Source organism: Bufo bufo, chromosome 1, assembly GCF_905171765.1.
Source record: "Bufo bufo chromosome 1, aBufBuf1.1, whole genome shotgun sequence".
In the NCBI taxonomy this organism is placed as follows: domain Eukaryota; kingdom Metazoa; phylum Chordata; class Amphibia; order Anura; family Bufonidae; genus Bufo; species Bufo bufo.
Genome location: NC_053389.1, coordinates 145,229,943 through 145,374,121, shown reverse-complemented (window position 1 = coordinate 145,374,121; position 144,179 = coordinate 145,229,943). Strand labels below are relative to the sequence as shown.

General features: G+C 44.8%; 1 protein-coding gene across 1 annotated transcript; it reads right to left on the bottom strand.

Moving 5' to 3' along the window:
- Window positions 1-32,408: 32,408 nt before the first annotated feature.
- Window positions 32,409-125,219, bottom strand: LOC120999292 (nicotinamide N-methyltransferase-like). Its single transcript, XM_040430167.1, has 3 exons — window positions 125,028-125,219; window positions 77,260-77,467; window positions 32,409-32,855 (listed from the first exon to the last, which is right to left on the bottom strand). Exons 1-3 carry the CDS (start codon window positions 125,176-125,178, stop codon window positions 32,432-32,434), a joined length of 783 nt encoding a protein of 260 aa, XP_040286101.1. The 5' UTR covers window positions 125,179-125,219; the 3' UTR covers window positions 32,409-32,431.
- Between the last annotated feature and the right edge of the window lie 18,960 nt (window positions 125,220-144,179).

The window sequence follows — 144,179 nt, the reverse complement described above, 5'->3', positions numbered from 1 at the left end:
AGTTCCTAGAATTTTTTATTTTTTGTCACAAGTTAGTGGAAAATGCTGATTTTTTTTTTTTTTTTTTTTTTTTTCATACAAAGTCTCATATTCCACTAACTTGGGACAAAAAATAAAAACTTCCATGAACTCACTATGCCCATCAGCGAATACCTTGGGGTCTCTTCTTTCCAAAATGGGGTCACTTGTGGGGTAGTTATACTGCCCTGGCATTCTAGGGGCCCAAATGTGTGGTAAGGAGTTTGAAATCAAATTCTGTAAAAAATGACCTGTGAAATCCGAAAGGTGCTCTTTGGAATATGGGCCCCTTTGCCCACCTAGGCTGCAAAAAAGTGTCACACATCTGGTATTGCCGTACTCAGGAGAAGGTGGGGAATGTGTTTTGGGGTGTCATTTTACATATACCCATGCTGGGTGAGAGAAATATCTTGGCAAAAGACAACTTTTCCCATTTGTTTATACAAAGTTGGCATTTGACCAAGATATTTATCTCACCCAGCATGGGTATATGTAAAATGACACCCCAAAACACATTCCTCAACTTCTCCTGAGTACGTAGATACCAGATGTGTGACACTTTTTTGCAGCCTAGGTGGGCAAAGGGGCCCACATTCCAAAGAGCACCTTTCGGATTTCACTGGTCATTTTTTACAGAATTTGATTTCAAACTCCTTACCACACATTTGGGCCCCTAGAATGCCAGGGCAGTATAACTACCCCACAAGTGACCCCATTTTGAAAAGAAGAGACCCCAAGGTATTTCGTGATGGGCATAGTGAGTTCATAGAAGTTTTTATTTTTTGTCACAAGTTAGTGGAATATGAGACTTTGTAGGAAAAAAAATAAAATAAAAAAAAATCATCATTTTCCGCTAACTTGTGACAAAAAATAAAAAGTTCTATGAACTCACTATGCCCATCAGCGAATACCTTAGGGTGTGTACTTTCCGAAATGGGGTCATTTGTGGGGTGTTTGTACTGTCTGGCCATTGTAGAACCTCAGGAAACATGACAGGTGCTCAGAAAGTCAGAGCTGCTTCAAAAAGCGGAAATTCACATTTTTTTTTTACCCAAACATTTTTTTTTAATCAAAGACATGTAGAACTATAAATTTAGAGCAAAATTTCTATATGGATCTCGTTTTTTTTGCAAAATTTTACAACTGAAAGTGAAAAATGTCATTTTTTTGCAAAAAAAATCGTTAAATTTCGATTAATAACAAAAAAAGTAAAAATGTCAGCAGCAATGAAATACCACCAAATGAAAGCTCTATTAGTGAGAAGAAAAGGAGGTAAAATTCATTTGGGTGGTAAGTTGCATGACCGAGCAATAAACGGTGAAAGTAGTGTAGTGCCGATTTGTAAAAAAGGGCCTGGTCTTTAGGGGGGTATAAACCTGTGGTCCTTAAGTGGTTAAGGGCCCGGAGATCACGGGCATCCAGTATGGTTTTACGGCCTTGACCCTTACGCACAGAGATTGTTCCAGATTCTCTGAATCTTCGGATGATGTTATGCACAGTTGATGATGATAGATGCAAAGTCTTTGCAATTTTTCGCTGGGTAACACCTTTCTGATATTGCTCCACTATCTTTCTGCGCAACATTGTGGGAATTGGGGATCCTCTACCCATCTTGGCTTCTGAGAGACACTGCCACTCTGAGAAGCTCTTTTTATACCCAATTATGTTGCCAATTGACCTAATTAGTGTTACTTGGTCTTCCAGCTCTTCGTTATGCTCAAATTTACTTTTTCAGCCTCTTATTGCTACTTGTCCCAACTTTTTTGGGATTTGTTGACACCGTGAAAATTGGAATCAATGTATTTTTCCTTTAAAATGATACATTTACTCAGATTAAACGTTTGATCTGTCATCTACGTTCTATCACAAATAAAATATTGACATTTGCCATCTCCACATCATTGCATTCAGTTTTTATTCACAATTTGTTTAGTGTCCCAACTTTTTTGGAATCCGGTTTGTACTTTATCTTGCTGTCTACTATATTCTAGGAACTATGACCCCCTCCTTACCACTAGTGATGGCGAATAGTTTGCCAGTGAATAGTTCCCGGCAAACATAGCTTGTTCGTGTTCGCCGAGGCGGGCGAACATATGCGATGTTCGGTCCGCCCCCTATACATCATCATTAAGTAAACTTTGACCCTTTACCCCACAGTCAGCAGACACATTCCAGCCAACCAGCAGCAGACCCTCCCTCCCAGACCCTCCCACCTCCTGGACAGCATCCATTTTAGATTCATTCGGAATCTGCATTTTCAGTGAGAGGAGGGACAGTGCTGCTGCTGCTGATTCAATAGGGAAAGCATTAGCTAGGGCAGTGTTCTGTATCCACAGACTCATCTGCTGTAAGGACAGCGTCCTGACAGCACCCCAAAAAGCCCTTTTCAGGGCTGGTACATCAGTCTGCTTTTTTTTATTTTTATATATATATATATATATATATATATATATATTGCAGTTGCCTGCCCGTGTGTGAGGCTGCAGGCTCAGTCACAGACAGTACTGTGTGCACACCATTCATACAGGGTGTGACAGAAAATACCTCGCAGATAAAAAAAAAATTCTATTTAATCTTTTTCTGTGATCTAATCACAGTTGCAAGCCCGTGTGTGTCAGGCCCACACAGACTGTATGGTGGCCACTGGCTAGTGGCTAGACCTCCAGTTATACCGTTACAGGGTGTCACTCACTCACAAATACCTCGCAGATAAAAAAAAAGTTATATTTAATATTTTTCTGTGATCTAATCACATTTGCAACCCCGTGTGTGTCAGGCCCACACAGACTGTATTGTGGCCACTGGCTAGTGGCTAGGCCTCCACTTATACAGTTACAGGGTGTCACTCACTCACAAATACCTCGCAAATAAAAAAAAATTATATTTAATTTTTTTCTGTGATCTAATCCCATTTGCAAGCCCGTGTGTGTCAGGCCCCCACAGACTGTATTGTGGCCACTGGTTAGTAGCTAGGCCTCCACTTATACCGTTACAGGGTGTCACTCACTCACAAATACCTCGTAGATAAATAAAAATTCTATTTAATATTTTTCTGTGATATAATCACATTTGCAAGCCGGTGTGTGTCAGGCCCACACAGACTGTATTGTGGCCACTGGCTAGGACTCCACTTATACCGTTACAGGGTGTCACTCACTCAAATACCTTTCAGATAAAAAAAATCTATTTAATATTTTTCTGCGATCTAATCACATTTGCAAGCCCGTGTGTGTCAGGCCCACATAGACTGTATTGTGGCCACTGGCTAGTGGCTAGGCCTCCACTTATACCGTTACAGGGTGTCACTCACTCACAAATACCTCGCAGATGAATAAAAATTCTATTTAATATTTTTCTGTGATATAATCACAGTTGCAAGCCAGTGTGTGTCAGGCTCACACAGACTGTACTGTGCCCACTGCCCACCACTTATATAGGGTGGCACAGTACCTTGCATGCATAGTAACACTTATCTAATAAAAAATGACAGGCAGAGGCAGGCCACGCCGCAGGGGCCGTCGTGTTCGTGGTGCTGTGATTTCCACTGGCCCTGGAATAATGCCCAGTGTTCAGAGGCCACGTACCCTGAACCCAAAAAATTCTGAGAAAATAGTAGACTGGCTTACACAGGACACCCAATCTTCAACAGCTTCCGCTAAGAACCTTGACGCACCATCCTCCTCCAGCTCAGCTTTGGTTACCTGCTCTCAAGTTACCACTCTCCCGCCCGCCGCCACCACCACCACCACTACCACCACAGCCACCACAGCCTGTTCACTTGATCCCTCAGAGGAGTTATTTACACATCAGTTGGATGAAATTAGTGATGCGCAACCATTATTGCCAGAGGATAGAGATAACAGGGATATGTCTCAGTCAGGCAGCATTACACACATGGACGTACAGTGTGATGATGATGATGATGATGATGATGTTGTACCCGCTCCTGCTTCCTTTGCTGAGGTGTCAGATACAAGTAAAGTGGTTGATGATGATGATGTGTCTGTGGATGCCACGTGGGTGCCTGCTCGAAGAGAAGAAGAAGAGGGGGAAAGTTCAGAAGGGGAGACAGAGAGAAGGAGGAGACGAGTTGGAAGCAGAGGGAGGTTGTCGCAAAGAGCTAGTGGCACAGTCAGACAGCATGTATCGGCACCCGGGGTAAGCCAGACAGCACGCCAATCAACGCATGCTGTTGCCACCACCAGAATGCCATCATTGCAAAGCTCAGCAGTGTGGCATTTTTTTTGTGTGTCTGCCTCTGACAACAGCGATGCCATTTGCAACCTGTGCCAAAAGAAACTGAGTCGTGGGAAATCCAACACCCACCTAGGTACAACTGCTTTGCGAAGTCACATGATCGCACATCACAAACGCCTATGGGATCAACACATGATGACGAGTAGAAGCAGCACACAAGCTCAAAGCCACCATCCTCCCCCAGGTCCAGCATCTTCAGCCACGTCAACCACTGCTGTCCTCCTTGCCCCCTCTCAACCACCCGCCACTTCGCCTCTCAGCAGTTCCATCTCATCTGCCCACAGTCAGGTGTCTGTAAAGGAAATGTTTGGGCATAGGAAGCCAATGTCACAGAGTCACCCCCTTGCCCGGCGTCTGACAGCTGGCTTGACGGAACTCTTAGCCCGCCAGCTTTTACCATACCAGCTGGTGGAGTCTGAGGCCTTCAAAAAATTTGTCGCTATTGGGACACCACAGTGGAAGGTACCCGGACAAATTTTTTTTTTCAAAAAAGGCAATCCCAAACCTCTACTCAGTGATTGAAAAGGAAGTCATGGCATCTCTGGCATACAGTGTTGGGGCAAGGGTCCATCTGACCACTGATACCTGGTCTGAAAAGCACGGTCAGGGCAGGTATATCACCTACACTGCGCATTGAGTCAACCGGCTGACGGCTGCCAAGCATTGAATGCGTGTGGCTCTGCAGAGGAGTTGGTGACACCGCCACGACTTGCAGGCAGGCCTACTGCTACCTCCTCTACTCCTCCTACTCCATCCTCTTCCATAACCTCCTCGGCTGAGTCCTCTTCTGCTGCGGTGTCTGGCTGCACATCAACTGAATCCCCCCAGCTCCCCAGGGGCTATTCCACATCCCGGATACGACAGTGTCACGCTGTCTTGGGGTTGACTTGCCTGAAAGCAGAGAGCCACACCGGACCAGCACTCCTGTCCGCCCTGAACGCACAGGCGGATCAGTGGCTGACCCCGCACCAACTGGAGATCAGCAAAGTGGTGTGTGACAATGGAAGCAATTTGTTGGCGGCATTAATTCTGGGCAAGTTGTCACATGTGCCGTGCATGGCACATGTGTTGAATCTCATCGTACAACGCTTTGTGTCTAAATAGCCAGGCTTACAGGACGTCCTCAAGCAGGCCAGGAAGGTGTGTGGCCATTTCAGGCATTCCTACACGGCCATGGCGCACTTTTCAGACATTCAGCGCCGAAACAACATGCCAGTGAGGCGCTTGATTTGCGACAGCCCGACACGTTGGAATTCAACACTCCTAATGTTCGACCACCTGCTCCAACAAGAAAAAGCCGTCAACGAGTATTTGTATGACCGGGGTGCTAGGACAGCCTCTGCGGAGCTGGGAATTTTTTTGCCACGTTACTGGACGCTCATGCGCAATGCCTGTAGGCTCATGCGTCCTATTGAGGAGGTGACAAACCTAGTAGGTCGCACCGAAGGCACCATCAGCGACCTCATCCCATTTGTTTTCTTCCTGGAGCGTGCCCTGCGAAGAGTGCTGGATCAGGCTGTAGATGAGCGTGAAGAGGAAGAGTTGTGGTCACCATCACCACCAGAAACAGCCTTGTCATCATCGCTTGCCGTACCTGCGGCAACGATGCAAGAGGAGTATGAGTAAGAGGAGTCAGAGGAGGAATGTGGCTTTGAGGAGGAGGAAGACCAACCACAGCAGGCATCCCAGGGTGCTCGTTGTTGTCACCTATCTGGGACCCGTGGTGTTGTACGTGGCTGGGGTGAAGAACAGACCGTCAATGACATCTGTGAGGACGAGGAACTGGAAATGAGTAGCTCGGCATCCAACCTTGTGCAAATGGGGTCTTTCATGCTGTCATGTCTGTTGAGGGACCCTCGTATAAAAAGGATGAAGGAGGACGACCTGTACTGGGTGGCCACGCTACTAGACCCCCGGTATAAGCAGAAAGTGGCGGATATGTTACCAACTTACCGAAAGTCAAAAAGGATGCAGCAGTTCAAAACAAAACTAAGAAATATGCTTTACACAGCTTAGGGGAGGGGGATGTCACAGCACAACGGGAATCTAACTGGGGAAGAGGTGAAAGTAATCCTCCTCCTACCATGACCACGGCGGCAAGGACAGGACGCTTTACAGATGTGTTGTTGATGGAGGACATGCAGAGCTTTTTCAGTCCTACACATCGCCACAGCCCTTCGGGATCCAGCCTTAGAGAACGACTCGACCGACAGGTAGCAGACTACCTCGCCTTAACTGCAGATATCGACACTCTGAGGAGCGATGAACCCCTTGACTACTGGGTTTGCAGGCTTGACCTGTGGCCTGAGCTATCCCAGTTTGCGATAGAACTTCTGGCCTGCCCCGCTTCAAGTGTCCTGTCGGAAAGGACCTTCAGTGCAGCAGGAGGCATTGTCACTGACAAAAGAAGTCGCCTCGGTCAAAAAAGTGTTGATTACCTCACCTTCATTAAGATGAATGAGGCATGGATCCCGAAGGGACTGACAGTGGGGGATAGGTTTGACTAACAAAAGGCTTGATGACATGCCTTGGCCTCAAAATGGTCCCCACGCTGCTGTATTTAATGACTGCATACCGGATGACTTTCGTGAATTCTCCGCCACCAACTAGGGTTCAAGCCGCAATGTTTTCGTCACCTTTCTGCCTGTTTTCGTCACAGCGGCTGCAACAATAACATTATTTTTCAGGCATGTGTACATGGCTAATTTTTCTGGCCTCTGGTGCAGCACTGTGGCTGCAAAAACAAAACAAAAAAAAAGGCACATACAAGTGTCAATTCCCCTTCGTGATCGTTACCTTGTTGTGGTGAAGGGGCTTGCGTATCACAATGAAGCAATCATCACCTCTATGAGTGTGTTGGCAATGTTGCCACACCCCAGATGATAAGGCCGTTGCTTCATTATGATCAGACCAAAAGCGATCGGCTAGATAATTTTTCATAGAAAAAACTTAAATTTTTTATTTTTTTTTTTAAGTTGTATGGGTGGGTTTTTAATACATAAAATAAAAAAATCATAAAAAAGTCTCTTAATAGTTTATTAGAAATAATGCAGACAATTTTAAAAATCCCCATCAATTCCAATACAAAGCAAGTACAAAGCTCAGAACTAAATTATTCCAGGATGTCGTAATGGTTCGTTAATTCGACAATGGTTAATCAATTCGACACACGTCCCCGGATAGGGGACGTAACAGGGATTAAACTGATAGGAATAGTACTAGTTAAGACACCACTCATATAGGTTGTCACTAGAGTTGAGCGAACTCCTGGATGTTCGGGTTCGAGAAGTTCGGCCGAACTTCCCGAAATGTTCGGGATCCGAACCCGATCCGAACTTCGTCCCGAACCCCATTGAAGTCAATGGGGACCCGAACTTTTGGGCACTAAAAAGGCTGTAAAACAGCCCAAAAAAGAGCTAGAGGGCTGCAAAAGGCAGCAACATGTAGGTAAATCCCCTGCAAACAAATGTGAATAGGGAAATGAATTAAAATAAAAATAAAAAAAATAAAAATGAACCAATATCAATTGGACAGAGGTCCCATAGCAGAGAATCTGGCTTCACGTCAGCAGAGAATCAGTCTCTTCATGCCATAGCAAAGAATCTGGCTTCATGTCAGCGCAGAATCAGTCTTCATGTCATAGCAGAGAATCAGGCTTCACGTCACCCACCACTGGAACAGGCCACTGTCACACATTTAGGCCCAGGCACCCAGGCAGAGGAGAGCGGTCCCGTAACAGAGAATCTGGCCTTATGTCAGCGCAGAATCTGTCTTCATGTCATAGTAGAGAATCAGGCTTCACGTCACCCACCACTGGAACAGGCCACTGTCACACATTTAGGCCCAGGCACCCAGGCAGAGGAGAGAGGTCCCGTAACAGAGAATCTGGCCTTATGTCAGCGCAGAATCTGTATTCATGTCATAGCAGAGAATCAGGCTTCACGTCACCCACCACTGGAACAGGCCACTGTCACACATTTAGGCCCCGGCACCCAGACAGAGGAGAGCGGTCCCGTAACAGAGAATCTGGCATTATGTCAGCGCAGAATCTGTCTTCATGTCATAGCAGAGAATCAGGCTTCACGTCACCCATTACTGGAAAAGGCCACTGTCACACATTTAGGCCCAGGCACCCAGGCAGAGGAGAGAGGTCCCGTAACAGAGAATCTGGCCTTATGTCAGCGCAGAATCTGTATTCATGTCATAGCAGAGAATCAGGCTTCATGTCACCGACCACTGGAACAGGCCACTGTCACACATTTAGGCCCCGACACCCAGACAGAGGAGAGGTTCATTCAACTTTGGGTTGCCCCGCAATATAATGGTAAAATGAAATTAAAAATAGTATTGAATGAGGAAGTGCCCTGGAGTAGAATAATATTATGTTAAGGGGAGGTAGTTAATATCTAATCTGCACAAGGGATGGACAGGTCCTGTGGGATCCATGCCTGGTTCATTTTTATGAACGTCAGCTTGTCCACATTGGCTGTAGACAGGCGGCTGCGTTTGTCTGTAATGACGAACCCTGCTGTGCTGAATACACGTTCAGACAAAACGCTGGCCGCCGGGCAGGCCAGCACCTCCAAGGCATAAAAGGCTAGCTCTGGCTACGTGGACAATTTGGAGACCCAGAAGTTGAATGGGGCCAAACCATCAGTCAGTACGTGGAGGGGTGTGCACAGGTACTGTTCCACCATGTTAGTGAAATGTTGCCTCCTGCTAACATGTTCCGTATCAGGTGGTGGTGCAGTTAGCTGTGGCGTGTTGACAAAACTTTTCCACATCTCTGCCATGCTAACCCTGCCCTCAGAGGAGCTGGGCGTGACACAGCTGCGTTGGCGACCTCTTGCTCCTCCTCTGCCTTCACCTTGGGCTTCCACTGGTTCCCCTGTGACATTTGGGAATGCTCTCAGTAGCGCGTCTACCAACGTGCGCTTGTACTCGCGCATCTTAATATCACGCTCCAGTGTAGGAAGTAAGGTGGGCACATTGTCTTTGTACCGGGGATCCAGCAGGGTGCAACCCAGTAGTCCGCACACGTTAAAATGTGGGCAACTCTGCTGTCGTTGCGCAGGCACTGCAGCATGTAGTCGCTCATGTGTGCCAGGCTGCCCAGAGGTAAGGACAAGCTGTCCTCTGTGGGAGGCGTATCGTCATCGTCCTGTGTTTCCCCCCAGCCACGCACCAGTGATGGTCCCGAGCTGCTTTGGGTGCCACCCCGCTGTGAACATGCTTCATCCTCATCCTCCTCCACCTCCTCCTCATCCTCGTCCTCCTCGTCCTCCAGTAGTGGGCCCTGTCTGGCCACATTTGTACCTGTCCTCTGCTGTTGCAAAAAACCTCCCTCTGAGTCACTTCGAAGAGACTGGCCTGAAAGTGCTAAAAATGACCCCTCTTCCTCCTGGGCCACCTCCTCTTCCATCATCGCCCTAAGTGTTTTCTCAAGGAGACATAGAAGTGGTATTGTAACGCTGATAACGGCGTCATCGCCACTGGCAATGTTGGTGGAGTACTCGAAACAACGCAACAGGGCACACAGGTCTCGCATGGAGGCCCAGTCATTGGTGGTGAAGTGGGTCTGATCCACAGTGCGACTGACCTGTGCGTGCTGCAGCTGAAACTCCACTATGGCCTGCTGCTGCTCGCACAGTCTGTCCAGCATATGCAAGGTGGAGTTCCACCTATTGGGTACGTCGCATATGAGGCGGTGAGCGGGAAGGCCGAAGTTACGCTGTAGCGCAGACAGGCGAGCAGCGGCAGGGTGTGAACGCCGGAAGCGCGAACAGACGGCCCGCACTTTATGCAGCAGCTCTGACATGTCGGGGTAGTTGCGAATGAACTTCTGCACCACCAAATTCAGCACATGCGCCAGGCAAGGGATGTGCGTCAAACCGGCTAGTCCCAGAGCTGCAACGAGATTTCGCCCATTATCGCACACCACCAGGCCGGGCTTGAGGCTCACCGGCAGCAACCACTCGTCGGTCTGTTGTTCTATACCCCGCCACAACTCCTGTGCGGTGTGGGGCCTGTCCCCCAAACATATGAGTTTCAGAATGGCCTGCTGACGTTTACCCCGGGCTGTGCTGAAGTTGGTGGTGAAGGTGTGTGGCTGACTGGATGAGCAGGTGGAAGAAGAGGAGGAGGAAGCTGAGTAGGAGGAGGAGGAGACAGGAGGCAAAGAATGTTGCCCTGCGATCCTTGGCGGCGGAAGGACGTGCGCCAAACAGCTGTCCGCCTGGGGCCCAGCCGCCACTACATTTACCCAGTGTGCAGTTAGGGAGATATAGCGTCCCTGGCCGTGCTTACTGGTCCACGTATCTGTGGTTAGGTGGACCTTGCCACAGATGGCGTTGTGCAGTGCACACTTGATTTTATCGGACACTTGTTTGTGCAGGGAAGGCACGGCTCTCTTGGAGAAGTAGTGGCGGCTGGGAACAACATACTGTGGGACAGCAAGTGACATGAGCTGTTTGAAGCTGTGTGTGTCCACCAGCCTAAATGACAGCATTTCATAGGCCAGTAGTTTAGAAATGCTGGCATTCAGGGCCAGGGATCGAGGGTGGCTAGGTGGGAATTTACGCTTTCTCTCAAATGTTTGTGAGATGGAGAGCTGAACGCTGCCGTGTGACATGGTTGAGATGCTTGGTGACGCAGGTGGTGGTGTTGGTGGTACATCCCATGTTTGCTGGGCGGCAGGTGCCAACGTTCCTCCAGAGGCAGAGGAAGAGGCCGAGGTGGCGGCAGCAGCAGCAGAAGAGGCCGAGGCGGCGGCAGCAGCAGAAGAGGCCGAGGCGGCAGCGGCAGAAGAGGTAGCAGGGGGAGCCTGAGTGACTTCCTTGTTTTTAAGGTGTTTACTCCACTGCAGTTCATGCTTTGCATGTAGGTGCCTGGTCATGCAGGTTGTGCTAAGGTTCAGAACGTTAATGCCTCGCTTCAGGCTCTGATGGCACAGCGTGCAAACCACTCGGGTCTTGTCGTCAGCACATTGTTTGAAGAAGTGCCATGCCAGGGAACTCCTTGAAGCTGCCTTTGGGGTGCTCGGTCCCAGATGGCGGCAGTCAGTAGCAGGCGGAGTCTCTTGGCGGCGGGTGTTCTGATTTTGCCCACTGCTTCCTCTTTTGCTACGCTGTTGGCTCGGTCTCACCACTGCCTCTTCCTCTGAACTCTGAAAGTCAGTGGCACGACCTTCATTCCATGTGGGGTCTAGAACATCATCGTCCCCTGCATCGTCTTCCATCCAGTCTTGACCCCTGACCTCCTGTTCAGTCTGCACACTGCAGAAAGACGCAGCAGTTGGCACCTGTGTTTTGTCATCATCAGAGACGTGCTGAGGTGGTATTCCCATGTCCTCATCATCAGGAAACATAAGTGGTTGTGCGTTAGTGCATTCTATCTCTTCCACCCCTGGTGAAGGGCTAGGTGGATGCCCTTGGGAAACCCTGGCAGCAGAGTCTTCAAACAGCATAAGAGACTGCTGCATAACTTGAGGCTCAGACAGTTTCCCTGATATGCATGGGGGTGATGTGACAGACTGATGGGCTTGGTTTTTATGCGCCATCTGTGCGCTTTCTGCAGAAGACTGGGTGGGAGATAATGTGAACGTGCTGGATGCACTGTCGGCCACCCAATTGACTAATGCCTGTACCTGCTCAGGCCTTACCATCCTTAGAACGGCATTGGGCCCCACCAAATATCCCTGTAAATTCTGGCGGCTACTGGGACCTGAGGTAGTTGGTTCACTAGGACGTGTGGCTGTGGCAGAACGGCCACGTCCTCTCCCAGCACCAGAGGGTCCACTAACACCACCACGACCATGTCCACGTCCGCGTCCGCGTCCCTTATTAGATGTTTTCCTCATTGTTCCCGTTCACCACAATTTTGAGAATGGCAAATTTGGGAATGCTTTTTCAACCCAGAAAAAAAAGTGTGCTTTTACGGTCACTACAAATAACTTGACCAGCTAAAACAGTACAGATTTGGTTAAATAGAGATGTGAGGCCTGTTTTTTTTTGCGCTGTGTGACAGGTATAGGTTTAATCACAGAATCACACTTCTATCAGCACGCTAGCGTGTGTCTTAGGTTTTTCTGAATGACACTATCAGTACCTTCAATGTAAGATTTTCTTTTTGGGATAGATTTCAAGTAGGCCTCAAATACCAGAAACTAGTTATTTTGAGAATGGCAAATTTGGGAATGGTTTTTCAACCCAGAAAAAAAAAGTGTGCTTTTACGGTCACTACAAATAACTTGACCAGCTAAAACAGTGCAGATTTGGTTGAATAGAGATGTGAGACCTGTTTTTTTTTGCGCTGTGTGACAGGTATAGGTTTAATCACAGAATCACACTTCTATCAGCACGCTAGCGTGTGTCTTAGGTTTTTCTGAATGACACTATCAGTACCTTCAATGTAAGATTTTCTTTTTGGGATAGATTTCAAGTAGGCCTCAAATACCACAAACTAGTTATTTTGAGAATGGCAAATTTGGGAATGGTTTTTCAACCCAGAAAAAAAAGTGTGCTTTTACGATCACTACAAATAACTTGACTAGCTAAAACAGTGCAGATTTGGTTGAATAGAGATGTGAGACCTGTTTTTTTTTGCGCTGTGTGACAGGTATAGGTTTAATCACAGAATCACACTTCTATCAGCACGCTAGCGTGTGTCTTAGGTATTTCTGAATGACACTATCAGCACCTTCAATGTAAGATATCCTTTTTGGGATAGATTTCAAGTAGGCCTCAAATACCAGAAACTAGTTATTTTGAGAATGGCAAATTTGGGAATGGTTTTTCAACCCAGAAAAAAAAGTGTGCTTTTACGGTCAATACAAATACCTTGACCAGCTAAAACAGTACAGATTTGGTTGAATAGAAATGTCAGGTCTATTTTTTAGGCGCTGGGTGACAGGCTCAACTTGCCCCTGATGTAATATATGGCCAAAAAATAACCACACTGTTGATGGTTAAATGCACTTGGGTGACACAGGCTCAGCCTGCACCAGATGTAGTATATGGCCAAAAAATAATCAGACTGTTGATGGTTAAATGCACTTGGGTGACACAGGCTCAGCCTGCACCAGATGTAGTATATGGCCAAAAAATAATCAGACTGTTGATGGTTAAATGCACTTGGGTGACACAGGCTCAGCCTGCACCAGATGTAGTATATGGCCAAAAAATAATCAGACTGTTGATTGTTAAATGCACTTGGGTGACACAGGCTCAGCCTGCAGCTGATGTAGTATATGGCCAAAAAATAACCAGACTGTTGATGGTTAAATGCACTTCGGTGACACAGGCTCAGCCTGCAGCTGATGTAGGATATAGCACAAAATAACCACACTATCGATGGTTAAATACACTTGGTGATAGCTTGTGCTGGCGCACCACAAGTCACAAAATGGCCGCCGATCACCCCAGAAAAAAAGTGATCTAAAAACGCTCTGGGCAGCCTCAAAAAAGTGAGCAAGTCAATAATAGCACTTCAATGATCCACAGCTGCAGATCGATCACAGAATGAAGTCTTTTGGAGGAGTTAATCTGCCTAATCTCACCCTAACGTCGCAGCTGTAACCTCTCCCTATACTGATCATAGCAGAGTGACGTGCGGCGCTACGTGACTCCAGCTTAAATAGAGGCTGGGTCACATGGTGCACTGGCCAATCACAGCCATGCCAATAGTAGGCATTGCTGTGATGGCCTCTTGGGCCAAGTAGTATGACTCTTGTTGATTGGCTGCTTTGCAGCCTTTCAAAAAGCGCCAAGAAAGCGCCGAACACCGAACCCGAACACAGACTTTTACGAAAATGTTCGGGTTCGGGTCCGTGTCACGGACACCCCAAAATTCGGTACGAACCCGAACTATACAGTTCGGGTTCGCTCATCCCTAGTTGTCACAGCACATTGCTCCGTGCACGCGCAGTGCCCCAACTTGGGAGTAAGAGGACCGACCAAGCTTCTTTTTCCATCTCCCGGTTCCTAAAATCAATTCAGTTTGGTGTTTCAGAGTTTGGTCTGTCACTGTGAAGGCAGTCAAAGGTACCCGGCCAAGATTTTTTTTCACAAAAGGCAATCCCACCCTGATATGGGACGTAACAGGGATTAAACTGTTGAGAATAGTACTACAGAAAATAGCACTCATATCGGGTGGGACAGTAAATTGCACGGCACAGACGCAGTGACCGTGGATTCAAACAAAGGGGAGGGAGCCAGCGTTTTTTTAACCATCTCCCCGTTCGAAAAATCAATTCAATTCCCCTTTTTGGGACCCTTGGTGTTGTACGTGGCTGGGTGGAGGAAGAAACCTTCAATGACATCAATGGGACATGGCTAGCTTGGTATCCAACCTTGTACAAATGGTGAGTTTGCGGTTGGGCAAATGGACTGTTTGCGGTTGTTTGCGGTGCATTAAAAGGGGAGTTTGGTCTGTCAATGTCTGTGAAGCGGGCGTAATCCTTACACTACCTGATCGATACAACATCATACCTGATCGTATAAACACACTGGATGTTTTAAACCACGTTGTTCAAAAAATAAATTAGGATTGTTAGGTGATTTATGCCCTTTATGGAATAAAATCCAACTATGTAATTTTCCATGGGAGTTTTGCCATTGATCCCCCTCCGGCATGCCACAGTCCAGGTGTTAGTCCCCTTGAAACAATTTTTCCATCACTACTGTGGCTATAAAGAGTCCCTGTGGGTTTTAAAATTCGGCTGCCTATTGAAGTCTATGGCGGTTCGCCCGGTTCGCCCGTTCGCGACATCTCTACTTACCACTATGTCAAATGACTTTAAAAGCTTCTCAATGAAAGCAGTATCATGGGTGGGTAGAGTGGCATCATTTCAAATGATGACTCTTCCCAAACTAATTTACATATTTCGGGCCCTCCCAATCCCAATCCCTGCCAAATTTTTTAAGAAAGCACAGGCTATTCTGGGTGGGTATATCTGGGGACCATCCAAGCTCAGAGTTGCCCGGGCATTAATGTCCAAGAAAAAACACGCTGGTGGAATGGGCCTCCCAGATATCAGGGACTATTTACATCGATCGGCCTCTCTTTTGCTCGGGAATGGTGGTCCTCAGATGACATGAAAGCCTGGCTCCAGATTGAATCACACGTAATAAAGCACGCTACTCTAAAAGACTAGTGATGAGCGGCAGGGGTCATATTCGAATTCGCTATATTTCGCGAATAATTTGTAGAATATTCGTCCGAAAATTCGAGTAAAAAAAATATATAAATAATCTCGAATTTTCGAATTCGCGATTTTTTTTTTTACTCAAAAAATCGGGAAGGTAATGATTGTGCAATATGCGAATTTTCGGAATTCGAATTTTCGGATTCAAATTTTTCGACTTACAACTATTAGACAAAGAAGATTATAGCACTATATTAGCTAAATTGCTCTATATTCGATTTTTTTTTAATATTCTCTATATTGCTATAACTTAGTTTTTTCGAATATTCGTAATATTCTAAAACAAGAATATATAGCAATATATAGTGAATATAAAAAAAAAAGAATATAGAGCAAAATTCGCAAACACTACTACTCCTAAAGTCAAGTATATTGCAGCCTTCTTATTGGCCCACAAGCTAGAAGCAGTGAGGGATCATGTGTACTGAAAAAAATCGGAAAAAAAAAATCAAAAAATAAATTTGAATATTTGAAATTACGAATATATATAACTATATTCGAAATATTCGTGAATTTTCGAAGCTCCTATATTCGCGATAAAAATTTGAAATTCGAATATTCGTGATCAACACTATAAAAGACTACTTGATCCATCTATTGTGGAGTCCGACCCTGCCAAAAAACAACTTACTAACGATAACACATGCTAGCAGCCTCTGGACTAAAATCCATAAAACACAGAGTGACTCGACATCACACCTCCTTCAACACGCTACTATCCGCACAGTAGAACTCAATATCCCTGACATTAATTTATCGGTTTGGCGAGAAAAAGGGATTATCACCATATCTCAAATTATGGTGGATCGCTCACTCCTTCCCTTTGATTCACTCCAACACTCATTTACACTGCCACAAACGGAATTCTACAACTACCTGAGAATTCGCCATTTTCTTACGAAAATTGTACAATCCCCGCCTCCAATCAACTCAGACATTATGAGACTGTTCCAGTTCCCATTCCTTTTTAAAAGACACGCCACGAGATATGTCTATGACCTACTGGGAGATAAAGCCACTTTTATCAAATCCTTTCCCATCAAAAATGGGAACTAGAATTGGGGAAGTCTTTTCCTGATGAAATCTGGGCCTTATCTATTAGATTTCTTGTTTCAAACTTTAAATGCGTCACTCACTATGAAGCGGGGCTAAAAACTCTTCTACACTGGTATTTCACTCCACAAAGACTACACACAATTTACCCTTCAACCTCCCGTTACTGCTGGAGGGGTTGCGCTAACATAGGCTCCTTGCTCCACATCCTATGGACATGTCCCATTATTGCTCCCTACTGGCAGAGTGTCTTTGATTTAATATCAGGCTTAACAGCTCAGACCGTGGAGCCGCTCCAGGAACTGGCTCTACTGTTCCTGGGCATACATAATATAGTCCCTCCACACCGAAATATAGTAGGGCACATTCTCCTTAGTGCTAAGCTAATAATCACTTGCAATGGAAAGCAACTCACTCCACCAACCATTTCAGAAGTTATACAAGAAATCAACATATCATGTAGATACGAACACTCACTGCCGTTCACGGTTATCTCTCTCAAATCTAGACAACTTACCTGGAGCCCATGGCTCCTTGATTCTAACTACTTCCCCTGAGTATCTCAAGTGCTCAAACAGTCAGCAATAGATGTGGGAGTGGTGGGGTGCAGATGATACTCACACATCAGCCCTATTTTGCAACCACCATTACTACCTCCCTCCCCCTCCTTCCCTCCCCACCCCTCCCTCCCCTTTTTTCCCTTTCCTCTTTTCTTTTATTGTTGTTGTTTATCCCTTAAGGGTGCTGTCCCACCCTACTTATGCTGTATAAATTGACACACATATATTGTTGTTGTATAAGTAAGCCTCAATGAATACCAGGCTATTAAGTTGCCTTACTTTTTTGCTTTTTCAAAATAATAAAAATGATTTATTCTAAAATAGTACCAACAAAACTGCCACCTTTCCAAAATGGGGTCACTTTTTGGAGTTTCTACTCTAGAGGTGCATCAGGGGGGCTTCAAATGGGACATGTCAAAAAACCAGTCCAGCAAAATCTGCCTTGCAAAAACCATATGGGGTTCCTTTCCTTCTGCGCCCTGCCGTGTGTCCGTACAGCAGTTTACTACCACATATGGAGTGTTTCTGTAAACTACAGAATCAGGGCAATAAATATTAAGTTTTGTTTGGCTGTTACCCCTTGCTTTATTAGCGGAAAAAAAATGATTAAAATTGAAAATCTGCCAAAAAAGTGAAATTCTGAAATTTCATCTCCATTTTCAATTAATTCTTGTGGAACACCAAAAAAGGGATAACAACGTTTAAAAAAAAAAAAAAAGTTTTGAATACCTTGAGGGGTGTAGTTTCTAAAATGGTTTTATTTTTGGGTGGTTTCTATTATGTAAGCCTCACAAAGTGACTTCAGACCTGAACTGCTCTTTAAAAAGTGGGTTTTGGAAATTTTCCAAAAAAAATTTATATTTGCTTCTAAACTTCTAAGCCTTCTAACGTCCCCAAAAAATAAAATGTTATTTACAAAATGATCCAAACATGAATTAGACATATGGGGAATGTAAAGTAATAACTATTTTTGAAGGCATTATTATCTATTATGAAAGTAGAGAAATTGAAATTTGGAGATTTGCTAATTTTTGGTAAATTTGGTATTTTTTTTATAAATAAAATTTTTTGACTTAGTTTTCTCGTCACATATTGTACTTCATGACAGTGGTAAAATTATCTCAGAATGACATGGATAAGTAAAAGTGTTTAAAAGTTATATCGACATAAAGAGACACTGGTCAGATTTGAAAAAAATGGCCTGGTCCTTAAGGTGAAAATGAGCCCTGTCCTTAAGGAGTTAATCCAGAATATAATTGCAGTATTTAAAGCTTGCATTTCACTGTGACAAATGCAGCAAAGGCCCTAGATGTAGGGTATTGCAAAAATGGGTGTTTTTTTAAACCCAGAATATAATTGCAGTATTTAAAGTTTGTATTTGACTGTCAGAAAGGCAGCAAAGGCCCCAAATGTAGGGTCTTACAAAAAATGGGTTGTTTTTTAAACCCAAAATATAATTGCAGTATTTAAAGCTTGTATTTCACTGTGACAAATGCAACAAAGGCTCCAAATGTAGGGTATTGCAAAAATTGGTGTTTTTTTAAACCCAGAATATAACAGCAGTATCTAGCACTTGTATTGGACTGCCAGAAATGTAGATAATGCCGCAAATGTATTATCTTGCCCAAAATTGGTGTTTTTTATAAAACAAGAATATAACTGCAGTATGTAAAGTTTGTATTTGACTGCTACAAATTCAGCAAAGGACCCAAAATGTAGGGTCTTGCAAAAAATGGGTGTTTTTTTAAACCCATTATATAATTGCAGTATTTAAAGCTTCTATTTTACTATGACAAATGCAACAAAGGCCCCAGATGTAGGGTATTGCAAAAATGGGTGTTTTGTTAAACTCAGAATATAATTGCAGTATTTAAATCTTGTATTTCACTATCAGAAATGCAGCAAAGGCCCCAAATGTAGGGTCTTGCCAAAAATGGGTGTTTTTTTAAACCCAGAATATAATTGCAGTATTTAAAGCTTCTATTTTACTATGACAAATGCAACAAAGGCCCCAGATGTAGGGTATTGCAAAAATGGGTGTTTTGTTAAACCCAGAATATAATTGCAGTATTTAAATCTTGTATTTCACTATCAGAAATGCAGCAAATGCCCCAAATGTAGAGTCTTGCCCAAAATGGGTGGTTTTTTAAACCCAGAATACAATTGCAGTATTTAAAGTTTTTATTTGACTGTCACAAATGCAACAACGGCCGCAAATGTTTTATCTTGCCCAAAATGGGTGTTTTTTTTAAACCCAGTATATAATTGCAGTATTTAAAGCTTATATTTCACTGTGACAAATGCAGCAAAGGCCCCAAATGTAGGGTATTGAAAAAAATGGGTGTTTATTTAAACCCAGAATATAACTGCAGTATTTAAAGTTTGTATTTGACTGCCACAAATGCAGAAAAGGCCCCAAATGTAGGGTATTGCAAAAAATGGGTGTTTTTTTAAACCCAGAATATAACTGCAGTATTTAAAACTTGTATTTGACTGTCACAAATGCACATATGCTGTGCTGGTGCACTGAACTTGCACAAAATGGCCGCCGACGCCCACCTAACTAACAGACGGATAAAAAAAAAATTCTGTGTCACTGGGCTCAGGACAGGGTAAAAAAATGGTGCACTGCACCCACAAAACAAAATCGCTGTAGAACGCTGAGTTAACAAGCACTTCTGATAACAGATTCTTTCCTATTCTCTCCCTAACAGCAGCAGCATCCTATCCCTACACTAGTAAGATCAGAGTGATTATCTTGCCCAAAATGGGTGTTTTTTTTAAACCCAGTATATAATTGCAGTATTGAAAGCTTGTATTTCACTGTGAAAAATGCAGCAAAGGCCCCAGATGTAGGGTCTTGCCAAAAATGGGTGTTTTTATAAACCCAGAATATAATTGCAGTATTTAAAGCTTGTATTTCACTGTCAGAAATGCTGCAAAGGCCCCAAATGTAGGGTTTTGCCAAAATTTGGTGTTTTTTTAGACCCAGAATATAATTGCAGTATTTAAAGGTTTTATTTGACTGTTACAAATGCAACAAAGGCTGCAAATGTATTATCTTGCCCATAATGGGTCTTTTTTTTAAAACCAGAATATAACAGCAGTATCTAACAATTGTATTGGAGTATATAATTGCAGTATTTAAAGCTTGTATTTCACTGTGATACATGCAACAAAGGCCACAGATGTAGGGTATTGCAAAAATGGGTGTTTTTGTAAACCCAGAATTTTATTGCAGTATTTAAAGCTTGTATTTCACTGTCAGAAATGCAGCAAAGGCCCCAAATGTAGGTTTTTTTAAACCCAGAATATAATTGCAGTATTTAAAGCTTATATTTCACTGTGACAAATGCAGCAAAGGCCCCAGATGTCGGGTATTGCAAAAATCTGTGTTTTTTTAAACCCAGAATATAATTGCAGTATTTAAAGCTTGTATTTCACTGTGACAAATGCAGCAAAGGCCCCAGATGTAGGATCTTGCCAAAAATTGGTGTTTTTTTAAACCCAGAATATAATTGCAATATTTAAAGCTTGTATTTCACTGTCAGAAATGCAGCAAAAGCCCTAAATGTAGGGTTTTGCCAAAAATGGGTGTTTTTTTAGACCCAGAATATAATTGCAGTATTTAAAGCTTCTATTTTACAGTAACAAATGCAACAAAGGCCCCAGATGTAGGATATTGCAAAAATAGGTGTTTTTCTAAACCCAGAATATAATTTCAGCATGTAAAGCTTGTATTTCACTGTGACAAATGCAGCAAAGGCCCCAGATGTAGGGTATTGCAAAAATGTGTGTTTTGTTAAACCCAGAATATAATTGCAGTATTTAAAGCTTGTATTTCACTGTCAGAAATGCAGCAAAGGCCCCAAATGTATAGTCTTGCCCAAAATGGGTGGTTTTTTAAATCCAGAATAAAATTGCAGTATTTAAAGTGTTTATTTGACTGTCACAAATGCAACAAAGGCCTCAAATGTTTTATCTTGCCCAAAATGGGTGTTTTTTTAAAACCAGAATATAATAGCAGTATGTAAAGTTTGTATGTGACTGTTACAAATGCAACAAAGGCAGCAAATGTATTATCTTGCCTATAATGGGTCTTTTTTTAAAACCAGAATATAACAGCAGTATCTAACACTTGTATTGGACTGCCAGAAATGCAGCAAAGGCCGCAAATGTATTATCTTGCCCAAAATGGGTGTTTTTTTTTAAACCCAGTATATAATTGCAGTATTTAAAGCTTTTTTTTCACTGTCAAAAATGCAGCAAAGGCCCCAGATGTAGGGTCTTGCCAAAAATGGGTGTTTTTTGGAACCCAGAATATAATTGGAGTATTTAAAGCTTGTGATTCACTGTGATAAATGCAACAAAGGCCCAAGATGTAGGGTATTGCAAAAATGGGTGTTTTTGTAAACACAGAATTTTATTGCAGTATTTAAAGCTTGTATTTCACTGTCAGAAATTCAGCAAAGGCCCCAAATGTAGGTTTTTTTAAACCCAGAATATAATTGCAGTATTTAAAGCTTATATTTCACTGTGACAAATGCAGCAAAGGCCCCAGATGTCGGGTCTTGCCAAAAATGGGCGTTTTTTTAAACCCAGAATATAATTGCAGTATTTAACCACCTCAACCCCCCTAGCTTAAACACCCTTAATGACCAGGCCGCTTTTTACACTTCTGCACTACACTAATTTCACCGTTTATTGCTCAGTCATGCAACTTACCACCCAAATGAATTTTACCTCCTTTTCTTCTCACTAATAGAGCTTTCATTTGGTGGTATTTCATTGCTGCTGACATTTTTACTTTTTTGTTATTAATCGAAATGTAACAAAATCTTTGCAAAAAAATGAAATTTTTCACTTTCAGTTGTAATTTTTTTTTAAAAAAACAACATCCATATATAAATTTTTCTCTAAATTTATTGTTCTACATGTCTTTGATAAAAAGAAAATATTTTGGTAAAAAAAAATGGTTTGGGTAAAAGTTATAGCGTTTACAAACTATGGTACAAAAATGTGAATTTCCGCTTTTAGAAGCAGCTCTGACTTTCTAAGCACCTGTCATGTTTCCTGAGGTTCTACAATGCCCAGACAGTACAAACACCCCACAAATGACCCTATTTCGGAAAGTAAACACCCTAAGGTATTCGCTGATGGGCATAGTGAGTTCATAGAACTTTTTATTTTTTGTCACAAGTTAGCGGAAAATTATGATATTTTTGTTTTCCTTACAAAGTCTCATATTCCAATAACTTGTGCCAAAAAATAAAACATTCTAGGAACTCGCCATGCCCCTCACGGAATACCTTGGGGTGTCTTCTTTCCAAAATGGGGTCACTTGTGGGGTAGTTATACTGCCCTGGCAATTTAGGGGCCCTAATGTGTGGGAAGTATTTTGAAATCAAAATGTGTAAAAAATGACCTGTGAAATCCTAAAGGTGCTCTTTGGAATGTGGTCCCTTTGCCCACCTAGGCTGCAAAAAAGTGTCACACATCTGGTATCGCCGTACTCAGGAGAAGTTGGGCAATGTGTTTTGGGGTGTCATTTTACATATACCCATGCTGGGTGAGAGAAATATCTTGGCAAAAGACAACTTTTCCCATTTTTTTTTATACAAAGTTGGCATTTGACCGAGATATATGGGGTGAATGGGTGTTTTTTTAAACCCAGAATATAATTGCAGTATTTAAAGCTTGTATTTTACTGTCAGAAATGCAGCAAAGGCCCCAAATGTAGGGTCTTGCCAAAAATGGGTGGTTTTTTTAAACCCAGAATATAATTGCAGTATTTAAAGCTTGTATTTTACTGTCAGAAATGCAGCAAAGGGCCCAATGTAGAGTCTTGCCAATTTTTTTTTTTAATTAAAACCAGAATATAATTGCAGTATTTAAAATTTGTATTTGACTGTGTCAAATGCAGCAAAGGCCCCAGATATAGGGTCTTGCCAAAAATGGGTGTTTTTTTAAACCCAGAATATAATTGCAGTATTTAAAGCTTGTATTTCACTGTCAGAAATGCAGCAAAGGCCTCAAACGTAGTTATTTTTTAAACCCAGAATATAATTGCAGTATTTAAAGCTTGTATTTCACTGTGACAAATGCAGCAAAGGCCCCAAATGTAGGGTCTTGCCAAAAATGGGTGTGTTTTTAAACCCAGAATATAATTGCAGCATTTAAAGCTTGTATTTCACTGTCAGAAATGCAGCAAAGGCCCCAAATGTAGGGTCTTGCCAAAAATGGGTGTTTTGTTAAACCCAGAATATAATTGCAGTATTTAAAGCTTGTATTTCACTGTCAGAAATGCAGCAAAGGCCCCAAATGTAGAGTCTTGCCCAAAATGCATGGTTTTTTAAACCCAGAATATAATTGCAATATTTAAAGTTTTTATTTGACTGTCACAAATGCATCAAATGCTGCAAATGTATTATCTTGCCCAAAATGGGTCTTTTTTTAAAACCAGAATATAACAGCAGTATCTAACACTTGTATTGGACTGCCAGAAATGCAGCAAATGCCGCAAATTTATTATCTTGCCCAAAATGGGTGTTTTTTTTAAGCCCAGTATATAATTGCAGTATTTAAAGCTTGTATTTCACTGTCAGAAATGCAGCTAAGGCCCTAGATGTAGCGTCTTGCCAAAAATTTGTGTTTTTTTAAACCCAGAATATAATTGCAGTATTTAAAGCTTGTATTTAACTGTGACAAATGCAGCAAAGGCCCCAAATGTAGGGTATTGCAAAAAAATGGGTGTTTATTTAAACCCAGAATATAACTGCAGTATTTAAAGTTTGTATTTGACTGCCACAAATGCAGAAAAGGCCCCAAATGTAGGGTATTGCAAAAAATGGGTGTTTTTTTAAACCCAGAATATAACTGCAGTATTTAAAACTTGTATTTGACTGTCACAAATGCACATATGCTGTGCTGGTGCACTGAACTTGCACAAAATGGCCGCCGACGCCCACCTAACTAACAGACGGATAAAAAAAAAATTCTGTGTCACTGGGCTCAGGACAGGGTAAAAAAATGGTGCACTGCACCCACAAAACAAAATCGCTGTAGAACGCTGAGTTAACAAGCACTTCTGATAACAGATTCTTTCCTATTCTCTCCCTAACAGCAGCAGCATCCTATCCCTACACTAGTAAGATCAGAGTGACGTGCAGCACTACACTGGCCAATCACAGCCATGGCTGTGTTGGCTTCTAAGGGCACAAGAGTTAAACGCTTGTTGATTGGCTGCTCTGCAGCCTTTCAAAAAGTGCCATTATCTCGCCGAACATCGAACTCGAACCCGAACTTTTACTCAAAAATCCAAAAATTCGGTACGAACCCAAACTTTGCAGCTCAACCCTACTCATTAAGTTTTCAAAAGTCATTACAAAACCACAACATCCCGTCCGACTTGGGTATCAATACTATAGGACTGGCCCACTAACTTTTTGACTTTTCAATGACGTCTAGCTGCAACATTAGCTGCACCTCCACCGATATGGTTTGTTGCCGAGCCTCGGGTACCCAGTATGGTTTTAATCAGACTTTTGCCTGGGTCTCAGTGACAATGGGCTCAGTGACAATGTCATGCTGGATTATCGAAGTGCGTCCAGGGAGGTCCGAGAACCCATCCGTGTTCCGACTAACAAACTCCCTGGCCTCCTGAGTCTGTTTATAGGAGAGGCTGTCAGCAATTTTTACTGTGGCAGCCACCTCTCTTGCATCTCCTAGAAATTCCGCCCGTGGGCTGTTTTCTATACAGGTTTCCCTATCTTTCCACGATTTGAGTAAATTCACATAGTAAACCTGCTCCGGCTTTTGCCACCCTGGCTGGTGTACCTTGTAGTTTGCATCTCCAATTTTCTCGAGTACCTCGTAGGGTTCCTGCCACCTAGCCAGGAACTCACTGTCCACGGTCGGCACCAGAACCAAAACCGGATCACCCGGGTTAAAGATCCGGACCCTCGCCTGCCGATTATATACCCGACTCTGGGCTCGCTGAGCTGCCTCCCTATGTTCCCTAGCAAGAGGCAACACTGTCTATATCCGATCTTGCATCTGGGTAACGTACTCAATGACACTTTTATGTTGAGTGAGTTGTTGTTCCCACGCCTCTTTGGCCACGTCTAAGAGACCGCGAGGGTGTCTGCTATATAGCAGTTCGAAGATCGAGAACCCAGTAGAGGCCTGGAGTACCTCTCGCACTGCGAACATAAGATAGGGCAGAAGGAGGTCCCAGTCCTTCCCATCTTTAAACACTACCTTTTTCAACATACTTTTTTATGTTTGGTTAAACTGTTCTACCAGACTGTCCGTTTGCAGATGGTAAATGGACGTCCGTAGACGGCGCCGTCTAGGAGGCGGGCACGTCCAGAGTGCGCGCGCATCATCAGTGCGTCCAGCGTCACCCGCGCTCCTGATAATACTATGTGTGCATCTATCTGCATTCATGCTAATGGTTTTAGGGCTGAGCACCGAGCTGATCACTCGGTGCTCGGCTGTGTAGTCTGTGTGAAGTCATGTGACGCTGGCCACGTCACATGACCCCTCTAGCTCCCTATTTAAACAGGCAATCTGCTGGCCACAGATTGCCTGTTATTTAGGTTCCACCTGCGATTTTGTCTTTCCTGGCGTACTGACCCCCTGCTGAACTCCTGACGATCCTCTGCTGACTCCTTTGGTACTTCACGACTCTCCTGGTATTTATGACCCCGGCTTCTCCTGACTATTCTCTGCTTGCTCCATTTGTACTTTGTAGATTTCCTGGTATTGACTCGGTCCGTTCACGTTCTGTTGTTTGTCTGTCTGTCATCCCTGCACTTATTCCAAGCTAGGGATTGCCGTCCAGTTGTCCCCTGTCATTAGGACATGCGAGGCAAGTAGGCAGGGCCAGGGGTGAGGGTGGAGCGCAGTGGTCACTTCCCTCCCCCCTGTGTGTGTGTGTACGTGACCGTTACAGGTCCCTTGGTTGGTCAGAACCTCTTTAGGTAGTCCTACTAACTCCTTAGCTATGAGTTTGGCCAAGGTATGTCGCAGTGGCACCGCCTCCGGGTACAGAGGTGTGTAGTCTAGAATTACTAAGATGTATTGATGCCCTTTGGCGGACTTCGGTACTGGGCCTATGAAGTTAATACCTATTCGGTCAAACGGTACTTCAATAATTAGGAGAGGTACTAGAGGACTACAGAAATGTGGCTGGGGGCCAGTTATCTGGCAGGTCGGGCAAGACTTACAAAACTCTTCCACTTCTTTGAATATGCTGGGCCAGTGAAACCGCTGTAGAATACGATCCTGAGTTTTCTGCAGCCCCTGGTGACCCCTGAGGTGTTGGTGGGCTAGATCTAACACAAGCTTGTGATAAGCTTTGGGGACCACCAATTGTTCAATAGGCTCACCCCATAGTTGGTTTACCTGATGCAATATATCCTGATGAACAACAAAACGGGGAAACATTTTTCCAGGCGCATGATCGGGTTGGGTCCCGTCATTGGGCGGTACCAAAATTATCCCCGTAAACATTGAGGTCTGCCAATTCAGGACGCGGCGGCAAGTCATCCACGTCTCCCACCATCACACTTAGCGGGGTTGTCTCCCCCTCTTCCACCGGAGTGGCGGTCACCACTACTGCTGGCCCTTCGGTCTCAGGTTCCCAGGGTTCTGGTCTCCCCCCTGAGACGGGCCACTCTGCTAGAGTTACCCCTGTCTCATGGGTATCAGTCACTCTCATAGCAGGCCACAATGCAGGGAAGCCCGGGAAGTCTCTCCCTATTATAAGTTCATAGTGTAAATTTGGCGAAACTGCCACTTCATGAGTCCATCTGCCAGCCCCTGTAGTTAGAGACACCAGGGCGGTGGGATAGTCTTTTAAGTCTCCATGGATGCACATGACCCATACTTTCCGGCCAGTATACTCCGCTGACCATACCAGGGGAGCCCTTACTAGGGACACCAGACTCCCTGAGTCCAGCAGAACCTCCGCTGGAGTGTCTCCTACCTCAACTTGCACAGGTGGTTTAGAGTTTTTGGGGTACCTGCTGCACACAGCTTCCTGACATATAGTGACTTCAGGTAGCCATAGTTAGTATCCATGCGTTTCACCTGATGGGGACAGTAAGCTCTTACATGGCCCGGCTCCTGACATCACCAGCAGACTATTGGAGCCAGGTCCCTAGATGTACACCCTGGGTGGGTTTGGTTGGTACAAGTTGCCTGGTCTGGAATGGAGATATACGGGGGTTTACTGCCCCCAAAGAACCCCCTGTAACCCCCCCTGTCTTAGTAGCCTCGTAGTGCTCCACCAGGTCTAACCATTTCTAGGGCGTTGCCAGGAGACACCTGGCCGATCCAGTGCTGAAGAGGGGGTGGCAGAGCCCTCCAGAACATATCAGCCAATAGTCTATCCAGCATAGCTGTGGGACTCAGCACATCAGGCTGTAGCCATTTTTGCAAGAGGTGGAGTAAGTCATAATACTGGGTCCTCACAGGCTCAGCCAGCTCAAACCCCCACTGATGTACCCGCTGGGCCCGGTCCAACACATTCACCCCCAGTCTTGCCAAAATCTCACCTTAATTTTTGGTAGTCGGCCGCTTGATCGTCCGGCAAGTCTAAATACACCCGCTGGGAATTGGATGCCAGGAATGGAGCGATGACCTTAGCCCATTGGTCACGGGGTAGCTTTTCCCTGATGGCCACTTTCTCGTACATTGCCAGGTAGGTTTCGATGTTGTCTGCGGGGGTTATCTTAGGAATCATGGCACGGACTTCTTTCCGTGCATCATCGACGCTCGGGGTTGCTCCTGCTGTCTGCAAAGCCATCACATGTTGTAGCTGCAACTGGTTAGACTCCTGCTGCTGCTTATTAGTCTTGCGTTCCTGCAGGTTTGTCTCTCGCTGCTGCAGATTAGCCTTCATGAGCGCCTTTACTACACGCCTCCAATTTGTCGTGGGGCACGGGTTGTAATACAGCTGGCTTAATGTACGACATACAACCGTACCTGAAAAATGCAGAATCCAAAAATATCGACGTTCACTCCACCCTCACTGCTCTTCCCGCACACTGGGGGCCTGCCTGCCCTAAATAGTACTAGAAAGACACTGCTCCCAGGCCCCTTCTCCACCCGGACCCCAAAGCAGCTGCTTTCCCTGCTACCCCTGTAGTTATGCCACTGAGTACTTTGAAAATGCAAATGACACATATTTTTCATATATAAACACATAATGTTGCAAAAGGCTTATGAAATTTCATGCTTAGGGCTCATGTACACAGCCATAGCCGTTTTTGTGGTGCCCAAATTGCAGGGCTGCAAAACATGAATACCGCCCATGTTCATTCTGCATTTTGCAGAACGGAACATCCAACCCTCTATAGAACTTTCTTATCCTTGTCCACAATATGACATTGAAGTAAATGCTTAAGAGTCTGATCCGCAAAAAAAACAACGGTTGTGTGTATGAGCCCTAAAAAGTAAGAAAGGAAGAACAATACCCCAAGAAAAGCACACAGTTTAATGCTACATAATTCCCTTTATTGCAATATTTATATAATGCAAGTGGCCTTATGGGATATCCCATAATGCACCATGTGATCAAACCAGGTCCTGAAACTATTAACAGTCCAAAGAAAACCTCAAAACTAAAATGAGGGAAAAAGAAATTAATCTAATTAATCTTAACCAACTAATTTAATATTTCATAGTAAAACATATATCCTTCAGTGACCAAAGTCATTCTGTGCACATTAAGAACTGTAAGGAGCATGACATTTGCAATCTTGTACCATTTTGTTTTCTATATTCTCATCAGGTCCATAATGCTATACTGATTCAATTTTTAGCCATGGATTTTAGTGGCAAAATTCTGGAGAAGCTTGTGTACAACTATCATAGAATTCAATAACATAATCTGAGCTCCTAAGCTCCCTCTAGTGGTGGCTGCAGAGGGTTGAAGCTCTGAATAAGGAAATGAAGAATTCACTTTTCTTATAAATGTTAATTATGAAACTATTAGAGTGCTTTCACACGTGGTAAAAAATTCTGTAACTAAAAATCAGTCCCATTCACCTTAATGGGGCTTGCAGAAATCCATGTGCTTGCTGCCCCATTCAAATTAATGGAACTAATTTTCAGTTGCCGAATTTTTTGCCAGAAAATTTGTAGAGTGTGAAGGCACCTTTATGCCTTAGGGCTCATGCACATCACCGTGTGTCGGCCAGGCACATATTGTGGCCAGCATACAGCGGGTCAGCAATATATGGGCCCCCTGCCGTTTTTCAATTGCATCATGGATGCAAACGCATTCACTTGAATGGGTCCGCAATTTGGAAGGTCCAATGCGGAACAGAGGCATGAAACCCCACAGAAGCACTACGGAATGCTTCCGATTGGTTTCTCACCGTGCTTCTGAACCACGATAAAGTAGGGCATTCGCTATTTTTTTGCGGTACAAATGGACCACGGACCCGTTCGAGTTGAATAAGTCTGGATCCGCCTGAAGAATCCGCAAAGATGTTGGCTGTGCATTGGGGACTGCAAATTGCGGTCCCCAATGTACAGAATGGCTGAGCAAAGGCCATGTGCATGAGGCCTTATTCACACAGCGTTCAGTTAGTGATTTACATCAGTGATTTTTGACCCAAAACCATGTGCGGCTCTGAACACAGAACAGGTGCAGATCTTTCCCTTATACCTTATGTCTGTGGAGGCTCCAATCCTGGTTTTAGGTCACATCTACTGTTGTAAATCACTGACCAAAACACTGATGTGTGAATGAGGCCTTACTCGTAGCTGCTGTTGAGGAAATCAAAGTCAACTGAATTTACTTTGAATCAAATTGACAAATACAATTTGCTGCGAAGCTGAATTTCCTCGCACTTCATGGTAAAGAATCTATTTTTGCTGAAATGGTGGTGAAAAAAAAAAACATTCTCACCTCACCTCATCCATTCCATTTGTTTGCATAGAGGCTGAGGCAATAGTGATTGAGGATATAGCTCAAAATCTTGTGCGAGGTGACATTACTACACTAGCGTGCTGGCCAGGTGCGGCGGCGTCATCACGGTGTCTCCAATCAAGATGGCTGCGACGGCCTCTCTGCAAGCAAATGGATGAGGTCTCAATTGTGGCATCAGATGCCACAATCAATGATGAATGCAACATCTGAGGGATTCATTGACAGAGGGGTGGGGTGATTGCCGTTCCTCATTATTGTGCCCACTACATACAAAGGAATATGCTTAGTTGCAAATCAAATTTATTTGTGAAATTCAGCAAAGCGGCCAAATCAATTTCTCAACACTAATCATAACTCACAGTAGCACCATCTGAGGATTTTAAAGGCAAAGTTTCAATGAAATACAACTTCTGGGATCTATAGTAACTTGACTGTGAGTGCAACAATGTTAAAAGTGCAACATATTATATGTTTTTTCAGTAATAACTTCCTATTAAAATTATATTCATCTGTCATCTTTAGCCTTGAGATAGTCTGCAGACTATCTAGTCATGATTCTGGGAAGCACACCAGTTCTGGACCTGCAGCCAAAGAGTGAACAAGGAGACAATATAGATTAGGATGAGGGGAGTACAAGGGATCGCCCCCCTTCTTTACCAATCAGTGTAAATGTCAAATGTTATGTTTATGGTTTATGAAGGTTGGCATGTATCTGCCAACGTTATCTGTAAGTATTATGTAATTTTACACCCTGCTTCATTAAAGTGGAATCATCTTGTTGGACACATACTGATTATGCCTCAAGTTATTCTCCGAGCTCGTAACTCTACTAATTAGAATTTCACATAATAATCAGTGGAACCTGATTAAGGTTTGATAACATGGACTCTACTCAAGCAAAAGGTTTCTCTATAAATTATTTTGGTAAATAAGATTATAGAAGAAATCCTGGTTCATTAATAAAGAGAATCTGTCACCTTGTTGCTATTTGGGAATAGCAAAAGCTGGTAAAATGTTTGGTCATTTAATTTGTTTAACCAAATAATTTTCAAAAAATTAAAAGAACCTCTATATGTGACAAGTGCTGGAAACTTGATATTCTTCTGCTCTGTCTGGCCTCTCCCCTGCACACAATTGATTGCTCTCTTTATATAGTGTGAATAGGAAAAACGCTGTCAACTAGTGGTGGTTGATGAGGAGAGCTGAGAGGTCCTCCTGAATACAAGGACTCCTTAAACTGTCTAAAGGAGACTTCATCACTTGACTTGCACTGAAGACGTCTAATAGACATTTTAAGAAAAACACATGCTAAAAACAAGTAAGTGCCCCATCGTTTAAACTAACATCTCTGTCGGCAGTTAATGCTTTTTTTTCCGACGCATCACAGGTATGGGGAGGGGGGTGGGTGTAGGGAATGGGGATAAGGGGAAAGGAAAAAAAATTCTTTTTTGTATTGTAATTTGTTTTGATACATCAATTAATAAAGATAATTAATTTAAAAATGCTTCTCTCAGAAAGGCCAGCATAAAATTGGTGACAGATTCTTTTTAATCCTAGTTTAAAGCTTTACATACACTGTATGCTCTTGACATAAAGACTTAAGCCTCATTCACACGTCAGTATTTCGATCAGTGATTTCCATCAGTGAATGTGAGCCAAAACAAGGATTGGAGCCTCCACAGATATAAGGTATAAGGGCTGATTCATACGGCCGTAGTGTTTTGTGTTCCGCAAATTGCGGATCTGCAAAACAAGGATACCGGCCGTGTGCGTTCCGAATTTTGCGGACCCCACATGGCCAACACTATGATAGAAATGCCTATTCTTGTCTGCAGTAGAACATGCTCTATGTGTTTTGCGGGACAGCAGAACAGAACTACGGATGTGGACCGCACACGGTTCAGTCCCCATCTTTTGCGGCCTCATTGAAATGAATGGGTCCGCACCCCTTCCATAAAATTGCGGAACCGATGCCGACCCATTCATATGGTTATCTGAATGAGGCCTAAGGGAAAGATCTGCACCTGCTCTGTGTTTAGAGCTGCACCTGGTTTTGGCTCACAATCACTGACCAAAACACTGAAATGTGAATGAGGCATTAGGAGCACAGCCTCTACATAATTTCGTCCTATCCACCGCCTGATTCTAAATGTAAGGCAGTTTCCTTGCAGTCTTACATTTAAACCATTTTCTATGACTAAACCAGGCATAGAAAATGATAAATGAGACAGGCCGGCCTTTCTACCCACACCATGCCCACTTTTTGAGACCTGCCGTGAATGGGGAAGAAGTTGCAGATTCTGTCGCAGCAAGGCGTGCGACAGAATCTGCACAAGATATACGCCACAAAAGTCGTTTATTTTGGTTCCTTAAATCGTAAGTTTCTACTCAGCTCTACTGCTCCTTGTGAGCTACAATGAGTATCATGGCCTTATAGTCAGTAAGGTCACTAACAGCTGTTCTTTCCTTAACCTTACAACAATCAATAACAAAGCCTGCTCCCTCTACAGCCTCCCTGGCAAACCTCTCATTATAGTTGAATACATGGAACCTGTCTTTCTTATTTGTGAAAAATGTTGCATCTACAACCCCAATTAATATGAGGTGTCCTCTAGGTTTTAGTAAACCCGACAACTTTGAGAGATATCTGATGTAATCTTCTTGCTCTTTGCAGACAGCATCCAGGAGCCAAGCGCTGATGATACAATCTGCTGGTGGTAAGACTATCAGACCTGTGATATTTGGCTTCTCAAGGTCACATTTTACTATTTGATGAATTGCTGATTTCAAATTTTCATTCTTCTCCTGTAATTCATCACTGCAAAAAATGTGAGAAAGTAAGACATTTAATAGCCCAGGGCCTAAATTAATAACATAACTTAAGTAGTTAATGGTTATTCCCATCTGTACATTTAGGGCATATGCACATGATATGTCATAAATGTCCAATAGGTGTGGGTTCTTCCTTTTGAAACCACACCTATCACTAGAAAAGGACCTTGTGTACATTGCACCAAATGGAGTCATAGCCGCTCTTGCATGTTTCTTTCTAACTGCTATGGAACTTCTGAAAATAGCTAGGTATGCTTACTCGGTTATATTTGGAAGGACTGTAGTACTGAATGTAGAAAGCAATGCATGCATGTGGTGGGGTCCTATTCTTGAGTAGTGATGAGCAGCAGGGGCAATATTCGAATTTGCAATATTTCATCATATATTTGCGAATTCGAGATTATTTTCTTGATCGCAAAAATCGGCAATGTAATATTCGCGCAATGTGTGCAAAATAAAGGCGTGGATCACTTTAGCTACATTTTTCAAGCTGCTAGAAGTTTCCTGAAACTGGAGAAAATGGTTGGCACGGCAGAACATTACAATAGCTTTATATGCAGATAGAGTGCTACAATATATTCGCAATTGCGAAATCGGCACTAATGATGCTAATATTTTGGCGCAATAAGTGCAACTTCACATTTTAACAGGTCTGACTACTTATTAGTGATTGGTGCACTAAGTATTGTTGTGAACTTGTGACATCACAGCACTATGTCTGTATGTAAGTATGGACAGCAGAACATATCAGCTACACTATATCACTATCTAACCTACACTGACTATCTCCCACTAACTATCTGTATCTCTTATATATATAAAAATAAGTTTCTGTCTGTCTATCTTCACAATAGTGGGTAGCTTATTAATACTTAACATTTATTAGTATCAAAAAATAAAATAATAGGCCCTTTTAAAGTAGATTAAAGAAAATCTTTTTAGAATGCAATCACAATGCTGCATAGAATTCTGCTGTTAGCGAGTGCAAACTAGGAGAAAAAAGTGGAGGACCAAAAAAGGAAAGGGATAGCAGTAAGGATAGGGGAAGGAGAAAGAGTGCCTAGGAAGAGGGACACACTACTGGGTCAATAGCCCTTGGAGTCCCTAAAGCTAACTCCTACCACCCTTACTAATAATGCTAACCCTACCGTCCCCCTGCCTAACCTGGACTGCCCAGCTTTGTCCGATAGATAGAATGTGGTCCTTGTTTTCTAAAAAAGAAAAAGAAACATGATCCTATCGGCTAAAGAAAGGCAGAGAAATGAGGACTTACAAAATCTGATATGAGGTAAATTGTGCTGCGTCACAGTATAGTTGATGTCATAAGTAAGGCATACATAAACCTCTAAAATCAGAAAAAAGTCACTATTGAAAGGTAAACAAAAAATGTCCCAACGCGTTTCCTTGAAGGTTGACAATTCTTCAGGGGACTATAACCTTTACATGTGACCTCTAAATAGATAGGTCACCATTGTGAGAGAAGCAAGTTGAATATCCATCGAGTTGATTTGGTAAAATCAAAACATGTTGCTGGCAACTATAAGATGTTATGTCATAGATTCAATCAAGTATCTCACACTCTGCAGATGTAGCCCTTGGATATCAGGTTCACATCTGACCAAATAGTATACAAAAATCCTCGATCTAATCAATTTGAAGTCACTCCAATTCAAGTGGCTCAAACTATCCAGTGACCACCTATTTCAGGGTCACTAGTCAAACACAGTGTACCAGATACAACACCAGTATGATCGAGGTCCAGGTAGAGGACAATGTAGACAGCCTGGATCAAATTACATTCAGAAATCATGAAAGTGCTGACTCTCAAGTGTTGAATCGGCTTTCCTGGTGTATTATCAACCAACAGATTAAGTTCACAGCCGTTCAACACTATGTGCAGAGAAGCGCTAAACAGCGATGATATATACACATAAAGTCAGCTAGTTACTTATCTGTACAATTTTGGTAATTAAACTGTTCACAGATACAGGTGGATATCTCTCCTCGGAGTCCTGCGTATGGCAGGATTTAAAAAGCCTTCCTGTTCCGCCCATTCCCCGCCCAGTGACGTCACTGAATCATCTGATTGAGTCATGTGAAAGCCGCACATGATCATTCCCCGGTCAGGTGACCTGGCGATAGTAGGAAGCGCTCGGCAGAAGGTTGCATGGCAACCGCTCGAACATGAGGCATCTCCAAGGGGTGGAGACACCAGTCAGAAGACTGTTAGTTTTGCGGTCGTCATGGCCATAGCGCCGCCCCCGATTGCTCAGGATTATTAACGTCACTAAAGGGCGGGTTCGTTACAATATTTCAGTGAAGCCAGCGGACAAGCCTGGTTCATCAGACACATTGAACAATAGAGTCAATCCCGGTGATCCACAGAATCATGGGTCCCTGGATTGCATACTGAAGTTCATATGGCTGAGCCTCATGATAGCAAGCATGATAAAACTAAAAGAAATGCACCCACCGCAAAGTCAGCAATGTTTGACCCAAGGGTCAAACAAAGTTCATAAGGTTGTAAATGTAAGGTTACGGACATGTACAGAAGACGGGGACAGGAGAGGAAAGTGGAAACATGATATGGTGGCTTACTTAGTCCTTTAAGGGTCAATGTAACAGCTAAACGACAGCTGTTCATTTAACCCCATTGGAGCCACTGTTTTAAGTTGGAAGATCCACCATGTCTCCCTCTGTAAAACCCTCCTGTCCCAGTCACCTCCTCGTCTTGGTCTTTGGACCATTTCAATTCCCATATATTTGAGGCCAGAGATGTCACCTCCATGTAAAGTGTTCACGTGTATGGCTAGTGGTGTGTCTCTACCATTCCTAATATCGCCCAGATGTTCACCCACCCGCCGCCGCAGCTCACGGGTGGTCTTGCCTACATATTCCAGGCCACATATACAGTTAACTTTGTATATCACGCCCCTCGTGCGGCAATTCACGAAATGTCTGATTTGGTACATAGTACCAGTGACGTTACCACAGAATGAGCGTCCCTGGATAATATGCGGGCATGCTATACAGCCACTGCAGCAAAAACAACCAACAGGACGTCGGAGCCAAGTTTCTCCACCGTCCTGATTCTCGCTGAAGTGGCTGTGAACTAGGCGATCCTTGAGGCTCAAGCCCCTACGGTACGTGATCTGTGCTGTCTCTGAGACTACATTTTTAATGTCCAGGTCAAGCAGGAGAACCTCCCAATGATTCCTCAATACCCGTTTTACTTCGTCCGAAGCACCGTCAAAAGTGCCTATAAGGCGTATCGGGCAACTCATTGTTGTTTTTGGTTTGTGGTAAAGTAGTTCATCCCTGTTACTCTCACAGGCTCTCCTGTATGCTGACCTCAGTACAGCATCAGGATAACCCCTCTCACGAAATCTACACCGTAAGTCTTTCACTTGTTGTTTAAAATCACCCCAGGTGGAGCAGTTCCTCCTAATGCGCAGGTACTGCCCCACCGGTATCCCTCTCTTCAGGGGTTGTGGGTGATGACTCGTCCAGTGTAAAAGCGAATTCGTGGAGGTGGGCTTCCTGAACGTTTTAGTTTGTAGCATGTTCTCCTTGTCCCTTGATATTTCAATGTCAAGGAAGGGCAAAGTGTTATGTTTAAATTCTGAAGTGAATTTCATGTTAATGGAATTTAGATTCAATTCCTGTATAAAATCCATGAACTCACTTTCCTTGCCCTTCCAGACAACAAAAATGTTGTCTATAAATCTGGCCCACGTTATGATACATGGAATGTAATTGCCGGGTACATCACTGAACACCAGGGTCCGTTCCCACCAGCCCAGGAACAAATTTGCATACGACGGGGCACAAGAACTCCCCATCGCAGTGCCCCTGAGCTGGTGGTAAAGGACCCCGATACTAATAAATGGTAAGTATTAATAAGCTACCCACTATTGTGAATATTTACTGGATTGAAGGGTTTAGCCCAATATGTTAGCACCAGTTTGACCAAACTCTCATTTTGGTTGTGTCTATTGTCTGTCTATCTTCACCAAATTTGGCACACAGATACATCTGGTGTCTGGGAAGGTTTTAGATCGGGTCTTAGCTCCCCCCAATACAAGCCTGCAAGTCTTTATCTTCAAATCCCAACTGCTATAAACACAGTTTTACTCCAGGTTTCCAAAACAACCCAGCCATATTTCTTTACTGCTTGAAGGGGCGGGCAATGTGGAGGTCACTGTTATTAAAGGGGCGGGCACAGTGGAGGTCACTGTTATTAAAGGGGCGGGCAGTGTGGAGGTCACTGTTATTAAATGGGTAGGCACTGTGGAGGTCACTGTTAACCCCTTAAGGACTGAGCCCTATTTCACCTTAAAGGGTTTCTATCACTTCATATGACATAATTAGCTGGCAGACACTAGCGATCTGCTAGTGTCTGCTCTGGCCAACCATCCTACTATAATCACTTGTGGGGCAGCGGTTTAGCTAAAAAACTAACTTTTATAAATATGCTAATGAGCCTCTAGGTGCTATGTGGGCGTCATTAGCACCTAGAGGCTCCGTCTACCTTCATACACAGCGGCCGCCCAGCACGTCCCTCCAGCCCGCCCATGTCCTCCTCCGTGTGACGCAGCGGCCGAATTCTCGCGCATGCGCCGTGCGCGGCTGTATTCGGCGCATTAGAGATGTCTGAGCTCGGAGCGGTCAGACATTCAATGCGCATGCGCCACTGTATTCGGCGCATGCGCATTGAATGTCTGACCGCTCCGAGCTCAGACATCTCTAATGCGCCGAATACAGCCGCGCACGGCGCATGCGCGAGAATTCGGCCGCTGCGTCACACGGAGGAGGACATGGGCGGGCTGGAGGGACGTGCTGGGCGGCCGCTGTGTATGAAGGTAGACGGAGCCTCTAGGTGCTAATGACGCCCACATAGCACCTAGAGGCTCATTAGCATATTTATAAAAGTTAGTTTTTTAGCTAAACAGCTGCCCCACATGTGATTATAGTAGGATGGTTGGCCAGAGCAGACACTAGCAGATCGCTAGTGTCTGCCAGCTAATTATGTCATATGAAGTGATAGAAACCCTTTAAGGACCAGGCCATTTTTTTGCAAATCTGACCAGTGTCACTTTAAGTGCTCATAACTTTAAAACGCTTTGACTTATCCAGGCCATTCTGAGAATGTTTTTTCGTCACATATTGTACTTCATGACACTGGTAAAATGAAATCTTTTTTATTTATAAAAAAATACCAAATTTACCAAAAATTTACAAGTTTCAATTTCTCTACTTCTATAATACATAGTAATACCTCCAAAAATACATATTACTTTACATTCCCCATATGTCTACTTCATATTTGGATCATTTTAGGAATGATATTTTATTTTTTGGGGATGTTACAAGGCTTAGAAGTTTAGAAGCAAATCTTCAAATATTTCAGAAATTTTCAAAACCCAATTTTTAGGGACCAGTTCATATCTGAAGTCACTTTGCGAGGCTTACATAATAGAAACCACCCAAAAATGACCTCATTCTATAAACTACACCCCTCAAGGTATTCAAAACTGATCTTACAAACTTTGATAACCCTTTAGGTGTTCCACAAAAATTAATGGAAAATAGAGATACAATTTAAAAATTTCACTTTTTTGGCAGATTTTCCATTTTAATAATTTTTTTCTAGTTACAAAGCAAGGGTTAACCGCCAAACCAAACTCAATATTTATGGCCCTGATTTTGTAGTTTACAGAAACAGCCCATAGGTGGTCGAAAACCGCTGGACGGGCACACGGCAGGGCACAGAAGGAAAGGAATGCCATACGGTTTTTGGAAAGCAGGTTTTGATGGACTGTTTTTTTTTACACCATGTCCCATTTGAAGCCCCCCTGATGCAACCCTAGAGTAGAAACTCCATAAAAGTGACCCCATCTAAGAAACTACACCCCTCAAGGTATTCAAAACTAATTTTACAAATGTCGTTAACCCTTTAGGTGTTCCACAAGAATTAATGGAAAATAGAGATACAATTTCAAAATTTCACTTTTTTGGAAGATTTTCCATTTTAATAATTTTTTTCCGGTTACAAAGCAAGGGTTAACAGCCAAACCAAACTCAATATTTATGGCCCTGATTCTGTAGTTTACAGAAACACACCATATGTGGTCGTAAACCGCTGTACGGGCACACGGCAGGGCGCAGAAGGAAAGGAATGCCATACGGTTTTTGGAAGGCAGATTTTGCTGGACTGCTTTTTTTGACACCATGTCCCATTTGAAGCTTCCTGATGCACCCCTAGAGTAGAAACTCCAAAAAAGTGGCCCCAGTTTAGAAACTACGGGATAGGGTGGCAGTATTGTTGGTACTAGTTTAGGGTACATATGATTTTTGGTTGCTCTATATTACACTTTTTCTGAGGCAAGATAACAAGAAATAGCTGTTTTGGCACCGTTTTTATTTTTTATTTACAACATTCATCTGACAGGTTAGATCATGTGATATTTTTATAGACCAGGTTGTCATGGATGCGGCGATACCTAATATGTATACTTTTTTTTATATTTATGTAAGTTTTACACAATGATTTCATTTTTGAAGCAAAAAAAATCATGTTTTAGTGTTTCCATAGTCTGAGAGCCATAATTTTTTCAGTTTCTGGGCGATTACCTTGGGTAGGGTATGCTTTTTGTGGGATGAGATGACATTTTATTGGCACTATTTTGGGGTGCGTGTGACTTTTTAATCGCTTGCTATTACACTTTTTGTGATGTAAGGTGACAAAAAATGGTTTATTTAGCACAGTTTTTATTTTAAATTTTTTACGGTGTTCATCTGAGGGGTTAGGTCATGTGATATTTTTATAGAGCCGGTCTATACGGACGTGGCGATACCTAATATGTATACTTTTTATTTTATTTATGTAAGTTTTATACAATGATTTCATTTTTGAAGCAAAAAAAAAACATGTTTTAGTGTTTCCATAGTCTGAGAGCCATAATTTTTTCAGTTTTTGGGCGATTACCTTGTGTAGGGTATGATTTTTGCGGGATGAGATGACGGTTTTATTGGCACTATTTTGGGGTGCGTGTGACTTTTTGATCGCTTGCTATTACACTTTTTGTGATGTAAGGTGACAAAAAATGCTTTATTTAGCACAGTTTTTATTTGGTATTTTTTACAGTGTTCATCTGAGAGGTTAGGTCATGTGATATTTTTATATAGCCGGTCGATACTCAGCGAAAAAAAAACGGAACAACGTCCGCGGATGCACACAACGGTCGTGTGCGTGAGGCCTTACTCATATAGCTTCCGGGGCCTGTGAGATCCAGGGGGCTAGATCTCACAGGCTCTTCCCCGGAAGGCAGCGCAGATGCCTCAGGAAGGCATCGCGCTACCTTCCATGCCATCGGGTTCCCCCCACAGCACCATGGGGACCCGATGGCACCACCGCAGCACCAGGTAAAAGCCGCAAACCGCAGGTCTGAATTGACCTGCTGTTTGCGGCGATCGCCTACATGGGTAATCGGAACAACACATGACGTACCGGTACGTCATGTGAAAGTCACTGTAAAAGGGGCGGTCACTGTGAAAGTCACTGTTAAAGGGGCGGTCACTGTGAAAGTCATTGTTAAAGGGGCGATCACTGTGAAAGTCACTGTTAGGCCTCATGCACACGACGGTTGTGTGCATCCGTGTCCGTTGTTTCGTTTTCCGCGATTTTCTGCGGACCCATTGACTTTCAATGGGTTCGTTGAAAACTCGGAAAATGCACAGTTTTTCATCCGCGTCCGTGATCCGTGTTTCCTGTCCGTCAAAAAAAATATGACCTGGGGGCGGAGCTAGCCGCGTCAGGAAATGGCCGCTTGACCCGAGAGCTCCTCACAGCAGCACTTGCAAACAGCTATTTTACGGGTTCCCACCCCGCTTAATTATGGGGAAACTCAATAAAGACAAGTCAAAGGAGACCCAGATGACTCCTAGACATGCTAGAGGACAATCCGATCTGGACAAATACTTGAAAAAGAAGCTGTCCTCTCCGGCTGCAAGATCCAAGATGGCGCAGGAAGCTGCCGCCGCTATGACCTACACAGAAGACTCCGATGACAAGGGTTCCTATGCTATGTCTGAGACACACAGCGAACTAGGCTCGATACCCATCACTAGAGCCTTCCTCAAGGAGTCCCTAGCCCTTGCTTTTGAACCCGTTCTGAAAGAACTCTCAGCTATTAAAACGGATATCAAGCAAACGGGGCACAGAGTGGCAGCCTTAGAAGATTCTCAAACTGCTCTGACTAAACACAGCCGTGCGCTACAATCTAAAGTAGAGGAGGTCCATGAGCAGATGAACACAGCTTTCCTACACCTGGAAGACCAGGAGAACAGAAGCCAGAGAAAAAATGTTCGCATCCCAGAAAGTGTACAGAGAGACGACATTATCGATACGGTCAGTCAAATCTTCTCTTCCCTTCTTGGCCAAGAAAAGGCAGGGACAATTGTAATAGAAAAAGCCCACAGGGCCCTCAGGCCCAAACCGCCGCCGGAGGCCCCACCACGCGACATTATATGTGGCCTACTTAGCTTTGTAGATACGGCCGCCATTTTAACTGCCGCCAGGAACAAAGGTGATATACTGCTTGAAGGTTGTAAAATTCAGCTGTTCCAAGACATAGCAGCAAGCACACTAGCTAAGCGGAGGCAATTCAAGCCACTAACAGACCTCCTTAGGGAGAGAAGGCACCCCCTGCGCTGGCTCTTTCCATTTAGACTCTGTGCCACTATAAATGGAAAACAAGTTATTATTCAACATCCAGACGATCTTGCCAAAATGTGGGACGCCCTGCAAGTGGAACCCCTGGACATTCCCTCATGGTTACCTTTGACTGAGGACCTGAAGATGCCACCTCTGCCTGCAATTGAGGACTGTCTTAATAAGCTAGTGCTGTGGGGGCTCACACAGTCTTTGTGTACCTCACAGTTTTCTCCTCCCTCACTCTCACTCTTACTCCTACTTTTATTTTTACCTCTCCTTCGCTATACATCCTAAGCTACCCCCCCATTCCTACTTCCCTCCCTGTTTTGTCCCCCATTCTTTCCTTTTCTCTGTTTATCCTCCCTTCCCGGAGGTTCCTACTCTGTTGTTACTAAACTGAGTATTAACATGCTCAATTCTGTAATTATGTACCCTGTATATACAGGTTCTTCTCAAAAAATTAACATATTGTGATAAAGTTCATTATTTTCTGTAATGTACTGATAAACATTATACTTTCATATATTTTAGATTCATTACACACAACTGAAGTAGTTCAAGCCTTTTCTTGTTTTAATATTGATGATTTTGGCATACAGCTCATGAAAACCCAAAATTCCTATCTCAAAAAATTAGCATATCATGAAAAGGTTCTCTAAACGAGCTATTAACCTAATCATCTGAAACAACTAATTAACTCTAAACACCTGCAAAAGATTCCTGAGGCTTTTAAAAACTCCCAGCCTGGTTCATTACTCAAAACCGCAATCATGGGTAAGACTGCCGACCTGACTGCTGTCCAGAAGGCCATCATTGACACCCTCAAGCAAGAGGGTAAGACACAGAAAGAAATTTCTGAACGAATAGGCTGTTCCCAGAGTGCTGTATCAAGGCACCTCAGTGGGAAGTCTGTGGGAAGGAAAAAGTGTGGCAGAAAACGCTGCACAACGAGAAGAGGTGACCGGACCCTGAGGAAGATTGTGGAGAAGGACCGATTCCAGACCTTGGGGGACCTGCGGAAGCAGTGGAATGAGTCTGGAGTAGAAACATCCAGAGCCACCGTGTACAGGCGTGTGCAGGAAATGGGCTACAGGTGCCGCATTCCCCAGGTCAAGCCACTTTTGAACCAGAAACAGCAGCAGAAGCGCCTGACCTGGGCTACAGAGAAGCAGCACTGGACTGTTGCTCAGTGGTCCAAAGTACTTTTTTCGGATGAAAGCAAATTTTGCATGTCATTCGGAAATCAAGGTGCCAGAGTCTGGAGGAAGACTGGGGAGAGGGAAATGCCAAAATGCCTGAAGTCCAGTGTCAAGTACCCACAGTCAGTGATGGTCTGGGGTGCCATGTCAGCTGCTGGTGTTGGTCCACTGTGTTTTATCAAGGGCAGGGTCAATGCAGCTAGCTATCAGGAGATTTTGGAGCACTTCATGCTTCCATCTGCTGAAAAGCTTTATGGAGATGAAGATTTCATTTTTCAGCTCGACCTGGCACCTGCTCACTGGTAAATGGTTTACTGACCGTGGTATTACGGTGCTCAATTGGCCTGCCAACTCTCCTGACCTGAACCCCATAGAGAATCTGTGGGATATTGGGAAGAGAAAGTTGAGAGACGCAAGACCTAACACTCTGGATGAGCTTAAGGCCGCTATCGAAGCATCCTGGGCCTCCATAACACCTCAGCAGTGCCACAGGCTGATTGCCTCCATGCCACGCTGCATTGAAGCAGTCATTTCTGCAAAAGGATTCCCGACCAAGTATTGAGTGCATTACTGAACTTAATTATTTGAAGGTTGACTTTTTTTGTATTAAAAACACTTTTCTTTTATTGGTCGGATGAAATATGCTAATTTTTTTAGATAGGAATTTTGTGTTTTCATGAGCTGTATGCCAAAATCATCAATATTAAAACAAGAAAAGGCTTGAACTACTTCAGTTGTGTGTAATGAATCTAAAATATATGAAAGTCTAATGTTTATCAGTACATTACAGAAAATAATGAACTTTATCACAATATGCTAATTTTTGGAGAAGAACCTGTAGTTCCTCAAGATGGGTTTTGTGTCCGGAAAGATTTGCTTCACTGGGATGCAACTTCTTATACTGCTATGCAACCTCTCATACCTTATGGATCATCTAAAGGTAATATCACTAAATGTAAATGAATTTTATGCTCCTCAAAAGAGGTCAGGTCTTCCAAATGCTTAGGAGAGAGAGGGCAGACCTACTGTTTCTACAGGAGACGCACTTTCGACATAACCATATTCCGGCCCTTTCCACTAAACAGTATGCAAAATGGTTCCATAGCACTCACTCTTCAGCCTCTAGGGGTGTATCTATTGGTATAAGTGCCAATGTTCCTTTCCAAATCCAGGCGCAATACATAGACCCCGAGAGCAGGTACTTATTCCTGAAGGGTACGCTATATGGTAATAAATTGACCTTAGTTAACGTATATGCCCCTAACTCTAAACAAATACCCTGGCTAATTAAGATGTTAAGTTCTCTACAAGACTTTAGAGAGGGAATATTGATCCTAGGTGGAGATCTGAATTTAGTTCTAGATCACCCCTTGGACTCTACTTCTAGTGTCCCCAAATATTCCGCTACACAACTGCGTAAACTACGTAAAGCATTAGCCAAATAACGGACGCCTGGAGACTGTCTCACCCTAGGGACAGGGACTATACATTTTTCTCAGCTGTCCATAGATCCTATCAGCGTCTAGATTACCTATTTATTTCCAATCATGTATTGGAGAAGCTTAAATCCTCTACTATTGGACAGATCACTGTTTCTGATCATGCCCCTGTCTCTCTGGTGATTCAGTTGAAAGGTCTTCCCCCTAAAACATGGTCGTGGAGACTTAATGAGACCCTTCTTGAAAATGAAAAGGATAGAAGTAAGCTGGAAGAGAAACTTCACGCCTTTTTTGAGTTAAACAACACCCCCCTTATGGATAAGGCCATGATATTAGAAGCCCACAAGGCGTTTATTAGAGGTGAGCTTATATCTCTAGGTACCTGGGTGCGTAAGCAAAGGTCACTTAAAATAGACTTTATATTAGCCCAAATCTCTGCCCTAGAAAACATCAATAAGAGTAACCACTCAGATGCTCGCTATAATGATATTCTTAAGCTAAGAGGCCAGTTGAAGGACTTGTTAAACATTAAATCGGCCAAAGCCCTTAGATCAGGTAAATACAAGTTTTATATCCATGGGGATAGAGGTTCCAAGCTTCTCTCACACATGATCAAAGGGCAAAGAGAGAAAGCTTTCATCGCCAGCATTAAATCCGAAAAAAGACACCAGCTTACTAATACCCCTGCCATAGCAGAAGAATTTGCTGGTTTTTATTCTTCTCTATACAACTTAACATCTAATGACCCAAACCAAACACTTGCCAAAATAAACACTTTTCTAGAAGCGGTTAAAGTCCTGACCTTAGACAAAGATGAAAAAAAGACAGGCTGCTTTCCCCAGTAATAGTAGAGGAAGTATTAGAAGTATTAGCGAGTATTCCTTCAGGGAAATGCACTGGCCCCGATGGGCTACCCATAGTTTACTATAAAAAATTTAGAAACATCCTTGCCCCACAGCTAGTAGACTTATGTAACTCCCTATTAAGTGGGAAATCCCTCCCACCACAATCACTAATCGCTCACATAACAGTTATTCCTAAAGAAGGAAAAGACCCCACTAAATGAAGCAGCTACAGACCAATCTCCCTGCTAGAACAAGCATATTCCAACAATTGTAAGTATAGATGGATTGGCTCACCCTCCAAATAATACGGAAAGGGTGCTCCCCCTAAATGAAAGATATCCCCAATCTTCTAAGGTGTGTCAATTAACTATGCGAAATGAGAGGGGCACACCTGCATGTGAAAATCAGATGGAGCTGCAGCCAATACGTTTAAAACTGTTTATTTGTGTTCACAATAAAATAACTTAAAATAAATATAGGGTACCTCAATAATTCACTAAAATACGTTCAGTATGATAATGTTAAAACATAAATAACCACATGTATGGGTTCAGGTAGTAACCGGTGAAGTGTCACTAACAGCCAGTAGGAAATCGTGGATTAGATAGTATATAGTCTTTGATGTAAATTCCAATGCGCAAGGTTTGATGCGCTATGTCTCTGCTGGTGTTAGGTAATAAATAGCAACTGTGGCTAGTATGTTGCAATTGTATACAAAGTCTCGTAATATTACTTGCTGGTTATTACGGTATATCCAATAATGTGTAATATTAGCTTGCCGTGTGTGGCCACACTACTTACTGTTTTGAAGCGGTGGAGTGACCGATCACTCGTGCTCAGCGTGGCGTCCCACGTGTTGCAGCACAAGAGGTCTCAGTTCCGGTCCGCTCTCAGTGTATGTGAGCAGGGTACCGTGACCAGGAAAGAAACTGTCCGTTTAGACGCCGGGGTCTAATTGCTCTGACCCACTAGAATCGTCGGCGTTGATTTGGTGTCTGTTGGTGTAGACACAGAAGGACTTGGATTTCTTCCTGTCCGTTATAGAAAAAGCGCTTCAAAGAGCTCCAAAGGTTGCGCAGATAGTATGCTGCGGTTTCTTGCTTACTTTACTCGAGACTTGTGCACCAGACGCGTTTCGGAGTTGGCAGTGACTCCTTCCTCAGTGGTCAAGTCTCGTCTGTTGTAGAGGGTTTTTATAGGGCTAAAGACATCTGTTCATTAAGGTTTGTTTCGTCATCATGAAGTGAGACAGAAAATCTGGATATGGGTTTCCTGGCTATTTGACATTTGGTTATTTGGTATGAATATATACCTATATAAATTCACTCAATGTGGCAAAAAAATATCAACAATATGGATAATAATACATATATATATCTACATATGCGTAAAAAAAGGTGAGATAAACGTATTGGCTGATAATATGATATTTAGAAAAACGATCTTTCATGTGAACAGAGTCCTAAGAACATAATGATTGGACTTAGTATATAATTTAGTTTAAAATTGCTTGCTGATACAGGATTATTTGCATGTGATATATGCTTGATATTTAATCGCCATTTCACATATCTTTTAATGCGGTTAGTGTTTGGTATTGCTTGTCTTTCAATCAGATGTGGTTTTTGTGCATTTTATCCTCATGGACATAATATTTAATATTTAATATTCATATGGTTGCATGTAGAAATACAAGCAAGATCAAGCCAGTAAAAATACCGCACTTCAAGATTATAACATAGTAAAATAATTTAATGGTATAAAGATAAAAATATAAAACTGTAAAATGATGATCAACATATATTATGTGTAGTATAATTTTCAGAGTTACCCAATGGATCGTACTTTGTACACATTAGGTATCTATTCTATACTTCTATTGATACGGTTCCACTTATTACTTTTGCTTCATTACATCGCATTCCATGCTGTTTGACCGTATCTACATCCCTATTTATTATGGGTCATAGATGAGATCAACATAAATAGTGATCCCCATGTAGGTGTGTCCACGGTCAAAGGGCATCAAAATTTGTATATAAATACGTATAAAAATGTAGACTATAAAGTATAATCAACATGGAATTATGCTGATGCGAACTAATATTATTGGTATGGAATTTTCATAAAATTTATAAAATTAATAAAAATGGTTAAAAGTGATTAAAAGATTTTTTTACATAGTTAATGGTTTTTAAATACAATAGTACTTAATTTAATAAAATATTAATATAGTGAATGCAGTTGGTATAATTATCAGTTATTAATTTTCGTAACTGGCATTAATATTAACTTTCTGTTTATTATAAAATGTATGGATTGGTTGTGTATACAAAGTCAATATATTTACAAAAAACCAAAAACTTCCATTTCCGCATTTAATCCTAGAGGGAGGATAGAATTGAACTCAAAAATTTTTTTGGATTCAATTCTGGACATTTTACTTATATGATCTCCTCCTCTCCAGTGAATATTCACTTTCTCCAAAGCTGCAAAAGTCATTCCCTGTGGGTTTTGATTATGTGCCATCTTAAAATGGAGGGATAAAGTGTGTTTATCATATCCTTTTTTAATGTTTGAGATATGCTCAGCAATACGTTTTTTCAGTGTTCTTTTAGTTCTGCCCACTTATTGTTTTCTACATGGGCATTGGATAATGTATATGACACTTTCTGTATTGCATGTCAAGAATTCTCAGATTTTATGGATATAAGTATTGCTGGTAGATTTAACCTCAATGGTTTTTTTAGGGAATGTGGTAGATCTACATCCCATACACGCCCCACATCTATGAAAACCTGTTAACCCTATCCATTTTTGAATTGATGGTGTATTTGGGAATTTATTGATGATTGTGGGTGCTACCAATAGGCCCAAATTAGGAGCTTTGGTAAAAGTGATTTGAGGTTTATTTGGTAAAATGTGTCCTATTGTCTTGTCTTTGACAATATGATGCCAATTTTTCATTTTCTATATTGATTTGCAGGTCCAAAAATTCAACCGAGGTAGTACTTGTGGCGGCCGTAAAGTGCAAGTTCAGTGAGTTGTCATTAATATTTTCTAGAAAGAGATCAAGTGATATTTGATCACCCTTCCATATAAACAACACATTGTCTATATAACGATTCCAGAGCACCAGGTTTGTCCCCAGTCTTGGGACAATGGTGTCCTGTTCCCACTGAGGGACAAACCTGGGGACAAACCTGGTGCTCTGGAATCGTTATATAGACGATGTGTTGTTTATATGGAAGGGTGATCAAATATCACTTGATCTCTTTCTAGAAAATATTAATGACAACTCACTGAACTTGCACTTTACGGCCGCCACAAGTACTACCTCGGTTGAATTTTTGGACCTGCAAATCAATATAGAAAATGAAAAATTACTATGCAGCACTTATCAAAAACCTACGTCTAAAAACAGCTATATATTGTATGACAGCTGCCATTTACCACAATGGCTAGTCAATATTCCATCAGGACAATTTAGACGAATTAAAAGGAACTGTTCAAAAGAAGAAACTTTTGAATCAGAAGTCACAAAACTAAAGGACCAATTTTTGCAGAAAAAATATCCACTACAAGTATTGGAATCCTCTCTGGAAATAGTGCGCAAACTTGACCGAAACACTTTCTTTTTGGATAAAATAGAAACACCAAAGACGGATATAAATGATAATGTAAGACTAATATTGCCTTTTAATTCTCCATATAAAAAGATCAGATATATAATCAATAAACATTGGCATCATATTGTCAAAGACAAGACAATAGGACACATTTTACCAAATAAACCTCAAATCACTTTTACCAAAGCTCCTAATTTGGGCCTATTGGTAGCACCCACAATCATCAATAAATTCCCAAATACACCATCAATTCAAAAATGGATAGGGTTAACAGGTTTTCATAGATGTGGGGCGTGTATGGGATGTAGATCTACCACATTCCCTAAAAAAACATCGAGGTTAAATCTACCAGCAATACTTATATCCATAAAATCAGAGAATTCTTGACATGCAATACAGAAAGTGTCATATACATTATCCAATGCCCATGTAGAAAACAATACGTGGGCAGAACTAAAAGAACACTGAAAAAACGTATTGCTGAGCATATCTCAAACATTAAAAAAGGATATGATAAACACACTTTATCCCTCCATTTTAAGATGGCACATAATCAAAACCCACAGGGAATGACTTTTGCAGCTTTGGAGAAAGTGAATATTCACTGGAGAGGAGGAGATCATATAAGTAAAATGTCCAGAATTGAATCCCAAAAATTTTTTGAGTTCAATTCTATCCTCCCTCTAGGATTAAATGCGGAAATGGAAGTTTTTGGTTTTTTGTAAATATATTGACTTTGTATACACAACCAATCCATACATTTTATAATAAACAGAAAGTTAATATTAATGCCAGTTACGAAAATTAATAACTGATAATTATACCAACTGCATTCACTATATTAATATTTTATTAAATTAAGTACTATTGTATTTAAAAACCATTAACTATGTAAAAAATCTTTTAATCACTTTTAACCATTTTTATTAATTTTATAAATTTTATGAAAATTCCATACCAATAATATTAGTTCGCATCAGCATAATTCCATGTTGATTATACTTTATAGTCTACATTTTTATACGTATTTATATACAAATTTTGATGCCCTTTGACCGTGGACACACCTACATGGGGATCACTATTTATGTTGATCTCATCTATGACCCATAACAAATAGGGATGTAGATACGGTCAAACAGCATGGAATGCGATGTAATGAAGCAAAAGTAATAAGTGGAACCGTATCAATAGAAGTATAGAATAGATACCTAATGTGTACAAAGTACGATCCATTGGGTAACTCTGAAAATTATACTACACATAATATATGTTGATCATCATTTTACAGTTTTATATTTTTATCTTTTTACCATTAAATTATTTTACTATGTTATAATCTTGAAGTGCGGTATTTTTACTGGCTTGATCTTGCTTGTATTTCTACATGCAACCATATGAATATTAAATATTATGTCCATGAGGATAAAATGCACAAAAACCGCATCTGATTGAAAGACAAGCAATACCAAACACTAACCGCATTAAAAGATATATGAAATGGCGATTAAATATCAAGCATATATCACATGCAAATAATCCTGTATCAGCAAGCAATTTTAAACTAAATTATATACTAAGTCCAATCATTATGTTCTTAGGACTCTGTTCACATGAAAGATCGTTTTTCTAAATATCATATTATCAGCCAATACGTTTATCTCACCTTTTTTTACGCATATGTAGATATATATATATGTATTATTATCCATATTGTTGATATTTTTTTGCCACATTGAGTGAATTTATATAGGTATATATTCATACCAAATAACCAAATGTCAAATAGCCAGGAAACCTATATCCAGATTTTCTGTCTCACTTCATGATGACGAAACAAACCTTAATGAACAGATGTCTTTAGCCCTATAAAAACCCTCTACAACAGACGAGACTTGACCACTGAGGAAGGAGTCACTGCCAACTCCGAAACGCGTCTGGTGCACAAGTCTCGAGTAAAGTAAGCAAGAAACCGCAGCATACTATCTGCGCAACCTTTGGAGCTCTTTGAAGCGCTTTTTCTATAACGGACAGGAAGAAATCCAAGTCCTTCTGTGTCTACACCAACAGACACCAAATCAACGCCGACGATTCTAGTGGGTCAGAGCAATTAGACCCCGGCGTCTAAACGGACAGTTTCTTTCCTGGTCACGGTACCCTGCTCACATACACTGAGAGTGGACCGGAACTGAGACCTCTTGTGCTGCAACACGTGGGACGCCACGCTGAGCACGAGTGATCGGTCACTCCACCGCTTCAAAACAGTAAGTAGTGTGGCCACACACGGCAAGCTAATATTACACATTTTTGGATATACCGTAATAACCAGCAAGTAATATTACGAGACTTTGTATACAATTGCAACATACTAGCCACAGTTGCTATTTATTACCTAACACCAGCAGAGACATAGCGCATCAAACCTTGCGCATTGGAATTTACATCAAAGACTATATACTATCTAATCCACGATTTCCTACTGGCTGTTAGTGACACTTCACCGGTTACTACCTGAACCCATACATGTGGTTATTTATGTTTTAACATTATCATACTGAACGTATTTTAGTGAATTATTGAGGTACCCTATATTTATTTTAAGTTATTTTATTGTGAACACAAATAAACAGTTTTAAACGTATTGGCTGCAGCTCCATCTGATTTTCACATGCAGGTGTGCCCCTCTCATTTCGCATATTCCAACAATTATTACCTTAACACACATTAGGTTGCTTGATTGTGTCATTCGCTCAGTAATCAACAGTATATCTATGCCCCCAGGCTACAAGGCTCAGATTCGGACCTACCCGTCTGTTTTGTTTTATGTTAGTTACTTTTCTCATAGTTTTGACAGTACAGCTGACTCTTAGGATCTAGGGCCGACGGTTTACATATATTACATGAGCCTCAGTGATTAGGCTTCACCTAACCCATAATTCTTTTTCAGTAGGTTACTGAGATATGTTCTTTTATACATGCCTGTATTAATTTTATTTGTATCTATCATTTGTATTATTCTCATGACTATTTAAATGGGGATTGTCCATTTGAATGTTCTGCAGGCAAACTGTATGCCCCTTCTTGCAATTATTTTGCTGTACTTGTAATGTTCTCCATTGAAAATTCTTCATAAATAAAGAATTTACAAAAAAAAATATGACCTGTCCTATTTTTGTTGACAGACAATGGTTCACGGACCCATTCAAGTCAATGGGTCCGTGAAAAAACAGTGATACACACAAGATTGTCATCCGCGTCCGTGATCCGTGTCCGTAGGCTACTTTCACACAGACGGATCCGCAGATCCGTCTGCATAAAAGCTTTTTTAGATCTGAGTTTTCACTTCGTGAAAACTCAGATCCGACAGTATATTCTAACACAGAGGCGTTCCCATAGTGATGGGGACGCTTCAAGTTAGAATATACTAAGAACTGTGTACATGACTGCCCTCTGCTGCCTGGCAGCACCCGATCTCTTACAGGGGGCTGTGATCCTCACAATTAACCCCTCAGGTGCCGGAGAGGGGTTAATTGTGCGTATCATAGCCCCCTGTAAGAGATCAGGTGCTGTCAGGCAGGAGGGAGCAGACCCCCCTCCCTCCCCAGTTTTAAATTCATTGGTGGCCAGTGCGGCCCCCCTCCCTCCCCTGTATTACATTCATTGGTGGCCAGTGCGGCCTCCCCCCCCTCCCTCCCTCACCTGTATTACATTCATTGGTGGCAAGTGCGGCCCCCCCTCTCCCCCTCCTAATTAAAATCCCCCCCACATCATTGGTGGCAGCGGAGAGATACTTACCTACGCTGTCTGTGACCGGCCGGGCGCTCCTCCTACTGGTAAGTGAAAGGTCTGTGCTATAAGCAATGCGCCGCACAGACTTGTCACTTACCAGTAGGAGGAGCGCCCGGCCGGCCACAGACAGCAAAGGTAAGTATAATGCTTCTAAAATTGCTAAGTAACCATGGAAGCCAGGACTGTAGTAGCGTCTTGGCTGCTATGGTAACCGATCGGAGCCCCAGCGATTAAACTGGGACTCCGATCGGAACTCTCCGCTGCCACCAATGATGGGGGGGGGGATTTTAATTAGGAGGGGGGGAGAGGGGGGCCGCACTGGCCACCAATAAATGTAATACAGGAGAGGGAGGGGGGCCGCACTGGCCACCAATGAATGTAATACAGGGGAGGGAGGGCCGCACTGGCCACCAATGAATGTAATACAGGGGAGGGAGGGGGGGCCGCACTGGCCACCAATGAATGTAATACAGGGGAGGGAGGGGGGCCGCACTGGCCACCAATGAATGTAATACAGGGGAGGGAGGGAGGGGGGTCGCACTGGCCACCAATGAATTTAAAACTGGGGAGGGAGAGGAGTCTGCGCCCTCCTGCCTGGCAGCACCTGATCTCTTACAGGGGGCTATGATACGCACAATTAACCCCTCAGGTGCGGAAACTGAGGGGTTAATTGTGCGGATCACAGCACCCTGTAAGAGATCGGGTGCTGCCAGGCAGCAGGGGGCAGTCAGGTACACAGTTCTTAGTATATTCTAACTTGAAGCGTCCCCATCACTATGGGAACGCCTCTGTTAGAATATACTGTCGGATCTGAGTTTTCACGATATAACTCAAATCCGATGGTATATTATTATTTTTTTTATTTTTAAAAGTTTTTTATTATATTCTTAAAAAAAAATACAATGTAACATAACACCAACATTGGTGTAAATCGGTACCATCCACATAAGCATATGAACATCTTGTAGCACATGAAGGATTAGGAGTGACTGAGATTACAATCCAATAATAAGGAGAAACATAGCTTATTAGAGTTATACATCAGTCATATGGAAAGAGAACCAGGTTATACTCGACAGAAATAGTACAGTTGTAATCAAAGAAGTAAAATTGGGTAAGATAAATCGGACACCCAAAGCCATGTCTCTGGCATCTATTTGAGTAGAATGCACTTTAGGGTCGAGAAAGAGGAGAGGTTCATCCCTCACTGGTATCCAGCTATTAGGCTGAACTATCCATATTTTGGAAAGAGAGGTAGACTTAAAACGGTTAGTGCTGAGTAAATCTATATTTGTCCAGGGGGCCCACTTTCTCAGGAATGTCAGATGGGTCCGCGATTCCCAGGAAGCCATTTCTTCGAAACGGTGGATTTGGTCTACCTTCAATCTCCATTGTACCATTGAAGGAAGACTAGATTGCAACCTGTATTTGGGAATTAAGAGACGGGCTGCTAACAAGAGCTGTTTAAAAAGAAACGTGGGTGGCAGAGATGTCCCGTCGTTGAAAAAGGAGAGCAAGGCTCCATAGGGAGAGATGGCGATGTCAGAGGAACATATCTGATTGCTAATCCGAAAGATCTCTGCCCACCACTTATTTATAGGAGGACACGTCCACCAGATATAGAGAAAGCTGCCTATCTCGTTTTGGCATCTCCAACAATCGACTGAGGTGGGTCTATTGAAGCGTGCAGATTTAATTGGGGTAATATACCATTGTGATAGGATTTTGTAGCCATTCTCTTGGGCCCTAACACATCTAGATGATTTGTGCAGGGTATCAAATAGTGTATGCAAGGAATGGACAGGGAGAACTACCCCGGTTTCCAGTTCCCATGAGCGAATGAAGGCTGGTTTGACAACTAAAGGCGGAGATCTTAGAAGAAGAGAAATAGGTCTTTTAGGGGAGCTGGGGTTGGCAATTAAAGCTTCGAACCAAGTAAGGGGACAGAGAAGTTCTCCATTTATGTTATTTTTGTGAATAAAGGATTTGATAAGAGGGATGATAGTGAAATCACGTGGTTGTGGATTCAGGAGGGTTTTGATGGTTTCATTTGTAGGAGTTAAACCCTGGGAGTCGAGGAAAAGAGAAATTGGCAAGGTTGAAGATCTAATTGTTTTAGAAGAGGTGCTTCTGGGCCCACTGGTAGTTGAGCCAAGGATGTCGCTGGTCGTGGTAAGGGGAGAGGGGAATGGTATAGAGCAGTGGGAAAGATTCCACCACTTCCAAGCATCTACCGTTGCTTTAATGAGTGGGAAGGGTTGTAAGTTGATTTGTGGGGGAGTTTGATGGCCCAGGCAAAAGGCTCGAGTCGGCATTCCGATAATGTTTTGTTCCATGGCCACCCAAGATTTGCTCTCTGTGTTTCTCAACCAGTCTATAATTCTTGACATTAGTATGGCCTTCCCATATAATTCGGGATCTGGCAACCCAATACCACCAGTCGTGCGAGAACGGGACAGGAAGGAGTAGGAGAGTCTCGCTTTCCTGCCGTTCCAAATGAAAGTTCTAAATCTCTGTTTTAGAGAAGTATAGTAGGATTTAGGCACGGGAATTGGGAGAACTTGTTGGAGGTAGGTAAGACGTGGGATGATGAGAGCAGAGAGGATATTTTTCCTGCCAAACCATGATAAGGTTGGGACTGACTTGGTGAGTTTGTCAAGCGCTGAGAATAAGGCAGTTTTTAAGGGGACGTAGTTGAGTTTGAAAAGGTCTGATATGGAAGGGCTCAGTTTAACTCCTAAATAGGTAATGGTTGGAGAGGACCAGTTAAAAGGGGAATCTTTCATTAAGGAGAGTTTGAGTAAAGGTGAAAGTCCTGTGCTAATGATGGTGGATTTGCTCTCGTTAATCCTGAAGTTGGAAACTGTGCTATAATCCTTTAAATGTTCCAGGATTACGGGGAGGGAAGATTTAGGATTGGATGTCATTTTCATGACATCATCCGCGAACGCAGCAATCTTGTGACTCCTACCTCCAAGGGTTATCCCCCTCGAACTTGGTATCTGCTCTAAGTTTGGATAGGAGGGGTTCCATGGGCAAAATGAAGAGCAGGGGGGATAAGGGACAGCCTTGACGAGTTCCATTTTGAATTCGAAAAGGAGTGGATAAGTCACCATTGACCATGACACGAGCTGTGGCCTGGTCGTACATAGCGAATACAGCCTTGACATATGGATCAGGCAGGCCAAAAAACTTAAGAACATGACTCAAGTAGTTCCAATTTATGCGGTCAAACGCTTTTTCAGCGTCGGTGCTAAGAAGTACAAGGGGAGTGGAAGTATGTCTAGCATAGGAAAGTGCGTTAACCACTCTAGAGGTGTTATCTCTGCCCTCCCTGTTACGTACGAAGCCTACCTGATCCATATGTACCAGAAGAGGGAGAAGGACTGCCAGGCGATTGGCCAGTAGCTTTGCAAGTAATTTAAGGTCGATATTCAAAAGGGAGATGGGCCTATAGTTTGCACAAAGCTTAGAGTCCTTCCCCTCTTTGGGAATCAAAGCTATATGAGCTGATGTCATGTCTCTAGACAAAGGGATACCTTTCAAGGATTGATTGCACACTGTCAGGAGATATGGCAATAGTTGCTTTTTAAAGGTCTTATAATAAAGTGCAGGAAGTCCGTCTGGACCCGGGCTTTTCCCCTTAGGCATCTGATCGAGGGCTGTGGAAATCTCCTCCATAGTAAATGGCGTTTCTAGGGAAAGTTTTTGACCCACTGATAAAATTGGGCAGGAGGCTGATTTCAAAAAAGCGTCCACTAGGGAGGAGTGGTCAGATGAAGTCATGGGGGAAGGGAGATTGTATAGTGCTTCATAGAAGTCTCTAAATTGTTTTGCGATCTTAAATGAAGCGAAAATTGGTTCACCGCTAGGGGTAGACAATTGGTGAATGTAATTGTCAGATCTTCTAGATTTAATTCTGTTCATGAGGAATTTGGAAGCTTTGTCCCCATGAGCAAAAAACTTATATTGGGAACTAAGATAGTACTTGGCCGAGTTATTGTGTAGTAAGGTTTTTAACTCCGCTCTTGCTTTAGACAGCTCTTGAAGTTGGATTTCAGAAAGGGTAAGTTTGTGGACCGACTCTAATTTGTTTATTTTGCAGAGGAGGGTGTTGATGTTGTTTTCCCTGTTTTTTTTAAGATGCGCTCCTAAACTGATGAGCTCCCCCCTAATATAGGGTTTGTGTGCGTCCCAAATGGTCTGTGGAGAGAGTTCGGGTGAGGAATTTAAGGTGAAGTATTCTTCCAGGTGTGACGCTATTTTCTTTATAGAATCTGGATTGCCAAGGATAGATTCATTTAATCTCCAGTTAAAGCTTTTAGATTTCCGTGTAGGGGAGGTTACTTTAAGGAATATAGGAGCGTGATCTGAAATATGTATAGACCCAATTTTGGCCATTTGGCAAAGTTGAAGGTGCTCTTTTGCGATAAAGAGATAATCTATTCGGTGGTAGTTGTTGTGTACATGGGAATAAAATGTATAATCCGGGGTATCGGGATAGTGGGCACGCCAAACGTCTACTAGATGGAGATCCCAAAGTATATTTTTGATAAACTTTAGGGATCTTTTTGAGTGGGAGGTTGTGTGAGATGATGAGTCCAATTGGGGGTAAATGGCCAAATTGAGGTCACCCCCTAGCACTACTATGCCCTCCTTAAAGGAGGCAATCAAAGGAGCTATGGAGGCGAGCCATTTGGCCTGTTTAGAGTTGGGGGCATAAAGGTTTACGAATGTATATACCTGAACACCTATATTCCCCTTAACCATAATGAATCTACCCTCCGGGTCTTGCTTGTGGTCCATATATTTAAAGGGAACCCTCCTTTTGAAACCAATACTTACTCCCCCGGACGAGGCGGAACTTCCCCCACAATGGAACCAGAGTGGGTAATGAGAGAATTCCATATTAGGGTAATGATTGAACCTAAAGTGTGTCTCCTGGAGGAGCAGCACATCCGATCCCTCCTTACGTAGAATGGAGAAAATTTGGCTTCTTTTGGAGGGTGAATTGAATCCCTTTACGTTATACGAAGCTATGAGAATATCAGCCATGGTCAAGGGTTGTTGTGTAAGCAGGAGTAAATGGTGTGCTAGTCCTCCAGGAGAGGGCACTTACGGTTTTCAGAATAACCACCTCGTCCAGGAAAGAAGCCCAGTCCTTTGGTTCCTGTGCGTCCATCAATAGGATCAGGAAAATGTATGTGAGGTACCTAAAACTGAACAAAGGGAGAGAGGAAACAATGAGAACAGAATAAAAGAAAACAAAGAAGTAATGTAGAAAGTGGATTGACCCACTGGTGTAAAGCATGGGGGAAAATTGGTCAAAGACCGGTGAACAGACCGTTCTGCACATGAGATTGCAAATTGGAACTAAACTAACTTTAGTTCAAGCAATCGTCGGCTTTTTATGTGAAGGGAGGATTGGTCAGGCCTTCCTCGGACAGTTAGAGCAAGGAGAGTTGAGAGTCAGTAAGGTATTACAGGAAAGGGAAAATTTAAGCAGGATAAAAAAGAGAGACTATTTGAGAAGAGATTTAGAGAAGGTTGATGAAAGTTGAGGGGGGAAAAGGAGAGGCATAAAAGAGAAGCATGGGCTATTCAATACAGAGATATCATTATACTGAACAGGACTAGAGCCTGGGTCCACTAGCAGTATGTTAAGCTAATAAGGCAAATAGTAGCCAAGGATTCTTTATAAGGAAGAAGCAAATTATCTGGATAGATCCAGGGTAGTCCAGGAGAAAAGAAAGAACCGTCCCTGTATGTGAAGAATATACCGGTGAAGGTCTGTGAAGATTAATCCTGAGACAGTCTCTTGGGTGTCAGCTGCCGACTCCTCTTCCCCGTTTTATGGGCCTTAGGGGTGTGTTGTACGGTGAAAGCTTCAACCGATGGGATTTCTGGTAGGGCTCCTAAATCCAGGAATAAGTCCCAATTCTCAATTGGCATAGGAGGGATTTGCAGGTGGTCATAAACAGCCTCCAGATCGGCGTAAGTGGTGATGTTTATGCGGCGGCCTCCATGAGGTAAGGAGATGCCAAAGGGAAAGTTCCATTTATAAAGGATCCTGTTTGCCCGTAGCCACTCTGTCAGGGGCTTGAGAAATTTGCGCTTCCTTAAAGTTGAGGGGTAAATCTTGGTAAATTGATACCTGAGCCTCTCCAAAGAGGATGTCTTGTCTGTTTCTTGCAGCTTCCTGGACAGCATTCTTGACTTGGAAGTTGAGGAATCTGCACACAATATCTCTTGGAGGTTCATCTGGTTTGGGTCTGGGTCTTAGCGCTCTGTGAGCCCTTTCCAGAACAATCTCCAATGCATAATCTGGGCCTAGGAGAGCGGAGCAGAGGGAGACCACTGCAGCAGGAATGTCGCCGGGTAGCACAGACTCAGGGATCCCCCTTATGCGCAAGTTGTTCCTGCGACCCCTGTTTTCCTGGTCTTCCAGGGCGCTCTGAAGTTGGTTCAGGTAAGAACCGCATTTCTGTAGGGAATTGGACGTGGCCCTCTGGTGATCCAGCTTCTGGACCTGCTGATTCTCAAGCGTTTCCACCCTGTCCCCTATGTGACGCATGTCCTGTCGCATGGCCGCGACTTCGCTCAGCAGGGGTTCCAGGGCTTTACTCAGGGTGTTCTTAAGGTAATTTCTGGTGATCGGAAGGGCCCCTCTACCTTGCGGTTCTTCATTGTCACTTTCGTCTTCTGATCTGGCCTTCTGAGGCTGAGCGGGCGCCATTTTAGAATCGCGGGCAACGTATGAAGCGGCCGCTTTCTTTAGAAATTTATCCATGTCGCCTCCTGCAACTTGATTTTTGCTGGTACCGGAGCTGTCCCCTGCTCTGGGGTTACCGATTTTGACCATTTTCTGGCAGATTGCTACTGATAGCTAGTGCATGAAACGGGCTGTGGCACGGAGCTCAGAATCAAGCGGCCATCTCAGACCGGCGCTGGCTCCGCCCCCCCAAATCTGATGGTATATTTTAACATAGAGGCGTTCCCATGGTGATGGGGACGCTTCAAGTTAAAATATACCATCGGATTGGAGAAAACTCCGATCCGATGGTATAATAGGGACTCCTGACTTTACATTGAAAGTCAAAGGGGGACGGATCCGTTTGCAATTGCACCATATTGTGTCAACATCAAACGGATCCGTCCCCATTGACTTGCATTGTAAGTCAGGACGGATCCGTTTGGCTCCGCAAGGCCAGGTGGACACCAAAACGACTTTTTCCTTCATGTCCGTGGATCCTCCAAAAATCAAGAAAGACCCACGGAAGAAAAAAAGGTTGTGTGCATGAGGCCTTAAAGGGGCGGTCACTGTTAAAGGGGCGGCGACTGTGAAAGTCACTGTTAAAGGGGCGGACACTATAAAAGTCACTGTTAAAGAGGCGGTCACTGTTAAAGCAGCGGCGACTGTGACAGTCACTGTTAAAGGGGCGGCCAATGTGCAAATCACTGTTAAAGGGGTGGTCACTGTGAAAGTCACTGTTAAAGGGGCGGTCACTGTGAAAGTCACTGTTAAAGAGACGGGCACTGTGAAAGTCACTGTTAAAGGGACGGGCACTGTGAAGGTCACTGTTAAAGGGGTGGTCAATGCTAAAGGGGCGGTCACTGTTAAAGGGGCGGTCACTGTGGAGGTCACTGTGAAAAGGGCAGACACTGTGGAGTTCAATGTTAAAGGGGTGGGCACTGTGGAGGTCATTGTTAAAGGGGCGGGTACTGTAGAGGTCACTGTTATGGGGGATACTGTCGATATCTTTTAACGACACATGGAAACATAAAATGAAATATATTAAATATACCCGTGCAAAGCAGGGTACTTTTGCTAGTCGCTTATACTGTATATATAAAAATTAGTTTCTGTCTGTCTGTCTGTCTATCTGTCTCTCTCTGTTCTTTATGCGTGACCAAACGACTGGACCAATCTTCACTAAATTTGGCACACAGATACATCAGGTGTCCGGGAACGTTTTAGACCGGTTCTCAGCTCTCTAGGACGTATTGTTTCTGAGATATTCCCAAACAATGACCCACATTAGCCAATACAAACCTACAAGTCTTTCTCTTTAAATTTCAACTGCCATAAACATAGTTTTACTCCAGGTTTCAATAACAACCCAGCCATTTTCCTTTACTGCTTAAAGGGAACCTGTCACCAGGATTTTGTGTATAGAGCTGAGGACATGGGTTGCTAGATGGCCGCTAGCACATCCGCAATAACCAGTCCCCATAGCTCTGTGTGCTTTTATTGTGTAAAAAAAAACTATTTGATACATATGCAAATTGACCTGAGATGAGTCCTGTCCCTGAGATGAGTCAGGGAAAGGACTCATAGAAACATAGAAACATAGAATGTGTCGGCAGATAAGAACCATTTGGCCCATCTAGTCTGCCCAATATATCTGAATCCTATGAATAGTCCCTGGCTCTATCTTATATGAAGGATGGCCTTATGCCTATCCCATGCATGCTTAAACTCCTTCACTGTATTTGCAGCTACCACTTCTGCAGGAAGGCTATTCCATGCATCCACTACTCTCTCAGTAAAGTAATACTTCCTTATATTACTTTTAAACCTTTGCCCCTCTAATTTAAAACTGTGTCCCCTTGTGGTAGTTTTTCTTCTTTTAAATATGCTCTCCTCCTTTACCGAGTTGATTCCCTTTATGTATTTAAAAGTTTCTATCATATCCCCTCTGTCTCTTCTTTCTTCCAAGCTATACATATTAAGGTCCTTTAACCTTTCCTGGTAAGTTTTATCCTGCAATCCATGTACTAGTTTAGTAGCTCTTCTCTGAACTCTCTCTAGGACATCTATATCCTTCTGGAGATATGGCCTCCAGTACTGCGCACAATACTCCAAGTGAGGTCTCATAAGTGTTCTGTACAGCGGCATAAGCACTTCACTCTTTCTACTGCATATACCTCTCCCTATACATCCAAGCATTCTGCTGGCATTTCGTGCTGCTCTATTACATTGTCTTCCCACCTTTAAGTCTTCTGAAATAATTACTCCTAAATCCCTTTCCTCAGATATTGAGGTCAGGACTGTGTCAAATATTCTATATTCTGCCCTTGGGTTTTTACGCCCCAGGTGCATTATCTTGCACTTATCCACATTAAATTTCAGTTGCCAGAGTTCTGACCATTCTTCTAGTTTTCCTAAATCCTTTTCCATTTGGCGTTTCCCTCCAGGAACATCAACCCTGTTACATATCTTTGTGTCATCAGCAAAAAGACAAACCTTACCATCGAGGCCTTTTGCAATATCACTTATGAAGATATTAAACAAAATTGGTCCCAGTACAGATCCCTGTGGAACCCCACTGGTAACATGACCTTGTTTTGAATGTTCTCCATTGACTACAACCCTCTGTTGTCTGTCACTCAGCCACTGCCTAATCCACTCAACAATATGGGAGTCCATGCTCAATGACTGCAGTTTATTGATAAGTCTTCTATGTGGGACAGTGTCAAAAGCCTTACTAAAATCTAGATATGCGATGTCTACTGCACCTCCACCGTCTATTATTTTAGTCACCCAGTCAAAAAAATCTATAAGATTTGTTTGACAGGATCTCCCTGAAGTAAACCCATGTTGTTTTTCATCTTGCAATCCATGGGATTTTAGATGTTCCACAATCCTATCCTTTAATAGGGTTTCCATTAATTTGCCTACTATTGATGTCAGACTCACTGGTCTATAGTTGCTCGCTTCCTCCCTACTACCTTTCTTGTGAATGGGCACGACATTTGCCAATTTCCAATCTTCCGGGACGACTCCTGTTACTAATGATTGGTTAAATAAATCTGTTAACGGTTTTGCCAGCTCACCACTAAGCTCTTTTAATAATTTTGGGTGTATCTCATCAGGCCCCTGTGACTTATTTGTCTTCACTTTAGACAGCAAACTTATAACATCTTCCTCTGTAAAGACACATGAATCAAACGATTTATTAGTCATCCTTTCTAGTGGAGGTCCTTCTTCTTTTTCTTTTGTAAAAACTGAACCGAAGTATTTATTAAGGCAGTCGGCTAGCCCTTTATTCTCTTCTACATACCTTCCGTACTTTGTTTTTAATTTAGTTATTCCTTGTTTTAATTTCCTTTTTTCATTTATATATCTGAAGAATGTCTTATCCCCTTTTTTCATAGACTGAGCTAGTTTTTCTTCTGCCTGCGCTTTAGAAGTTCTTATAACTTGCTTGGCCTCTTTCTGCCTAATCTTGTAGATTTCCTTATCTTCATTGCTCTGTTTTTTTTTATAATTACAAAATGCTAGCTTTTTATTTTTAATGATTTGGGCCACTTCTGCTGAGTACCACAGTGGTCTCTTCCTTTTTTTGCTTTTACTGACAAGTCTAATGCAATTTTCTGTTGCCTTCAATAATGCACCTTTTAAGTAGTCCCATTTCTCCTGGACTCCATGTAATCCGTTCCAGTCTGATAAGGACTTATTTATGACTAATTTCATTTTTGAAAAGTCTGTTTTTCTAAAATCTAAAACTTTTGTTTTTGTGTGGTGGGACTCTTTCACAGTTCTTATATTAAACCACACTGACTGGTGATCACTAGTTCCCAAGGTTTCGCCTACAATGACATCATATACCGAATCCCCATTTGTGAATACCAAATCCAAAATGGCCTCCCTCCGGGTTGGCTCCTCAACCACTTGTTGTAGAGATAACCCCAGTAGGGAATTTAGAATATCTGTACTCCTGGTAGAACTTGCTATTTTGGTTTTCCAGTTTATATCTGGAAGATTTAAATCTCCCATAATGATAACTTCTCCTTTCATTGTCATTTTAGCTATTTCTTCAACTAGTAGATCATCTAGTTCTTTAACTTGACCAGGTGGTCTATATATCACACCTACACGAGTTACTGCATGATTAGAAAACTGCAACGTAACCCAAACTGACTCTATGTTGGCCTCACCAACTTGTATTAGGTTAGATTTAATGCTATCTTTCACATACAGGGCCACTCCTCCTCCTTTCTTGCCTTCTCTGTCTCTTCTGTATAAAGAGTACCCTGGTATGGTTATGTCCCAGTCATTTCTTTCATTAAACCATGTCTCCGTAACAGCCACTAAATCTACATTCTCAGATGCCATTTTTGACCCAAGTTCATTGATTTTTTTACCTAAACTGCGAGCATTTGTAGACAGGACACTGAGCTTATCATTTCTTAACCTCTGTGCTTCTGACCTGTTCTGGCATTGTTTCGGGGGGCAATTGGACTCTTTTATTTTCACTCTTTTGCCCCCCCCTTCCTAGTTTAAATACTCTTTCGCAAATTCTTGGAGTTGTTCACTAAGTACATTAGTTCCTTTGAGAGAAAGATGCAAACATCTTTTTTGTACAGTTCCTTTCTATTCCAAGTAGAGCTATCATGAGAAACAAAGCCAAATCCTTGCTCTTGACACCATTTACCAAGCCATATGTTGAACTCCTTTATGCGCCTCTGCCTATCATTCTGAACATTATGCACAGGCAGAACTTCAGAAAATGAAACGGTGGATGCAAAATCCTGTACGTCATTACCAAGTGTGATAAAAGATTTTTTTACCTCTGACACTTCATTGCAAGCCAGGTCATTTGTCCCTAGATGGACAAGAACATCCACGTCCCCTTCCTGCTTTGCTTGCTTAACAATATTAATAATACGTCTTCTATCTCTTCTAGCAGTAGCCCCAGGGAGACATCTCACAAAACCATTTTCTTTAAGCTCCACACTTCTTATGATTGAATCACCCAGCAACAGCTGCTTCCTTTGAGACTTCACTTTATCTTTTTTGTCCTTGGCTGCAGTCTTGCATACATTAGACATAGGAGTCGATGGTTTCTCACCCTCTGTGCTTGAGTCCATATCCATGTTGTCCTTACATTCTGAGAGTGCTGCAAATGAATTATGGAGAACCCCCGACTGTGTGGGACATGTCTTCTATCCACCACTCTAAGTCTTCCAGAACCTACAGTAACCCATCTGCCATTTCTGGGGGTCCTCTGTGGCAATGGCATTTCAGCAGTCCTAGCTGGAGTTTGTTTAACAGATAATTTAAATATCTCAGATTTCAAAAATGCAATTTCCTGCTGCAGTAAGGAGAACTGTCTACAGATCTGACAGCATCCGAATCTCCAAAGAGTGGAACATGAAATAAATGCACAACAATTCCTGCACTGAACCAAGTCTGCCATTTTAAAGAGGAGAAAAAAAAAAAAACAATTTGTAAATTTAAATCAAACAAATCTTACCTTTTTTTTGTATTGTTTCTACCTTCCAGCCTATCTCCTGCAATATCTCTTCACTGTACTTAATGTAGTACTTGCAGCTAAGGAATTAGGCCAGCTAATGAGTCTGTCTCTATATATACACACACTCCTTCACAAGCTCCTCCCCCAGCAACAAACGCACAATAGCAAACACCTGACCAAATGGAGGTTTCCAGGTGCAAAGGAATGTTCAATTGCCAGATAAAGGCACATTCAATACATATAAAACAAAATCACAGAACTACAGTGGCCAATCTGGGGGGGAACCGCTCAGACCCCAAACACTGTAGCGTGTTTCTCATTGGGCGAGCGGTCCCACCGCACGTGAACCACAGAAATATTGTGGCAGATATGGGGGAGCTGCTCAAACCCCAAACACTGTAGCGTGTTTCTCATTGGGGGAGCAGTCCCACCGCATGTGGACCGCAGCAAGCGACCATCCCGAGCAATCAATGCGTACAAAGGAGGACGCCAGCGCGGTCCACATGCACCACAAATGCATCCTACACAGACCAGAGCATTGTGCGGATGAAAATACAATTATATAAATCACTGAAGAAAATGCACCAAAAGGATATGCCACTGACTATACTAGCTGGTCATACAAGCAGATATTAAAAGCTGAGACTTTCGTCAATATATTCCTGTCAGGAAAATATCGGAGCCCCTCATGCACCACGTCACGGTCACTCAGCATGGCAAGGGGTTCCTACCACTACGCTAACTGTGGTGTGAACACGGTCTGAAGGTGATGTAATCCAGCTCACAGCCAAACTTCCACACAAACGCCTAGCAGGACAGCCAGTGCAATGTGAACAAAGCCAGGCTGTAAGCCTAGCAGGTCTGTGTAGGATGCATTTGTGGTGCATGTGGACCGCGCTGGCGTCCTCCTTTGTACGCATTGATTGCTCGGGATGGTCGCTTGCTGTGGTCCACATGCGGTGGGACTGCTCCCCCAATGAGAAACACGCTACAGTGTTTGGGGTTTGAGCAGCTCCCCCATATCTGCCACAATATTTCTGTGGTTCACGTGCGGTGGGACCGCTCGCCCAATGAGAAACACGCTACAGTGTTTGGGGTCTGAGCGGTTCCCCCCCAGATTGGCCACTGTAGTTCTGTGATTTTGTTTTATATGTATTGAATGTGCCTTTATCTGGCAATTGAACATTCCTTTGCACCTGGAAACCTCCATCACACGGTCTGATATGGGTGTGGCTTACAGCCTGGCTTTGTTCACATTGCACTGTCTGTCCTGCTAGGCGTTTGTGTGGAAGTTTGGCTGTGAGCTGGATTACATCACCTTCAGACCGTGTTCACACCACAGTTAGCGTAGTGGTAGGAACCCCTTGCCATGCTGAGTGACCGTGACGTGGTGCATGAGGGGCTCCGATATTTTCCTGACAGGAATATATTGGCGAAAGTCTCAGCTTTTAATATCTGCTTGTATGACCAGCTAGTATAGTCAGTGGCATATCCTTTTGGTGCATTTTCTTCAGTGATTTATATAATTGTATTTTCATCCGCACAATGCTCTGGTCTGTGTAGGATGCATTTGTGGTGCATGTGGACCGCGCTGGCGTCCTCCTTTGTACGCATTGATTGCTCGGGATGGTCGCTTGCTGCGGTCCACATGCGGTGGGACTGCTCCCCCAATGAGAAACACGCTACAGTGTTTGGGGTTTGAGCAGCTCCCCCATATCTGCCACGATATTTCTGTGGTTCACGTGCGGTGGGACCGCTCGCCCAATGAGAAACACGCTACAGTGTTTGGGGTCTGAGCGGTTCCCCCCCAGATTGGCCACTGTAGTTCTGTGATTTTGTGGGTGACATGAAGCCTGATTCTCTGCTATGACATGAAGACTGATTCTCTGCTGACATGAAGCCAGATTCTCTGCTATGGCATGAAGAGACTGATTCTCTGCTGACGTGAAGCCAGATTCTCTGCTATGGGACCTCTGTCCAATTGATATTGGTTAATTTTTTTATTTATTTTTTTAATTCATTTCCCTATCCACATTTGTTTGCAGGGGATTTACCTACATGTTGCTGCCTTTTGCAGCCCTCTAGCTCTTTCCTGGGCTGTTTTACAGCCTTTTTAGTGCCGAAAAGTTCGGGTCCCCATTGACTTCAATGGGGTTCGGGTTCGGGACGAAGTTCAGGTCGGGTTCGGATCCCGAACCCGAACATTTCCGGGAAGTTCGGCCGAACTTCTCGAACCCGAACATCCAGGTGTTCGCTCAACTCTAGTCTGGAATCCAAATGTGTAAAAAATGCCCTGTAAAATCCTAAAAGTACTCATTGGAATTTGGGCGCCTTTGCCCACCTAGGCTGCAAAAAAGTGTCACACATGTGGTATCGCCGTACTCAGAAGAAGTAGGGCAATGTGTTTTGGGGTGTATTATTACATATACCCATGCTGGGTGAGAGAAATATCTCTCTAAAAGTCAACTTTTCCCATTTTTTTATACAAAGTTATCATCATAGAGAGATATTTTTCTCACCCAGCATGGGTATATGTAAAAAGACACCCCAAAACACATTGTTCAACTTCTCCTGAGTACAGCGATACCACATGTGTGACACTTTTTTGCAGCCTAGGTGCACATAGGGGCCCAAATTCCAATGAGTATCTTTTAGGAGAGCATTTGGATTCCAGGTTTCTTCTCACGCTTGAGGGCCCCTAAAATGCCAAAACACATACGGACATCTGAATGGAGCCTTACAGGGGGGTTATCAATGACAGGGGGGTGATCAGGGAGTCTATTTGGGGTGATCACCCCCCTGTCATTGATCACCCCCCTGTAAGGCTCCATTCAGACATCCGTATGTGTTTTGCGAATCCGATCCATGGATCCGTGGATCCGCAAAACAAATACGGACCTCTTAATGGAGCCTTACAGGGGTGTGATCAATGACAGGGGGGTGATCAATGACAGGGTGGTGATTACCCCATATAGACTCCCTGATCACCCCCCTGTCATTTATCACCCTCCTGTAAGGCTCCATTCAGACATTTTTTTGGCGCAATTTAGCGGAAATTGATGTATTTTTTTGTTTTTGTTTTTTTTTGTTTTTTCTTACAAAGTCTCATATTCCACTAACTTATGACAAAAAATAAAATCTCACATGAACTCACCATATCCCCCACGGAATCCAAATGCGTAAAAATTTTTAGACATTTATATTCCAGACTTCTTCTCACGCTTTAGGGCCCCTAAAATGCCAGGGCAGTATAAATACCCCACATGTGACCCCATTTTGGAAATAAGACACCCCAAGGTATTCCGTGAGGGGCATGGCGAGTTCATAGAAGTTTTTTTTTTTTTGCACAAGTTAGCGGAATTTTTTATTTTTTTTTCTCACAAAGTCTCCCTTTCCGCTAACTTGTGACAAAAAATAAAATTTTACATGAACTCTCCATGCCCCTCTCAAAATACCTTGAGTTATCTTCTTTACAAAATGGGGTCACATGTGGGGTATTTATACTGCCCTGGCATTTTAGGGGCCCTAAAGCTTGAGAAGAAGTCTGGAATATAAATGTCTAAAAAATTGTACGAATTTGGATTCCGTGAGGGGTATGGTGAGTTCATGTGAGATTTTATTTTTTGTCATAAGTTAGTGGAATATGAGACTTTGAAAGAAAAAACAAAACAAAAAAATACATCAATTTCCGCTAACTTGTGCAAAAAAAATGTCTGAATGGAGCCTTACAGGGGGGTGATCAGGGAGTCTATATGGGGTGATCACCACCCTGTCATTGATCACCCCCCTGTCATTGATCACCCCCCTGTAAGGCTCCTTTCAGACGTCCGTATGTGTTTTGCGGATCCGATCCATGGATCCGTGGATCCGCAAAACACATACGGACGTCTGAATGGAGCCTTACAGGGGGGTGATCAGGGAGTCTATATGGGGTGATCACCCCCCTGTCATTGATCACCCCCCTGTAAGGCTCCATTCAGACGTCCGTATGTGTTTTGTGGATCCGATCCATGGATCCGTGTATCCGCAAAACACATACGGACGTCTGAATGGAGCCTTACAGGGGTGTGATCAATGATAGGGGGGGTGATCAGGGAGTCTATATGGGGTGATCAGCACCCTGTCATTGATCACCCCCCTGTCATTGATCACCCCCCTGTAAGGCTCCATTCAGACGTCCGTATGTGTTTTGCGGATCCGATCCATGGATCCGTGGATCCGCAAAACACATACGGACGTCTGAATGGAGCCTTACAGGGGGGTGATCAATGACAGGGGGGTGATCAGGGAGTCTATATGGGGTGATCACCCCCCTGTAAGGCTCCATTCAGACGTCCGTATGTGTTTTGCGGATCCGATCCATGGATCCGTGGATCCGCAAAACACATACGGACCTCTGAATGGAGCCAGCCTTACAGGGGGTGATCAATGACAGGGGGGTGATCAGGGAGTCTATTTGGGCTATATGTCATTGATCACCCCCCTGTAAGGCTCCATTCAGACGTCCGTATGTGTTTTGCGGATCCATGGATCGGATCCGCAAAACACATACGGACGTCTGAATAGCGCCTGACAGGGGGGTGATCAATGACAGGGGGGTGATCAGGGAGTCTAATATGGGTTGATCAGGGGTTAATAAGGGGTTAATAAGTGACAGGGGGGGTGTAGTGTAGTGGTGTTTGGTGCTACTTATTACAGAGCTGCCTGTGTCCTCTGGTGGTCGATCCAAGCAAAAGGGACCACAGGAGGACCAGGTATATTAGACGCTGTTATCAAAACAGCGTCTAATATACCTTTTAGGGGTTAAAAAAATTGCATCTACAGCCTGCCAGCGAACGATCGCTGCTGGCAGGCTGTAGATCAGCTAGTTTACCTCCGGTTCCTGTGAATGCGCGCGCCTGTGTGCGCGCGTTCACAGTAAATCTCGTGTCTCGCGAGAGGACGCACCGGCGCGTCAACCCAGAATAACAGGGCCGCCGCAAAGACGCAATCCTGCGTACGGCGGTCCTGTAGTGGTTAAAGGGGCGAACACTGTGGAGGTCACTATTAAAGGGGCGAGCACTTTGGAGGTCACTGTTAAAAGGGCGGGCATTTTGGAGGATACTGTTAAAGAGGCAGGCAGTGCGGAGGTCACTGTTAAAGGGGAAGGCACTATGGAAGTCACTGTTAAAGAGGCGGGTACTGTGGAGGTCATTGTTAAAGGGGCGGTCACTATGAAGGTAACTGTTAAAGAGGTGGCAAATGTTATAGGGGCAGCACTGTGGAGGTTACTGTTAAAGGGGCAGGCAGTGCGGAGGTCACTGTTAAAGGGGCAGGAATTATGGATGTCACTGTTAAAGAGGCGGGTACTGTGGAGGTCATTGTTAAAAGGGCAGGCACTTTGTAGATCACTGTTAAAGATGCGTTCACTCTTAAAGAGGCGGGCACTGTGGAGGTCACTGTTAAAGGAGCGGGCACTGTGAAGGTCACTGTTAAAGGGGCGGTCACTGTTAAAGGGGGGTTCACTGTGGAGGTCACTGTTAAAGGGGCGGGTACTGTAGAGGTCACTGTTATTGGGTAAATAGTTGATATCTTTTTACGACAATACGTAAACATTAAATGAAATAGATGAAATATACCCATGCAAAGCTGGGTTCTGCTGCTAGTTAGATATACACTCACCTAAAGAATTATTAGGAACACCTGTTCTATTTCTCTTTAATGCAATTATCTAGTCAACCAATCACATGGCAGTTTCTTCAATGCATTTAGGGGTGTGGTCCTGGTCAAGACAATCTCCTGAACTCCAATCTGAATGTCAGAATGGGAAAGAAAGGTGATTTAAGCAATTTTGAGCATGGCATGGTTGTTGGTGCCAGACGGGCCGGTCTGAGTATTTCACAATCTGCTCAGTTACTGGGATTTTCACGCACAACCATTTCTAGGGTTTACAAAGAATGGTGTGAAAAGGGAAAAACATCCAGTATGCGGCAGTCCTGTGGGCAAAAATGCCTTGTGGATGCTAGAGGTCAGAGGAGAATGGGCCGACTGATTCAAGCTGATAGAAGAGCAACGTTGACTGAAATAACCACTCGTTACAACCGAGGTATGCAGCAAAGCATTTGTGAAGCCACAACACGCACAACCTTGAGGTGGATGGGCTACAACAACAGAAGACCCCACCGGGTACCACTCATCTCCACTACAAATAGGAAAAAGAGGCTACAATTTGCACGAGCTCACCAAAATTGGACTGTTGAAGACTGGAAAAATGTTGCCTGGTCTGATGAGTCTCGATTTCTGTTGAGACATTCAAATGGTAGAGTCCGAATTTGGCGTAAACAGAATGAGAACATGTATCCATCCTCTGATGGCTACTTCCAGCAGGATAATGCACCAGGTCACAAAGCTTGAATCATTTCAAATTGGTTTCTTGAACATGACAATGAGTTCACTGTACTAAAATGGCCCCCACAGTCACCAGATCTCAACCCAATAGAGCATCTTTGGGATGTGGTGGAACGGGAGCTTCGCGCCCTGGATGTGCATCCCTCAAATCTCCATCAACTGCAAGATGCTATCCTATCAATATGGGCCAACATTTCTAAAGAATGCTATCAGCACCTTGTGGAATCAATGCCACGTAGAATTAAGGCAGTTCTGAAGGCAAAAGGGGGTCCAACACCGTATTAGTATGGTGTTCCTAATAATTCTTTAGGTGAGTGCATATAAGCTAACTAACTAACTATCTATCTAGTGTAATGACAGAAAAAGCAGAGCACAGCAATGACACTGCTGTCTCTCTAAGATCTACAAAATACTGCAAACAAGGGCTGCTGGGGAGGTTTTTATATACTAAAGGGGTAGGCAACTTTCCTATTGGTTGCTAGGGATGTTGCTAACCTCAGCCAAAGACATTGCAGCCTTCTCATTGGCCCACAAGCAAGAAAGGAGGTTACTTATGAAAAAAAATTCTAGAATATTCGAAATTACGAATATACAGTATATCACTATATTCTAAATATTCGCAAATTCTCGAAGTGCCAATATTCGCAATTAATATTCATGATTCAAATATTCGTGCCCAACACTATTCTTGAGATAGGAGCTAAACATTTAAGGCATATCTTGTGGATATGCAATAAATGTCCAGATGAGTCAACCCTTTTAAATATGAATTATTGTTTTCCAGTCCAAGGGAAAGACTTGAATCCATGCCTGGCTTATGTACTAAGTTAGGGTACTTTCACACTTGCGGCAGAGGATTCCGGCAGGCAGCTCTGTCGCCGGAACTGCCTACCGGATCCGGAAATCTGGACGCAAACGGATGGCATTTGTCAGGCGGATCCGTCTAACAAATGTATTGAAATACCGGATCTGTCGGATTTAATGTTTTTCCCCCACAAATTTAAAGGTCTGTGCATGCGCATACCAGAAGAACGGATCCGTCAATGCGGCAATTTTAATGGCGGATCCGGCACTAATGTATTTCAATGGAAATGAATGTCGGCATTCCGGCAAGGTTTTTTGGCCAGACATAAAAATGCAGCATGCTGCGGTAATTTCTCTGGACAAAAAACTTAAGATGGACTGAACTGATGCATCCTGATGCATACTGAACTGAATGCTCTTCATTCAGGATGCATTAGGATAAAACTGATACTTTCCGGTATTGAGCCCCTGTGATGGAACCCAATACCGGAAAAGAAAAATGCTAGTGTGAACGGTACGTCATGTTTTGGCTCCCGATGCGTCCTGGGTGTATTGTGGCAAACCCGCGCGAGTAGGTACGCAATTGCAGTCAGTTTTAACTGCGATTGCGTTCCGTTGTTTTTATCACGCGGGTGCAATGTGTTTTGCACGCGCATGATAAAAAACTGACTGTGGTACTCAGACCCGAACTTATTCACTGAAGTTCAGGTTTGGGTTCTAGGTTGTGTATATGTAATATTTTCCCTTATAACATGGTTATAAGGGAAAATAATAGCATTCTTAATACAGAATGCTTAGTAAATTAGGGCTGGAGGGGTTAAAAAAGATAATATTTGAACTCCCCTTAATCCACTTGTTCACGCAGCCCGGCTTCTCTTCTGTCTTCATCTGTGAGGAAAAGGACCTGTGGTGACGTCACTGCGCTCATCACATGGTCCATCACATGATCAATCACCATGATTATTATTATTATTATTATTTTTTAACCCCTCCAGCCCTATTTTACTTAGCATTCTGTTTTAAGAATGCTATTATTTTCCCTTATAACCATGTTATAAGGGAAAATAATAATGATCGGGTCCCCATCCTGATCGTCTCCTAGCAACCGTGTGTGAAAATCGCACCGCATCCACACTTGCTTGCTGATGCTTGCGATTTTCACGTAGCCCCATTCATTTCTATGGGGCCTGTGTTGCATGAAAAATGCACAAAGTAGAGCATTCTGTGATTTTCACGCAACGCACAAGTAATGCGTGAAAATCACCGCTCATGTGCACAGCCCCATAGAAATGAATGGGGTCGGATTCAGTGCGGGTGCAATGCGTTCACCTCACGCATTGCACCCACGCGGAAATCTCGCCTGTCTGAAAGAGGCCTTAGAGATGAGCAAAGTTTTGAAAATTTTCATTCAGCTGATTCAGGTATAACCATGCCTAATCATATTCATCCCACTTAGTGGCCCAATCTCAGTGTAAAGGCTTGGAGCTTAAATTGCAGGGATAGTATATCGCCATCTGCATTATGTTCTGGTGCACCCACATTCATAGTTAATTCGTTCTGTAGGTACTTTGCCATCAGTATCACTGGCAGGTATAATTTATTGCCATCTACATCACTGTGCAGTGCATCAATATTCATAGCTAATCCTTTCTGTTAAACAAAAAAAAAAAGCATACAGCCCCCTTCAGTAGAGCCAAAAACCCATGTGCGCCTCTGCAGGAGCTGTGTCCATGTTGTGGCAGTCCAAACACATGCTTTTAATCCCTTCTGTTAGCTGTAGATTTACTGTGCATCAGTATTACAGGTCAATGTTTGTGTCCTGTCTAATTTATCGCCATGGACAGAGAGGGCAGGGTGGTAGTAGTGGCAGTACCAGTGACTGTAGTGGCCCCATAAAAGTGTGGGGGGGGGGGGGGCGGGGGAATGGCAGTGAGGCTGTGTTCACATCACTGTTTATTTTTCCGTTCTTCAGATCTGTCAGAAGAACAGAAAATTGAAAAAAAGAATCCTATATTTTGAGCATCCATAAAGCCTCTTTCAGAAATTCAGTATTTGATGAGTAATTGTAAGCCAAAACCAGGAGTGGGTCCAAAGCAGAGATAAAATGTAATAGAAATGTTTGCATCTCTTCTGTGTTTTGGATCCACTCCTGCTTTTGGCTAGCAAATACTGATCAAATAGTGTTGTAAAATATTGACCATGTGAAAGAGGCCTTATGCTTAATTTGTATCAGCTTTGGCCATTTATGTCTGAAATGCATGCAGAACTTTAATGGCCTCTTTCAAGTGGTCGCTATTTAGTCAGTATTTTGCATTAGGATTTTTAAGCCAAAAACAAATGTACTGGAAATATTTGCATCTCATCTGTGTCTTGAACCCACTCCTGCTTTTGGCCTGTAAAATTCTGATCATATACAGATACAAAATACTTACTGTCTGAAAGAGGACCTACAGATGCTCAAAATGCAGCATCCTTTCATAATTATTTTTTTTTTCTGTTCTTTTGACAGATAAGGCTACTTTCACACTAGCGTTTTAGTTTTCCGGTATTGAGATCCATCATAGGGGCTCGATATCGAAAAAAAAAACGCTTCCATTTTGTCTCCATTTATTGTCAATGGGGACAAAACTGAACGGAACAGAATGAAATGCACCAAAATGCATTCCGTTCCGTTTAGTTGCTTTCCCATACCGGACAGCAAACTGCAACATGTTGTAGTTTGCTTTACGTCCTGGGATGTGGCGCAAGACGAATCCACAATCTGCCACAATAGAAAACGGATCCGTCCTCCATTGACTTTCAATTAAGTACATGACGGATCCGTCTTAAAATGTTAAAGATAATACAACTGGATCCATTCATAACGGATACAGATGGTATTATCAGTAACAGAAGTGTTTTTGCAGAACCTTGCCGGATGCAGTAAAAACACTAGTGTGAAAATAGCCTTAGAAGAGCAGAAAAATAAACGGCAATGTAACATGGACAAACAGGGACAATAGTGGCCACATAACAGAGTGGAGATGAGGGCCAACAGCAGTGGCTGTAACCGGAACAATAGTGACTCCATAACAGAGTGGGGATGAGGGCCAAAAGCAGTGTCAGTTACCGGGACAATAGTGGCCCCATAACAGAGTGGGGATAGGGATCAACAGCAGTGGCAGTAACAGGGACAATAGCGGCCCCTATAAAGGATTGGGGATGGGGGCCAACAGCAGTGGCAGTAACAGGGACAATAGTGGCCCCATAACAGATTGGGGAGGAGGGGCAGTAGTAGTAGCATACAGCACAAGATGGTGGCAGATCACTGTAGTAGCAAAACCAAAAAAAGCAGTGAGATAACAAGGCCCATTGGCATGCTTATCCTTTAAAAAAATTAACATGTACATATTAGTAGGCCAAGAAGCCCAATTGTAAGAATGGCAGTAGCGGTATCAGGCGGGTGGCAGCTTCAGAATAGTGGCTGCAGGATGTGGCCAGTAGCGATGGCCCATTTTGCAGAATATAACGGTGTGGCAGCACACTACAGTATGATCATTAGTCATCAAAGAATGATTTATTCTGTGGCACCGGCATCTGGAAATCCTGGTTGATCCACACCTGATTCATCCCCCGCTGCACTGAACACCTGCTCTGATGCCACACTACTGGCCGGGCATGAAAGCATGCCCATGGCAATCTTGGCCAGTTGTGGCCACACTTTAAGTTTTCATGTACAGGACATCTTGAATCATGGGTGACAGGGTGCAGTCCAAGTATGCCGCCACCTGCTGGTTGAGGATCTGCTGCATCTCCTGTTGCTGCTGGAGGTTTCTTCAGTAGGTGGCTGAAGAAAATGTCTCATCATAGAATTCAGACTGAAGTCGCTGCGTATGGAGCTGGTACTGCTCCTGCAACCCACCCCCAGGCATAACATTGGAGTATGAGCGCAGAGGGTCCCTCCAGTCAGACCTTCATGAGGACGGTGATGGTGCTTGTAGGCATTAGTGATGAGCGGCATAGGCAATATTATAAATTTGCGAATTCTAGAATTCCAGTCATTATTTTCGCGATTGCTCAAATCGGCACTAACGATGCGCAATACATGCAACTTCACATTTTATCAGGTCTGAGTAGATATTACTGATTGGTACACTAAGTATTGTTGTGACATCACAGCTCTATGTCTGTAGCATGTATGTATGGACAGCAGAGAAACAGTAAATCCTATTATATTACCTAACACCCTGCACTATCATCTACACTATATCACTATCTAACCTACACTGACTATCTCCCACTAACTATCTGCATTATATGTATGAGCTAACTAACTATCTAATGTACTGTAATTGGATAAGGAATATGAGCCAGATGAAAGCACAGAACACAGTAATGTCACTGCTCTCTCTTTCTCAGAACTGCAAAAAAAACTGCAGAAAATGGCTGCTGGGGAGGTTCTTATATAGTAAAGGGGTAGGCAACTTTCCCATTGGTTGCTAGTGATGTTTCTAAGCTCTGACAAAGATATTGCAGCCTTCTCATTGGCCTAGAAGCAAGAAGGGAGGTTACTGATGAAAAAAAAAATCTAGAATATTCGCGATTCCGAAGATATAGCCCTATATTCTACATCTTCGCCAATTCTTGAAGTGTTGATATTCGCGATAAAAATTCACGATTAGAATATTCGCGTTAAAGTCATCTGTGTCGTTTTTGTCATCACCCTCCAGCTCCTCCTGCTCCCATCCTGTTGTTTGGGCAGATAAACCACCTAGTTGTGTGTAAAATTCCTACATGTGTTGACGCAGGACCGTTGGGCCAACAGTAGCATCCTGGCCACAGCCACCATTTTAGAAAAAAATTATTTATTACCACGAAGCAAGAGGACATTTGGATTCATGGTGAATCAAATTTTTCCTAAACTTCGGATTGAATTCCACTTCGGATGCTTTGATTCGCTCAACACTAGTTATATTGCTTCCCTTCAGCAGAACCCATTATAACATGGTACCTATGGGTGAGAATACTGGGGGAAATTTTTTAAAGTGGTGTAAAGCCAATAGCAACAATCAAATTCCACCTTTCATTTTCCAAAGGAGCTGTGAAAAATGAAAGAAAGAATCTGATTGGTTGCTATGGGCAACTAAGCCAAGTCTACTTTACACCACTTTGATAAATCTTCCCCACTGACTAAATTTGAACTGAAACAGAGTAGCAGTGCAAGAATAAAGTAGATAAAGATATACTGCCTAAATATTTTCTACATCTGCTTCATATCTTTTGTACACTAGAAATTACAAGAATGACAGTAGGTTTCCCCCAATATGTGGACAAATCCTTTACCTGTTTCCTTCTGTGTCTACATGAAGTTTTGCTGCATGGCTCCAATCAAATGCTCCTGTACGTGCGTCCACCCATCTTTTCAGCTCCATGATGCATCGGTCACTGGCCTTGAGCACTATGATGTCTTTGAAAAACTCACAGGATGAATACAGATGATAAGGTATAGAACCAATGCTGAGGTCAATCAAGATATCTCCTTTAATATGACCTGCAAAAAAAAAAATATATCTAAATATTGAAATTTCTAACATATCTGTAAAAACCTAAAAACATATTGTGGATTAAGAATGACTTACTGTCTATGTGTCTACATTACATCTATATTCCAGAAAAATATACAAACATGAATTTCCAAATGTCCAAAAATAAGGACAGCAGCAAAATCTTTAAATGTTCTTGTAGATTTGGTGATATTATTATTATTATTATTATTATTATTATTATTATTATTATTATTAGCGTTGTTTTTCCACATTTGGCCCCCTTGAAAAATACACAGATCACAAAGTTACCCTTTGCAGGGACACTTAACTATCATCTATAATCTCTTTGGAACTCAAAAGGTACATCCACACTTCAAGGTTTCCTAAAGCAGTTTAGGAAGCCATATTAAAGAGTGGACAAGTGGACCGTAACAGAAGAGAAAGAAAGATACTAAGCTGTATAATACACCTAGCAAGCAATGCTGTACTCCTTGCTCTTAAGCCTGTACTGTATCATCTCTGCTGTAGATACACGGCAGTCCTGTCTTTAAAGGCATCGATTCACTATTTATTTGTCCGTTCACCTCACAAAAAATTAAACAAAAAGTGATCAAAAAGTCATACACACTCCAAAATTAAAAGAAAAAACGACAGATCATTAGAGATGTCCCGAACTATTCGCCGGCGAACAGTTCCCGGCACACATTTCTTGTTCGCGTTCGCCGTGGCGGGCGAACATATGCGATGTTCGGTCCGCCCCCTATACGTCATCATTGAGCAAACTTTGACCCTGTACCTCACAGTCAGCAGACACATTCCAGCCAATCAGCATACCCTCCCTCCCAGACCCTCCCACCTCCTATAAAAAAGCAAGGACGGCAGCCCTCTTAGATTCATTCTGAAGCTGCAGTGTTAGTGAGAGCAGGGAGAGTGCTGCTGCTGCTGAATTAATAGGGAGATCGTTAGCTAGGCCAGTGTTCTGTGACCACTCCAGTCCTCAAAGACTCATCTGCTGTAAGGACAGCGTCCTGACAGCACCCCAAAAAGCCCTTTTTAGGGATGGTACATCAGTCTGCTTTTATTTATTTTTTCTATATATATATATTGCAGTTGCCTGCCCGTGTGTGAGAGGCCACAGGCCCACAGACTGTACTGTGTGCACACCACTCATATCGGGTGGCACAGTACCTTGCAGATAAAAAAGTCATACAATTTTTCCTCTGTAATATAATTGCAGTTGCCTGCCAGTGAGTGTCAGGCCCACAGACTGTACTGTGCCCACTGCCCACCACTCATATAGGGTGGCACAGTACCTTGCAGATAAAAAAGTCATTTATTTTTTTCTCTGTAATATAATTGCAGTTGCCTGCCAGTGAGTGTCAGGCCCACTGACTGTACTGTGCCCACTGCCCACCACTCATATAGGGTGGCACATTACCTTGCACGCATAGTACCACTAATCTAAAAGAAAATGACAGGCACAGGCAGGCCACCCCGCAGGGGCCGTCGTGGTCATGGTGCTATGATTTCCTTTGGCCCTACAATAATGCCCAATGTTCAGAGGCACGTACCCTGAACTCGAAAAATTCAGAGGACATAGTTGACTGGCTTACACAGGACACCCAATCTTCTACAGCTTCCGCTCGGAACCTTGATGCACCATACTCCTCCAGCTCAGCTTCGGGTACCTCTCAAGTTACCACTCGCCCACCTGCCGCCACCACCAACACTAGCACCACAGCCGCTTCACTTGATCTGTCAGAGGAGTTATTTACACATCAGTTGGAAGAAATGAGTGATGCGCAACCATTTATTGCCAGAGGATGTAGATAACATGGATATGTCTCAGTCAGGCAGCATTACACACATGGACGTATGGTGTGATGATGATGATGTTGTACCCGCTGCTGCTTCCTTTGCTGAGTTGTCAGATACAAGTGAAGTGGTTGATGATGATGATGTGTTTGTGGATGTCACGTGGGTGCCCGCTCGAAGAGAAGAAGAACAGGGGGAAAGTTCAGATAATGAGACAGAGAGGAGGAGGAGGAGATGAGTTGGAAGCAGGGGGAGGTCGTCGCAAGGAGCTAGTGGCACAGTCAGACAGCATATATCGGCACCCGGGGTTAGCCAGACAGCACGCCAATCAACGCATGCTGTTGCCACCACCAGAATGCAGTCATTGCAAAGCTCAGCAGAGTGGCATTTTTTTGTGTGTCTGCCTCTGACAACAGTGATGCCATTTGCAACCTGTGCCAAAAGAAACTGAGTCATGGGAAGTCCAACACCCACCTAGGTACAACTGCTTTTCGAAAGCACATGATCTCACATCACTAACGCCTATGGGATCAACACATGAGTACAAGCAGCAAACAAACTCAAAGCCACCATCCTCCTCCTGGTCCAGCATCTTCAGCAACGTCAACCACTGCTGTCCTCCTTGCCCCCTCTCAACCACCCGCCACTCCGCCTCTGACCTTCAGCAGTTCCTGCTCATCTGCCCACAGTCAGGTGTCTGTTAAGGAAATGTTTCAGCGTAAGAAGCCAATGTCACAGAGTCACCCCCTGGCCCGGCATCTGACAGCTGGCTTGTCGGAGCTCTTAGCCCGTTAGCTTTTACCATACAAGCTGGTGGAGTCTGAGGCCTTCAAAAAATTTGTAGCTATTGGGACACCGCAGTGGAAGGTACCCGGCCGAATTTTTTTGTTCACAAAAGGCAATCCCCAACCTGTACTCTATTGTGGAAAAGTCATGGCATGTCTGGCACACAGTGTTGGGGCAAGGATCCATCTGACCACTGATACCTGGTCTGCAAAGCACGGTCAGGGCAGGTATATCGCGTACACTGCGCATTGGTAAACCTACTGATGGCTGCCAAGCATGGAATGCGTGGCTCTGCAGCGGAGTTGGTGACACCGCCACGACTTGCAGGCAGGCCTGCTGCCACCTCCTCTACTCCTCCTACTCCATCCTCTTCGCTTACCTCCTCGGCTGAGTCCTCTTCTGCTGCTGCGTCTTGCTCCACATCAACTGCACCCCCCCAGCTCCCCAGGGGCTATTTCACATCCCGGATACGACAGTGTCACGCCGTTTTGGGGTTGACTTGCCTGAAAGCAGAGAGTCACACCGGACCAGCACTCCTGTCCGTCCTGAACGCACAGGTGGATCAGTGGCTGATCCCGCACAAACTGGAGAGCAGCAAAGTGGTGTGTGACAACGGAAGCAATCTGTTGGCAGCATTGAATTTGGGCAAGTTGACACATGTGCCGTGCATGGCACATGTGTTGAATCTGATCGTACAACGCTTTGTGTATAAGTATCCAGGCTTACAGGACATCAAGCAGGCCAGGAAGGTGTGTGGCCATTTCAGGTGTTCCTACACGGCCATTGCGCACTTCTCCGATATTCAGCGGCGAAACAACATGCCATTTGAGGCGCTTGATTTGCGACAGCCCGACACGTTGGAATTCAACACTCCTAATGTTCGACCGCCTGCTCCAACAAGAAAAAGCCATCAACGAGTATTTGTATGACCGGGGTGCTAGGACAGCCTCTGCGGAGCTGGGTATTTTTTTGCCACGTTACTGGACACTCATGCACAATTCCTGTAGGCTCATGCGTCCTTTTAAGGGGGTGACAAACCTAGTCAGTCGCACCGAAGGCACCATCAGCGACCTCATCCCATTTGTTTTCTTCCTGGAGCGTGCCCTGCGAAGAGGGCTGGATCAGGCCGTAGATGAGCGTGAAGAGGAAGAGTTGTGGTCACCATCACCACCAGAAACAGCCTTATCATCATCGCTTGCTGGACCTGCGGCAACGCTGGAAGAGGAGTCTGAGTAAGAGGAGTCAGAGGAGGAATGTGGCTTTGAGGAGGAGGAAGACCAACCACAGTAGGCATCCCAGGGTGCTCGTTGTCACCTATCTGGGACCCGTGGTGTTGTACGTGGCTGGGGGGAAGAACGGACCTTCAATGAGATCAGTGAGGACGAGTAACGGGACATGAGTAGCTCGGCATCCAACCTTGTGCAAATGGGGTCTTTCATGCTGTCATGCCTGTTGAGGGACCCTCGTATAAAAAGGCTGAAGGAGAACGACCTGTACTGGGTGGCCACGCTACTAGACCCCCGGTATAAGCAGAAAGTGGCTGAAATGTTACCGAATTACCGGAAGTCGGAAAAGGTTGCAGCAGTTCCAAAACAAGTTAAAAAGTATGCTTTACACAGCGTATAAGGGTAATGTCACAGCACAACGGGATTCTAACAGGGGAAGAGGTGAAAGTAATCCTCCTCCTACCACGACCACGCCGGCAAGGACAGGACGCTTTACAGACGTGCTGTTGATGGAGGACATGCAGAGCTTTTTAAGTCCTACGCATCGCCACAGCCCTTCGGGGTCCACCCTCAGAGAACGACTCGACCGACAGGTAGCAGACTACCTCGCCTTAACTGCAGATATCGACACTCTGAGGAGCGATGAACCCCTTGACTACTGGATGTGCAGGCTTGACCTGTGGCTTGAGCTATCCCAATAGAACTTCTGGCCTGCCCCGCTTCAAGTGTCCTGTCAGAAAGGACCTTCAGTGCAGCAGGAGGTATTGTCACTGAGAAGAGAAGTCGCCTCGGTCAAAAAAGTGTTGATTACCTCACCTTTATTAAGATGAATGAGGCATGGATCCCGAAGGGACTGACAGTGGGGGATGCATTTGACTAAAAAAGGCCTGATGAGATGCCTTGGGCTAAAAATGGTCCCCACGCCGGATGACTTGCGTGACTTCTCCGCCACCAACTAGGGTTCAAGCCGCAATGTTTTAGTACACTTTCTGCCTGGAAAACATCAATTTTTCAGGTATGAGTACATGCCTAATTTTTCTGGCCTCTGGTGCTGCACTGTGGCTGCAAAAACAAAACGAAAAAAAAAGGCACATACATGTGTCAATTCCCCTTCATGATCGTTACCTTGTTGTGGTGAAGGGGCTTGCGTATCAAAATGAAGCGATCACTTCTATGAGTGTGTTGGCAATGTTGGTACACCCCAGATGATAAGGTTGTTGCTTCATTGTGAACAGACCAAAAGCAATCGGCTGGATAATTTTTCATAGAAAAAACATTAATTTTCTTTGTGATCATCTAAGGTGATAATTAAAGCCTACTAGGCCAACAATGGGCCCACACTGTTTTCTGGGTCACTTAACTGTCACTGAACTACCTCAGCACGACCATAGGCTTTGAAAAACTGCCATCGCCTGCAATCTCCCGAACGTGCGCACGAGCACAGTCATCACTACATTAAGATTGACGCATAGAGGAATAAAATTTATGTCATGAGTGTGTCAACTATTGACAACTCTTTGCGGTTGTTTGCGGTGCGTTAAACGGGGAGTTTGGTCTGTCAGAGTTTGGTCTGTCAGAGTTTGGTCTGTCAGAGTTTGGTCTGTCACTGAAGCGGGCGTAACCCTTACACTACCTGATCGATACAACATCATACCTGATCGTATACACACACTGGATGTTTTAAAGCACAATATGCCAAACAATTTAGGAATGTTAGGTGATTTATGCCCTTTATGGATTAAAACCCAACTCTGCGTCGACTACGTAATTTTCCATGGGAGTTTTGCCATGGATCCCCCTCCTGCATGCCACAGTCCAGGTGTTAGTCTCCTTGAAACAACTTTTCCATCACTATTGTGGCCAGAAAGAGTCCCTGTGGGTTTTAAAATTCGCCTGCCTATTGAAGTCTATAGCGGTTCGCGAACATTTGCGTAAATTCACGTCCGCCGTTTGCGAACGGAAAATTTTAGGTTCGCAACATCTCTACAGATCATCCTGCAAACAATAAGTCCTTACACAACTCCGCAGACTTAACCATATAACATTTTGGGAGTCAGAATATGGCGGTGAAAAGAAAAATAAATTCCAAATGCTTTTTTTTTTCTATATTAAAACACAAGAAATAACTAGTTAAATGTGGTATTGCTGTAATTTCACTGACCCAAAGAATGAAGAGAACTGGTCAGTTTAACCCCATAGGGAACACCACAAAAACCAAACCCATGAAACTGTAGCTAAATTAATATTTTTTTTCTAATTTCACCCCATTTGAAATTTTAATAACAGAAAAGTTATGGCTCTGTGACTGCAGGGAAAGAGAAACGAAAACATAAAAATGTAAAATCGCAAAAATCGCAGGGTCCTGAAGGGGTTAACTACCTACACTCCGAAGTCGGTTCCTTCATAACTTCGGAATAATACTGTACGAAGATATGTCGGAACTGAAGCTAAGTTCAGTTTCAAGGTTCAAAGTGGTTTTCCACTTTAAAATCAATTACCGAAGTTATTCAACAAAGTCAAACGCAACTTCACGAATAACTAACTTCGGCTCATCGGAGTCCAAATATTCTAATACTGTACAGAGATGGATCTATGTGCAGTATTAATCCGAAGTTATGAACTAAGTGACTTCTGATGTAACATCCGCTCATCACTAGTGTAAACTTTTAAAGTGCATCTGTCAGCACATTTGGACCTATAAAACTGGCTGACTTGTTACATGTGCGCTTGGCAGCTGAAGGTCTCTGTGTTGGTCCCATGTTCATATGTGTCCACATTGTTGAAAAAAAGTTGTTTTAATATATGCAAATGAGCCATTAGTTGCTATTACACCTAGAGGCTCTGCTCTCACTGCAACTGCTGTGCCCTCTCCACTTTGATTGATAGGGCCAGGCAGTGGAAATGTCATCATGTCTGGCCCTAACTTCCCCTGAAGTCTCACATTATGCTATGTACTTCAGTATCCAGTGCAGGTGTAGTATAGAAAAAAGGTTTGCAGTACAGAAAACAGCTACCAGCGAGCCTCTTTCCTGTACTGTGCATGTGTAAACAGGATCATGTTTACACTGCCTGACCCTGCCGAAGTCAGCGTCGTCTTTAATATTGATTGGACCCTGGCCAAGAGGGAGAACGCAAGTGCCGCTGCCACATTCATGGGTCCATATTATATTAACTAAGTAGCAGGACATGTAGGGCATACATGGGGGAATCTCCCTGCACTTACTATTATATATGGGCACTACTCTGTTGCGCCGCTGTGGCCCCCGTTACAATATCCCCCGCTGTATGGTAAGTAACAGCATCGGAACACCAGGGAGGAGACATCAGATTTTCTCTGAGGGTGTTCCTTCTCCCAGGGAGAAAAAGAAACTCACCTTCTCTCTGCGACGTTCTGTACTCGATTGGACAGCGCTACAGCCAGAGAGAAGGAACGCCCAGGGAGAAAAGCTGATGTCTTCTCCCTGGTTTTCCGATGCTGTTACTTAGCTTACAGCACGGGAGAATGTAACGGGGGCCACAGCGGCGCAACAAAGTGGCACCCAGAAATAATAGTAAATGCAGGGACATCCTCCAAGTATGCCCTACATGTTCTGCTACTTAGTTAATAAAGTATGGACTAGAGTTGAACGGACACCTGGATGTTCGGGTTCGACGGGTTCGGCCGAACTTCACAAAAAAGTTCGAGTTCAGGACCCGACCTTGACCTGAACTTGACCCCGAACCCGAACCCCATTGAAGTCAATGGGGACCCGAACTTTGGAGCACTAAAATGGCTCTAAAAAAGTCATGGAAAGGGCTAGAGGGCTGCAAATAGGAGCATGTGGATATGGAAATGACTTAAAAAACATAATATACATAAAAATAAAAAATAATAATCTAGATCTTAGAGGACGAGGTCCATATGGAGTAGGAGGTTGAGGAGACGGTGGATGTGGCGGTGTAGGTGGAAGCGGCGGTAGAGGAGGAGGTAGCCTACACTGCTTTTTGGTTTTATTTATTAAATGTGATCGAGCGGAAATGTGGGACAAATTATTGAAGCTGAAGGTTCCAGGTAAAGGAGGGGGCGCGCGGCAATTACCCACTCCCGACTCGGGAGTGACGATAAATAACAATACAACGAGAAAAATGTCGCACTAAAATAAGGTGGAGATCCAAACAGAGGTGCTCCCACTAACAGACAACACCCGGTCTGAAAAAAGTGAATAATATAAGAAATTGAAGTGGGGCACACTCTAAAAGCATAAGGATCTTTATTAATACACAGTTAGTAACAGTCAATAAAAAATTGTTCACAATAAAATGTCGGCATGGATAAGGTGATAATAATAAATAAGAAGCGGCAGATAAAGTGTTAATAAACAACAGTAAAATAGATAATACAATTTTAGACACAATAAATGAGTGAAAAATAAAATATATTAAATCTGATGATATAATTCAATAAATATAGATCCCAATAATATATATACCATAAGAGGGTAAAATATTATATTCGAATGTCCGATGATAATTGTATGGGATAGTTCTCTGATTATGCTTAATAAGCTATTCCGTGTGTGGTAAAGAGTCCCAATAATAAATATGATCCTCTCCTTATGACCAGTCCTTTATAGCAACTAAAATAGTCAAAGTTCCAAGCATAAACAGCCTGTAGGGTTTTGTTAGATAATGATTTAGGCTGTTTGCATGCACAGCGGCGTCCCGCTGTATTTCATATAGAAAGCGATCGCTAGTGAGAGAACTGCAAGATCTTACCCGAGGGTCTTTATATGCTGAATGGTGGGGCCTCGACTCTGAGTGTCTCTCCCAACTCCGGTCTCAAGGGCTGGTATCCGGATTCAAATTTGGCGCCAGTGAGGTTGGTTTGCTCCACGAGGTTTAGTTGTATATCGTGTCGTGGCGTTCCAATCAGCTCGGCGGTCCGCTGGTTAAGCAGTTATATCCAGATTCCAAATTTCCTCGGTCTTGCGATGTCTCTCTTCCTGATGGGGGGATTTACACCAGACGCGTTTCGGGGATTTAGAAATGACCCCTTCCTCAGTGGTAACCACTGAGGAAGGGGTCATTTCTAAATCCCCGAAACACGTCTGGTGTAAATCCCCCCATCAGGAAGAGAGACATCGCAAGACCGAGGAAATTTGGAATCTGGATATAACTGCTTAACCAGCGGACCGCCGAGCTGATTGGAACGCCACGACACGATATACAACTAAACCTCGTGGAGCAAACCAACCTCACTGGCGCCAAATTTGAATCCGGATACCAGCCCTTGAGACCGGAGTTGGGAGAGACACTCAGAGTCGAGGGCCCACCATTCAGCATATAAAGACCCTCGGGTAAGATCTTGCAGTTCTCTCACTAGCGATCGCTTTCTATATGAAATACAGCGGGACGCCGCTGTGCATGCAAACAGCCTAAATCATTATCTAACGAAACCCTACAGGCTGTTTATGCTTGGAACTTTGACTATTTTAGTTGCTATAAAGGACTGGTCATAAGGAGAGGATCATATTTATTATTGGGACTCTTTACCACACACGGAATAGCTTATTAAGCATAATCAGAGAACTATCCCCGCAATTATCATCGGACATTCGAATATAATATTTCACCCTCTTATGGTATATATATTATTGGGATCTATATTTATTGAATTATATCATCAGATTTAATATATTTTATTTTTCACTCATTTATTGTGTCTAAAATTGTACTATCTATTTTACTGTTGTTTATTAATACTTTATCTGCCGCTTCTTATTTATTATTATCACCTTATCCATGCCGACATTTTATTGTGAACAATTTTTTATTGACTGTTACTAACTGTGTATTAATAAAGATCCTTATGCTTTTAGAGTGTGCCCCACTTCAATTTCTTAAATAACAATACAGTACTCTTAAGATGCCCTGTTATTGGAATGATTAATAAAAAATTATAGGCAATGTCACTTGGGTATATTTCGGATTTGGAAACGTTAGCCAGTAGAGGCCCTGCTTCGTTGACTCTAGATAACTTCTGCCTGATCGCACGTCCCTGTGACGTCCATGATCCATTTGGATATTTTCTCTATCAACTTTCGATGTTCTTTTCTGCGCCTACCATGTTGATCGCGGTTAACGGCAAATCAGGGTTCCACGCTGGAGAGGGGGCGTGAGAAAGAGATACCACATCCAAGGGAGGTCAATGGCTGAAATGTGATCGAGCGGAAATGTGGGACAAGTTGTTAAAGTTGAAGCATTGAATGAAAGGAGGGGGCGCGCGTTAATTAAAGACAAATTTTAGAAATTTAATTCCCTGTCACCTATGCAGAGCACGGGTTTTACATCGCCAAAAATTGGTTAATGTCACCTACCAATGGAACAGACGATTTTAAAAAATTTCGGTCCCTGTCAACTATGCAGAGCAGGGGATTATTCACGGCAAAACTGGGTTCATGTCACCCACCAATTGAACAGACGATTTTACAAATATTAGGTTCTTGTCACCTATGCAGAGCAGGGGTTTGTATACGGCAAAATTAGTAAAATGTCACCTGACAATGTAACTGACGATTTTTTTAAATGTATTTCCCTGTCACCTATGCAGAGCAGGGGTTTATTCACGGCAAAAATGATAAAATGTCACCCAAGAATGTAACAGACGCTTTTGCACCCTGCTCCCTCTTTTGCTGTGCTGGTGCCTCTGTGCAACCACCGCCTCTTCCTCCAAACTAGACAGGTCACTCGCATGACCTTGATTCCATGTGGGGTCTAGTATCTCATCATCCTCCACATCATCTTCCACCCACTCTTTACCCCTGCCCTCCTTGTCGGTCGGCATACTGCAGAAAGCCGCAGCAGTTGGCATCTGTGTTTTGTCATCATCAGACGTGCTGCATTGGTCTTTCCATGTCCTCATTCTGAAACATAAGTGGTTGGGCATCAGTGACCTCAATTTCTTCAACTTCTGGTGCAGGGCTATGAGGATGGCCCTGGGAAACCCTGCTAGCAGAGTCATCAAAAAGCAGAAGAGACTGCTGCATGACTTGGGACTCAGACTGCTTGGCTGATTTGCAAGGGGGTGAGGTGAAAGACTGATGGACATCAGCTGCAGGTGCCAACTCTAATCTTTCAGCAGGAGACTTGGTGGGAGACAATGTGAAGGAACTGGAGATATTGTCAGCAACCCAATCTACTATCGCCTATACTTGTTCTGGCCTCACCATTCGTAGAGCCGCATTAGGCCCGACCAAAAAACACTGAAGGTTCTGTCGCCTACTCACACCTGAGGAAGGTGTTTCACTTGTGCGTGTAGCTGGCACAGATTGACAACGTCCTCTCCCTGCAACAGAAGCTCCACCAGCAACACCACGACGGGGGCCACATCCTTAGTTTGATGTTCTCCTCATTCTCCGCAAATTTAGGATCTTGCCCAAAATGGGTGTTTTTTTAATAACAGAATATAACAACAATATCTAACACTTGTATTTCACACTGACAAATGCAACAAAGGCCCCAGATGTAGGATATTGCCAAAAATGGGTGTTTTTTTAAACCCAGAATATTATTGCAGTATTTCAAGCTTGTATTTCACACTGTGATAAAAAGAAAAAGAAAACAAAACGAGCGGCACTCACCGTTGATAGGCAGGTTACTTTATTCCATGGCAGGAGGGGGGTGCAAGGGTTGCAGATACAGCAGCAAATAAGCAACAGCCGTTTCGCGCGTGTATGCGCTTCTTCTGGCTTTCCAACACTGAAGAGGTCACGGCACCTTCTTATAGTGCACAGGAAGCCGCATCATCACAGTAATATGCTTAATTACTAAGTAATCAACACCTGGCCTCTCAAGAGGGAGGGCAGGGATTACAGTCAGGCGGGACCTCTTCAATGATGTAAGGTGCATATGTGAACATACATAAACCAATAAGAACAAATCAAAATACGAAAATACAATAAGCAAGAGTGGTTCATTACAAAAATACGCTCATATCTATTTTTTCATTTAGTCCCAGCGGACCCAATGCATCCGTGCGTAGGATCCATATAGTTTCTCTTCTCAGAAGCTCCCTTTCTCTGTCACCACCTCTTTCAGTGCGGTTAACTACTTCAAGGCCAGCAAAAGTCAGCACATTGGGATTTCCACTATGTGCCTTATTCACATGATCTATTAACCGCGGAACACCCTTTCCTGTTTTTAAGGAGTTTAGGTGTTCGCGGAATCTTTCAAATAAGCAGCGGATAGTTTTTCCGATGTAGAAGCGTCCGCATCTACATAAAATTATATAAACCACAAATTTGCTGCGGCAGGTAATAAGTGGAAAAACCCTATGTTCTATCCCTACAAAAGAGATCACTTGTAGTTGGGAATTGAAGCTGCAGAAGGAACAGTTTCTGCAACTCCTATTCCCTTTTGGTCTCTGTTCAGACAGCCATGTGAGACGTTTTTTCCTGAAATGGCTAGTTACCACTTGATCGCGTATAGTATGGCATCTTCTAAACGCTATCACTGGTTTCATATCTTTCAATTGTTTTAGGGAATCGTCCCTCACTAGGATACTCCAATTTTTCTTTATGACCTGTTTTATCTTATCGGCCATAGGACTGAATTTAAAGGAAAAGGCGAAGGGTGGGGGCCCTTTTATTGAGGGTTTACCCTCCCTTACTTCTGTCTGATGTACTTGTGACGCTTTTGTCATAGCTTGATTCAACAAGTCTGGGGGATACCCTCTACGTCTCAGCCTAGCGCGCAGATCCTGCGCCTGTTTATCATAACTCATTGAGGTGGTATTTATACGTGCAAGTCTTCTGAATTGGCCATATGGCACTGATTGTTTTACTGTGCTTGGGTGATAGCTGGAGAAATGGAGGAGGGAGTTGGCGGCGGTCGGCTTGCGAAAACCTTCCGTCACCAACTCCCCCTCCACCACTGATACCACTACATCCAGAAACTCGATTTTATTGCCCCCAAACTGGTAAGTAAATTGCATGTTCATGTCATTCTGTGTATTCAAGTAATCCACGAAAGCCCGGAAATGTGCCTCGTCGCTGGACCATATGATGAAAACATCATCCACGAATCTGTAATAGGCATGCATATATTTCAGAAATGGATTAAAACTCGAGTACACAAAACGGTCTTCGAACCGGGCCAGGTACAGATTGGCAAAAGTACACGCCACTGGGGTCCCCATCGCGGTACCGACCCTTTGTTTATACCAGGAATCTCCGAACATAAAGGCATTGTTAGTGAGAATTAGTTTCAGGCCTTCCGTGATGAACATCTTGAAGTCCTCACTTCTATCTGTGTTCTGTAGGACTTCCATCACTGCCTCAATGCCCTTATCCTGAGGGATCCGGGTATAGAGACTCTCCACATCGAGGGACACGAGTCGGAACTCCTCCTGCCACTGAATATCGGTCAGTGACCGGAGGAGGTCCGACGTGTCCCTCAAATGTGAGGGTATCATCTTAACGATAGGTCTCAACAGCCAGTCTATGTACCTGGACACCGGTTCGGTCACTGACCCAGTCCCGGAGACAATAGGTCGCCCAGGGGGCTGGGTCAGTGACTTGTGTATTTTAGGCAAAAAATACCAGGTGGGCCGTCTCGGAAAAATCGGAAGCAGTTTTTCTGCCTGCTGGCGTGGTACTACATTTTTCTCTACGTATGTATGTAAAAAACTGCGCAGAATATTTTGGATTTTCCAAGTGGGATCAGTACACAATTTCTCATACACCTGTCTGTCATCCAATTGTCTAAGTGCTTCGGAAACATAGTAAGACTTGCTCAGTATCACTATATTACCCCCCTTGTCCGCCGGCTTCACCACTAGATCCTCTCTGTTTTTCAGCCACTTTAAGGCTTTTTTCTCTGCATCTGTGAGATTATTTTCAGCACGGGGATATACCAAAGCCTTAACCTCTTCCAACACTCTTTGCTGGAAGAGGTCAATGCTAGAGCCGGCGGGCAAGGGGGGACAATAGGTGGAGCGAATGCCCCCTGTAAACGCAGGGCATTCAATATCCTGTGCCTGATCCCTCAACACGGAATCTGTCAAGGCCTCAAGGCAAGAGATTTCTTCATCGCTAAAGTTAGCATTGATGCTGAAACCTAGAGGGCCGATACTCATAGGTCGTTCCCCTTCAAGGTGGATAGGAGGTATTTTGGGAGCTATAGGGTTCTCATATATTCTTTTAAGGTTAAGTTTTCTGGTGGCTTTAAATAGGTCTATCTCGAATTGTACTGGATCGAACTGTTCCGTGAGACTGTAATTGAGGCCCTTATTGAGCACGCATTCACAGTCTCGGGGCAATTCGATCCCGGACAAATTAACCACCAACCACTGCTTCCGATTTTTCCGAGACGGCCCACCTGGTATTTTTTGCCTAAAATACACAAGTCACTGACCCAGCCCCCTGGGCGACCTATTGTCTCCGGGACTGGGTCAGTGACCGAACCGGTGTCCAGGTACATAGACTGGCTGTTGAGACCTATCGTTAAGATGATACCCTCACATTTGAGGGACACGTCGGACCTCCTCCGGTCACTGACCGATATTCAGTGGCAGGAGGAGTTCCGACTCGTGTCCCTCGATGTGGAGAGTCTCTATACCCGGATCCCTCAGGATAAGGGCATTGAGGCAGTGATGGAAGTCCTACAGAACACAGATAGAAGTGAGGACTTCAAGATGTTCATCACGGAAGGCCTGAAACTAATTCTCACTAACAATGCCTTTATGTTCGGAGATTCCTGGTATAAACAAAGGGTCGGTACCGCGATGGGGACCCCAGTGGCGTGTACTTTTGCCAATCTGTACCTGGCCCGGTTCGAAGACCGTTTTGTGTACTCGAGTTTTAATCCATTTCTGAAATATATGCATGCCTATTACAGATTCGTGGATGATGTTTTCATCATATGGTCCAGCGACGAGGCACATTTCCGGGCTTTCGTGGATTACTTGAATACACAGAATGACATGAACATGCGATTTACTTACCAGTTTGGGGGCAATAAAATCGAGTTTCTGGATGTAGTGGTATCAGTGGTGGAGGGGGAGTTGGTGACGGAAGGTTTTCGCAAGCCGACCGCCGCCAACTCCCTCCTCCATTTCTCCAGCTATCACCCAAGCACAGTAAAACAATCAGTGCCATATGGCCAATTCAGAAGACTTGCACGTATAAATACCACCTCAATGAGTTATGATAAACAGGCGCAGGATCTGCGCGCTAGGCTGAGACGTAGATGGTATCCCCCAGACTTGTTGAATCAAGCTATGACAAAAGCGTCACAAGTACATCAGACAGAAGTAAGGGAGGGTAAACCCTCAATAAAAGGGCCCCCACCCTTCGCCTTTTCCTTTAAATTCAGTCCTATGGCCGATAAGATAAAACAGGTCATAAAGAAAAATTGGAGTATCCTAGTGAGGGACGATTCCCTAAAACAATTGAAAGATATGAAACCAGTGATAGCGTTTAGAAGATGCCATACTATACGCGATCAAGTGGTAACTAGCCATTTCAGGAAAAAACGTCTCACATGGCTGTCTGAACAGAGACCAAAAGGGAATAGGAGTTGCAGAAACTGTTCCTTCTGCAGCTTCAATTCCCAACTACAAGTGATCTCTTTTGCAGGGATAGAACATAGGGTTTTTCCACTTATTACCTGCCGCAGCAAATTTGTGGTTTATATAATTTTATGTAGATGCGGACGCTTCTACATCGGAAAAACTATCCGCTGCTTATTTGAAAGATTCCGCGAACACCTAAACTCCTTAAAAACAGGAAAGGGTGTTCCGCGGTTAATAGATCATGTGAATAAGGCACATAGTGGAAATCCCAATGTGCTGACTTTTGCTGGCCTTGAAGTAGTTAACCGCACTGAAAGAGGTGGTGACAGAGAAAGGGAGCTTCTGAGAAGAGAAACTATATGGATCCTACGCACGGATGCATTGGGTCCGCTGGGACTAAATGAAAAAATAGATATGAGCGTATTTTTGTAATGAACCACTCTTGCTTATTGTATTTTCGTATTTTGATTTGTTCTTATTGGTTTATGTATGTTCACATATGCACCTTACATCATTGAAGAGGTCCCGCCTGACTGTAATCCCTGCCCTCCCTCTTGAGAGGCCAGGTGTTGATTACTTAGTAATTAAGCATATTACTGTGATGATGCGGCTTCCTGTGCACTATAAGAAGGTGCCGTGACCTCTTCAGTGTTGGAAAGCCAGAAGAAGCGCATACACGCACGAAACGGCTGTTGCTTATTTGCTGCTGTATCTGCAACCCTTGCACCCCCCTCCTGCCATGGAATAAAGTAACCTGCCTATCAACGGTGAGTGCCGCTCGTTTTGTTTTCTTTTTCTTTTTATCACATATGCTCACTGCAGCTACAAGCTGAGCACCTCCGTGAGGCACCACTCCTCGGCAGTCGCATCCTGACAATTTTAGGTTTGGTGTAGTGCCACTGGTTATCTGCTCTACATTTTACATGAACTTGTATTTCACACTGACAAATGCAGCAAATGCCCCAGATGTAGGGTATTGCCCCAAATTTGTGTTTTTTTAAACAGAATATTATTGCAGTATTTCAAGCTTGAATTTCACACTGACAGTTGCAGCAAAGGCCACAAATTTAGTATTTTGCCCAAAATGGGTGTTTTTTTAATGACAGAATATAACAGCAGTATCTAACGCTTGTATTTCACACTGACAAATGCAGCAAAGGCCACTAATTTAGTATTTTGCCCAAAATGGGTGTTTTTTTAATAACAGAATATAACAGCAGTGTAACGGATCTCTTGGCACCCCGACTGGGTACCTCCATTGATGGATGCTCCTAGTGCTTCCCGAGGACTCCGACACCATAACCACCACAGTAACAAGGAACAGGAACAGCTCTTACAAGAGCTAGGGGTTATAGCCAGGGGAGTATACAGCGTATAGCAATCCCCACACACATGAGACGAGGCTCTATGTTGAAGGTAAAACAGGAACTCCTTTATTGAAGATCAACTCAGTATATATACAGTTCAAGAAGTCTAACAACATAAATCAATCAACCATGAGCAGCATGCAAACAGACATCTTCACCCCCTCTATAATGAATGAATAGGGAGAGAGGAGACACATGTGATGGGATTATGTCCTGAGTGTATCATAGGGTGATCTACTCATCTAGGAGTCGGCTGCTCCTAGAGTCAGCTATCTTAATCCCATCACTAACACAATCAGTGGGACTCTCAGTGCAGAGTTAACCCTTTTTGTGTTGCTGAATTCAAACCCTGCACTTTTAATGGGCAATGGGAAATATGTGGCATATAAATACCTTGTAACCCCAAAAGGTCTGAGGGGGTCTCCATAGTTCTGGGTCCATAGTCCGTAGGAAGGTGGCTGGCCCTCAGGCTTCTCCAGCAGCCCCAGTGACAGTTCAGTCCATCACATTTCTCCCCTCCCAACAGTAGACTAACCAGGTACCTGACCTCCTGTTGGTCGGTGCCTGAGTTAGTCGAGTAGCCCACCCATAAAAAAACACTGATCCTGTTGATCTCTGGGGCCTGGCTCTATTCTGTATGTCCCCAGCTGTTGAGTGGGCGTCTGCTACTCCTTGCTTCATTGTTGTTTTCTAGCTTGGAGTTGTGGGTACTTGGTGGGCAGAGGCCAACTGCGCTCTGCCCAGATGCCAGCTCTACTGCTGGGGTAGCCTGTGGGGAGTCAGCCTCTGGACAATAGGATAGGGGAGGGCAGAGGCCAACTGTGCTCTGTCCAGATGCCAGCTCTTCCGCTGGGGTAGCCTGTGGGGAGTCAGCCTCTGGACAAGAGAATAGGGGAGGGCAGAGGCCAACTGCGCTTTGCCCAGATGCCAACTCTTGCGCTGGGGTAGCCTGTGGGGAGTCAGCATCTGGACAAGAGGATGGGGGAGGGCAGAGGCCGACTGCGCTCTGCCCAGATGCCAGCTCTTCCGCTGGGATGGGGTCAGGCAATCCTACCACCAGGACCTTGTTGCAGATCGGCTGTGGAGAGGAGGGATTGCTTAAATCCTCCTCCTGGCATTCCTGCAGGGTTGGTGGGGGATCTGTACCGGCTGTCCAACATTCCTGTAGGTCTGGTGCCAAGACCAAGGTCCCATCTGCACCATCGGAGTTAGGGGTGCTGTCCCCCTGTGGTTGGGGAGAGAGACCGGTTCTCTCCTCTCCCTTCAAGGTACACTGCCGCTGGAGAATGGAAACGATGCTCTCCTCTCCCTGCAAAACATACTGCCGCTAGGGAGCAGGACCGACTGTCCCTACTCCCTGAAATTCTGGTTGCCGTTGAAGATCTGGGCAGACCGCCTAGCATCCCTGTAGGGCTGGTGGAGAGACTTTGGTCCCATCTCTACCTGCTGTCGGAGGTCTTCCCAGAACCAGTCGATGAAGTTCCATACTTTGGGAGTTGGTAGGGAATGTAACGGTCACGTCCACACACACACATGGGGAAGGATAGTGACCACTGTGCTCCACCCTCACCTCTGGCCCTGCCTTCTTGCCTCACGAGTCCTGATGACAGGGGACAACTGGACGACAGTCCCTAACTTAGGATACGTGCAGGGAAGACAGACAAGACAAAATACGGAACATGAACGGACCGGGTCAGAACCAAGAGAGCTACGCAGTACAAAGGGTTAAGCAAAGAATGGTCAGGAGAAGCCGGGGTCAAATACCAGGAGAGTAGAGAAGTACAAGAGGAGTCCTAAGAGAGTAGTCAGGTGGGAGCCGAGGTCACAATACCAGGACGGATGCGCAGTACAGGAGGAGCAGGCAAAAGGATCGTCAGGGAACGGAATCAGATGAGTATTCAGTAGTCCAAAAAATAGCCAGGAACCTAGAAATTAACAGGCAACCTGTGGCTAGCAGGCTGCCTGTATTTATAGTGGGGAGTGAGGGTCATGTGACGTGGCCAGCGTCACATGACCGACAGACCAACCAGTTGAGCACCGAGTGATCAACTCGGCGCTCAAGGCAGACTTAGGAGCAGGGAGCCACCCAGCAGTAAAGCCGCCCTGGGAATGAGGTCAAACACAGATCCTCATTCCCAAAGCTAAGCAACAGTTCTGCGGGCAATGGGGGACCGAGTGCACCTTCGGAACCCCGTTACAGGGAAGCAGGGGGTATCGCCGCCAAGTCTTCCCAGTTGAGGGAGGGCAGATCTGGCTCTGCTTGTCGGGTAGGTTGGGGATAAACGGAGATGAGCAGGTGTTGGTAGGTCTTCTCCAGCTCCCACTCCCTTGTTATCAGGTGGGTTATGTCTTTGCTCACCTCCCATCTGGCAGCATAAACATGCATGTCCATCCGGTAGTCGTAAATGTCCCAAAACCAAGACTCCTCCATGCTGCCGAGATCAATGTCGTCATCCAAGGCCTCCCATAGTAACCCAGGTCCATCATAATCCTTCCCTTCAGGTAAATCGTGCTCGGCCGTTCATGGGGAATGTTGAATGACATGCCACCATAGGGCCCGGTAAGCGTACTCTAGCCAAAGCTCCTTACATACCAAGCTCTGGAGACCAACCAGTTGAGCACCGAGTGATCAGCTCGGCGCTCAAGGCAGACTTAGGAGCAGGGAGCCACCCAGCAGTAAAGCCGCCCTGGGAATGAGGTCAAACACAGATCCTCATTCCCAAGGCTAAGCAACAGTTCTGCGGGCAATGGGGGACCGAGTGCCCCTTCGGAACCCCGTTACAGTACCCGCCCTTTTACGAGGGGCCACCGGACCCAAGACTTCAGGCGATGGCTTTTCAGGGTGTTCTAAATGAAATTTACGAACCAGTCTAGGAGCATGAACCTCCCTGGCAGGTACCCAAGATCTCTCTTCAGGTCCATACCCCTTCCAGTGAATCAGATACTGCAAGGAGTTACGAACCTTCCTGACATCCACTATTTTAGACACGACATACTCGACAGCATCATTAACAAGAACTGGCGGAGGCGAGGCTTTCGATGGTACTACCGGTTCAAAAATTTTTTGAAGTAGATATTTATGGAACACATTATGAATGTGGAATGACTCGGGCAGCTCCAACCTAAATGATACCGGGTTAATCACCTCCGTGATCTTATATGGTCCAATAAAACGAGGAGCAAATTTTCTAGAAGCTACCTTGAGAGATATATTCTTGGAGGACAACCATACTTTATCCCCAACCTGAAAGTTCACCCCCCTTGAACGTCTCCTATCGGCCTTGTGTTTTTGAGAACTTTGAGCCTTTTCTAGGTTCGATTGAACCTGGGCCCAAACTGTGCACAGTTCGGAGGAGAGTTTATCAGCTTCAGGGTTAGAGGAGGAGACGGACGACCCAGAATGAAAACGGGGATGAAAACCATGGTTACAAAAGAAAGGGGAGACCCCAGCAGAAGAATTGACACGGTTATTCAGAGCAAATTCAGCCAACGGAAGAAATTTGACCCATAATTGCTGGTCATCAGCAACATACAACCTCAGGAATTGTTCCACAGACTGATTAAGGCGTTCAGTCTGCCCATTACTCTCAGGATGGTAGGCGGAAGAAAAAGACAACAAAATTTTACATCTTTGACAGAAGGCCCTCCAGAATTTGGACACAAACTGCACACCCCTGTCCGAAACAATATTTTCCGGGATGCCATGTAAACGAACAATCTCTCTCACAAAAATAGACGCCAGGGTTTTAGCATTCGGAAGTTTAGACAGGGGAATGAAATGAACCATCTTGCTAAACCTATCGACCACTACCCAAACCACAGTCTTACCCTCCGCCAGCGGTAGGTCAGTTATAAAGTCCATCGAGATATGGGACCAGGGTCTACTGGGAATGGGTAGGGGTCATAGGTTACCAGCAGGGCGAGTCCTAGGTGTCTTAGACCTGGCACAAACCTCACAGGCTGACACGTAGGACTTGACATCCCTGGTCAGAGTGGGCCACCAATAAGATCTAGAAACCAGATCCTTAGTGCCCTCAATACCCGGATGTCCACAAAAGGCAGAATCGTGACACTCACCCAACAGCTGGAGACGAAATTGTACGGGAACAAACAACTTATCTGTTGGGGTGGATGCCGGTGCCAGATGTTGTTCAGCCTTAATGTGAGCCGAGATATCCTGGGTTAGAGCCGCTAAGAAGATGTTTTCTGGTAGGATGGATTCAGGCGGCGTCTCAGTGGGTTGAAAGGCATGGAAGCTCCGAGATAATGCGTCTGCCTTCACATTTTTACTTCCCGGTCTGAACGTAATGGAGAAATCAAAACGGGTAAAAAACAGAGCCCATCGGGCTTGTCGGGGATTCAACCTCTTAGCGGACTCGAGAAACATTAGGTTTTTATGGCCAGTGACAACAGTTACTCGATGCCCTGCCCCCTCCAAAAAATTTCTCCACTCCTCAAATGCCCATTTAATGGCCAGCAGCTCCCTATTCCCTATGTCGTAGTTTCTCTCCGTGGGAGAGAATTTCCTAGAGAAGAAGGCACACGGTCTCAGGTTAGTGAGGCTAGCAGGACTTTGTGAAAGGACTGCTCCTGCGCCGTCCTCGGACGCATCCACCTCCACAATAAAGGGTCTCTCCTGATCAGGCTGGATCAGAATGGGAGCGCTACTAAATGCCTTTTTTAATGTTTCAAATGAAGAAATGGCCTTGGTAGACCAATTCTCCAAATCCGCCCCTTTCTTAGTAAGGTCGGTCAATGGCTTAGCAATTACAGAAAAATTCATGATAAATTTACGGTAGTAATTAGCGAAACCCATAAACCGTTGTAAAGCCTTTAAGGATGAAGGCCTTACCCATTCCTTAATTCCTAAAACCTTACCAGGATCCATCTTAAAGGCGTGAGGAGTCAAAACATGCCCTAGAAACAGTATCTCCTGTACACCAAAGACACATTTCTCTTGCTTAGCAGATAGCTGGTTCTCCCTCAACACCTCTAATACTTGTTTGACATGGGACACATGAGATTCGAAATCAGGAGAGAATATCAAAATGTCGTCAAGATAGACAATAATAAATTTACCTAAGAACTCCCTAAGAATATCGTTCATTAAGTTTTGGAACACAGCTGGGGCATTGCTGAGTCCAAAAGGGATCACCTGATATTCAAAGTGTCCTATCGGAGTATTGAACGCTGTCTTCCATTCGTCTCCCTCCTTGATTCGGATTAGATTGTATGCCCCTTTCAGGTCAATCTTGGAAAACCAGGTTGCCCCCAAAACCTGGTTAAATAAATCCGGAATCAATGGGAGAGAGTATCTATTTTGGACAGTGATTTTATTTAATCTCCGGTAATCAATACAAGGCCTAAGACCACCATCCTTCTTTTTAACAAAGAAAAACCCTGCTCCCATAGGAGAGACTGAAGGTCTAATATGCCCTTTAGCAAGGCTCTCCTTAATATAATCTTCCATAGCCTTGCGTTCGGGCCCTGAAAGATTATAAATTCAACCTTTAGGAAATTCGGCACCCTCAATTAGCTCTATGGCGCAATCATAAGGTCTATGGGGGGGTAGAACCTCTGGAGTAAGGGACGAGAACACATCAGAATATTCCTTAATAACAAAGGGTAATGTATTAGACCTTACTGAAACCCCAGCCTGGACCACGGACAAGCATGAGTCACACTTAGGTCCCCATTTCACCAACTCTCCTTTGGACCAATCAATTGTGGGGTTATGTAAACGGAGCCAAGGCAACCCTAGTACCACCTCAACCGGTAGGTTCTCCAGGACTAGAAGAGAACATCTCTCAGAGTGGCACACACCCACGGACAGAGAAATTTTAGAGTTACATGACCTCACCGTACCACCAATCAGGGGAGTAGCATCAATAGCCATGACATGGATAGGTGTAGGTAAAGCAAACATTGGAATACCCAATTTACAAGCAAACTCAAAGTCAATAAAGCTGGCCGCTGAACCGGAGTCAATAAAGGCCTTACCTGGCCACTTATTAACCCCCAGAGAAATTGTTATGGGTACCAAAAGCTTACCTTTAGAAAAATCAGGGTGTACCTGGTCTTTAGGTTGTCTTGCCTTAGAAGACTTGTCAGAGAGGTCCCTCTTAGGACACTTGTTGATCCAATGGCCAGGATCTCCACAGTAGAAGCACTCTCCGCGTCTGTGACGAAGATTACCCCGGGTCATGCCAACCTGCATGGGTTCCTCGGTGGAGACCTCAGTGTTGTCCCTGGAAAAGGCCTCTGGCTGGACCACCATCTGAGAACAGAACTGTCGTTCTTGTCGTCTCTCTCTAACTCGTCTGTCAAGTCGGACAACTAGGGTCATCATCTTCTCTAAGGTCTCAGGAATTTGGTAATTGACCAATAGATCTTTTAAATTATCAGATAGACCAGACCTAAACTGACTCTTCAGGGCTGGTTCATTCCATCCTGAGGGGACACACCACCGTCTGAATTGGGTGCAATACTCCTCCGCAGGGAGATGGCCCTGAACCAGTGCCCTAAGAGCCGTCTCGGCTACCAGGGCCCTGTCTGGTTCGTCATAGAGGGTACCCAGGGCCTGAAAAAAAACCTCCACAGAAGTTAGACAACTGGCCCCAGGAGGTAACGAAAATGCCCAGTCCTGGGATCACCCTGTAGTAGAGAAATGATAATCCCCACGCGTTGGCTCTCGGGACCGGAGGATACGGGGCGCAAACGGAAGTATAGTTTGCAATTCTCCATAAAGGAGAGAAACCTCTTCCGGTCTCCAGAAAAGGGTTCTGGGAGCTTGATCTGGGGTTCAAAATGTGGACTGGAGTACAGAGGAGTGGAAGAACCTTGCCCTAACTCACAAGAACGGAGTTTCTCTCCTAGCTCCTGCACCCTCTGTGTCAAGTTAGAGACATGGTCAGTCAGGGTAGTAAGAGGATTCATGATACAGGGGTTATTGGGCCTGTTAATCTGTAACGCTCACGTCCACACACACACAGGGGGAAGGATAGTGACCACTGCGCTCCACCCTCACCCCTGGCCCTGCCTTCTTGCCTCACGAGTCCTGATGACAGGGGACAACTGGACGACAGTCCCTAACTTAGGATACGTGCAGGGAAGACAGACAAGACAAAATACGGAACATGAACGGACCGGGTCAGAACTAAGAGAGCTACGCAGTACAAAGGGTTAAGCAAAGAATGGTCAGGAGAAGCCGGGGTCAAATACCAGGAGAGTAGAGAAGTACAAGAGGAGTCCTAAGAGAGTAGTCAGGTGGGAGCCGAGGTCACAATACCAGGACGGATGCGCAGTACAGGAGGAGCAGGCAAAAGGATCGTCAGGGAACGGAATCAGATGAGTATTCAGTAGTCCAAAAAATAGCCAGGAACCTAGAAATTAACAGGCAACCTGTGGCTAGCAGGCTGCCTGTATTTATAGTGGGGAGTGAGGGTCATGTGACGTGGCCAGCGTCACATGACCGACAGACCAACCAGTTGAGCACCGAGTGATCAGCTCGGCGCTCAAGGCAGACTTAGGAGCAGGGAGCCACCCAGCAGTAAATCCGCCCTGGGAATGAGGTCAAACACAGATCCTCATTCCCAAAGCTAAGCAACAGTTCTGCGGGCAATGGGGGACCGAGTGCACCTTCGGAACCCCGTTACAGGGAAGCAGGGGGTATCGCCGCCAAGTCTTCCCAGTTGAGGGAGGGCAGATCTGGCTCTGCTTGTCGGGTAGGTTGGGGATAAACGGAGATGAGCAGGTGTTGGTAGGTCTTCTCCAGCTCCCACTCCCTTGTTATCAGGTGGGTTATGTCTTTGCTCACCTCCCATCTGGCAGCATAAACATGCATGTCCATCCGTAAATGTCCCAAAACCAAGACTCCTCCGTGCTGCCGAGATCAATGTCGTCATCCAAGGCCTCCCATAGTAACCCAGGTCCATCATAATCCTTCCCTTCAGGTAAGTCGTGCTCGGCCATTCATGGGGAATGTTGAATGACATGCCACCTTAGGGCCCGGTAAGCGTACTCTAGCCAAAGCTCCTTACATACCAAGCTCTGGAGCTCTGTTACCCACTCGTCCAGGGGCTGCTCTCCCAAGAGACTCATCCGCATCACCACACGCTTCTGTAGCCGCTGCTCATAACTGGGGAGACTCTCACCTCACCGCCACTGGGCATTTTCCAGGGCATCATATCAGACTTCCTTTCTGTCTGCATCCCTGAAGTCCGCGTCTGCCTCCTCCTCCTCGTAATGGAACGCTGTTCAAAGACTAGCCGACTCCATCCTGCTGTATCCAGGGGCGCTGTACGGATACTAGCGTTGCCCTCAATATACTCCACATGTTACCGGTGTCTCCGAGCTGCTTCTCCTTGCACTAGGATGCAATCCCACTGCTGCCACCACTGTAATGGAATTCCTGGCACCCCGACTGGGTACCTCCGTTGATGGATGCTCTTAGTGCTTCCCGAGGGCTCCAAGCACTCCGCTCGACACCGTAACCACCACAGGAACAAGGAACAGGAACAGCTCTTACAAGAGCTAGGGGTTATAGCCAGGGGAATATACAGCGTATAGCAATCCCCACACACATGAGACGAGGCTCTATGTTGAATGTAAAACAGGAACTCCTTTACTGAAGATCAACTCAGTATATATACAGTTCAAGAAGTCTAACAACCTAAATCAATCAACCATGAACAACATGCAAACAGACATCTTCACCCCCTCCATAATGAATGAATAGGGAGAGAGGAGACACATGTGATGGGATTATCTCCTGAGTGTATCATAGGGTGATCTACTCATCTAGGAGTCGGCTGCTCCTAGAGTCAGATATCTTAATCCCATCACTAACATAATCAGTGGGAGTCTCAGTGCAGAGTTAGGGCTCTTTCACTCTTGCGTTCTTTTCTTCCGGCATAGAGTTCCGTCCTCGGGGCTCTATGCCGGAAGAATCCTGATCAGTTTTATCCTAATGCATTCTGAATGGAGAGAAATCCATTCAGGATGCATCAGGATGTCTTCAGTTCCGGACCGGAACGTTTTTTGGCCGGAGAAAATACTTTTTGCTTCGGTCAAAAATCCTGAACACTTGCCGCAAGGCCGGATCCGGAATTAATGCCCATTGAAAGGCATTGATCCGGATCCGGCCTTAAGCTAAACGTCGTTTCGGCGCATTGCCGGATCCGACGTTTAGCTTTTTCAGAGTGGTTACCATGGTTGCCGGGACGCTAAAGTCCTGGCAGCCATGGTAAAGTGTAGTGGGGAGCGGGGGAGCAGTATACTTACCGTCCGTGCGGCTCCCCGGGCGCTCCGTCAGGGCGCCCCACGTACATGGATGACGTGTCGCATGGATCACGTCATCCATGCGCATGTGGCGCTCTGACGTCATTCTGGAGCACCCCGGGAGCCGCACGGACTGTAAGTATGCTGCTCCCCCGCTCCCCACTACTACTATGGCAGCCAGGACTTTAATAGCGTCCTGGGTGCCATAGTAACACTGAACGCATTTTGAAGACGGATCCGTCTTCAAATGCTTTCAGTTCACTTGCGTTTTTTCCGGATCCGGCGGGCAGCTCCGGCAAATGGAGTACACGCCGGATCCGGACAACGCAAGTGTGAAAGAGCCCTTAACCGTTTTTGTGTTGCTGAATTCACACCCTGCACTTTTAATGGGCAATAGGAAATATGTGCCATAAAAATTCCACACATAAATCAGGGTTCATAGTTCCTTGTAACGCCAAAAGGTCTGAGGGGTTTCCATAGTTCTGGGTCCATAGTCCGTAGGAAGGAGGCAGGCCCTCAGGCTTCTCCAGCAGCCCCAGTGACGGTTCAGTCCATCACAAGCAGTATCTAACGCTTGTATTTCACACTTATAGATGCAGCAAAGGCCGTTAATTTAGAATTTTGCACAAAATGGGTGTTTTTTTTTAATAACAGAATATAACAGCAGTATCTAACGCTTGTATTTTACACTGACAAATTCAGCTAAGGCCGCTAATTTAGTATTTTGCCCAAAATGTTTTTTTTTTAATAACATAATATTTTTGCAGTATTTCAAGCTTGTATTTCAAATTGACAGATGCAGCAAAGGGCACAGATGTAGGGTATTGCCAAAAAATGGGTGTTTTTTTTAAACCCAGAATATTATGGCAGTATTTCAAGCTTGTTTTTCACATTGACAGATGCAGCAAAGGTCGCAAATTTAGTCTTTTGCCAAAAATGGGTGTTTTTTTAATAACAGAATAAAACAGCAGTATCTAACGCTTGTATTTCACACTGACAGATGCAGCAAAGGCTGCAAATTTAGTATTTTGCCCAAAATGGGTGTTTTTTTTAACACAGAATATTATTGCAGTATTTCAAGCTTGTATTTTACACTGACAGATGCAGCAAAGGCCCCAGATGTAGGGTATTGCCAAAAATTTGTGTTTTTTTTAATAACAGAATATTATGGCAGTATTTCAAGCTTGTATTTAACGCTGACAAATGCAGCAAAGGCCCCAGATGTAGGGTATTGCCAAAAATGGGAGTTTTTTTTAAACCCAGAATATTATTGCAGTATTTCAAGCTTGTAATTCACACTGACAAATACAGCAAAGGCCGCAAATTCAATATTTTGCCCAAAATGGGTGTTTTTTTAATAACAGAATATTATGGCAGTATTTCAAGCTAGTGTTGATCACGAATTTTCAAATTTCGAATTTTTATCGCGAATATAGGTACTTCGAAAATTTGCAAATATTTTGAATATAGTTATATATATTCGTAATTTCGAATATTCTAATTTATTTTTAGATTTTTTTTTTTTTTAGATTATAATTTTTTTTTTTTATCAGTACACATGATCCCTCACTGCTTCTAGCTTGTGGGCCAATAAGAAGGCTGCAATATACTTGACTTTAGGAGTAGTAGTGTTTGCGAATTTTGCTCTATATTCGTTTTTTTTTTATATTCGCTATATTGCTATATATTCTTGTTTTAGAATATTACGAATATTCGAAAAAACTAAGTTATAGCAATATAGAGAATATTCGAAAAAAATCGAATATAGAGCAATTTAGCTAATATAGTGCTATAATCGTCTTTGTCTAATAGTTGTAAGTTGAAAAATTCTCAATAAAAAATTTGAATCCGAAAATTCGAATTACGAAAATTCGCATATTACACAATCATTACCTTTCCGATTTTTAGAGCAAAAAAAAAATCGTGAATTTTCGAATTTGCGAATATTCAACGAATATTCAACAAAATATTCGCGAAATATCGCGAATTCGAATATGACCCCTGCCGCTCATCACTATTTCAAGCTTGTATTTCACACTGACAAATGCAGCAAAGGCCCCAGATGTAGAGTATTGCCAAAAATGGGTGTTTTTTTAAACCCAAAATATTATGGCGGTATGTCAAGCTTGTATTTCACACTGACAGATGCAACAAAGGCCGCTAATTTAGTCTTTTGCCAGAAATGGGTGTTTTTTTATAACAGAATATAACAGCAGTATCTAACGCTTGTATTTTACACTGACAAATGCAGCAAAGGCCCCAGATGTAGGGTATTGCCAAAAATGGGTGTTTTTTTTTAATAACAGAATATTATGGCAGTATTTCAAGCTTGTATTTCACACTGACAAATGCAGCAAAGGCCCCAGATGTAGGGTATTGCCAAAAATGGGTGTTTTTTTTAAACCCAGAATATTATTGCAGTATTTAAAGCTTGTATTTCACACTGAAAAATGCAGCAAAGGCCCCAGATCTAGGGTATTGCCAAAAATGTATTTTTTTAAACACAGAACATAATTGCAGTATTTAAAGCTTGTATTTGACTGTCAGAAAAGCACATATGCTGTGCTGGTGCACTGAACTTGCATAAAATGGCCGCCGACGCCCACCGAACTAACCAACGGATAAAAGGTTTTTCAGTGTCACTGGGCTCAGGGCAGGGTAAAAATATTGTGCACTGCACCCACAAAACAAAATTCGCTGTAGATCGATGAGTTAAACAAGCACTTCTGATAAAAGATTCTTTCCTATTCTCTCCCTCACAGCAGCAGCATCCAAGCCCTACACTAATCAGAGCAGAGTAACGTGACTCCAGCTTAAATAGAGGCTGGGTCACATGCTGCACTGGCCAATCACAGCCATGCCATTAGTAGGCATGGCTGTGATGGCTTCTAAGGGCACACAAGTTAAACGCTTGTTGATTGGCTGCTCTGCAGCCTTTCAAAAAGTGCCATTAACTCACCGAACATTAAACCCGAACCCAAACTTTTATTGAAAAGTTCGGGTTCGGGGTCCAAAAATCCTAAAGTTCGGTACGAACACGAACTTTACAGTTCTGGTTTGCTGAACCCTAGTATGGACCCATGAAAGTTCCTCCAGTGGCCAGCGGGGCTCAAGAGGCAGCTGCCTTGGACCCCCCCAGGAGCATCTGGGCCCGGGGTAGCTGCCACTTTTGCCCTGCGTTAAAGACGGCCCTGGCCGAAGTGCAGATGCCATGGAAACTGCAGAGTGAGCAGAGCCTCTTGATGTAACAGCAATGTCCCTGTTGCTCTTAGGTCCTAGGCCAGTTTCATAGGTACAAATCTACTGACAGACGCCCTTTAATAGCAAATACACCAAAACTGTAACATATGTAGTATGGCAACGTTTTCTCAGAAAGTGAAAGGCATTGTCTCACTTCAGCAAATGGCTTTTATTATGTAGACAAAGTTAATACAAGGCACTCACTAATGTATTGTGATTGTTCATATTGCCTCCATTGCTGACTTCAGATTTCCATCACATCATGCACTGCTCCTGAGCAGCTCATGCATGCCTATGCACTGCCATGGTCTCAGCCACTGGAGAGGCCAGCACTTTTTCTATAGTATGACAGCATGGCCACAACTGCTGGATTGCAGCAGTAGCTGTGATACCTGGAAACGAGCAGTGTATAATGTGACAGAAAAACCAATCGAGCCAGCAATGGAGGCAATATGGAAAATCCAAATACCGTACATTAGTAAGTGCCTGGTATTTACTTTGTCTACATGATAAAATCAAGAGTGATGATGTTTCCACTGCCTGGCCTTGTCAATCAAAGTGGTCAGGGGATGGCAGAGAAAGCAGAGCCTCTAGGTGCGTCAATGCCCCCCGTTGCTCCTAGAAGATCATTTGCATACATTAAAACTAGAGATGAAAAAACTACTCACTCATCACCTGGCCTAGTTGGACTCGGCCGAGTGACAGCCAGCAGGATGTTTGCTGCTTGATGTACTTTATTGACTGCTATCCTGTGTGGTTACTCTCGCTCAGGCCAATCAGCTCTAACACCGTATGGCATATCGAGAATCGCAACGAGTGGCCCGCATTCTCCATCACAAGGTACTTCTAAATGGTACAGCAGCAACTGCACTGCCAGCAACATGACCAGGTGGGGGTTCAGCTTGTAGACATTGCTGGTGGAGAGAAGTTATTTAATGGCCAAACATTCTGTTATACTGTAGATGTCTCATGATGGATCAGAGGACAAGAAGGAGCCTTAGCAGGAAAATAATAAAGTGATGATGACATACCGTATTGCTTGGGGATGCGAGTTGGCTGCCACAAAGAGGACCAGAAGAAGGAGGATAGACGTGTTCTGATTGGGAATGGTGGCCGTTTGTTTATTCCCAAAGAATCCAGTGATGCTGCCTCATGTGCTGCAATACACCTCTGGAACCTATGCTTGTGTTTGAACGGCCACAACGTGGCCCTAGCTGTTCTTTTGGAGGTACTTTGCCTGTGCTCTTTATTGCTGCTGTTGTCACTACCACCCTGCTCCACTGATGTTGCCTCCTCCTCAGCACATTGATCCAGCTCCCAGGTACTACCCAGCACACAATTGTCATCGAAGTCCTCACCCTCCTTGCCACTTTTATAGTACTGTAAAATATCATGGTGGGCTCCTGGGTCCCCTTCCTTGCTCTGCATTTGCCCCGACTGCCACTGTCAATGCCTCCACTGCCAATGATGTACATACCTACAGGTTCCATTATTACCACCACCATCAACAGAGCTATGCATGTGGTCCCCAGCCTCCTCCTGAACCTCCTTCTCAGGGCAGCTCAAATGGTGACTGCTCTCACACAAGTCATTATTAGTTAGACTCTTTTGAGTGCCTGCCCTAGGATGTGGTGGGGTTTTCTTGCCACCTTTTAGTAAAAAGGAAGGCACCAAAAAAGGAATGGGATGTAAAGAATGAGAGGACTCCATTAAAGCCTCTGGGGCTGCAAGGAGGAGAAGCAGGAGGAACGCTGCGACCCTCGGCTTCAACACATGGTGTCACCTCCATATCATCCTGCTGTGACTGAGAGGTGGACTGAGCCATCCAATCCACAATCTCATCCTTCTCCTCAGAGATAATATTGCGCCTTTCCTAAGCTTGAGACAATGGCATCCTACTACTACTTCTTCTGGCCGGATAGGTGGTGCTGATACTATCCACATCCTGGCTCTGAATCTTTCGTTTTGAAACCTTCCAAAGCCCTGACATACGAAAGACATGGAGGAGCAATATAATGTCCTTTCCTTTCCACAAACACACTGAAGACGCTACTACCGACAGTTCACTTTGGAAATACTGCAGTATCAGCGCCACTAACAGATTTGTGCCCAATGCCTTTTACTTGTTAAAATATTCAGACTAAAGAAAAAAAAATTCTCCAGTGTAAAACAGAAGTTGACAAATTAATATGAATTCACCACCACCACCACCACACCAACACTGGAAGTGCCTGGAGATGGAAATACACGGATTTGGGCCTAATATCACGTTATCACTCAGATAATGTTGTGAGCTTCACTGCATATTGTTAGACACGTAATTACATCTATGCTGGTTTTCATAAATTCAACAACCCTAAAATACCAAAAATTTGAACTGTGTGGAGATAAAACGGATAAACGGATTTAGTCCTAAATCCCATTATCACACTATCCTGCGTATTTTAAGACACATGCAGTGCTTGAAGTGGGCCGGAACGCGGCGGTACTCAGTACCGCCACTTCCAAAAATTGCCCTGGAGAGTACCAGCACCTCTCCGTGCGCCCAGTACGTGGGTTTCCGGTACCGGAGCGCAGCGGAGAGCTGGCAGTCAGTGGCGGATTACAATAGGGACGTTCGGGTCGGCAGCCCCGGGCCCAGCGCCGACCCGAACGCCCACATACTGCCGGCCGTGCCGACAGCGAGGAGGCTCCTTGGCTGGTGTAGTATTTTACACAGAGTGACTGACAGAGAGAGGAGCCCGGCCCCGCCCCCAACAGCAGGCTCCAGCACAGACATTGCCCGGAGCCTGACTCCTCCCACACATGTGACTGATCACATGATCATGACATCACGGAAGGTCCTTAAGCCTGCTTGTGCAGAGCTGTCATCCGGCTGTTCAGGGGCCAGGGCTGTGTGTCAGGTAGGAGGCTGAATACAGAGAGGCTGGTGATTTTCAATATCAATAGGAGAGGGATTGTTTCAGCAGTAAAGAAAGACTTTGCATACAAAGACAGTTATGTTCGTGGTTTAGGACACATGAGGGGACATTAATAAAGTAATGCTGTGAGTCTGTGACACATAGGGCCATGAGAGGGGCCAGCAAAACATGCTATATGTGTGTCATTCACACATATAGCATCTTATGCAGGCCCCCCTCATGGCCCTATGTGTCATAGCACACATCCCCTATAACAGTGCATCATCCATACGTCCCCCATAACAGTGCCATCCACAGATCCCCCATAACAGTGTCATCCACAGATCCCCTCCATAACAGTGCCATCCACAGATCCCCTCCATAACAGTGCCATCCACAGATCCCCCATAACAGTGCCATCCACAGATCCCCTCAATAACAGTGTCATCCACAGATCCCCTCCATAACAGTGTCATCCACAGATCCCCCATAACAGCGCCATCCACAGATCCCCCATAACACTGCAAATAGACCTCTACCACAATTCCCTTAAAATATCGCATCGCATATCGTTATCGCATCCTGTTTGGGAAAAGCTGGTCTGCTGTGATAATATAAACAATGGGGGTTCTACAAAAGAGCTATTGTGGGGCAAAATTCATATTCGTGTTTACACACGTGTTTTAAAATGAATGCTTTCGCCTTTTATAAACAAGTAAATAACGACGCAATGCTGTGGAGCTGGTATACAACTTTTTCCAGGGCTGGTTTTTATCCCCAGTCCGGCCCTGCGCATAGCTCCCTGTCCCGTCGCCTATCACCGCCATAGGCTTCAGGCCTAGTAGGCCTGAGGCCTATGCGGTAGTGAAATCCCGGCGCAGGCGTGCGTGATGACGTCATCACGCGCCTGTGCCGGGACACAGCACATTGACGTGTGCCTGCCTCATCCCGCTTCCGTCTGCGATCAAGTGCCTGGCCCTGGACAGTAAGTATTTAGCTTTTCATTTTGTTTTCCAATTTTAATTTTTTTATTTCATGTGCCTACTTTGGGAGACATGTGGGGGACGAGACACAGAGGAGGACATATTAGGGAAGGGACCTCGAGTACATGGGAGGGGGAATGTGGGGTTGTGTGGGGCTACATTTTTATGGGAGGGACTACTATGTGGGGGCAAATTATTATGGGAGCCGGACTACTATGTGGGGGCAAATTACTATATGGGGCAGTGTGGGGGCAAATTACTATGTGGGGGCAGTGTGGGGGCAAATTATTATGGGAGGGACTACTATGTGGGGGCAAATTACTATATGGGGGCAGTGTGGTGGAAACTATTGTGTGGGGTAATTACTATGTGGGGGCAGTGTGGGGCCAAATTATTATGGGAGGGACTACTATGTGGGGGAAACTATTGTGTGGGGACAGTGTGGGGGAAATTGCTATGTGGGGGGCAGTGTGGGGAAATTGCTATGTGGGGACAAATTACTATGTAGGGGAAACTATTGTGTGGGGGCAGTGTGGGGTAATTTCTATGTGGGGGCAAATTACTATGTAGGTGCAAATTACTATGTGGGGGCAGTGTGGGGGGAAACTATTGTGTGGGGGTAATTTCTATGTGGGGGCAGTGTGGTGGAAATTACTATGTGGGGGCAGTGTGGGTGCAAATTACTATGTGGGGGCAAATTACTATGTGGGGGAAATTACTATGTAGGGGCAGTGTGGGGCAAATTACTGTGTGGGGGCAGTTTGGGGGAAATTACTGTGTGGGGGCAAATTACAATGGGGTAATTACTATGTGGGGGCAGTGTGGTGGAAATTACTATATGGGGGTGTTGCTATTGGGGAGGCACTGTAGGGACAATTCTATTATTTCTGGGGACACTATACAGGGATTATTACCTGGAGCACAATATAGGGTGTTATTATTACTGGGGGTCTCTAGGGGACATTATAATTGCTGTGGACACTATAGGAACATTTGGGGTAATCTATCAAACTGGTGTAAAGCAGAACTGGCTTAGTTGCCCTTAGCAACCAATCAGATTCCAACTTTCATATTTGACAGCTCTTTTGGAAATCCAGTTCTACTTTACACCAGTTTGATAAATTACCCCAATTATGTCTATTAGGGTCACTATTTTTTCAGCAGTATAGTACCTTGGACATTGGGGGGCACAACGGCCACAGTATTGGGAGTGGCAGCAGGATGACACTGTGGGGACACCAGGATGAGGAGGAATTTAGAAATCTAACGTGTCTGTGTTACAAACTGTAGAGACGAGATGCGGCTGAAAGAATTTGCCATGGCGGTCTGGGTCAAATGGAGGAGAAGAGGAAAGAGAAGGTCTACATGACAGGAGATGTCACTGGATGTAAGAGGTATGTGGTGCTGTATTCTCCTCCATGTCTTTTTTATTATAATTATATGTATTTTAAATTTGGCGACCAAATTTTTCAGTTTAGGACCCAATTTGGGGTATTTTTTTTTTGTCTGAAGATGTCATATGGCCTAGGAAGAGACTGTGGCGCTCATGAAGCACCACAGCCTCTTCATACAAAAAAAAACACTAAACTACAATGGGGGGGGGGGGGGGGGGGGAGTTGGTTAGACAGCCCCGGGCCTATCATGCACTTAATCCGCCCCTGCTGGCAGTATCTCCTCCCTAATGTCGTTGGCTGGGCAGCTAGTGGAGGGGGGCGGGTCGTTGCAGAGTACGGCTCAGGCTGGCGCAGGCAGGGAGTTGACCTCACGTTAGGTGACGTCAACTCCTTCCCGCGCGCCTGTGTGGAGCGATCAGTGCGGCGACCAGTGACTGGTCCTCCTTGGAGTCAGGAGTCGGACGGTGCAGCAAAGAACATCGACTTTGCTTTGGAATCCAACTTCTGAAGAGTACTGGTGAGTGACAGGCACCCCCCCCCCCCCCACACACATTAGTTCCTCTCTGTACCAGTACCCCCCCCCCCCTGGCAGGGGGGTACTGGTACAGAGAGGAATTAATGTGTGTGATGAGGGGGGGGGGGTCTGATGTGCAGGGGGGTACTGGTACAGAGAGGAACGAATGTGCGGTGGGGGGGGGGGTACTGGTACATAGAGGAACTAATATATATGTGTCTGATGGGTGGGTCTGATGTGTAGGGGGCCCCTGCACATCAGACCCCCCCATCACACACATATATATTAGTTCCTCTATGTACCAGGACCCCCCCCCCCACCACCGCACATTCGTTCCTCTCTGTACCAGTACCCCCCTGCACATCAGACCCCCCCCCCCTCATCACACACATTAGTTCCTCTCTTTACCAGTACCCCCCCCCCCACCACCACCACCACCACACATTAGTGCCTCTCTGTACCAGTACCCCTCTGCACATCAGACCCCCCATCACACACATATATATTAGTTCCTCTATGTACCAGTACCCCCCCCCCCCACCACCGCACATTCGTTCCTCTCTGAACCAGTACCCCCCTGCACATCAGACCCCCCCCTCATCACACACACACACACATTAATTCCTCTCTGTACCAGTACCCCCCTGGCAGGGGGGTACTGGTACAGAGAGGAATTAATGTGTGTGTGTGGGATGAGTGGGGGGGGGGGGGTCTGATGTGCAGGGGGGTACTGGTACAGAGAGGAACGAATGTGCGGTGGTGGGGGGGGTACTGTACTGGTACATAGAGGAACTAATATATATGTGTGTGATGGGGGGGTCTGATGTGCAGGGGGGGGAGCACCGGCGCCTAATAGAGTACCGGCACCTCTTTTGGCCCACTTAAAGCACTGGACACATGTATGCTTTTAAAAAAAAAAAAAACTGCAGTATGTGTAGATGCCCTGACATAGAGTTTGGACTAGTATTTCAGGTGTTTTTACTGAGATTTTAATTGCTACATCGATGGTAAAACACAAGCTGTACATTTTTGCGCTTATTCCACCGCCCCCAATAAAATATATTTCTACGAAAATGGGGAAAAAATGAAAGAAATGTTCTTGCAGGTAGCTTCTTTAGAGGTTTGCAGCAGTTGCAGTTGTGCTAGGAGGCACAGCTAGCCTCAGCTCCTCTCTTCTCACTCCCTGGCTGACAGCTTTCCCGGCCTGTCCCTATTCTACACACACAATTAATTCTTCTTTATTATTGTAGCCTTTTCCTTAAATGTCCCTTTACTGTCACTGACTCCCTAAGATTGTTTTTAAGGCAGACACTGAAAGACTCATCTACTCTCATTCACGGCCTAGCATAGAATGATGTTCTTCCAGGGCACCTCCCTGCCTGCTGCAGCACTGATTGGCTCCTCTAAGCTATCTGTCGGCCTAAGAGCCAATCAGGACAAACTCTCCCCCCACTTCCTCTCAGGGTAATGTGAGCACCCTTCTTCTTCCCTAGGGCTTTTTCCCTCCAACATGTACTGGATTTGTCCCAAACGAACCTGAAAAAGATTGACCCCGTCTATTGTCCGAAATGTTGAAAAGTTTGTTACGAACTGGTTCGCTTATCTTTAATTAAAACATAATTTTTCTTAGCAATGCAGGCATATGTGAACATGGGAACTACACAATTGCCTTCAACTGCCAAGTGCACATGTAGAAGGTCAGACAGTTTTATAGGTACAAACCTCCAGACTGATGCCCTTTAAAGGGGTTGTGTCACTCAATAATGTATTGTGATTGTCCATATTGCTTACTTTGCTGGTTTAATTAATTTTTCCATCACATTATACACTGTTCATTTCCATTGTTTTGACTACACTGCAATCCATCAGCGGTGGTCGTCAGTGGCGACTCTAGGATCAATATATAGGGGGGGCACAGAAGATACACAGTCAAAAATGGGGGGGCACTAATAATTTTCACCAGCTAATCATACTACTTAAAAAAATACTAAAGCAGCCGCTTCCCATGCAGCTACGCCCCTGACACCGGGGTAATATAATTAGGGGTATCAGGGTACATTGGGTGTAATATAACTGAGGAGGGCTATCAGACATTATAAAGGGGTAATATAGCTTACATTACCCCTGTATTACGTCCCTGATAGGATAGAACTCCTTAGTTATGTTACCCCTGTATAATGCACCCTGATACCCCTTAGTTATATTATATAACTAAGGGATATCAGGGTGCATTATACAGGGGTAATATAACTGAGGGGTATCAGGGTACATTATACAAGGATAATATAACTGAGGAGGGCTATCATGGGACATTATACAGGGGTAATGTAAGCTATATTACCACCGTATAATGCCTGATAGGCCTCCTGAGTTATATTACCCCTGTATAATAATGTACCCTGATACCCCTTAGTTATATGACCCCGCCGGGATCATATAACTAAGGTGTATCCGGGTTCATAATTATACAAGGGTAATATAAGTTACTCAGGAGGCCTATCAGGCATTATACGGTGGTAATATAAGTTATATTACCCCCTGTATAATGTACCCTGATACCCCTTGGTTATATTACCCCCTGTATAATGTACCCTGATTACCCTCAGTTATATAACTGAGGGGTATCAGGGGACATTATGGGTGATATAACTGAGGGGTATCAGGGGACATTATGGGTAATATTATAACTAAGGGGTATCAGGGTACATTATACAAGGGCAATATAACTGAGGAGGACTCAGTGCTATCAGGGGACATTATACAGGGGTCCTTAGTTATATTACCCCTGTATAATGTACCCTGATACCCCTAAGTTATAGGGGTATCAGGGTTGAGGAGGGGCTGGGCGCAAGCAGGCAGGCCATGAGGCGAGGTAGTGGGGGTACTTACTTTTTTTAAAACTTTTTATAATTACTTTGTTTTCTTCTTAGCTTGCCTAGGGGCCGGCCAGGGCAGGGCATGGCAGAGTTATTGGGAAGTTGCCACACACAGTCCTCCTCTGGACCTCTCCTGTCCGAAGCTAGGGCCTGGGCTGGGCACAGACAGGCTCACTGACACTAGCAGACGCAGTAGCAGAGCTGCAGAACAGAAGCAAGCGTTTGCGCGGGCGGGCAGGCACGCAGCTTTACGTGGTGATGTCAACTCTACGGCTGCCGCACTCCCAGCCTGCGCCCGCCCTGCACGCTCTGCCTCCGCTGGGTCTGAACGCCGCCCCCACCCCCATCTGTCATGTCTGTCTGTGTATGTTGTCTGTGTTGTGATTTGTGAATCACTCACTCAGTAGTGCGGGCTAGAGATGGAAAGTTCGGATCTTTATGAACCGATTCATGAATCGAATGTTCGGTTTACTCGCTGACTCTGCTGAGCTGAGACGCAAGTGAACCGAAGAGCTTAGGTGGTGCGCATGCGCGGATGCTTAGATTCACTTGCTGACTCGCTGAGTCGGCTCTTGGCACTTGGTCTGAGCTCTGACTGAGTGAGGAAGTGTAGGGAAGCGGACAGGACTGTTGTGACAGTCTGACAGTACAACCAAGTGAAGTGAATGCACAGGGAAAACTGTACAGTATGTGCTGAGTTGATAACAGCAACACTGGCTGATAATAAAATAGTCCACAGTCCGCACAGACATCACACAGGAAAATAACTAGTGTGAACCCACCCTTAGTTATATAGCTACTGAATGAGACAGAAGTTTCAGAAGAAGGGATGCCTTTAACATATATATCTCCTTGAGAAGCCAATTTGATCCTAAAGGGTTAATTCAACCTGTAATCTAAACTCTGTGTCATGTCACTTCTCTTATCTCTCTGCTGTCTGTCCCTTAATCTCATCACTGCTGCAGCAAAAGCATCAGCCTCAGTGTAAACTGTTCTAGTGACTCACGGTTCTTTTAAGGCCTCCTGCACACGACCGTTGTGTGCTCCCGTGGCCGTTGTGCCGTTTTCCGTTTTTTTTTTGCGGACCCATTGACTTTCAATGGGTCCGTGGAAAAATCGGAAAATGCACCGTTTTGCAGCCGCATCCGTGATCTGTGTTCCCTGTCCTATTTTTTTGACGGACAACGGTTCACGGACCCATTCAAGTCAATGGGTCCGTGAAAGAACACGGATGCACACAAGATTGGCATCCGCGTCCGTGATCCGTGGCCGTAGGTTACTTTCATACAGACGGATCCGAAGATCCGTCTGCATAAAAGCTTTTTCAGAGCTGAGTTTTCACTTTGTGAAAACTCAGAACCGACAGTATATTCTAACACAGAGGCATTCCCATAATGATGGGGACGCTTCTAGTTAGAATATACTACGAACTGTGTACATGACTGCCCCCTGCTGCCTGGCAGCACCCGATCTCTTACAGGGGGCTGTGATCCGCACAATTAACCCCTCAGGTGCTGCACCTGAGGGGTTAATTGTGCATATCATAGCCCCCTATAAGAGATCAGGGGCTGCCAGGCAGCAGGGGGCAGACCCCCCTCCCTCCCCAGTTTTAATTTCATTGGTGGCCAGTGTGGCCCCCCCCCCGGTCCCCCTCCCTCTATTGTATTATTTTCATTGGTGGCACAGTGTGCGGCCCCCCCCGGCCCCCCCTCCCTCTATTGTATTATTTTCATTGGTGGCACAGTGTGCGACCCCCCCCCGCCCCCTCCCTCCCTCTATTGTATTATTTTCATTGGTAGGCACAGTGTGCGTCCCCCCCCCGCCCCCTCCCTCCCTCTATTGTATTATTTTCATTGGTGGCACAGTGTGCCGCCCCCCCGCCCCCCCCTCCCTCCCTCTATTGTATTATTTTCATTGGTGGCACAGTGTGCGGCCTCCCCTTACTTAGCAATATTAGAAGCATCATACTTACCTGCTGCGCTGTCTGTGACCGGCCGGGAGCTCCTCCTACTGGTAAGTGACAGATCATTAAGCAATGCGCCGCACAGACCTGTCACTTACCAGTAGGAGGAGCTCCCGGCCGGTCACAGACAGCGCAGCAGGTAAGTATGATGCTTCTAATATTGCTAAGTAACCATGGCAACCAGGACTGCAGTAGCGTCCTGGTTGCCATGGTTACCGATCGGAGTCCCAGCGATTAAACTGGGACTCCGATCGGAACTCTCCGCTGCCACCAATGATCGGGGGGAGGGGGGGAGAGGGGAGGCCGCACACTGGCCACCAATGAAAATAATACAATAGAGGGAGGGAGGGGGGCCGGGGGGAAGGGCCGCACACTGTGCCACCAATGAAAATAATACAATAGAGGGAGGGAGGGGGGGCCGGGGGGGCCGCACACTGATCTCAGGTGACCCTGACTCCCTCCGTATCAAGTGTAGGGAGCCGGTGGTTGTGTCCCCTCACTATTATAGGGTGTTCAGGTGTTATACAGTCGAGGTACGCGGATATGCGATCTTCTACCATTGAGAATTTTGCATAGGCTGAGCAGTCAGGGAGAGAGCCAGGTCTGTTGCAGGGCTTCCCCTTTTGTTCCTTAGTTTGGGATCCAGTCAGTCGGATCTTCCTTTTGTGTCTTCTAGTTTGCTGTACACCTTCCGTGACATGGAACGCTTCTGTGTTAGAATATACTGTCGGATCTGAGTTTCATGATCTAACTCATATCCGATGGTATATTCTAACATAGAGGCGTTCCCATGGTGATGGGGACGCTTCAAGTTAAAATATACCATCGGATTGGAGAAAACTCCGATCCGATGGTATAGGGACTCCTGACTTTACATTGAAAGTCAATGGGGACGGATCCGTTTGCAATTGCACCATATTGTGTCAACGTCAAATGGATCCGTCCCCATTGACTTGCATTGTAATTCAGGACGGATCCGTTTGGCTCCGCACGGCCAGGCCGACACCAAAACTCAAGGAAGACCCACGGACGAAAAAATGGTCACGGATCACGGACCTACGGACCCCATTTTTGCGGACCTTAAAAAAAAAAACGGTCGTGTGCAGGAGGCCTAACAAAGAATCGAATGAGTCTCTAACTCGGACTCATTCGATTCTTTGACTCCCTGTACTGTGTGACCTGTGTGACTCAGTGCTGCTAGTGCTTGCCTGAGCTCTGATTGGTTGCAGGCCGGGGTGGGCGGGGAGGGGAGGGGCTGGTTTCCACTCTAGGATCAGATTACACTCCTCCCTGCTGCCAGCGTCTCTCTGCTATTGCTCTGCTTCATGAACCGGACATCACTAGTGCGGGCGTCCGGGCGCAGCTGCAAATCAGCGGGGGGGGGGCAAGGAATGACCTGGGGGGGCAATTGCCCCCCCCCCCTTGCCCCCCCTGTAGCGACGCCACTGGTGGTCATGCTTGCACACTATAGGATAAAGCACCAGCCTATGTGAGCCATGGTCCCGGCCACGAGAGAGGCAGGTACATTTTCCTATAGTGTGCAAGCACGGCCAGCGCTGATGGATTGCAGGGAGGTTGTAACCAGTGTATAATGTGATGGAAAAAGAATCAAGACAGCAAAGGAAGCATTATGGATAATAGCAATACATTGGTAAGTGGCTTGTATTAACTTTCTTAACATGATAAATGCCACTTGTTGAAGTGACACAACCACTTTTACAGGGATAAAACTGACCAAATAACTCAAGAGTGAAGTTATTATTATAGGTCAATGTTAGCGTCAGGTATAAAGAACCGTGTAGTGGCCCAAGATTGTACTATAGAGTATACAATACAGTAGGCCTCAATTAAATATATCTTTGCCCAAAATGGCTGTATTTCAGATACCGAAATCAAACCCCTGTATTTAAAGGGTGTATCTCACACGGCCTAACCCACAGTAGGCCTGAATTAAAGATTTGTGCACAAAATGGCGGTATTTCAAATATCTGAATATAACCCAAATGTATAAAGGGTGTATCTCACAATGACATCTGCAGCAAAGGCTGGCAACTAATTTTTTTTTTGCCCAAACGGGTGTTTGTTTAATAACTGAATTTGACAGCAGTATATAACCCTGTAATTTCACACGTGCTGATGCTGCAAGGCCTGAAAACAGTGTTTTTTTCAAAAAAGTGTGTTTTTAAAACCCCAGAAAATGATGGGTGTATTACTAGCTTAAATTGCACACTGACTAATCCAGATGTTGTAGATTGCCAAAAGTGTTTTTTTGGTAACAGAATATAAAAGCTGTATATATTAAACTTGAATTTAACACTTGCAGATCAGGAAGATACAGTTTTTTGGCAAAAAAATATTTATGGGAAGCTCACCAAAATAGAGCATGGCCTGCTTACCATCCAATAGCTAGACAATAGATATACAAAAAAATGACCAGCGCACAAGAAGTTAATTACATACAATTTAATCTCAACCTATAAAATTATGCCAGATGTTGGCCAATCTTACATACAAATATACACTCTTATGCTGACATAGATGCACCATATGGCAGCACAAAATCAAATACAATATTGAATCTAAAATTAGCAATAAAAATACATAAAAATAAATATAAATAATTAATAGTCACGGTCCCTCCTTTATACGAGGCTGCGGAGCTCTAGCAGCTTGCTCTATAATGTGTGGACTGCAGCCCTACGTTGTTTCCTTTTAAATTTTCTTATTTGGTGTATTTTCCATAGGATGGTAGAATGTTCTATGGAGCGTGTGTGAGTGTCCAGTGTCTCAAGTCACACTGATGGGTGAGTTAGATATTAACAGTAGTGGTGCACAAGTCCACTGACGTGTCCGGTCGCTTCGGCGCCTTTGTAGTATAACGGGTAGTTTTCTTTTGTAGCGCTTATGCGCCTCTTACCCGATGTCGGTGTTGCCTGTACGGTGGCGTCTGTTAGCATACAGTCCAGGTATCAGCCGCTCCACGGATAGTCTCCGGTTGTTAATGACGCTGCGCGCCTGCGCAGTGGGGTTTTCCGGACGCTGGCTGTTCTACGTGTGGTCTCTGGTTGCTAGCAATGCTAGACACCTGCGCAATACGAAGTTCTGGACGCGCACAGCCCACAGATTATTGCAATACGCTGGTTCAACTTCACGCTTGCAAATTTTCAATTCCCAATCATAGGAATATTACACCAATTGTAACAGGGATTTACTTGACTTGAATTTAACACTTGCAGATAAGGAAAATACAGTTTTTTTTAAAAAAAAGTGTGTTTTTCAAACCCCAGAAAATGATGGGTGTATTTCTAGCTTAAATTGCAAACTGACTAATCCAGACGTTGCAGATTGCCCAAAAAATGTTTTTTTGGTAACAGAATATGAAAGCTGTATATATTAAACTTGAATTTAATACTTGCAGATCAGGAAAATACAGTTTTTTAACAAAAAGTGTGTTTTTAAAACCCCAGAAAATGATGGGTGTATTTCTAGCTTAAATTGCACACTGACTAATCCAGATGTTGTAGATTGCCAAAAAAGTGTTTTTTTTTTGGTAACAGAATATGAAAGCTGTATATATATTAAACTTGAATTTAACACTTGCAGATCAGGAAAATACAGGTTTTTTTTTTTTACAAAAAAGTGTTTTTTTAAAACCCCAGAAAATGATGGGTGTATTTCTAGCTTAAATTGCACACTGACTAATCCAGATGTTGTAGATTGCCAAAAAAATGTTTTTTTGGTAACAGAATATGAAAGCTGTATGTATATTAAACTTGAATTTAACACTTGCAGATCAGGAAAAAACTGTTTTTTGACAAAAAAGTGTGTTTTTCGAACCCCAGAAAATGAAGGGTGTATTTCTAGCTTAAATTTCACACTGACTAATCCAGATGTTGTAGATTGCCCAAAAAAAGTTTTTTGGTAACAGAATATGAAAGCTGTATATATTAAACTTGAATTTAACACTTGCAGATCAGGAAAATACTGTTTTTTGACAAAAAAAGTGTTTTTAAAAGCCCAGAAAATGATGGGTGTATTTCTAGCTTAAATTGCACACTGACTAATCCAGATGTTGTAGATTGCCCAAAAATAGTTTTTTTTTGGTAACAGAATATGTAAGCTGTATATATTAAACTTGAATGTAACACTTGCAGATCAGGAAAATACTGTTTTTGACAAAAAAGTGTGTTTTTCAAACCCCAGAAAATGATGGGTGTATTTCTAGCTTAAATTGCACACTGACTAATCCAGATGTTTTAGATTGCCCAAAAAAATGGAGATTTGCAATGTCCTAAAAGCTCAGATGCAGTGCTGGTGCACTGAGCTTGCATAAAATGGCCGCCGCCCACCTAACTAACAGAATTATAAAAGTTTTTTATTTTGTCAATGGGCTTAGGGCAGGGTAAAACGATTGTGCCCTGCACCCGCACAACTATTTCTAGGTAGATCGCTGAGTTAGATTCTCTCCTATTCTCTCCCTGAAATCACAAGTCCAGCAGCATCCTCTCCCTACACTTGTAACAGCAGAGTAATGTGCAGCGCTACGTGACTCCAGCTTATATAGAGGCTGGGTCACATGCTGCTCTGGCCAATCACAGCCATGCCATTAGTAGGCATGGCTGTGATGGCTTCTAAGGTCAGACAATTAACCGCTTGTTGATTGGCTGCTGTGCAGCCTTTCAAAAAGCGCCAAGAAAGCGCCGAACACCGAACCCGAACCCAAACTTTTACTGAAATATTCGGGTTCGGGTCCGGGGTCCAAAAATTCTAAAGTTCGGTACGAACCCAAACTTTACAGTTCGGGTTCGCTCAACCCTACTAATAAGCCCTTTTTTTTCCCCACTAATACAAGAGAAAAAATGCTTTAGAACATACACTGCTCAAAAAAATAAAGGGAACACTTAAACAACACAATGTAACTCCAAGTCAATCACACTTCTGTGAAATCAAACTGTCCACTTAGGAAGCAACACTGAGTGACAATCAATTTCACATGCTGTTGTGCAAATGGGATAGACAACAGGTGGAAATTATAGGCAATTAGCAAGACACCCCCAATAAAGGAGTGGTTCTGCAGGTGGTGACCTGACCACTTCTCAGTTCCTATGCTTCCTGGCTGATGTTTTGGTCACTTTTGAATGCTGCCGGTGCTTTCACTCTAGTGGTAGCATGAGATATAGTCTACAACCCACACAAGTGGCTCAGGTAGTGCAGCTTATCCAGGATGGCACATCAATGCGAGCTGTGGCAAGAAGGTTTGCTGTGTCTGTCAGCGTAGTGTCCAGAGCATGGAGGCGCTACCTGGAAACAGGCCAGTACATCAGGAGACGTGGAGGAGGCCGTAGGAGGGCAACAACCCAGCAGCAGGACCGCTACCTCCGCCTTTGTGCAAGGAGGAACAGGAGGAGCACTGCCAGAGCCCTGCAAAATGACCTCCAGCAGGCCACAAATGTGCATGTGTCTGCTCAAACGGTCAGAAACAGACTCCATGAGGGTGATATGAGGGCCCGACGTCCACAGGTGGGGGTTGTGCTTACAGCCCAACACCGTGCAGGACGTTTGGCATTTGCCAGAAAACACCAAGATTGGCAAATTCGCCACTGGCGCCCTGTGCTCTTCACAGATGAAAGCATGTTCACACTGAGCACATGTGACAGACGTTACAGATTCTGGAGATGCCGTGGAGAACGTTCTGCTGCCTGCAACATCCTCCAGCATGACCGGTTTGGCATTGGGTCAGTAATGGTGTGGGGTGGCAATTCTTTGGAGGGCCGCACAGCCCTCCATGTGCTCGCCAGAGGTAGCCTGACTGCCATTAGGTACCGAGATGAGATCCTCAGACCCCTTGTGAGACCATGCTGGTGCGGTTGGCCCTGGGTTCCTCCTAATGCAAGACAATGCTAGACCTCATGTGGCTGGAGTGTGTCAGCAGTTCCTGCAAGACGAAGGCATTGATGCTATGGCCTCGACCGCCCGTTCCCCAGACCTGAATCCAATTGAGCACATCTGGGACATCACGTCTCGCTCTATCCACCAACGTCACGTTGCACCACAGACTGTCCAGGAGTTGGCAGATGCTTTAGTCCAGGTCTGGGAGGAGATCCCTCAGGAGACCATCCGCCACCTCATCAGGAGCATGCACAGGCGTTGTAGGGAGGTCATACAGGCACGTGGAGGCCACACACACTACTAAGCCTCATTTTGACTTGTTTTAAGGACATTACATCAAAGTTGGATCAGCCTGTAGTGTGTTTTTCCACTTTAATTTTGAGGGTGACTCCAAATCCAGACCTCCATGGGATAAAAAATTTGATTTCCATTTTTTTTTGATTGTGATTTTGTTGTCAGCACATTCAACTATGTAAAGAACAAAGTATTTCAGAAGAATATTTAATTAATTCAGATCTAGGATGTGTTATTTTTGTGTTCCCTTTATTTTTTTGAGCAGTGTATATCTGCACTGCACAAGGGTAAATAAGGGTACTTTCACACTTGTGGCAGAGGATCCGTCAAAACGTATGTAAACTTGTGGCATTTGTCAGACGGATCAGGATCCTGATCCGTCTGACAAATGCATTAAAATGCCGGATCCGTCTCTCCGGTGTCATTCGAAAAAACAGCGCAATGCCGGGTCCGTTTTCCCGAAACACTCGGGGACGGATCCGGCATTAATGCATTTTAATGGGAAAAAATGCAGGAACCGGCATTCCAGCAAGTGTTCCGGAATTTTGGACGGATATAAAACCGTAGCATGCTGCGGTATTATCTCCGTCCTGAAAAGAGAAAAAGACTGATCTGAAGACATCCTGATGCATCCTGAACGGATTGCTCTCCATTCAGAATACATTAGGATAAAACTGATCAGTTCTTTTCCGGTATTGAGCCCCTAGGACGGAGCTCAATGCCGGAAAAGAATAACGCTATTGTCAAAGTACCCTAAGATGTAGAAATATTTCCTTGTAATAAACCCTGTTAATTTGTGTATCAAACAGCACTTGCACCATAATAAGAACGGTTAGCTGGAATTACAGAGATGTATAATGGCAATTTGGGTGCCCAGTCAATGCAGCAAGGTGTAATAGGATTGTTCCTATTACCCAGGCTGTATCCTCCCCTACTGAACCCCGTTCAACAGAAATGCTGTGGAATGATTGCTCCCTATCCTTTCCCTACACCTTGAATAATCTTTCCCTGCACTTGCAAATAATTTCTGAGGCTATTTATAGGGCTGTGACATCACAGGGCTGGCTGGCTGCTGATTGGCTGCATGCATGGTATTATTGGTGATCTCGCTTTCCCAGAGTTCCTTGCTCCATGTCCTCATACATGCAGCAGCCATCTTAGGAAAAAATATGATTAGTTTCCATGAAGCGTAAGGAAATTCGACTTCAGTGTGAATCAAATTTTTCCTTAAATTCGGATCGAATTCCACTTTGTCAGCTTCGATTCGCTCATCTCTAAATATAATGGTCAAAATATATAATAGTATAATCATATACACATATGGTATATCATATTCTTAAAATTCCTCTGAAGCTGTAGGTACATGTCTCTTCATGGACAGTATGGTGCTAGGTTTATATTAATAGGGAGATACTGCGTGGTAGGGATGAACACTGTTTTATAGTAAAAGTGTAGCAACAAATCCAAATAAACACAAAAAATACATACCCAATGCAAAAGTTTTTCTAAGATTTTCAATAGGAAATAACAAGGTATCCTCCCGAAAGACCATTTCATCTTCATCTGAGAAGTAAACATCCAGAAGATCTCTGGAATCAAAGCAGTCTTTGTGATAGACTTTGTGGGTACTGGAATCCATTGTCAACTCTTGTGTCACAGATGGTGACTCTCTCCACAGTGGTGGTGTTTATAAAGTCTTTATATAATAGAATTACTTATCAGATCATGAGTTGTTTTCTCCATGAGGCAGTCATGCTACTGTGTAACCTGAAAATTTACATGAATTGTTAATGATTAGTGTTGATCAAGCACCATAGTGCTCGGATGCTCGGGGGCTCGGGCCAAACACATTGTGATATTCGGGTGCTCGACCGAGTACCCGAGTATAATGGAAGTCAATGGGAGAACCCGAGCATTAAACCAGGTACCCCCTCCTCTGAAGATGGGAGGGTGCCTGGTTCATAATAAAATGTCAGAAATTGTTGGCAACACCACCAAAATGGTTGTGTAACAGCATGGGGAGTATGCATGGATGCATCTTGGACTCGCTGGTCGCTGCTGCGAACTATGTTGTCCAAATACTAGACCACTTTTACATAATGACAATAATACGCACAAAACCAAGGGGAAAAATTTTAGAGGGAAAATTTATAGAAAACATTCTTTCCTGAATATTTACTTGTATATAAAGTGCAAGTGCTGCCAAAAATTACAAGGAAGAGGCACTCCGATACACCCTTTGTTACACATAAAGGAGGGCATCATACACACCCTTAAAAAATTATGATTGATGGCCTGCTGGAGACCCTCAAAAACATTAGGAGCAAGGGTCTGCTGATCTGACTATCTAAAACATTATGAGCGGTGGCCTGCTGCCGCTTTGGGGACTCTAGTTAACTGGGGGCCGATGGCACGTCCCCGTGACGGCGACGATCCATTCGGATGTCTGGCCTATCAACTTTCCATGTAATTGTCAGCTCAAAACCATTGTAAACTACGGGTAACAGGGAATCAGTGTTTGATTCCGGAGAGGGAGCCTGAGAAACAGCTAACACATCCAAGGAAGGCAAGCGGGTGTCACGCAAATCACACACTCCCGATTCATGGAGGTAGTGACGATAAATAACAATACAGGACTCTTAAGATGCCCTGTTATTGGAATGGGTAATAAAAAATTACAGGGAATGTCACTGCAGTATTTTGGATGAGGAAACGTTATACAGGAGAGGCCCTGCTGCCAAATAAATGGTTGGAGTGAGTTTTGCAGAGAGAATTGCCTCACGGCGTCTCTTTCAGAGGTTTCTACTAAGACTGTGCCATCTTTTCTCTCTGAATTTTCGGATGTGTTTTCAGAGAGTGGTGTCCAGGAGTTGCCCCCTCACCGGGAGTACGACTGCCCTATTATTCTAATCCCAGGCGCCAAGCTGCCAAAATCACGACTATACAATCTCTCCCAACCTGAAAGAGTCACTATGCGTACTTATATCTCTGAGAGCCTGAGAAAGGGACACATCCGACCATCGAAGTCACCTGTTGCCGCAGTTTTTTTTTGTTGTTAAGAAAAAAGATGCTTCTTTAAGACCTTGTCTGGATTTCAGGGAGCTGAACCGTATCACGATTCGTGACCCATATCCGCTTCCTCTGATCCCGGACCTATTTAATCAGATTGTTGGGGCTAAAGTTTTTTTCTAAGTTGGATTTAAGAGGGGCATACAACCTAGTCAGGGTCAGGGAAGGGGACGAATGGAAGATGGCCTTCAATACCCTTGAGAGTCATTTTGAGAATTTGGTTATGACCTTTGGTTTGATGAATGCTCCGGCCGTATTTCAACATTTTGTGAACAGCATTATTTATCATTTAATGGGGAAATTTGTACTGGTGTATCTAGATGACATTTAGATTTTTTCTCCTGATTTCAAGACTCATCGGGACCACCTATGTCAGGTCTTGCTGATTCTGCGGGAGAATAAATTATACGCTAAACTGGAAAAATGTGTGTTTGCGGTTCCGGAGATTCAATTTCTTGGTTTTCTTCTCTCTGCTTCTGGTTTTCGGATGGACCCTGAGAAGGTCCGCGCTGTGCTTGATTGGGAGCTTCCAGAGAATCAGAAGGCGCTGATGCGGTTTTTGGGTTTTGCCAATTATTACAGAAAGTTCATTTTGAATTATTCCTCTGTTGTTAAGCCACTCACTGATATGACTAAAAAGGGGGTGGATTTTAACTCGTGGTTGGTAGATGCGCTTAAAGCCTTTTCTAGTATTAAAGAGCGTTTTGCTTCCGCTCCCATTTTGGTACAAACTGATGTCTCTCTACCTTTTATTGTTGAGGTGGATGCTTCTGAGGTGTGTGTGGGTGCGGTCTTATCTCAGGGTCCCTCTCCTGCCAAATGGTGACCGTGTGCATTTTTCTCAAGGAAACTCTCCTCTGCAGAGAGAAATTACGATGTGGGAGATAGGGAGTTGTTGGCCATGAAATTAGCTTTTGAGGAATGGCGCCATTGGTTAGAGGGAGCCAGACACCCTATTGCCTTGTTTACTGACCATAAGAATCTGGCCTACTTGGAATCGGCCAAGCGTCTGAACCCGAGACAGGCCAGATTGTCTTTGTTCTTTTCTAGGTTTAATTTAGTTGTTACGTTCTGCCCTGGGGTTAAAAATGTGAAGGCGGATGCCCTGTCACGTTGTTTTCCGGGAAGGGCGAACTTTGAAGACCCGGGTCCCATTTTGGCTTAAGGGGTGGTCGTCTCTGCTCTTTATCCTGATTTGCAGGCAAAGGTTCAGGCAGCCCAGGCAGAGGCTCCTGATCTTTGTCCTCCTGGGAGGTTGTTTGTGCCTCTCGTTTTACGACACAAGGTTTTTTAGGAGCACCACGATACTGTCCTTACTGGGCACCCGGGGAGTAGAGCCACAGTGGATCTCATTGCTCGGAAATTCTGGTGGCCGGCTCTTCGTAAGATGGTTAAGGGTTTTGCGGTTTTTTGAGACCTGCGCTCGTGCCAAGGTCCCTCATTCACGGCCATCGGGTTCTCTCCTCCCGTTACCCATTCCTTCCCGTCCTTGGACGCATCTGTCCATGGACTTCATTACGGACCTGCCTCGTTCCTCGGGGAAGACTGTGATTCTGGTGGTAGTGGACCGTCTTAGCAAAATGGTAAATTTCATTCCCTTTCCTGGGTTACCCAATGCTAAGACGCTGGCGCAAGCGTTTGTTGATCATATTGTTAAATTGCATGGCATTCCTTCAGACATCGTTTCTGATAGGGGCACGCAATTTGTTTCCAGATTCTGGAAGGCCTTCTGTTCTCGCTTGGGGGTTCGGTTGTCGTTCTCTTCTGCTTTTCATCGGCAGTCGAATGGTCAGACAGAATCTGGAGACATATCTGCGCTGTTTTATGGCGGAGAATCAGGAGGATTGGTATTCTTTTTTGTCCCTTGCTGAGTTTGCTTTAAATAACCATCGCCAGAGTCCTCTGATAAGTCACCATTTTTTGGTGCATATGGGTTTCATCCGCAGTTTGGGACATTCTCTGGAGAGGGGTCTTCTGGTTTACCTGATGAGGAGAGATTTTCCTCGGCTTTGTCATTTATTTGGCAAAAGATTCAGGGTAATCTGAAGAGGATGAGTGAGAGATATAAGCGTGTGGCGGATAAGAGACGTGTGTCTGGTCCGGACCTGAATGTGGGTGATCTGGTGTGGTTGTCTACAAAGAATATCAAACTGAAGGTTCCCTCCTTGAAGTTGGGTCCTAAGTTTATTGGGCCTTACAAGATCTTGTCCGTCATCAATCCCGTTGCCTTCCGTCTTGATCTTCCTCAGACTTGGAAGATCCATAATGTTTTTCACAAGTCCCTATTAAAACCTTATGTCCAACCCACTGTACCCTCATCTTTGCCTCCTCCTCCGATTATTGTTGATGGTAATCTTGAATTTCAGGTCTCTAGGATTGTGGATTCTCGCATTATCCGTGGTTCTCTTCAGTACCTCGTTAATTGGGAGGGTTATGGTCCTGAGGAGAGGATGTGGGTCCCAGTGGCAGACATTAAGGCCACTCGTCTCATCAAGGCTTTCCATGAGTCTCATCCTGAGAAGGTGGGCTCTGAGTGTCCGGAGTCCACCAGTAGAGGGAGGGGTACTGTCACCGGCAGTTCTGTGAGAAGATCTGGCAGACGTTCTTCTCTACCTCTTGTATGATGTTCTTTGTTTTGGCTTCACTTTCTCATCTCCTTTCCTTCTGCCAGGTGTCACTTATTTTGACTAATCGTCTTCCTTTATAATCCCTCCCATACTGCCTCACTTTGCGGTTTATACTACTTCCTGGATGAGGTGTTCACTGCTGGAGGCTGCTTCTGCTGTTTGTTCAGATAAGTCATTTACTTTATTGTGTTTCCTTGCTGGCTTGATTCTAGGTGACCCTGACTCTGTCCGTATTAAGGGCAGGGAGCCGGTGGTCGTGTCCCTTTACTATTATAGGGTTTTCAGGTGTCACATAGTATTAGGTACGCGGGCATGCAATCGTCTACCATACAGACCCTTGCATGTGCATAGCAGTCAGGGAGAGCTCTTAGGGTTTTATAGGGCTCACCTATAAGCTCCTTAGTTTGGGATCAAGCCAGTCGCTCGTTTATTTATATGCTCCAGCTATCTGCTAACTTCATCCGTGACACTTCCCTATCAACTTTTGATGTTCTTTTATGCGCCTAACATTTCGGAGAGGAAGCCTGATAAACGGCTACAGCTACTACATCAAAGCAAGGCAGTATGAGTTGTGGGCCTACAGGTGATCTAACCCTTTAAAATATTTGAGTTGCGGGCCTGCAGGTGAGCTGACCCTGTAAAATATTTTAGGTGCGGGCCTGCTGATGAGCTGACCCTATAAAATATTTTAGGTGCGGGCCTGCTGATGAGCTGACCCTATAAAACATTATATGCGAGTGCCTGTGGGTGAGATGACCCTGTAAAACATTATATGCGAAGGCCTGCAGCTGAGCTGATCCCCTAAAAATTTTATGCGAGGGCCTGCATGTGAGCTGACCCTGTAAAAGATTTGAGTTGCGAGCCTGCAGGTGAGCTGACCCAGTAAAAGATTTTATGTGCGGGCCTGTTGGTGAGCTGAGGTGAAACCGACAAACCCAACTTGATTTTGATGGCTGCATTAATCTGCAGGTGACCATCATACAGCTCTACAAATTTATTGCCATCTGCATATTTCTTAACAATCTGTGGCCTCAGTCTTTTATCCAGACTCTGTCATTGTGCCACTATGTGGCCTCCTCATGCTGCCATCTCCACACCGTGTCACCTTGCCACTCATTTTTATCACATGCTGCTGCTGATGCTGCTTAAAAGGCCTTAAACTGATCACCAGGCCCACAATCTAATTAAGGTTTTACACACAAAACCAAAGTAAAAAAATCGATTTTATAGCAAAAATTTATTGAAAACATTCTTTCCTGTATCTTTATATACAAGTGCTGCCAAAAATTACAAGGAAGACGCACTCCGATACAACCTGTATATCACATAAAGGAGGGCCTCATTCACATTGAGTTACGGGCCTGCAGGTGAGCTTACCCTGTAAAAAATTTGATTTGCAGGCCTGCAAGTGAGCTGACCCTGTAAAATATTTGAGTTGTGGGCCTGTAGGTGAGCAGACCCTGTAAAAGATTTAAAGTTTGGGCCTGTAGGTGAGCTGACCCTGAAAAATATTTTAGTTGCGGGCCTGCAGGTGAGCTGACCCTGTAAAAGATTTGAGTTGCGGGCCTGCAGGTGAGCTGACACTGTAAAAGATTTTTGGTTTGGGCCTGTAGGTGAGCTGACCCTGTAAAATATTTGAGTTGCGGGCCTGCGGGTGAGCGGACCATCTAAAAAATTATATGTGAGGGCCTGCTGGTTAGCAGACCCTGTAAAAAATTATATGTGAGGGCCTGCTGGTGAGCGGACACTGTAAAAATTAGATGTGAGGGCCTGCTGGTGAGCGGAGCCTGTAAAAAATTAGATGTGAGGGCCTGCTAGTGAGCAGACCCTATAATGAATTATATTCGAAGGCCATATATGCGAGGGCATTATATGTGATAAATAAGCAATGCATGTTGATATGACGGAAGAAGAGGAGGAGGATGAGAAAAGTAAGATTCAACCATATGCCCTTGTTTGTGGTGGAACGGGTGCATGGGAATACAGTCTATTAACTGCATGAAAAACACCACATGTAAAGTGCCTTTATGTTCATCAGCATTCCTCTGGTCTGGTGGAGTCATGGTCAATCCAGGCCTTGTTCATTTTTATATCAGTCAACCTGTCAGCATTTTAATTTGACAGGCGGATACGCTTATCTGTTATAATGCCACCAGCAGCACTAAATACACGCTCAGGGGGGCGCATGCGTGAGGCTCACGAGGAAGACATGATTCTGTGAGCTCCGCACCGCACGCCGATTTACCCTTACTTTAGCGCCTGAATCAGGCTCCAATACGCCTGCAACTACATGCAACGGACCCCAAAGATGACCCGCTCTAAGGGGAAGTCAAGAATTCCCGGTACACCCGCTCCCTCGCAGACCTTACCGGAACTTTTCCGGCAGACAAGGCATACTGTCATGGCGGACGCCGCTGCTGAACCACCAAGCCCTGTCTCTTCTTCTGAAGGTGAGCCGGCCCCGGACATTAACGATCATAATGTAGGTCAAGAGGACCTGTACAAGAACATTGCAGCTTTGTTCCGGTCTCAATTGTCCCAGGCGGTCTCAGAGTTTTCCCGCCAGATCCAGGATCTAGGGAACAGAGTCTCTGAACTAGAGACGCGCACTGATGATATCTCAGACGCCATAGGCCGCGATAGGGATGACATTAATTCCCATGAGACCCAAATAGCTGACTTGGAGCTTAAGATTGAAGACCTGGAGAATAGGTCCAGGAGAGGGAATCTGCGGGTCAGGGGACTCCCTGAATCATTCCAAGATCTTCAAGCCACCCTCTCCTCCCTGTTTTCTGCGCTCCTACCACAAGAAGAAATTAGCTACCTGAAGATGGACCGGGTTCACAGAGCATTGGGGAAACCCCGCAGCTCGGACTTACCACGAGATGTGATTCTCAAATTCCACCATCCAGGGACCCGAGACAAAATCTTATCTGCTGCCAGAGGCATTCCGGCCCTACCGGGATTACCTTCATCGGTTCACCTGTATGCAGGCCTTGCTCCATCCACGCTCTGGCGAAGGCGGGAAATGAGGCCGGTCACCCAAGCTCTTCAGAAAGCTCAAATCAGGTATAGATGGGGTTTCCCCTTCAGCCTGACATTCCAGGTGAACTCTCGCTCCCATACGGTGTGTACACCGTCAGAAGGTCTGGAAACGCTACAGCGGGCCGGAGTGCAGTGTGACCTTTCATTTCCACCAAATTCCACTCCACTACCGCAGCGGCCGGCGAGAATTTGGACCACGGTCACACCAACTTCCTCCGGATCGGGCAGACCGAGGCCCTCTTAACTGCTATATTCCCTTTCCATACCCAGCATACCGCTGAGGTCACTAGATCCTCTCGGATCCTGCCCCATGTTTGTCTATTGACATGTGTTCCGATAATGCAAATTAGGCTTTTCGACTTCTTTTTTTTTTATAGGGTCCCGGCGATGTGGACTTTCATGCTGACCCTAACCTTGAGTTGATGTGGAGGGATGAGGCTAGCCACAGTTTGGCTGTTTCTCTTTCCACATCTACCAACCAAACAGGTTGTAAGTTATGGTCCTCAAAGCCCTTTTTGTTATTCTATGTTGTTTTCCACCCTTTTTTCTGTTGTTCTACAGAGGCAATGCATATGTATATGATTTTGGTGGATGTTGTGATCCAGATAGTTTCTCATTTCCCTCTCTAAATTTTTAGGATGTATAACATCTTAACTCATAACGTGAGGGGATTTAACTCCCCTAAGAAGAGGAAATCTGCCTTTTCTTCATACCTCAGACACGCCCCGGACGTCATCTGTTTGCAGGAGACCCACTTCTCACACACCTCTCACCCTAAATACCTTCACCCTCAATACACCAGATATTATTCATCCACCTTCATTTCTAAAAGTAGAGGTGTGATCGTCCTTCTGAGAAACTCCTTCCCCATAACTATTACCCACACAAGTATTGATCCAGAGGGGAGGTTTGTTATTCTGGTGGGGATATACAGAGAGGAAACCCTGTGTTTAGTTAATACTTACACCCCCAATGATAGGCCCATCTCATTTCTAGAAGATGTAGGTAAAATAATTGAATCTCTCTCCTATCAAAAAATTATTTGGTGCGGTGACTTTAATATGACCCTCCATCCTACACTGGACCGTTCAGCTCCACAACCTATCCCGCGCTCTAAAACTCTGTCCAGCAGAATAAACCAACTCCTACAATCCCTTTCTTTGGCCGATACATGGAGAGAACATAATGGCTCTCAAAGGAGCTACACATATTACTCCTCTGCACACCAGGTTTACTCCCGTATTGATTTGATTCTGGCGTCTACATCCAATCTTCCCAACCTATCTTATTCCAGACATATTGTGTCCCCATGGTCAGATCATGATATGGTTCTATCAGCTTTCTCACTACCTCATCAAAACTCTACCAGACCGCTCTGGAGACTAAATGAATCCATCATAACGCAGCCCACAATACTCACCCAATTGCAAGACATCGCACATTTTTTTACTGATAATGCTACTCCTGATATGCACCCTATGATTCTTTGGCTTGCACATAAAGCTTTTGTTAGGGGTAAACTGATAAGTATTGCGTCCAAACGCAAAAGAGAACGTACACAGACCCAAACTAATCTCGAGTTTAAGCTTAATAGGCTTGTATGGGCACATCAAAGAAATCCATCTCTATATCTCCTAAAAGCCATTAAGGATGTGAAACAACAGCTAAACATGATACTTACTAATAACACAGAAAAAGCTCTCCGCTGGACAGGTTCCTTTTATTATAGGTACGCTAACAAGCCAGATAAACTACTTGCCAGTCAACTTAAAGCGAGACAAAAGACCAACCAAGTATTTCAAATCCGCACCCGGCCAGACCACGTCACATCTCACCCAGATATTATTTATAAAACCTTCCACAAGTACTATGAACAACTTTATACTCCACCAGGGGGGGATTCTGACTCTCAGATTGACGATTTCATTTCGTCAACTAGATTACCTACACTAACCCCAGAATCACAGTCTGAACTGTGTAAACCAATTTCAGCGGATGAGGTGACATATGCCATTAAGTCTCTTAAACTGGGAAAAGCTCCAGGCCCCGACGGGTACACTGCCTTCTATTATAAAAAACTGGCACCATTACTTATCCCCCACATTACTAATGTTTGCAACCAGCTGATGCAGGGATTCTCGCCCCCTGAAGAATTTCTCAATGCTACCATCAAGGTCATCCCCAAGCCTAATAAGGACCCTTTGATCACATCTAATTACAGACCAATCTCTCTACTGAATATTGATAACAAACTTTTTACCTCAATATTAGCAAATAGACTCAATAGGTTCATTCCAGATCTCATCCATAGAGACCAGGTGGGATTCATCCCTAGCAGGGAGGCCCCGGATAACATTAGGAAAATAATGAACATTATACACTCATCTCACAAGCAAAAGACCCCGCTTGCCCTCCTGGCGCTGGATATTGAAAAGGCCTTTGATACTGTTACCTGGCCATACCTTTATAAGGTCCTCACAATAATGGGCATTAAGGGTCCCTTTCTTAAGGCTATCCAAGCTCTCTACTCCAACCCGAAAGCCAATCTCAAACTCCCGACCACTCTAGCCCAACCTGTCCATATTGGGAGGGGAACACGTCAGGGTTGCCCACTCTCCCCAGCACTATTTGCCCTGGCCATTGAGCCCTTAGCGGCCCATATCAGAGCCCACAAAGACATCACAGGTTTCTTGATTGGGGCCACTGAACACAAATTGAGTCTATTCGCTGATGACTTAATGTTATCAATTACTAACCCTATTATTTCTTTCCCATCCCTATTAAAACTACTTGATTCTTTCTCCAAGGCCTCGGGCCTAACAATTAACCATGCCAAATCTGAATTAATGCTTTGTAACACACCAGAAATAACAAAAACTTTACTTTTGCAAAAATTCTCTTTCCAGTACAGACCTCGGCACGTCTCCTATCTGGGGGTCTCGATACCGAGTTCCCTAGAGAACACGTATAAAATAAATTACCTGCCAATGTAGTATCATGGCAGAAACTCCCAGTATCTTGGGTGGGGAGGATTAACATAACTAGGATGGTTATACTTCCAAGATTATTGTATTTATTTAGAGCCCTCCCAGTGCCAGTTCCATTATCGGACTTGAGATCCCTCCAGGGAGATGTGCTTAGGTTTATATGGCTGAATAAACGTCCTCGCATCGTCAAATCAACTATGTGTAGGCACAAGTCAGTTGGGGGGTTATCTGTCCCTGACCTTATAAAATACTACAAAGCTGCTAGATTAGCCCAACTGTTCTTAACTCATCTAGATCTAGATCCGAAACTACATCCCTTGTGGATTGAAATGGAGGCCTCTAGTTTCTCCCCCTACTCCTGGAGGGCTTTGATCTGGAATGTAGGCAATATTCCACATACTATAAAATCTTCCTCGCTACTATCACATTACTCACTACTCCTGTGGAGACCTGTTAGATTTAAGAATAATATTCAGTCCAAACCCTCCCCCCTAGTCTACCTATTAGGAAATCCACATTTCTCCCCGGGTCTCCAATATCGTAACTTCTCATGGTGGCTAAGTAATCGATTATGTTCGCTTCACAAGTTCCTATCTAGAGGTAAACTGTTATCAATTGGTCCACTCCCCTCCATCTGGGGAATATATGCGTATGAATCAAGTGTTCTCCTTCTTGAATTCCTTACAAACACCAGATGGGAACATATCGTTCTCCCCATTTGAACGATCCATTACCTATTCCTTATATAGACAGGGGTTGCTTTCTCGCATTTATGGTTTGCTCTGTTACGTACCTGAAGATGTCAAATTACCTTATATGAGAGCCTGGGAGGAGGACATGCAACAGGAATCCTCATTCCCCAAATGGTTTCAAAGATCTCAAACCCTTACAAAAGGATCCTGGCAGGTCACATTAGCCGAAACCTTAATTAAAATATTGCACAGAACCTATATGGTTCCTACTAGACTCAATCGTATCTACCCGGAGGTATCTCCCAATTGCTTTAGAGGTTGCGGGGATGAGGGATCTATGCTCCACATTTGGTGGACTAGCTCAATTGTGAGACGGCTATGGGCCCAAACAACTTCATTATTGTCTACAGTATTACAATGTAGTTTTCCTATGATGCTCCCCTTGTGCCTATTGGGCGATAAACCACATTGGCTGACGTTTGCTAAGTTTAAACTCTCACAGCACATATTGATGGTGACCAGGATCCACATAGCCTTTAAGTGGCGTTCCGATTCTCTTTGTTTCCAAATGGTGCTTGACAGGATTGGCAAACTTCTCCAATGTGAAAAATGATCTGCCATACGCACCGATACATTCTGTACATTTGAGAAGGTTTGGGAGCCTTGGCTGTCCTCCTCCTATGCCTCAGATATGCTCTACAGTATTTCTTTGTAATCTTTTATGTCGATTTCCACTTGATGCATGGGTCCCTCTTTGATATATGTTGCTCTAACCCGGGTTTCACGGAACTCCATCTACTATGAATATGCTGATATTTGAACAAGTGTGTATATGCCTTGACTACCTATTTTTCTTTCTGTATTCATGGGCGTCCGCAGGGGGGGCAAGGGGGGGCAAGTGCCCCCCCCCCCCCCCCCCGGCGCCGCAACTAACCCAGTACTATTAAGAAAGTTACTACTAATTAGCTGCGGGGCGCGGGCGGCCGCCGGCGGGCTAACAACAGCTGACAGCACACTGACTGAGCGCACGCCCGGCCTGAAAGAGTGAGCCGCTCTGAGCTCCGCTGTCTGGCCTGCCTGTCTAGACTCTAGATTCAGACAGTGGCTGCTGGAGCAGCTGCCGCACAGCACAGGCACTGAACGTGATGTTGCCAGTGAGCTCCGCCCCCAGAAGAGAGCCTGCCTGTCACTGACCCTGAGCCAAGTTCAGTAACGGCTCCAAGAAGTTCCAAGACAAGTGAAGAAGTTTCCTATTCCAACTGTCCAACAGTCACAGAAGTAGTAAGTTAACATTATTACAGCCTTTATATTGTACAAAGAAAAAGAAAGATAAATCAGATTCACAACATAAGTACATCATATCAACAAGTGGATGGATGATGGATCATGATGACATGGTGGATGATGGCAGTGTCAGCAGCACATCTCTCCCCCCGCCCCCCCCCCCCCCCGGCACATTTCTCCCACTCCATCTCATGGGCCAGACCAGTGGCAGACATGGGATCCATGATGGATCCCATGTCTGCCACTGGTCTGGCCCATGTGATGGAGTGTGGGAGAAATGTGCCTAAGGGGGGGGGGGGAGAGAGAGATGTGCTGCTGACACTGGCCCATGGAGGGGCCTGAGGGGGAGAAATGTGCCATGGAGGGGGGGGGGGGGTTTGTGGAGGGTCACGGGTGGGAAGTGTGCTGCCATGATGGAGAGGGGGAGAAATAATGTGACGTGACATGGAGGGGGAGAAATGTGACATTAAGGCCGGGGCCCGGGGGGGGGGCATCATTGGGGGCACTTTTTACTGGCACATTATTAGGTTGCACTATGGGGTCACTTCTTACTGGCACATTATTGGGGGGCACTATGGGGGCACTTCTTGCCAACACATTATTGGTGGGCACTATAGGGGCATCTACTGAGGGCGAAGCTACAAAGAAGTGGTATGTTATATGGAGGGCTCTGTACAGTAGTATTTTATACTGGGACACATTATGGTGGGTACTATGGGGAAGGGGGAGAGGAATACTATGGGGTCATCTACGGGGGGCACTAAGAAGGGGTATTTTATGCTTGCAAATTATGCGGGACACTGAGGGGCATCTACTGGGGCACTATATATGGGGCTTTTTATACTGGTACATTATGGGGGCACTAGGAGGAAGGGGGAGAGGAGCACTATGCAGCATTTACTGGGAGCACTATATAGGGGTATTTTATACTGGTACATTATGGGGGCCCTATTGGGACATTAGCTCAACTGGGGGCATTACAAGGGGGTATTTTTGCACTGTCTAATATAAGGAGAATTATTACTACTGGGGGGGGGCATTATGGTGGGCTTTATTACTCCCCCATGGTATGAGCCCCTAGTAGCAGCACCAGCCTCTCCCTGCTCTGCTATCCCTCTGCTCCTTCTCCAAATCCTTATTATGAAATCTTTCTCATTAGGATAAAACCCATCAGCTCCGCCGAGCCCCGGCCAAAGTGTGGAAGTGGCGTCCGAGATCCCCAAGGGCCAAGCCAAGTAACTGTAAGTTTTCATGTAAAATATATTTATGTTATACACATATAGCCTACACTGTGCCCCACAATATACAGTTTCTTCTGTATGAACGTCCACAAATTAAATCTCCAGACTGATTGATGAACCAGATGTGTGGGCCAGCCACGATTAAACCTATTATTGTTTTTATTGATGACAGTACTCCCTGAGTGTTAGGTGTGGGGTGACCAGGTGGTATATGAAGGGGCAATACTGGTATTATATGGACAGCAGATATGGCATCCTCTGGCCAGTACTGTCTATGGTCAATTCATCCTTCACAAGCACCCTGACTGCCACCTGCTTGGCTATCAGTGAGTGACAGTCAGTCAGTGTCACAGTGTTACTACGGAGTCACTCCCTGACCCTGAGTGTTAGGTGTGGGGTGAGTCACTGATAGCCAAGCAGCAGGCAGTGAAGTGCCATGAGAGCCAGGCCAAGCAGGTGGCAGTCAGGGTGCTTGTGAAGGGTGACCATAGACAGTACTGCCCAGAGGATGCCATCTCTGCTGTCCATATACCAGGCAGTATTGCCCCTTCAATCATATACCGCCTGCCCGCCTGGTCAGGGTGACCAGGCAGGCGGTAATACTGGTGGTAGGCCTGGTATTCTGCAGACCATCTGCTTGTAAGTTACATATGACAAAAGCCTGGAAGCGTTCAGGTACAGAACACAACATTTCATTTGTTGGCGACAAAATGCAAATTAACATATTGCTGAGACTATAACAAAGGGTGCAACAATAATATAGAATTAATAGACATTCAAGTGAAATAAGAAGAATTGGTCTTTCCTTTTGTGGTGGCTTCCTATTTTAAAGTTTAGTCCCTGTACACAAACGGGTTTCCGTTCCACCCTCTTATATCTGCAGTTAGGCTTCATACACGTGCCCGTTTCAATGTCAATAAAATTATGCCCCCCCCTGGAAAAATTTCTGCGGACGCCCATGTGTACCACCAACACCACCACCTCCGTCACCAAGCATCTCAACCATGTCACACGGCAGCGTTCAGCTCTCCATCTCACAAACATTTGAGAGAAAGCGTAAATTCCCACCTAGCCACCCTCAATCCCTGGCCCTGAATGCCAGCATTTCTAAACTACTGGCCTATGAAATGCTGTCATTCAGGCTGGTGGACACAGACAGCTTCAAACAGCTCATGTCGCTTGCTGTCCCACAGTATGTTGTTCCCAGCCGGCACTACTTCTCCAAGAGAGCCGTGCCTTCCCTGCACAACCAAGTATCCAATAAAATCAAGTGTGCACTGCGCAACGCCATCTGTGGCAAGGTCCACCTAACCACAGATACGTGGACCAGTAAGCACGGCCAGGGACGCTATATCTCCCTAACTGCACACTGGGTAAATATAGTGGCGGCTGGGCCCCAGGCGAAGAGCTGTTTGGCGCACGTCCTTCCGCCGCCAAGGATCGCAGGGCAACATTCTTTGCCTCCTGTTGCCTCCTCCTCCTACTCGGCTTCCTCCTCCTCTTCTTCCACCTGCTCATCCAGTCAGCCACACACCTTCACCACCAACTTCAGCACAGCCCGGGGTAAACGTCAGCAGGCCATTCTGAAACTCATATGTTTGGGGAACAGGCCCCACACCGCACAGGAGTTGTGGCAGGGTATAGAACAACAGACCGACGAGTGGTTGCTGCCGGTGAGCCTCAAGCCCGGCCTGGTGGTATGCGATAATTGGCGAAATCTCGTCGCAGCTCTGGGACTAGCCGGTTTGACGCACATCCCTTGCCTGGCGCATGTGCTGAATTTGGTGGTGCAGAAGTTCATTCACAACTACCTCGACATGTCAGAGCTACTGCATAAAGTGCGGGCCGTCTGTGCGCGCTTCCGGCGTTCACATCCTGCCATTGCTCGCCTGTCTGGTGGACACCTGACCATATTGGGAGGGTGTACAGGGACTGGGGGTCCCCCCCCCCCTTTTCCTAGGTTCCCTATCCTTGTTCTAAGGCCCCATTCGTTTGGGTCAAGGTTTTGGTGCATTGGGGGTTAATGGTATCATCCTGCCGTGCAGGAAGGGGCGTGCTGCTGGATGCCCCTTATAAGGCTCTGCGTCCCCTCCCTCTTCCTCTTTGCAGAAGCGCTGTGTCTGGTAAGAGCAGCGTTCCGTCTGACAAGTGGCATGGATCCCCTGAGGGATATGTTTATGGCCCGTATGGCGGAGGGGGGTGAGGACTGGCTGCGCTCATTTCTCTGCAGCCTCGAATCCCCCCTGCCGTCTGCCCCTGGCCTTGCTGTGACGGCCGGTGGTGATTCTGAGACGTCCCCTAATTCTGGAGCTTTTTCGGGGGGTCGGCGGTCTGCTCGGAATAGCCGCCCCCCTACTAGGCTTGGGCATAGCCCTCCCCCTCCCTCGCTGCGTAACTTAAGCACGGTGCGTGCAGCTGTGATCCCGGATGGCCAGCGCTTCTCTGCTGTGTCGGCCGTAGCTCCGCCCCTTCCGGTTTCGGCGCCCGCACTTCCGGTTGCTGTGTATTTGCTGGCAGTGCGGCGCGAAGTACAGGATTTGAGTATGGGGGCGAATATTAGCAGCCCTCCCTCTGGGGATTCGCCTCCTAACCCCCCTAGTTCTCAGCCCCCACCTCTCCCAACCCCCTCTGCAGTTATTGAGCAAGGGGTGGACGTACCCACTTTGTCATCTGCCTTTGTGGGGGGCATTGTGAACTTGCCTGATGCTGTGGGTGCTACTATGAGTGCTCCTCAGGTAGCTGCTGCGGGGGCTCCCGTCTAGCAGCCTCAGGCCACCCCTTCTGTCACTAGGCGGTCACACAGGCGCAGAGTTAGATCTGATTCATCATCCTCCTCTGTTGAGAGCCGGAGGCGTAGTTGGCGGGGATCGCGTAGGCGTCAGTCCCGTCGCGATTCGCTGTGGAGTAGACGCTCCAGATCTTCTAGGTGGCGGTCCCCATCCTCCTCTGAGGGATCCTCCGCTGCTTCAGGAGAGTCTGGTCGGGTTTTGCACAAGACACGCAAGAGGCGGATGCCTAGCCATTCTTCCAGGGTCGATAGCCTGGTTCCAGTGACCTTTCCGCAACCTGAAGTTGCTGCGCCGGGTCCTGTGGCGGAGCAGATTCCTTCTACGTCCGGTGAGTACCAGTTCACGGGGGCGTGGGGATCGGGCAGTGGGGGTTCTGATACGGCGGCGTTGTTAAAAGCGTTGTTGGAGAAGTTTAGTCAGCCCCCGCTAAGCCAGCCCTCCCTCCTCCTCCGGTCAAGCCGGTGCCAGCATTAGCTAGCGTTTACAAGGATTCTTGTTTCTGTGGAGTTAGCTCGCTAGGAGCCCATTTAGAGGAGGCTGTTAGGGAGAAGGTTTGGGCCAATCAGTATGTAGACATCTGGTCCCTCATATCTGTGGACCAACACACGGTGGATAAGGAGAGGCGCTTCCCGGAGAAGCCTTATGAACGAAGACCGAAAGTGGCAAAGACAATGAATAATTGGTTGCAAGCCTTTGCGGTTTTGGGTTGTGTCATGGGACAGCGACATCCCGAACACTGTTCGGAATTGTTTATATACCAGGACGTCATTTACAGCGCTTATAAAAGCCACGGCGGCTCCGCATGGTGGCGTTATGATGAGGAGTTTAGGCGCCGCCTAGCATTGCAGCCGGATTTGGGTTTGGGTGTTAAGGCCACGGATGTCTGGCTTAGGTTGATGGTGGGGCAAAAACCTCCCCCCTTTTCGGGGGTGGCCGCTGGACCAGGGGGGTCTTCTTCCCCGGGCCCGGTGGCCGTCTGCCGACCAGGGTCATGCTGGTTGTTCAATGAGGGTAATTGCAGGTTTGCGGGATTGTGTAGATTTAAGCATGAGTGCTCCGCATGTGGTGGCCCCCATTCAGCCAATAAGTGCTCCCGTCCTCCCATTAGACCCCCCAAACCGGGCGAGCAGGGTTTGCTTAAGAACTCCGGTGAGCGTGGCAGAGATGTCCCCCTGGCTAGACAGTTACCCCAATAGGCGGGGTTTTCAGTGGGGTTCTTTATCCCGTTTGTCTTGAGTCGTTGTCCGGTTTTGTCAGATAATCTGAGGTCTGCTCGTGATTTCCCGGATGTTCTCAGGGAAAAAGTTGAGAAAGAGGTGGAATTGGGGCATATGAGGGGTCCATTTAGTGAGTTACCTTTCCCCAACCTGAGGGTTTCTCCGCTGGGGGTGGTCCCTAAGAAGGAGGCGGGTAAGTTTCGGTTGATACACCATCTGTCTTATCCCAAGGGCTCGTCTGTGAATGACGCCATTACCCCGGAGAATTTGTCAGTGTCATACGTGTCATTTGACAGGGCAGTAGAGTTGGTTAGGGAAGCCGGTAGGGGGGCTCTCTTGGCGAAATCAGACATAGAATCGGCGTTCCGCCTCCTCCCGGTTCACCCTGATTGTTTTCATTTGCTAGGTTGCCGCGTAGATGGTTTGTTTTACTACGACACGTGTCTCCCAATGGGATGTTCTATATCGTGTCATTATTTTGAGATGTTCGGATCTTTTTTGGAATGGGTTGTTCGTTACGACACTGGGTCTACATCTATTTTGCATTACCTAGATGACTTTATGTTTGTTTCCCCTGGTCCGGAGGGCGGTTGTCGATTCCTGTTGGACAACTTTTTGATGACGATGTCTCAGTTTGGGGTTCCCATTTCGGTTGAGAAAACGGAGGGTCCTGTGACACGTTTGTCTTTCCTGGGGATTGAGATTGACACGATAGATATGGTCTTTAGACTTCCCGCTGAGAAGCTTCAGAAGCTTCTTGGCTTGATTGATGGTTTCTTAGCCGTTAGGAAGGTTACTATCCTCCAGCTTCAGTCCTTGTTAGGTCTTCTGTGCTTTGCGTGCAGAGTGATGCCCATGGGGCGGGTTTTTGCACGGCGTTTGTCGTTGGCCTCGTGTGGGGTTAAAGCCCCTAGTCATCATATCAGACTTACTAGGTCCCTGAAAGATGATTTAAAGGTTTGGAGATCTTTTTTGCTTGCTTTTAATGGGCATACGTGTTATATGTCCAAAGTGGTCCCTAATTCGGAGTTGTGTCTGTTTTCCGATGCCGCGGGATCCTGTGGTTTCGGCGCCATTTTTGGGAATGAGTGGTGTGCTGCCTCATGGCCGGTGTCGTGGTCTTCCTCCGGGTTGTGCCGGAACCTCACGTTGCTCGAGCTGTTCCCTATTATTGTGGCGGTAGAGCTTTGGGGTAGGAGTTTATCAAATAGACATGTTTCGTTTTGGACGGATAATCTGTCGGTGGTTTATGGTATTAACAGTCTTTCTTCCTCTTCCCTCCCGGTTTTGTCATTGCTACGGCATTTGGTGCTTAGGTGTCTTGAGTTTAACATCTATTTCAGGGCTCGTCATGTTTCGGGGGTAGAAAATAAGATTGCTGATGCTCTTTCCCGTTGTCATTGGCAGGAGTTTCGGTCCCTTCACCCGGAGGCAGATCTGGAAGGCAAGGAGTGCCCGCAGCACCTATGGCTCTTGGTTAACGACAATTGATGCCGCTGATTCAGGCTTCGGTTTCCCCTGCAACTTGGCAGGCGCATGGTAAGGCGTGGGGGGAATGGGAAAGCATGGTGGGGGGGCGAGATGTGGTGTCCAGAGATGATCTCCGCCTTGAGGTAACGGTTGAATGGTTGTTGCAATTGCGCGCTAGCGGGGTGTCAGCTTCGGTGGCGCAGCGTAAGTTGTCAGGGG

Bases quoted from the DNA above. Each gene is read 5' to 3' on its own strand.
- LOC120999292 (XM_040430167.1), bottom strand. From the start codon at position 125,178: ATGGATTCCAGTACCCACAAAGTCTATCACAAAGACTGCTTTGATTCC. The intron at 77,468-125,027 runs GTATGTATTTTT...TTTTTTTTGCAG, and splicing joins TAGAAAAACTTTTGCATTGG to GTCATATTAAAGGAGATATC. The intron at 32,856-77,259 runs GTAAAGGATTTG...CATTTTTTGCAG, and splicing joins GTAGACACAGAAGGAAACAG to TGATGAATTACAGGAGAAGA.